The sequence below is a fragment of the Megalops cyprinoides genome, chromosome 4 (assembly GCF_013368585.1).
Source record: "Megalops cyprinoides isolate fMegCyp1 chromosome 4, fMegCyp1.pri, whole genome shotgun sequence".
Classification (NCBI taxonomy): domain Eukaryota; kingdom Metazoa; phylum Chordata; class Actinopteri; order Elopiformes; family Megalopidae; genus Megalops; species Megalops cyprinoides.
The window spans coordinates 44,127,046-44,271,224 of NC_050586.1; the positions used below are offsets into that span (position 1 = coordinate 44,127,046).

Genomic DNA, 144,179 nt, shown 5'->3' on the forward strand with positions numbered 1-144,179 from the left:
TTGCAATCATATTTTTATCTGCAAATTTAACTGTTTCCTAGGTGTCAGTCATTTACCTTTAAATACATCGCCATTTCTATTAATTGTACAGGAACTGAAACATTTTCTAGTGTGTATAGTTTGGTATTGTGCAGACATCATTTCTCAAGTTTTAGGTATATGAATCCCCCATCATCCAAAGCAAATATCTTTAAAACTCTTTGTTTGTTTGTTTGCTTTCTTTTCTATTTGGTCTGCCCAAATGTGTATTTGGTCTTTTGGTTGAATTTACCCCATAAACATTGAAATCAACTCTCCATCATTAGATGGCCTAACAAATACTCAGCTATCTAGATAGCTTGTTAGATAATTATTGATCTTAAAAGCCAAATACCCAAGTATTGTTTAATTTAACTGAAAACATGTAGAGTTATTTTCACAGCAGTGCATGAGTGTGGCAGCAGCACAACACTCTTGAAGATTCCCAAAACACTGAAAAACATTTACGTGACAGCTGCAAAGTAACTGAAAAGAAGGGATCAGATGAAAATGGTGGGCCAATTTGTTGTTACAGATAAAAGCAAGTTCTGCCATAAGAGAAAGGTATCTTCTTTGGAACAATTTTTATGTTACATAAAGAGTTGTTCTGAGAATTTTCATCTCACAGATTAAAGGGAATTTGTTATATGTACTGTACTGTACTGGATGTTCTCACTGAGAGCCCTGTAAAATGGAGAACAGCTGACCCATGTTGCATTCTGATGCAATGAACATAGACAGATTTTGAGCCCACTGTGCATCTGTACCACCAGAAATAGATTATCCAAAAAATCCCTCAAAAATGGGTCAGGCCACGGTAGTCACGTATATATAAAGTAATGTTATTGAATGGATGGAATTACAAGCAGAGAAAACAGCATTCAAGGGTGATTTTGGGAAGCTTGACAGGAGACTTCCAAAAACACTGATATGTGAAAGTGTTTCTAGAGAAAAGCACCTAGAAATTAATACCTTACATTGTTTTATCAGTTATATAAGGAGATCTTTGGGGTTTTACTTTATTTGAGGATGCCTTACTTATATTTTGAGGATGCCTGACGTGTTGCTGCATACTTACTGCTGTTATTTAATACTATTGCTACACTATGCAATTACTTACTATTACTATTGGGTTACTGCTGGCATAAACAATCTACCAAGATCACCCTGAATTAGCTAGCTACAGAGCTGGCTGGCTAACTTGTTAGCATTGATGGCCCAGTTAGATAATGATAAGCACCCAATCTTATTCATAATTTATACTGCCTGGTGAGCTAACTAGTCTGATAGTCTGAACCACAAATGGACAAGTTAATTAATATTGCTGTAATTATCTCAAATAGTAGCTAAATGGCTGGCTACCAACCTGCCCAGGGAAGCGAAACAGCAGACAGGAAGCCCTCAGGGCAGAATTGTTCCCAGTTTTCACATTAGAACACCTATATTAGCCAGTAACCACGCTAGCTACCTGCTATGCATAGCTACCTAATAAGGCTACATTGTAGCTGGCTAGCTACTATTGTCCACTACTGATTCTAGCTATATAGGTTTCTGTTGCTTTTAATACAAACTGGCACATCCGTAGAATTCTGTACAAATAATAATAACACTGTATTCAAGGTTGTTATATATCTTAGGTGATAAATTATTGTACTCCAACAATTATGAGGCTATTATTTCTTGTAAAGTAGCATAGCTGTCTAGCTAGACAGTAAACATCTGTCACTTCCGATAAAGTCGGAATAATAATTAAAAGTAATAATACTTTTAACATCAAAATTTGACATGGAATGAGCTAATTATGTGCACCTACTGGTGAGGTAAATGGCCCTTATTGATGTTTTGCTTGTGTGGACAAACATCAGAATCTCATTAGTTATCTTTTTACAAGCCCAAAGGCACCCTACAGCTTAGGTTCACTTATGCAGCAACTTACCATAAAACTCTACAGTCTTAATGAACTAAAATATAATAACTACAATAACTACAGCCCTTTTTTGAAAAGCAACTTTTTTTCAGACTAACATCATTTAATTGATCCTATCATCAACTATGAAGATGGATAGATGGCATTTTTTAATATCCAGAAAATATGTGGGTCATGAGAAATAATGTGAATGTTCACACCTGCAAAAACAATTCAATTAAATACTCTGGGATGCACATTGTACAGCTGGGATTAAATAAATTATGTGAGATTTACTGGACATCAGACCTGTTTCTGTGACAGTGTTATGCTTTGGTGATTCATATATTTTAAAACATTGATTTTAAAAGTATTTTCAGATAATTAGCTTTAAAGACTGAATGTTGTGCATTTGAATTGAACAAAAAGCTGCTGTAGTCAATATCACTAATCTCTGCTGTTTGAAATCCACAGTAATTCAGACAACTTCATAAATACTGTATATGACAACAAATTTAAATTTTTCATTTTACATGCAATTCTCAATGCACTTTCCCCCTCAATGCACTTGCATATAATTCAGAGAGTCATTTGTCGGAAGAAGTGAAGGGCACAAATAATGTAAAAGCATAATTTCCTTTATTCATATACAGTACAAGATTTGGTATCAGTTGTGTCATTGATTTTGTAGTTGTGAACTCTGAATAGTGATAACTTAAAAAAGATACACACAAAATGACAACATATCACAATACAGAAAAACTAACAGTAAGTAATAAATGTAAAAGTCACACCAAATTGCTTTCTACAGGACTAATGTATGTTATTTATAATACTTGCAGCACAAAGTCTGCCCTCAGGCTATGTATGTGAGAGCATGTGGAACATTTCCTTCTCCAAGTTACTTTGTTGTCAGCAACTTGTATTGTGCATTTATTAATACAAATGCATAATACAAAAATACAACTACTTGTGTTGTCAACAAAATTTTGAGTGGGAATCTCAAATCTTGAATTAAAAATAAATGGCATATACATTTATGCTGTGGAGGAAAGATTTGAGGAAAGATGTCACATTAATAGCTTACATTTTTTGAGATACGATCAATTTTCAGGTCAGGGTCTTTAATCTTGCTTTTTCTTTCATATTTGGCAGAAATGGATTAGTATTATTATATATTATATAATATTAAATAATATTCAAAAGTACAACAAGAAGTTTGTTGGGGAATGCAAAGAGCTTTAAAATAATACAAATACTGTGTCTGGATATATGAGGAAGTGCAATGTCTTTAAAGAATCTGGAGTAGATGATTGTTTTCAAATGACTGTTTTAAAACAGTGTTACTCAGCTCTGGTCCTGGTGACCTGTTGGATATGTCAGTTATGTTCCATCTGAGCTGTCTTAATTGGGTTTGACTGAGCGGTTAATCGACTGATGACATTGGACATCACAGCAATTAGCTGGTTACTGCACATATAGCATAATAAATCCAAAAAAGATCAGTATTCACTGAACAACTCAGTGAATCCCAATTAATTAAACTATTAACCAAAAATAAAACTAGTATACATGCATCCCCAGGACTAGGATGAGAAGCACTGCTTTAAATGATAATGTCCCACAAACTACTATAGATATTAATTTTGAATATTGTCTAACATCTCTCCTCTATACAAAATTTATGACAAAACCATTGATTTCTCACAGATTAGCCTTCTAGTAACTTGACAGGTCCTCTGCCCTATAGAAGTTCTTTATAACTGAAAAATGCAATTATTTTGCTGCTCAAATACCAGCTGTTATGTCAGGCTTCTTAAGGAACTAGAGTTTTACAACTAAAATTTTATCCCCTGGTTATGTACACAGAGGAAAATAAATTTCAACTAAACTTTAAGAACACTGTTTGGTCATTCAAAATGAATAATAACTGCCATATAATGGGCAGGTATTTGTATGTCTGTAAATCACTATTTAATGGATTAAAGTTCAAGTATGAACTAGCAAAGTGCATTTCCTGAAGAAAATGCAGAGTGTGATTGCAACCCGGCAGCGAAAACGTGGCAACGTATATGAGACGATCGCCAGAATGTGGCTAAGTGTTTGCTAGGCTGTTGCTAGGTGGTTGCTAGGATGTTGTTAAGCGGTTTCTAGGTTGTTGCTGGATGGTTGCTAGGCTGTTGCTAGGTGGTTACTAGGGCTTTGCTAGATGGTTACTAAGGTATATGATTTGGTTGCTAGGGCATTGTTGAGTGGTTGCTAGGGTGTTGCTAAGGGGTTGCTAGGGTAAACAATATGGTCCCAGGGGCATTGCTAGGGCGTTGCTGGGCGGTTGCTAGGGTGTTGCTAAGTGGTTGCTAGGGTAAACAATATGGTCACAGGGCATTGCTGGGTGGTTGCCAAAGTGTTGCTAAGTGGTTGCCAGGTGGTTGCTATGGTGTTACTAAGTGGTTGCTAGGCGGTTGCTAGGGTAAACAATATGGTTGCTAGGGACACACCCACCTTTGGTGAGTGTTGGGTCACATGACCCAAAGCACCAAATCAGGTCCCGTGACTATTGTCAAATGGTGACCAAGTGGTAAGACTTTGGGAATACACTGAAGTCAATGGGAGGATGGAGGGATGAGTGAATGACAAAAAGATGAGTGCGGGTCAGTATGGCTTTCAATGAGTGTTGGGTGCCATGACCTGAGCCAGCATATGAGGTACTGTGACCGTAGGCCAAAAGGTGACCAAGTGGTAAGACTTTGAAAAATGAATTGCTTCACAATGCAATCACACTAATAACATACTAAACACTGATTATGTATGCAATCTATGCAGCCTATACAGGTTTATCACATTGGACGACATACTGTATGTCATACTATTACAGTAAGGTACAAGCATTCAAGAATTTAGATGCATTGGAATAATCAAAATATTAAAATTTCATTAACATCCTTTCTGAGAAATATATTTTACCTACATTACCGTGTAAACGGTAAATATTTTTCATCAAAAACATGGTTTTTAGTAGAAAAATGCCTTTGTGTCCCTACTGATGGAGTGTCACTACATACAGTATGATCTCAAACAAAATGGTTTTGACCTTAATATAAAAACATTTTCCAGATTTTAAAACATCAGTGGGACATGTATGATCCACAGCCTCTGTCATGTACATCAGTTTTAGAGAGCAGTATACAGAAGTGATACTTACAATAGAGAGTAGCCAAGTCCTCAAGGACAATTACTGTAGTGACCTACATCTTTTTATTTCAGACTGAAAGACAGTGATGGCAAATTCATATATTTCCTAATCAACATTAACACAAAAGTCTTCAACCTCAAAGTCACAGAGGACACATTTGAGTAGACAGATTGACCATTTATGAGTAAGCATGGATTATTCAGTGGTTGAGAGGGATGGTATTTATAGTTTACAAGTCAGGGCAGCATAATCGATTTTATAGACACAGATATGTAGGCAGTGACAGGCCACAGTGCACCTCCATAGCAGACCACACCGAGGAGGCTGGATATGAGCCCCTGTTTTGCCAGCCAGGTCACAGATTTCTGTATGTGTGTGGTTTCTGTGTTTGTAGAGGCTGGATTGTGTTGCTCTACAGGTCCTTGGGAAACAATGGATGGTAGATTAGCAGGCACACTTTCTCTGAGTGGGAGCTGGCATCTCATGTTTGCTGGAGCTGCCCCCGTTGGCGGCCTCTGGTATTGGCCTGTCCACACATAGTTCCATACGCTTCATCACCAGGTCAAGGAGTGTCACCACAGCCTTCTCCACTTCTGAGCCTGTGGCAGCACTCGTTTCAAAGTAGGGGATCCTGCCGAGGAAACAGGAAAAGAAAACCAGTCAACGAGTATAAAAGGTCAATCCACTGACATATGTCATCTGTATTTTACCTTGATAACTGTATTCTGTTGGGATGTTATTATTACATTAGGTTACACAAGAATTTGAAATGCACCAATATTCGAATATGTAGATTTTATTGTATAGCTCTTTATTTTCAAGTTACTCAAGTAGAAGCTGGTGTTGTCTGTATTTAAATATTTCATTGCCATCAAAAATTACTCATAACTCAGGTTATCTATGTAATATTCATCACATGGGCTCACGCTTACCCATACTTTTCCGCTAATTCTTTCACTTGTCGCTCCTGCACTTCTCTCTGGTCAGCTAAGTCTGCCTTGTTACCAACTAATACTATGTCTGGGTTTTCACAATAAGCATTGGCCTGGAGCTGACCTAAAAAAAACACAAAAGAGAACCACTTTGAATCGCCTTCAATGATCAGCTGTTTTTCCCACTTATAATTTTATTTTCACTTACATTAAGCAGTCACATCCACTTTCACTGGATAGTGCTGCCATACATCAGTCATTACAAGCAGTTTGTTATTACACTGATCTCAGACAAAGATACTCAAGTGCTATAATTAATTCTTCCTAAACAAAAATGAATATATTATGTCTAGTTAAAGCCCTCATGATCTAAACCTGCCAAACAATCTCTTCATCTCTACGCCTAGGGAAAATACAAGGAGAAGAGATTATAAAATATTAAATGTGAAAGTTCAGAAATGTTTCCCATGTGCTTCAAAAGTTATGGTTTCAACAAAAAAAGTTTTTCTGTGGGACCAAAGTCACAACATTCTACACTCATGTCAGATTTTCTCTTGTTAAACACACCATAAAGTGTGAATCTATTCAATGGAACAACTCTCTTTAGTGACCACCTTATCATTGCCTTATGGCTGAAGATGTCATGAATCTGACTACCCTGAGCCTCTCATATACTCCACATACTCAACTACATACTCATCCAATTCCGGACGTTAAGGAAGCTCTGCTGACTGGTGAGATCAAACATTAGTAGGAAGCCCATGGCATCCCTGAAGAAGGCTGTTGTGAGACTCCTAAACCTGGAGAACAAAGTAATAAGTTCAATATGTGAAAGGTGCTAGTAAAACAGGTAGACTTTTAGGAAAAAAATAAAAAATCAATTAAAGGTTATGACACAATGTTTATAAATTATAATTACAGATTACAGATTGAACTATAAGATTGTAGAATTCCCAAGAAAAGAAATTCTTGGGATGTCAGGTATCCTATGTATCTTCCAATTTATAAGATGCTGGGTAGGGATGCACCGATTGTGAAATTCTGGGCCGATATGGATACCGATGTTTAAAATAACAATTTGGCCGACTGCCGATACCGATGTTTTTTTTTTTTTTGTTATTTATTCCTGCTTTTGTGCCAAGAAAACTAGCTAGTTAGCTAACTAACAATAAGTTGCTAGATAGCTAGCAAACGGTACTTAAGATCAGAAGTCAATACTTTGGCTTGCAGTACGAATGTTAAAATTAACTATTTGTTCATACAAGACATGATGAAGCTGTATTGGTTTGATAGCTAGCAAAGCGAGTGAAAGCCAAATTAGCTAGCTAGGTACTTCCACATTCATCTGAAAAGTACAAATACCACCTTACAAAGACAAATCTAGTTAGCAATCTACAATACAAGCAAAACAGTAAACATAACTAGCTAGTTACTATCACATTCTGCTGACAAATACAAATATCAGCTTGCAAACAAACACATAGCTAGCTAGCTACAATAAAAACAACACAGAAAGCTAGATAGCTTGCTAGCTAATTTGGCTTTCACACACTTTGCTCAGCTGTAATATTACTAAGAGCTAGCTAGCTATCAAACTAATAAAGCCTCATCACGTCTCTTCTGACCAAATAGTTAATTCTACCACAGACACTGCAAGCATCTGTTCTGAAAACTTTAGTACTGTTAGCTAGCTAGCTACCAAATTAACATTATAGTTAGCTAACTAGCTAGGTAGGTAGTCTGTAGTGAGTGTTTTAGCTAGCTAATTAGCTAAGTGCGCCAGGTCTTTCTTTAAACTTAGTGGATATAACCTTAAAACCTGCTACTGTTTCGTTGTATTTCTTCAAAAGGTAGATACAGACACACATCAAAGTGTTGGTACACTTTGTCATAGATGCTGACTGAAAAGTTACCCTGCTCCCACCCTGAGTGTGACGTAAGAGCAAAATGGCCGCCATGTGAATAAGGATAATTATAGTACCACCTATTGGATCTTCTCCGAATCTGCAGCTGGCTAGGCTACTGTTGTCCGAGTCAGACCACAAATAACCAACACAACATTTAGCCCGAGCAAAATTGATGTGACACAACAGATAAACATTGGCAACTGCCATCAGTGAATGTCATCTTATTTGCCGTTAGGCCGATGGCAGTCAACAAGGTGAATATATCGGTGCATCCCTAATGCTGGGGCATATTCAATGCCTATATAGTACCAAGATTTACGCCCTTGTTGGGGGCTTCCTACAAAATAAGAACAGTGGACCTGAGGTCTGACTCATAACTAGTGCTTGCTTACACCAAATAATTACTTCTGTACCATTTAACTTAATTTAATCATACCAAATTTGGATCCAATCTCATATTGCCAAACAAAAAGGCCCAAAATCTGATCCATTTACATTTTCTTCTCTTAGACTTTCAGTTGTCATTCCATCTATACTTTCTCTATACTTTCATCATTGCAACTGCTCCAGTGCCAAAATTTACACTTGTCACTACTGGTTTCTCTTTATATTCACCCAATAACCATATCTGTTAATTTCATATAAATCCTGCTCAAAGCATAACTCACTTTATGCCCCTAGTAGAAAATAAATGCCTCCATTCTTGGTTGTGCAGGAAACCTTAACTTACTCTGCTTATAACCAAAGAGTAATGATAATACTAACCAAGCTATATAAACTTAACCGACTTCAAAACATTTGTAAAATGGGGTTACCTATCACTGCATTTAGCAATAATTTAACAAGTATTGCCTTGTACATCAACTCACAACAGGAGCAAACAAACTGCCTCTCTGGGTGAATAGGCTTACAAGCTATTCAGTTTGCTGGGCAGCAATTTTATCAACCATTTTGATAATTAATCATAAAAGAGGGCATTAACTAACTACTAGGTAGCTAGATAAGTCTATATCCAACCATTTAGCCCTTGAAATAAGTCATTATCTCCTGAACTAATTTGCTTATTTGCTAGAATGCTAACAGTCAGGTTACTTAAGAAGTCGTTACTTATTTTTTTGCACACCCCCTTTTCCAGATTTTCCAGACTTTTATTTCTTACATTTTACATCTTTGCTAGTCATAAAATTTGATATTTAATGAAGTGATTCAGGTCAAGTATTATCAGTAGTACAAAGGGGGTACTCCACAATTGAACAATTGTATCCTGTGATATTCAAGTTACATTACCCTCTGTTAAAGCACTATAGCAACATTGCATCCTACATTACGTTGTGGTCTGTTGCAGAAATTTACCTCTCCTGTCCTGCTGTGTCCCAAAGTTGCAGGTGCACTTTGAACGTTTTTCCTGTGGTTCCACTGGGGCCTGATGATGTGTACATCTGAAATGGATCAATCACAGACAAACAAATCAGTAACTCTGCCACTACATTAGAGTGCTAGCCACTGCTATAATTTACAAAAACTTCAATGGGAAACTCCAGGGATATAATCAAGTGTCAAGTGATGCTAGCATGAAACTGAAACACAAAACACTGCTCTCTAAATTAGCTCCACAGGTAGCTAGTCAAATTTACACCAATTAGCCCCTTACAGAATGATACACAACAGCAAATTTTATAATCTTGGAGAGCTTGTCACATCAAAAATTTCAACATGTTTAGTGTCTTTCACAAACACCTCTATACACCTCTATAAACAATTATAGTAGAGGTCTAGATTATGGTAGAGGTTGGGAGTATGGTAGAGGTTTAATTATGGTAGAGGTTGGGACTATGGTAGAGGTATAGATAATGGTAGAGATTGGGAGTGTGGTAGAGGTTGGGACTATGAGGGATGTTGGGACTATGATAGAGGTTGGGACTATAATAGATCTTTAGATTATCGTAGAGGCTGGGAGTATGGTAGAGGTTGGGACTATGAGGGACGTTGGGACTATGATAGAGGTTTAGATCATGGTAGAAATTGGGACTATCTTGGAGGTTAGGACAATAGTAGATCTTTAGATTATCGTAGAGGTTGGGAGTATGGTAGAGGTTGGGACTATAAGGGACATTGGGACTATGATAGACATTGAGACTATAGTAAATCTTTAGATTATTGTAGAGGTTGGGAGTATGGTAGAGGTTGGGACTATGAGGGATGTTGGGAATATAGTAGAACTTTAGATTATCATAGAGGTTGGGAGTATGGTTGAGGTTGGGACTATGGTAGAGGTTTAGATCATGGTAGAGGTTGGGACTATAGTAGAGGTTCATATTATGGGAGAGGTTGGGACTATGGTAGAGGTTGTCACTATAGTAGAGGTTTAGATTATGGTAGAAGTTGGGAGTATGGTAGAGGTTGTCACTATGGTAGAGATTGGGAGTATGGTAGAGATAGGGACCACGGGACTATAGTAAAGGATTAGATTATGGTAGAGATTTATATTATGGTAGAGGTTGGTAATACGACAGATTGCCATGCTTCCAAGGTCTGTCAATTATACTATATCTCTATTGTATGCATATGCTTGCATGACAGCCCTCAAAGTTGAGCCATGACTCTATACACCAAATATGGGGGTCTATTACATCTTTTATCATTTTCTCAGGCTGAAGAAAATTTCATTCTCTCTGAATATGAGCACAACCCCTCTTCAACAAGAACCAACACAGGACACAGCTGACATACTGTAAATGTTCCATTAAATACAAGCAAATTTGACAGAACAAAACCTCTGCATTATATTTGCTTATCCAAAATAAATATGTTTTAATTTTGCATGTTATCCATTAGTACAGCAGGTCATTTTCTCAGGTAATTTGGGCCTACCTGGGAACTATGGCAGCATCAGATAGGTTGCATAAATTTGTGGTTGGTTAGATGGTAGTAACATTATCTAACAATAGACCCTGCATTGTTGTTGTGGGCTGACCAGTTAGATGGCCAGGTAGATTATTCTAGGCCAGTCATTCACTTGTTGGAAAAATCAACTCATCAGGATGGATAACACAGCAATGCTCTTGATGTATGAAAGATGTATAGATACATATTGGGAGCAACAAAGTCCTTAGCATTCTAAATTTAAAACCAAGTTCCCAAAGCTCTATCCATGGCTCTAAGTGACTATTTCCATTTATAATATTAGCTAACATTGGCTGACCAAAACACGTTATTGCCAAAAATAACTCACACAAATTTAGCCATGTGAGCAAATAAAGCTATTTATTCACCATATCTGCAATGGTATAATTCTGAGGTCATACATATTACTTTGCAATATATTGCATATAAATATTGCACATCAATCTAGGCACACATTTGTGTCCTCAGCACTGTTTGGCATGTGTGGCTAGTGGTGTCCTGTTTGTGCAACTTTTCATGCCACATGACTAGATACACAGTGTAAGTCACTGGTAAGAGGATCTGCTAAATGAGAATAATGTTATGCAATATAATGTAAAACTGAAAAGGCACATGTTTATTAAAGGAAAATATACAAAATATTCTTAGTAGCTAGATATCATGTTTGTTGTGGTGGTCCAGCTCTGCTAGACAAGAGAGCACTAGTTGTTATTATGGCAGAAATTGTTACAAGATTCACAGATTCTTGTTCATCTTATTCAGTTTGTTAGAATACCCAATACAATCAAATGGACATGTGCACTCCGTAAAATTTAATTTTACTAAAATTTATTCCATCTAAAAATGTGATTTAACCACCAGTAATTAAGTACCAACAATATGAGGAATTTTATCGGACAATATTCCACTGCATTGCAAAATTTGTATCTTCAAGGTATACAATCTTAATGTAAAGTATGGAATAATATAGATTTAATAATCCATATAATATGAAATTTTGTGGAAGTGACCATTTAAAATGATATACCAAATTGCATTAAATGTCTGTGTTTTTTGTGACTTCATTATGTGCCTTTCACTATTACTGAGTCATTGATGTAACAAATTGTTGACATGGTGCTGAAGGAATTTGTTTTGCATGTACGCTATAAGTTGTATGGTTGTCTTGAATGAGGAAAAAGGAAATTGTGATAATTTAAACAGTAACCTGCTGGTAGCTGACACCAGGCATTTTTAACATTACAAAATAAAGCAAATCCATACCTGCATTGGAATTACTAAAAAAAACTGCATTAAATTAAAAAGGAGCAGACAGTCTTTAGTTGAACTGCTGGGGATAATAATCAGTCATGCATCATGCTTTCTTTAGTAGTTATACAAAAGTACACAAAACACTCTTTGCCAAAGTTGGGAGAGTCTCTGAGCCCCGATTTTTGTGGTGTATGTAGAAGATATGGAAATTATTTCACCCTATGACCAATGGAGCTTTGTGTTTGAATTTGAATGTTACTCCAGCCTCAGTCTGCTTTGCCTGCATAGAACCTTGAAAGGAAAAAATACACTGTATAAGTTGGTGCGGTTTGTTCATCCAACACTTTGCACTGAATGAGACACTCTTCCGAGGGCTGACTGTCTCGAATTGTTGCATTACCAGAATTATGCACAGTATACTGACTGGTGGATAGGATGCTGAAGAAGATACAGATCCTGATGTGTCTTAACATTTACCTGTACAGTAAATTCCAACTGACTGAAAAAACATACAGAAGCATTTGTTTGGGCTAAGAAGACTTCATACTGTAACTGTCGGAAGGAAACTGCAAAGCCAAAGTGTACTTACCACTCGCTTTTCCCTGAAATCTATTCCCACTGTGGCAATGAACTTGGGGTTGAACTTGTTGTCAGTGTACCTGTACAGGAAAGTTGTTTTTCCCACTCCTGAGTCCCCCAGGGTTAGGAGCTTGATAAGATAATCATAGTCTCCATCAGTCATAGTGCTGATTGTCCTGAACCTGTCAACAAATATAAAGCATGGCTCAGATCCTTTGGTTCTGTTTGAATATCTGAGGGTATCGTGCTGCACAGATTCATCAATCATCATTATGGAATGTAGATAGGGTATGGAAGGCATGGTGAATCAAACCAGCCAATTAATCTGCTCTGAATTTAGCAGCAATAATAATAATAATAATAATAATAATAATAATAATAATAATACCATGTTGTGATTCATGACATGTGAACATTTATCACAAATCAAATACATTTCCTCATGGTTCTTACACAAGTGAAAATACTGAAATGCTTTGCTGTAACAACAAGCAGGGCAAATCCAAGTGTAGTGATGACTCAGGACACCAAAAGGGATAGTTCAAAGAAAAGGTTTTTTTTTAATGAAGACACAAGACAAAACAAACAGACTTGATACAAGAGTTGCCTTTTATATGACCTGCCTGATGGAAGACAAAAAATCTCAATGCTAAAACATATCACGACTAAGCATCAGGTTAAACTATTGTTTTAAAGACTTTCTCATCTCATTTCATAAATGTAAGTAGTAAGAGGGAAACAAAGAAAATGTCTAAAGCAGAACAGTGAAAAAAGAATAAAGGGAACAAATCCAGTTAGCATTATCTAGATTCTGATTTTTATTAGTCAACCAACTGCTACCTTAGCAACATTATATGGGAAGCTATCCATTAAGAATTTCCAGAAACCTGAATTTAAAAACAAATATTTCCTTTTCTTATCTTCCTTATTGCTCTCTTTCCATTATATTCAAACTACACTATATGGACAAAAGTATTTGGCCACACCTGTTTTTCAGGGTTTGGGCTAAGCCCCTTATCTCCAGTGAAGGGCAATCTTAATGCTTCAGCATACAAAGACATTTTGGACAATGCTATGCTTCCAACTTTGTGGCAACAGTTTGGGGAAGGCCCTTTTCTATTCCAACATGACTGTGCCCCAGTGCACAAAGCAAGGACTATGAAGACATGGTTTGATGAGTTTGGTGTGGAAGAACTTGACTGGCCCCATCGAGCACCTTTGGGATGAACTGGAATGGAGATTGCAAGCCAGGCCTTCTCATCCAACATCAGTGCCTAACCTCATAAATGCTCTACAGAATGAATGGGCACAAATTCCCACAGAAACACTCCAAAATCTTGTGGAAAGCCTTCCAAGAAGAATGGAAGCTGTTATAACTGCAAAAGGGGGACCAACTCCATATTAAAGTATATGTATTTGAATACAATGTCATTACAATGTAATGGTCAGGCGTCCGAATACTTTTGTCCATATAGTGCATGTTGCTTTTGATTTTTCCACATAGACCTGAAGCATTCTGCCCCAAAGTTTATCTCTCCTATCAGTTGATCCTTGTTGCAACCTGAGACAGGTGACATTAACATTATAATACTGGGTATGCTGGAATACACTGAAAAACTAGCTAATATTAATGACATAACTGACAAAAAGAAGTTAAGAACAAAAGTAACAACAGAATGATCATCTTTACTGGCTAGCTGTCAAGCTAAATGTAAGGCAAGCATATATTACTTGCTAAATTGTTAGCTAGCTAACTAAATTGTGATTGAATTTGAAACACCTTCGTAGTTATGGATGTAGCTTGAAACATGAAGGTTAAAAACATTCTCCTTGCAGAGACACTGGATGTTGATTGAACAATTTGATGTATGTTGTTCACCATTGCAGAAGGCAGATTTTCAGGGCATCTTGAAAAAAAAAGTCATGACAAGGAACACAGGAAGTTATGAAGCCATCTGGTGGTCATCTCGGGTATTCTTGAATGCCTGACACTTGCAAAAACAACAAATAGCTTTAATCATATTTAAATTGATGATACCTGAGACCTATCAATGCTGTTGTATTTTGAACATGAAGCTTGTGTACAAAGCACCCTATAAATATTTCACTCTATAGTTTAAAAAGGTATTTTCTCTAAAATGGCAATTCTTCCAACATGACAATGGTGAACACAAACTAAAACTGTGAACCATAAGTTGTAAAATAAAAAATATATATGCATGCACTCTGCAAATCTGTATATATGCACACACTCTGCAAATCTGTATAATCTTCTAAAACTGCATACCTCTCTGATTGATTCACAATCTGCTACAGGATTTAATTCACTTTGATCCATTCAGAGTGTTCAATCACTGGAACAGTCCCTGAATTCATTATGATCTACGTTTGTGCCATGGCTAAGTGAATAAGGTTCTTTGATAATTAAAAAGAACTGTTCAGTTGCTGGCTGTTGGAGTGCATCAAATCAAGTGGGAGCAGTAGTGTGAAAATAGCAAAAAGCGCAGTTGTTGTGGCTGGGTATCTAAGAGTAGTGCGCTTAAGGCCAGGTTCACACTACACGATTTTAGCCCTGATTTTACACTCGCCGACAGTTTTTGGAGATCGCCGACAAAAGCCCCAGATCAGAGGCAAATCAGCTCTCGATCGCTATGTGTGAGTTGTTCAAAGACGCCATCCGAGAGACTCGCCGATGTCTCGCATACGTCCGAAAAATATCTTCGTCCAGGTTCACACTATATGACTTTCAAAGTCGTCAGATCGCTGTATTGTTCACAATACACAACCTGCTGTCTTGTAATCTGGAATCTTAAAGTCGTTGTGGTTTGCACACTACATGACTGATCAGCGACAGCTGGGTCACACATTATAAGACTTTTCACCAGAAGGCATCTCCGACGAGTCTGTCTGGTCTCCAAACTACGTTTTGTCACGAAAACACACGCGAGAAGTGACACGGGGAATGAGACGATACCATGCGCGAGACAGTGATTTTAGTCTTCCAAAAATGGCTACTGTAGACAAAGATATTATGCTCTGTAAGAAATATGGCCAAAATCTCATCTCGCAATATTTGTGTTTTGACGGGGTGCTGCTATTATTGATATTGTTTATGTAATGAAATTGTAATGTAAGAGTCACAGTCATGAATTCATATTCACAGTACTGCAGGAATTTATTATTTTTTGGAAAAATCAAAAAGGCATTGGTGCTCCAGCCAAAGTTCAACCAAAACTTCCTCCATTTCTTGGATCCAAGCAGATCTCGGAACTTTTGTTGTAGCCATGCTTGTTGATGTTGTAAAACTCCTCCCCCGTGTATCCCCTCACCCCGTGTCTTGCACTCTCATTGGCTGTAGCCAGGGGCGGAGCCGATGGTTCATTGCAGAGGGGGCGAGGACCTGTAGTGGGCCCTTATACAGCCAATAAAGGTTATGCACGTGAGGTCACAGTGGGCGGAGTCACTGCGGGTTACACTGACTGAGTGGCAGCGTTAGCGTTCAGCTTGAATGCCGCGAAAACACAAAAAACATCTTAAATGGGAATGCGCTGTTGTGCGATTGACTGTAGGCTACAAATAGATTCAACAAGAAATCGGAGCTATCTTTTTACAGACTGCCGAAAGCTAAAGAAAAGAGAAGCAAATGGATCGCCGCAATTCGCAGAAACAACTGGAATCCAGGCACCGAAACGTGTAGCTTACAGCTTTCCAAATAGAAGTTGTAATAAAATAAAAATATTTGTACAAACCTGTCCACATACAACCAGAATATCCATTAGTGTCCTTGTCACTTTAATTTCGCCAACAAATCCCGCCTTGAAGTAGGCCTACGACCAAGCTTTTGCGGACATTCTAAATCTAAAACGCTTAACGTGAAACGGCTTAACGTGGCTTAATGTTCCAAAACAGCGATCAATGATCACCAGATTTCTCTCTGACATCTCTAGTCATAAACACTTTCACCTGTCAAAAAAACCAAACCCGTTTTTCCAAATAAAAGTTGTAATAAAATAAAAATATTTGCACAAACCTGTCCACATAGGCCTACAACCAGAATATCCATTGGTGTCCTCGTCACTTTCGCCAACAAATCTCGTCTTGAAGTACGACCTAGCATCAAGGCTTTTGCGGACAAAGTGCTTAACGTGAAATGGTTTAACGTGGCTTAATGTTCCAAAACAGCGATCAATGGTCACCAAATTTCTCTCGGACATCTCTTGTCAGAAACACTTCCACCTGTCAAAAAAGCAAAACCAAAATTCTATTAGTATGGACGTTCTTACATTAAGCACTTTCCTCTCCATTGACGCCCATTAGCCTATAGGCTAAGGAAAATGCTTGAGGTGGCGTAATGTTCCAAAATAGCGTCCAATAATCACTATGTCTTGATAGGAGATAGTGTTTATGACACGTGAGATGTCAGACATGTGAAATGTCAGACAAATTTGGTGATCATTGATCGCTGTTTTGGGACATTAGGCTAAGCCACGTTACGTTTTTTCCTTATAATGGGCGTCAATGGAGAGGAAAATGTAGTGAGATAACGACCATACTCCTAGGATTTCGGTTTTGATTTTTTTTTTTTTTTTTTGACAGGGGGAAGTGTTTCTGACAAGAGATGTCCGAGAGAAATTTGGTGATCATTGATCGCAGTCTTGGAACATTATGCCACGTTAGGCGTTTTAGAATGTCCAGGCTTTTGTATGCCTTCAGGCTTTGCTTTGTGTACCTATTTCCCCGGCGTCGAAATCAGGTACATATAAATGTCAGGAAACCCGTCATTGCATAACCTCTATTATAGACAGTATGGAGATACAAGACAGATCCAAGGGGAAACTTACGGAGACGGAAGGGCGGAACGGAGAGAAATGCGGATTAGAATGAGGTGTGCTATTTCTCGTGGACCATTTTTTAAAACCGCGGCTCCGTCAGTAGTGACGGCGATGGGAAATAGACAGCCGGCGATCGCCTTGTTCCTACTTTGGGACTCGAACAGAGGGCGCAATTTTTCTGTTTGTACACTTACACAAGGATACTGGACAGCGAATAAAGTTTTCTGTAACTTCATTGTGTCTCTGCTCATTCAAAATAAATATCGCGGCGAGAAACTTAGCTAGAGGTCGAAACCATTACGCCCTCAGTCTGACTTTTTATTTTTGCGGCAATCAAGACACACAAACAAACTTTATTCAAAATATTAAACCAAACAACAAAAATACATGTTCAGTCAGGCAGATTGGGCCCCTTTGCTACTGGGCAGAACCGTGGGGCCGGGAAATGGAGGAAGTTTTGGTTGAACTTTGACAGGAACACCAATGCCTTTTTGATGTTTCCCAAAAATAATAAATGTCTGCAGTGGGCCTACTGTGAATATGAATTCACGACTTAAGACTGTGACTCTTACATTACAATTTAATTACATAAACAACATCAATAATAGCAGTACCCCGTCAAAATACAAATATTGTGAGATGATATATTGGCCATATTTCTTACAGAGCATATTATCTTTGTCTACAGTAGCCATTTTTGGAAGAAAAAAATCTCTGTCTCGCGCATGGTGTCGTCTCATTCCCCGTGTCACTTCTCGCGTGTGTTTTCGTGATAAAACGTATTTTGGAGACCAGACAGACTCGTCGGAGATTCCTCCTGGTGAAAGATCTTGAAATGTGTGACCCCGCTGTCGCTGATCAGTCATGTAGTGTGCAAACCACAACGACTTCAAGATTCCTGATTACAAGACAGCAAGTTGTGTAGTGTGAACAGTACAGCGATCTGACGACTTGGAAAGTCATATAGTGTGAACCTGGTGTAAGTGTATTCAAAAATACAAGCTTAACTTTAATTCATATACCATGCAGATGAGTCTTCTGAAATATTTTAAAGATTCATTTACAGTACACAATGTCACATTGGACAATGTTGATTTTTCTGTTTTGTTCTTTCACTTCAGTTGTGTCTGTTCTCACCTTGACATAACACAATTTGACTGTTGTCAGCACAGCACCAACAGAGTAAAGAAAAAAATATTTAAGAGTGTGACTATACAAGCTGCTTTTAGTTCATGACTCTGATGATCATGAACTAAGCAATGTGGAAAGGAAGAGGATCACTAACATAGTAACATATGTTACTATACACTGGACTCAGCATATTAGGATGGGGTTCAGGCAGCAGTCCTTTAAGGAATAAGACTATGTGTGGAATCCCAAACCAGTCAGTGGGCTCATGGGAAGAGAGAAGAAAAGCTAAGCTTTGCCTCCTCATGTGTGGACTGGAGAGCTGCCCCCACATGATCCATCCAAGATTTCACATGGGCGGTCAGGAGACTTTTGCACTGGGGGTGAAAAACACTGCCTACACAGACTCAAGACAGCTTTAAGCTGACATAGGAACAGATAACTTTCAGACAGAGATCTTTCTTTCAGAGGGAAGTAATGCCTGAGATATTGCTTGGAAATACAGAACCGTTTCACACCATCTCACTGACAGCTGTTTATTATTTAAAAATATCAATAGGGGCTGACCTTACCCAGGTTAACTTATAATATATAATACTACGTATTTATACAGCTGCACATTTAATGAAGTAAATAAAAAACAGCAGGGATTCATCCAGGATTTCAACCCGTGACTGTTTTTTTACAAGCCCAGTTCCATTATTGCTTCATCACATTTCCACCTCATAGGTTCACAGTTGAAAGATGTTGAGAGATGAAAATGAATAAAACTACTCTCAGTCACATGCCATGAGGTGTTAAATTTATGTGTTGGAATCATAAAATAAAGCATGCAACAAAGTCTTAGCTTGACTGTGTCAAACTTGGAAAACAACATTTAAAAATCAAATATTTTATTTTAAACATCTTTTTATTTCCGTAGTTTTTTACATGTAATATTTATGTTTTAGAATGGAGCCAAGTACTTATGGGTTTCATTTGGCTCATCTAGATGGACTGTATTCTTTGCCTCTCTACTTGTGGCGATGTATTATATTTAGAAGAGGTCATGAGACTCAAATTATGTCAGCACAACCACTGAAAGACATGAGACACTTTTGTGTAGGGCTACTTCATTTCTGAAATTCCCAAGCAAAAAGTTTAATCTATCCAATGAACACAGTTTGAGGGCAGATACCCTATTGCCAGAGCTTGAATTGTAGCACACCACTTCATGTGTATAGTATAATGTGGATCATTCAGATAATCCACAAAGGACAGCTTTTGACCTCAACCCTTTTAGTTGAAATGAAAAAGTTCTGCAAAGATTTGGTTAAGAGAGAATGTCACGACTTTACGTGACTTAAGTTTTACAATATTTTAAGAGAGCATTGCCCATAATGTTGCTGTGAGAAAATTGGCATAAATTATTAAACATAACAGGTAAAAAATGATTTTCATAACTGCAGATTTTGAGATGTGCTGCAGATGCAACAAAAGAAATACCAGACATATTGTGATGTAATTACAAGCTCCAAAATTGGACTGGGAAACAGTTGAATATCAGTATCCATATAGGCCTCAGTCTTATATCAACAAATATATGTGTGTATTATATATGTAAATATTCCTTCTATATGATTTATTATATAGAACACAAATAATTAGTCCATTTCACCCCTGATATGCAAGCATTTATTTCTCTCAACACCACTGTTGAGGAAGCTGACTACAATTCATATATCATATAAAATCAAACCATAATTGGTGAGGGCTACGGTACACCAGTACACCGGTGAAAGATTCTGAAAGATTTGTGCTCAAACACATTCACTGACAAAAATAATGCAAACAAAAAGAAATAACATCTCAAGAAAATGATCATATTTAACTTACAAAAACCCTGAGTCACTCGCATGCATGTTATATTCTCTAAGGGTCAGCACATAAACATGTGCAAAGTAGATATTTTGATTTTAATTTCCATTTCAAATATTCATAAAGTTAAACCAAAGTTACATGAAACAACTTTGGGCACATTATCTCACACACAAAACAATCACTGTTCCAGTGCAATGCTGTCAAATGTTTCCTGTTATATTTAATGCAACTTGGTCCTGCTTTACTATCTGAAGGGAATGTGCATAATAATCACAAGAATATATTACTAATATACATTTACATTTACATTTTGTCACTTAGCAAGCAGTTTTATCAAGAGCAATGTATAAGATGTAAGTACATTTAATATTACATGAACATTTTTCAGAGCAGATGCTCTAATTAAGAGACTCCCAAAGTTCAGTAAAAGGTACATTCAACAAAATGACACTAAAATTACACACAAACATGGACACCTACACCCACATACAAACAAGCACCAATGCCAAACACAGGGCCAAGGACAAAAGAACAAACACTAGTCTCAGAGGACCCAATACACAAGTGCAACACAAAATACCTAACTGTGCTATTACAACAAAGCTTCCACATGTAATGGATGACACTAGATGCACAGAGTTAATTTACAATCACAATATGTGATAGTGATGTGACAGGGCCTCCCCCAGTGGCCTGCCTGGAAGGACTCAAATAGATAGACTCCCCTGTCTTTGCACAACAAGGCAAATTTGCTCATTACTCATTGCCTCTGCACAAATACCTCTGATCTATGAAACATATATTTATTGGTAGTTATTACAAAATTACTTTCATGATTCAGTGGAGGCAGACTGTGATGTAGAAAGCACCTACATTTTCTGGCATAGAAGTCTAAACAGATAAATACATCTGTACCAATCCATTTTTCTCAGTGAACCAGCTTGGGTTTAACAGTTAGGTTTCCCAATCATGATCTAATCTCTAATACATCAAGCTCTGAATTTGTGTAAGGCATGACCTTTACATGGTTATAGCAAACATTATCACAGTTATGTGGGCTTATTTGAATTGGATATGCTGGATATATGTGACTGACCTTGTATGCATTATACCAATATTTGGTATGACTGGAGTACTAAATGTATCTTTGATCATGCATGGCCTGCATCATATTTTCAGATTAGGGAAGGTCCTGTGCATAAGCTGTAATGCTGCTATTTTTCTTTAATGTTTTCCTGTCTGAGACACCCAGAGCAAGTCAACTTACAGCAGCAGTTCTCTCTTGCCTAGAGGTGCAGTGTATTGTGGGATAGACAGCATTACCACTGCAGACCACAGCATCAACTAACATGGAATGGTAGTTTGAGAAATACTCTGCTGACTTCTTGTAATACCTTACGATGTCTACTCTTAGCATAGTGATGCACATATTTGTAAGTTGCTCTGGGTAAAAGTGTCTGCTAAATGATGTAATGTGATGTATGTTTGTATGTCTTTCCATCATATCGATTACTATGTTTGTTATGTATTATTCTATTATGTTCAAAAAAAAAAAAAACTAGCTTAGCTAGCTTAGTTAGCTAGCTTAGCTAGCACTGGCTTAGCATTTTAACTTTGTATCTTACTGACCTCTTGTAATACCTTATGATGTCTACTCTTAGCATAGTGCTGCAGTTATTTGTAAGTCGCTCTGGTTAGGAGCATCTGCTAAATGATGTAATGTAATGTAATGTGAGTACTGAGTCTCAGAGAAAGGATTTGTCATATCAATGCAGTTACCACTGTATTTTCCTTTACCAACAAATAATTCTGGTATTTTCCATAAGGAAGTATACATTGGTGGTATAAAATATTCTCTCTACAAGATAGTATGAATCAGTGATTAGTGAAATGCTCTTCCAACCAGTGGACCGCAAGGTTATATCACAGGGGAGACACTGATCATTGAATAAGATACTTAAATGACTTCAGTATAGATCACTCTGTATAAACTGATGTTATATGAAAAAGCAAATAAGTCAACCAATGTACACATATTATATATACTATATATGCATATATACATATGTTCATATAACCTATATAACAACCCCTTTGTCTGAGTTCTTACCCCAGTCCCATTAAAAGCTGAATTCTAAATATTCTCCTTGCAGTCATCAAAATGTTTTTTTCTTTTTCTTTTCTTTTTTTTGTACAAAATAACTGACTTCACTGGTAAAACCAGCTTCAACACCAGGGTTACAATATCCCTATTGTTAGGTCATCAACTACCAATAGGGAAATGAGGCTACTGTAACTTTACTATGGATACATCTTCAAGGATTATATAGATTTCAGGGGTTTGGAGAAATCACATTAATTTTTGTGTGAAATAAGTGTGTAAAACATCAGCCACTAAATATGGGAATTTTTTGTATTGTTTAACAGCGAATAAGTGGGTCAAAAACACCAGTATTTTTTCTGTCTAGCACAAAGAACACATGCAGTCATTGCAATTTGTTGCAATGTCACATGCTTTTATCCGTTTAAAAAAAAGAGGGGGGTTGTTTTTCACTGGAGGTAAACGTCTTATTTGAAGGAATTTTGTTCACTCAAGTAGTTTCACATACACAGTGTCTATTGTAATAATATTGTGTAATGAAAAGTAGTACAGAACTTACATATTATACAATGTTCATGGTCTGGCTTTGCAATATAACATGAATTAACAAGTATTTAGACTACGGCAAATTGCACAGCTTGTTTTTCCATAGACCAAAGTTGTGATGAATTATGAACCAGTTTAAATTTGTATTGTAAATGTATGGAAGGAGGTTAGTTTCACAATGCATTTTTGACTAGCAAGTTTCAGCAGACAATAATACTAACAAAAACTTCAAAGCCAAATTAACTGAGAGATTGGCTTAATTTTAGAAAACCAGAATGAAACTGGGGATTCGCATCCATATTTATCACTGCAGTTGGTGTGGATAGCAAGGACTGTTAAAAATAATGTCTTAGTTTTGTCATTAAACCAGTTATAAAACACCTCAGGAAACATCCATATACACTATAAGAGCTTATTCAGCCATTGATTTACTGTAAAGCACTTTTCAGCCTTTAAGAACCACACTGCCCTCTCCGACACTGAATTCAGCAAAGCACAAAGTACACAGGAGAGAGTAAGGGTCTCACAAGAGATGCCCTGATTTTCTTTTTTTCTGGTGCTCACTTTCCCAAGTAACAGAGGGAAATAAAGAAAAATGTTTGCACTTACCCTTTCTCTGCTCTTCAGTAAAAAGTCCACCCACACAGCAGCTTGTTTGCAGACGGATTTCTAGACTAACTTCCAGCCAGTGCTGACCCCACCCCTGGCTGCAGATAAGCAGATCCAGGAAAGTCATGCTACTGCTTGAGGATTTTCCTTTTTTTGCATATAAGGGGGTGGGGCCTGCAGTGGGCAGAGTCAAACTACATAAATTCCACAGTTTACCTCACATATTGTGCCTTAGGGCATCTCAGTGAATATAGAGGCTATGCAGGTGGCATTATGTTCCTGCCTCTGAGCACTGGGTGTGTCTGTGCAGGATTTACATTGGGATGCAGCCAATGAGAGGCTGTTGCACTCTATCTGTTAGCCCTTAGCTATACTTTACCCCTTAACAGTCTTAATGTTTAGATGTAGATGCCTGTGGCCTTTTAAAAGACATTCAGATATATGACTGTCTGGGTTTGAATTACCTGCCATTCCTCAAACTCTTATCAAACAAGTAGGTCCGTAGAGTCACAAAAATGCCTCATATTTTAAATTTAAATTTGAATGTGAATAATGCTCTTGTGTAATTGCAGATGTTTTGTACAGTATGATACACAGACAAATCAATTAGCAAAATTAATTAGTTTCAAACTAACATTAGTACTGTTCTCTGTAGTAGTACTGGAACTCACTTCCCCTAGATGAGGACATCCAGTCTTCTTCAAACTTTTATTTTTGTCTTCTCCTGTTTTAATTTTCATCTGAAATGTATCTAAGGTCAATATTTACACACTATTTGTGTTTGCTTTGAAAGGAACTTTGATTGGGCTCTTGAGGTGGAACTCTGGCATATTTGATTAAGAACTGCTGTTTGCCTGAAAGAGGAAGGTTCAATGCAGAAGGTGGTTTATAGTTTGTAATTGCATTAAAATCCTCCCTGAATCTGAACAAAGCATTTAGGCCCCGTATTCTCATGATACATGGGGCAAGAATAATTTTGAAAATTAACTTCCACCTACATTGCATTATACAGGGTACCAGCAGGACACACTGTCGTGATCATTAAATGCTTATGTTTTATGCACACAAGTCATTTGCAGGTAAAAATCAACTTGGTGTCACCTCAAGTTCCAAAGGCTTCGGTCAAATTTTACTTCAAATTCAACTGTGAGACACCCTAAAAATATTCATCTTCTAGCTCTTCACTTAGCTGGGTGTTGATTAGCATTTGCATGAAAGCATTTGATTTAATCCACCTTATTTTTAGCAGTTGTTTATATCTATTAGTTTCTAGTTTGGGTGCACAATGTCATCCCAAACTGCTTTATAGGGGACTTGGCTCCTCCTTAACTAACCATGTTTTCAGTGCTACTGTAATGTATTTTTATGCATTTTTGGATTAAACCCAGGATTTGTCAACTGGAAATTCACCAAAACAAGACAAAAAAACAATCTTTGGAGTTATAGAACTACTAACTGCATCAGACAAATGTGTTTATGTGTCATGACCCTAACAAGAATGTATTATAGTACATGTGGTGCTTTGCCTTGGCAGGAACAATGTTTATATACCCCTACTGTTGCGTCCTAAACATATACAGAAAGGAACATGACAGGGATAGAGAGATTACATTTACCATTCACAGCAAACTAGACAGACAGACCTGGTTGAAGATAGTGTTGAATACTGTATAGCCTCAAGAAAACTGACATCCACTCATCGACTCAATGTAAGCCACAAGCCATTTTAGCTCAGCTGGTCTTTTAGCTTTTACTCATCCTTTGTTAATTTAGACATTTAGGTCAAATAATTGCCTTTGAAATGTATCAAGCAACAATTTGTTCATTTTGAACTGTCATACACTGGTTAATATCCAAAGCTTAGATGCCATTCGGTCTGAGAAGTAATGCAATAGAGGGACTCACCAGTAAATTCTATGTTTTATGAAAACTTTTGCAGTTTTGAATAGTTTTGAACAGTTGAATATGTGTAATGTACCACTAATGTTTAGTACATAAAACGATATTTGCATTGCTAGACAGTTAATAATTCCTGTAGCTATTGTACCTCCTCCTCATCCGCACATGACAACCAAAACTGAAAAGCTGCACTACATATTAATGGAATGACAACAGTTTACCAGGAATTTTCAGGCAGATCATTCATGATTGTTTGTAATGACTAAACACTGTCTAAAAACAAGACTGTTTTCTTGTTCACAGACCACAGACTGGGCCTGACTGCAGCAGAGTAATGTTTGCTGCCATTGGCTATACAAACATTTCCTAGGCCATCCCGCTGCTAGTCACCCAATCAATCTTTAACATCAGTGGTTCCCTGCCATGGACAACATTGCATTCCTTGCAATGATCCATCAAAATCCAGGAAGCCAATTAATAACTGGATCAAAGTGAATACTCCAGTTTCATGTATTAAGTGCATAAAATATGGATAGCAAAACAACAGCATGTTACAGTATAATAACTAAGTATACACTAAAGTGGTGTAGTATCTTTTTAAACTACCTTTAATTTATGTTACCAGGAAAACTGTGCATGCATAGGCAGAGTGTCTGATAAGTCAGTCAGGCATTTTGCTCTAATACAGTGTGTGTGTGTGTGTGTGAATATTAAATTATTTTATTGAAGTAAATGTTACAGTGGCAAACTATAACAATGCAGCAAAGCTAGTTGCCAACCAATAATGTTAGTTCATAGAACTGTGTTTTCATTGTGGTAAAGCTGTAATGTGATGACAATTTAACCCTGAAGGTGCCAGTGATTTGTCATAGCATTAATTTGCATAGCTTTTACACTTTCACATCAACTCATAATTGATACAGCCCTGCCACAACATAAAATTAATGTGATAATTAAAACACATTTAAATCATGTCATTTCAGGCTACAATCCACTTTACGGTGTATAAAATTAAATGTCTCCTTGACTAACATTCCTTTACTTTTGCTCCCATCTGCAAACTTTGTCAGTTATGCCATACAACCCCATCAACATCTGTATGTAATTTCCTGTAAACTCTATAAAACTTACAACAAGAAATAAAACATTGAGACACAGCACAACTATCATAATCATCAGCAAGTGCTATAATATCCCTAATTTTGTCTATCTTTACCTAATGGCTGAGTACCATCTAATTCATTCAATAGGCAAATAACATCCATTTGTTAGGCAAATACATTCGAGCACTGCTTCCTTTCAAAAGTAGGTGTGATAACACCCAATAAGGTTTCTTCCCTGATATGCAGGCCTGTTTTGGAATTGCCAGTTGTATTGTATATATTATGTCTGTCTCATTACTGGAACCTCTGTACTCATGCATGAGTGTTGGGGTGTAGTGAATGCAATCCTGCAATACACTGACACATCAGTCGTGACTATTTCTCACACTGCAAATTGACAAACACACTGCTGTTAGCTAAGTGCCAACTGGAGAATAGTTGGGGCTTCACTGACAAGTGGAGCCTGATGAAGACAAGCAACCCTTGTCAACATACCCACCCCTTTGTCCAGAGGAACGAGGACAATTTGTTCCGCTGCTGTGGGTTCTTATTAGTGTTGTTCGATGACATGGCTGTGGTCAATCCCAGGCTGTAGAGCTCAGTACGCGCTCAAAACAAATACCTTAACCACTGTGCTACTCGTTAGCACTAAGGTTTTGGTTGATAATGCTATTGAGTATGTTGGGATGGAAAACTGGCATAATAAGTGTGTAACTGTATAGATGCCTTTTTTACAGTACGAAGGTGTAGGAATCAGTGGAGACACAGGGATACAACACTGAGGTTCACTCTTGTTTCTCCTGTGTTGATTCATGTATACATTGTTCCTGTGTCATACTCACTTGTCACACGGTATGAGGAAAAATGTACAGTTTTGAAGCAAGTCAGTTAGGTTACCTTTTTAGTTCACATTACTCAACCATTTCACAAGATTCCATAGAAAATTACACTTCAAAATAAAGCAAAAGATCATAACAATTAGTATTATACTCATAAAAATACAGATTACATTGATATCCATGTTGCCTTCAAATGCTGAGGAAACAATAAAGTTTAGATTTTACCCTTGAATGATGTGTGTGCACAAAACAATTACACTTGCAATAAAAGGAAGGCACAACCCAATTCAAATCCCCATGACAGAAACTACTAAAGGGATGTAACCTACTTTCATTCAAAGACCTCATGTACAAGTAAGGAGTACTGTACTCAGTATCAACTATCCAGCCCCTGTATTCTATGGAAAAAGCCATCCAGCAGGTAGGAATCCTGCGGTGCTCCATCTTACTCTAGAAGCCTATCTAGGTGCTGACAGACTCATGTAACTAACACTTTCACAGCAGCTTGCTTGTACCCTGACCTTTAATAAAGTGGTGTAACACAGCAGGCCCACCATCACTAATTAGTGTCACAATGGTCAGAATGTGTTGAATTCCAGGGAACAAGAGCTAAATGCTAAAGCCTCTAGTTCCTCGTTCTTCCTCCACTTGGGAGCAAATTATGGCAGTTACTGCCCAATATCACAAATAGCCATTTCTGTTTTTGTGTGGGTGTCATTTAAAACACTGAAACTCAAAATGAATTATTTTAAGATGACACTGGATTTATTTTAGAAAATATTTTTAAGAAAAAATGAAAAACTGAAATATGCTGTTTGCATAGGTATTAACCCCCCACACATTGATATTTGGTAGAGTCACCTTTTGCATTATGTTCAGTACATTTATTTAATTCATTACATCTTTTGCTGAAATAATAGTTGAAACAATAACAGTAATTTTTTTTTTGGGGGGGGGGGGGGGCTGGATATTGTTGACTGGAGCACTTTTACTCCACTCTGTAGCTCCTTCAAAGTGATTGCTGGCCTCTCCATGCCTTCTATCACAAGTCTCCTTCTTGCTTGGATGCAATATATCTTCATTATATCTTCATTCATCTTCATAACCATCTTAATTTTGTTCCTTTTACAACTTACCGCTAAGATTGAAAACATTTCTCACTTATGAGGATATCTGCCTTTGTTCAAGTCCTATCTTGAAGGGAAAAAGCTAAAAACAACACTCATACAATTGCAGCAGTGCATCACTTTTGTAAGCAATTCAACAAAGTGTTCTGTAACAGGTCGTAACATGATGAATGCATTGATAACATTCTCTTGCTTTTTAAAGAAATCATTCATCCACATCCTAAACCTTTTACAAGTCCATTCCAAATCAATTAGCTGAGCCCAGAAGAGAGCACATGCTTAAATTCGCACATTCCAATTTCTACAGATACTCTGAATGGAGACATTTTAAACAGATGTACATCTTTTATGTAACTTTTAATTTTATTGACATCTAATATCTATACATTTCCTTTTGTGCTGTATAATGTGCAAAAAGCCAGGTCAATCATCAATTAGGGAAAAATACAGTAAGGGCATGCTGCTTACCATGCATTCCATTTGTCTTGATAAAGTAGATAGCTAGCTGCAGTACTGCAAAACAATAGCTGCAATACAATGTTTGGATCACCGTTAGAATGTTGAGATGCCACATTACTCCCTGGGGCCCATATAATGTGGAATCTCCACAGGATAAAACAATGGCAAAATATGACCTCGCTCTCAGCTGAGAACTGTCTCACTGTGGAACTGTACACATCCTGTCCCCGTACTGTCGCTATACTTGCTGTATGCACGTTTGTAAGTCACTTTGGATAAAAGCGTCTGCTAAATAAATAAATGTAAATGTAAATGTAAATATCAATTACCTGATGCAAGTGCTATAAAAAGGCATGCAAAGAGATCAATTAGAAAGATTTAATCACAATAATGAATTAGATTTAATGCAGATTTAAAAGAAATTCCCAAGTGGGTCATATGAAGGTCATACAAAGGAGCCACAGACTGCTTCAGTTTTGACCGGTGAGGTGCCTCTTACTTTTGAACATACTGAATTAAGAACTGATTAAGTACATTTTGGTTACAGCTGATTTCCTCCAACAATAACATGCTAGAGAATGTCTTATATTGGTCCTGCTACACCTTTGTTTATGAAGAGTGTCATAATGCACAACATTCATGCTGGCAATACTGAATTACGGCAAGTTGATGTCCTGGTCCTCCTTAAAGGATGGAATTTTGCGAAACTCCTCTTGTTTCTTCAAGAAGAGCTGTGCCAAAATGAAGTCTGCTGTGGACTTGAAATAGATGTTCATGTCCAGTGTTTGAAGCTGTAATGAGAGAATCAAGTAAACACTGTTACATACTGCATATCAATTCCTTTACACTAAATACAGTAACACATTCCAAAGGCATTAACTGATGCTTACCTCATCATTAGTGCTAAAAGCAATGACCATGAACAGGTCCTGCTTTCCCACATTCATAATGTAATGGTGGGTACCTCGGGGGAAGAAGAAAACATCGCCTTTCTTGATATGGAAGTTAACAGCTTTCTTCTCAATAACACCGACCTGCAATAGAGAGAGAACTGCTCTTCATCAATGTGTTCTATGTTCTCATTTTTTAAAATCCTGTGGTGCATTTTTTTTTGTACTCACACTGAAATTGACCTAGAAAAGGACCATAACAACCATCATCTATACTGAGCCCAGAAGTATGACCCACCTCCAACTCCAGTTATGGTACATAATGCTGTGATCAGGAAGATCCCGCTATGTTTTGAAAGACAGAATTATTATTTTATTGTAATATTATATTTATATATTCTTCCCTACCCTTCCACTGCCGCTGAGCACATATCCCATAGTGTGGGCATTGAAGTGATAGTGGGGTTGCCGCATGCCTCTTCTAAAGATTCTCATGGTGGCCATGGTAACTGTGTCCTTGTGCTGAGAGGGGAGAAAAGTGAATATTTCAATACAGGAGATGCAACTTGATTCATTTAAAGATCACAGCAGTATTCAAATCTGTACCAGTCTATTGGAAAGCTTTGTTTTTTTTTGAAGTGGTTAACCTCAAACTAGCAACACCTTTCAGCCACAATCCTTTCATGTGTAATCAATGATACAGTACCTCATTAAGGGATTTGGCAAAAATCTTCTCATTTCTTGACATCTTGGACTGGTCCTTGGTGTATCGAGCCCACTGTATTATCCCACCTGGGTATTTGTACTGCTTGGAAGCTGAGGGGAATGAATAAATATTCAATAGCAGATGGCATTTTACAGATCTCAGTTTACCATCATAGTGAAGTAAGGAAGGAAAATATGTTGATTCTCCTTCGTTTTAAATCTGTTGTGGCTATGCCACAGTTATAGATTTGTGACATGTGCACTTAGAATAATAGAGACCTATTATCTAGAGGAAATGTAAGAATATCTCAAGGGCCATACACTATCCATGTGAAGAGAAATGCCCTTAAATCACTGGCCCAAACTGATGTAATGACGCAAATAGGTGATGATGCAATCATAAACAGACAGAAGCTGCTGTACTGAGCAGCCATGTTATCACTGTAACTATAGAAGTCCTACAGTGCTGGCCAAAAGTATTGGCACCCCTGCAATTCTGTCAGATAATGCTCAATTTCTCCCAGAAAATGATTGCAATTACAAATGTTTTGGTAGTAATATCTTCATTTATTTTGCTTGCAATAAAAAAACACAAAAGAGAAAGAAAAAAAAGTCAAATCAAGTATCAATTTACACAAAACTCCAAAAATGGGCCGGACAAAAGTATTGGCACCCTTTGAAAAATCATGTGATGCTTCTCTAATTTGTGTAATTAACAGCACCTGTTACTTACCTGTGACACATAACAGGTGGTGGCAATCACTAAATCACACTTGCAGCCAGTTAAAATGGATTAAAGTTGACTCAACCTCTGTCCTGTGTCCTTGTGTGTACCACATTGAGTATGGAGAAAAGAAAGAAGACCAAAGAACTGTCTGAGGACTTGAGAAGCAAAATTGTGAGGAAGCATGGGCAATCTCAAGGCTACAAGTCCATCTCCAAAGACCTGAATGTTCCTGTGTCTACCGTGCGCAGTGTCATCAATAGGTTTAAAGCCCATGGCACTGTGGCTAACCTCCCTAGATGTGGACGGAAAAGAAAAATTGACGAGAGATTTCAACGAAAGATTGTGCGGATGGTGGATAAAGAACCTCGACTAACATCCAGACAAGTTCAAGCTGTCCTGCAGTCCGAGGGTACAACAGTGTCAACCCGTACTATCCGTCGGTGTCTGAATGAAAAGGGACTCTATGGTAGGATACCCAGGAAGACTCCACTTCTGACCCAGAGACATAAAAAAGCCAGGCTGGAGTTTGCTAAAACTTACCTGAGAAAGCCAAAAACATTTTGGAAGAATGTTCTCTGGTCAGATGAGACAAAAGTAGAGCTTTTTGGGAAAAGGCATCAACATAGAGTTTACAGGAAAAAAAACGAGGCCTTCAAAGAAAAGAACACGGTCCCCACAGTCAAACATGGCGGAGGTTCCCTGATGTTTTGGGGTTGCTTTGCTGCCTCTGGCACTGGACTGCTTGACCGTGTGCATGGCATTATGAAGTCTGAAGACTACCAACAAATTTTGCAGCGTAATGTAGGGCCCAGTGTGAGAAAGCTGGGTCTCCCTCAGAGGTCATGGGTCTTCCAGCAGGACAATGACCCAAAGCACACTTCAAAAAGCACTAGAAAATGGTTTGAGGGAAAGCACTGGAGACTTCTAAAGTGGCCAGCAATGAGTCCAGACCTGAATCCCATAGAACACTTGTGGAGAGATCTGAAAATGGCAGTTTGGAGAAGGCACCCTTCAAATCTCAGGGAGCTGGAGCAGTTTGCCAAAGAAGAATGGTCTAAAATTCCAGCAGAGCATTGTAAGAAACTCATTGATGGATACCGGAAGCGGTTGTTCGCAGTTATTTTGTCCAAAGGTTGTGCTACCAAGTATTAGGCTGAGGGTGCCAATACTTTTGTCCGGTCCATTTTTGGAGTTTTGTGTAAAATGATAATTGATTTAATTTTTTTTTCATTGTCTTTTGTGTTTTTTCATTGCAAGCAAAATAAATGAAGATATTACTACCAAAACATTTGTAATTGCAATCATTTTCTGGGAGAAATTGAGCATTATCTGACAGAATTGCAGGGGTGCCAATACTTTTGGCCAGCACTGTATATGACACCATGACACTGCCATGACACCATAAAATTGCTACCAAAAAATTGCTATGAATTTTTTTTTCAAATCCACATTCCTTTTCATTGATATGTACTGAGCAGCTTATAATAAATGTATTATTTGTTTAAATAACCAGTGTTCCTTCCTTTGATCATTCCTAAACTTGAAAAATATCAAATAAATTTAGCACCGTTCAATTTCAATTGCAATGGTCTATGCTCTATTTTGGATTATGTTTTGTTCATTTATCATGCAGATGGGATTAGCTCTACATTATTTAAGTGTTATTATGTTTTATTGAACACTGATGATCATTACTACCTTTTTTCATTACAACTGTATTTTTGCAAGCAACAGGGGATGGTTTAATTACCTCTCATATTATAAAGGTACCTGGACACCTTTAAAGCACAGGACTGGGTATAGCTGGCTTTGTGCACCAGCTGGTTTAGGTTTGGAGGGAGGTTGATAGCCTGGTTCTCTTTGGGCTGCTTGAATGAGTTGATAAATTTAATCCCTCCTTTGGGCTGGATTGACACAAGACAAAGCGTGATAACAGTGCTGTTAAGAATGCTGACTGACATCTGGCAGGGTTAAAGTTTTAATGTGTTAGAGCTGAACAACTATCTTTAGATCAATAAAATTAGCATACAGTAGAATCATTGAATGTTTTTAAATACCAACCCTGTGCTGGTGATATTGATATTTAAGGGCTGTTGAGTTTCTGAGTATTTACTGACCTCTTAGAGCTCTTAGAGTGAGTTTATCAGTGGGTCCTTGGGGAGGACTGACAGACATCTTTATGGGCATACAGTACCTTGAGGGATTGAGCAGCAATGTCCTTGGGTGTGGCATAAAAAACGTCATCTACGTCGAGAGTGACCAGCTCCTCACTGGTGGTGAAAAAGAGGATGAAGAGACAGTTCTCAGGCCCTACACACTTCATCCAGTGCAGAGTGGCCCTTGGCAGGAAGATGACCTGTCCTGCCGTCACATTGTAGGAGGTCACTGAGAACGGAGATGCATCCAAGATCCCAATCCATGCTGTTCCCTGTGGAGCCACCCATGACATTAAAGAGGCCTGCAAGGCTCCGGGAATATAGTGACCTTTCAGAATGGTACTAATAATAAGCATCAAAGTTAATACCTGTGCTGTCATACACATATAAGCTTCCACCAGATTTACTAAATGTTACCTTGCTATTGTCATAATTACTGGTGCATAATGCATTATAACTAGTGACATACTTCTGACATACTAGTGCCCTGGTGTTTTTCACTGGTATTACCATGGCCAGGTAGCCATGCTCATTGGCATTGAAGTGCCAGTGGGGGACTCTGCAGCCATTAGGTTTGATCAGCAATGTGGAAGCAGTCATGTGTCCACCATTTGAGTGGATACTTTCACCAAATGCCCTCTCCTCTTTGGACCCATAATCCTTTGGGTCTGCCCGGTATCTGGCCCACTGAACCACTCCTCCCTGCAGAACAAAATTCTAAAGGAGAAATGGAAGAGACTTGTGAGTGAACAGCTACTAGGAAGTGTACTGAAGGTGCATGAAATGTCATTGTTTATTATTTATTAATTGACAGGTTCCCTTCTGCTAGGGAATTTAGGGAGCATTACCAAGTATAAGTGCAAGAGATTTATTACAAAGCACACATGCATAACTGTGTAACTTGCATCATGAAGGATACACGTGTGCACCCTAGATTCTCCATTTTGTTTTCTTTTTTTTAAGCAATTGCAAATGTACGGAGCCCCAGAAGGGACATGCAGGGGAAAAAAAATGATTGAAAAAAAAAGGTGTAGATGTAGATGTTGCAAAAGTTATGCGAGATCTCGCAAAGTTTTTCATTTAGGTCAATGTACTTTCAGATCAGTTCGGCAAGACGGCAACATGGAAATCACAACAATGGAGTGCACACACCCGTGGGAGCGGTTCATAGAATTTTGAGACTGGCCTCAAATATAATGACATTAAATCAGTGCTTGGCAGTAGGCACAGTTTTCACATAAGTGAGACACATCTGAAGAGAATTATGAGGGGCCGTTTAGGAAATATTTCAGACTTTTGTTACACAAACACATATGAAACACGTATGCATTCACATGTGAAACGTTCACACACGCATCCATACTGCTGAAAACTCACAGACATATACTGTATGTGAAACATTCTGTCAGGGCTCAGGCAGGGACTCAGGCGCAGACAGACAGGGTGCACAAAGCGTGTTGTTTATTAAGCCAAAACGGGAATCCAAAAAAACGTGGTCAAAACAGGCAATGTCAGAAAACCAGAAAAGCACAGCAATCAATACCAAAAAATCAGATCCAAAAACGTGGTCAAGAAAACAGGCAAAAGATCAGCAGAACAGGCAGAACGGCTTGTAGCAACACAGACAAACTAGGGATGAGCCATGAAACAAACGGGGAATATATAGGGCAAGGCAGATGACAAGATGGGGTTCAGGTGTGCAGGTAGGCGGGTGGAGCCAGTCAGGTGACCAGGTGGGCGGAGACAGGGCGGAGAGTAGGACAGGGATGGAGCACAGGGAAAAAAAGCACATGGACAGGGAAAACAAAAACAAAAACAAACCTGGCTAAGGAGCCGCAGTCCTGACACATTCATACAGGCAACATGTGAAGTGCATTCACACACATACTTATGAAATGTTCGTACAGATACACATGAAAGGGCACATTCATACATATGTAATGTGCATATAGACTTGTATGAAACACATTCACACACACATACATATGAAATGCTTATACAAACCCCTTCCTCTGTACAAATGCCATACCTTTGATTTCTGCATGTTGTTCAGGTACTTGTACTTAGCCTGGATGTCATTGCTAACATTCTGCCTAATTTCAATGAGCCTCTCCACACTTCCTTCTTCTTTTAAAGCTCTGATTTTTGGGGTGAGGATCACCGCAGCTACCCCCAGAGAGAGCGTAAGAACGACCATGAGCAGACACGCACACATGGTCTTCATTAAGTAAGCACACTCTGCAAAGTTCTGCATGAAAACATGGATCAGATATAGGAAACAAGGATGAGTCTGTTGCCCAATATTGTGAATAAAGATAATACTGCTGCTAGTTATAAAATAATGTACTGTACTACTACTATATTATTCTGCTGTTTAATTAGACAATACAGGTATTATATTTTTAATGGTACATTATTAGAAGTAGCAATAGTAGTAACAAAGTTATATCAGCTCATGCTGCTAGTGAATACAGGTTTAATTTACACAGCCTCTACAATTTAATATTCAACAGGTTTCCAGGGTACATACTTGCATCCTTCCCGCTTGGTCTCCTCGCTGGTTCTTGCTGTGAAGCTTAAACTTGTCACCGGTGGTTTCATAGCTGCTGAACTTCATTTCTGAAGAAATGAAATAAAGAACACTGCAGTTTTTTTTATAAACTTAACAGGAAAATTCCAAGGTGGTGACAATTAGTCTTGTTTGTTATAGCAGTTCTGCTATTTTTCAGTTCTTATAGGTGCAGCAAGAGGATGTCATCAGCATGGTCCTTCTGCAATGTTTACAGCATGTTGACCAACTTCCCCATTGACTGAATGAGAGACCATCTTCTCCTTTTTGTGTATAACACAAAACATTTATCTGTTCATTCAATATTATTAAGTCCATTTGTTTTTGAAACCAAAATGGCACAGTCATCTTTTAAGCTGTACAGTAAAAATGTAAAATCTGTATTAACTTTACACTGAAATGTGGCTGAAATGTGCAACAGCAGTCACACATGCAACTGCATTTGGTATACTATCATTTCCACCATCATGACAGTCCTAAACCCCAGCAATAAATGAGTAACAGTCCTTTAGACTTTGAGAGGAAAAATGCACCTGCAGGCATCAAGATCCCTTGCAATGCCACAGCTGTGGCATTAAAAAATGAACATTAATCTTTATGAGGCTTAATATAAATACATTCCATGGAATATTGTATATTGTGTAGGTGTCTAGATGTTTAGAGAAGGGATATTACATGGTTCCTGTGAGATTTCTCATTGTTTTTGTGAAAATACTACATAGAAAATATAATATATAGTATAAATATTAAAAATATGGAAAAGCCTATCAAACTATTATTAAGACAAGTGCATGCACCCCTTGCATAAGCAAAATATAGTGAAATCTGATGACTTTCAAGTGCGTGCTGGTGAGGGTATCAATAGATGGTAAATATAAATTATAAGCACACGTTTTAAATTACTATGTATACAGAGTTATAAATATATCTAAATGTTTATCTAAACAAGAGTGGTTGCTAAATGCCAGTAATGTTTAATTCCTACACTGCAAATAACAAGGGCAAAACTGTTCTGTTTTGGGGATCTATTCATTTCTGATAATATTTTGTAGAGAAAGACCGTAAGTAGTTTCGTAATCAGAACAGAACAGACAGATTTCACCCATTCTGCTTTCACAACTTCTAACTGATGGGGTGATTGCATTACCAATGCCTACCACAGAGGAAATGCTTCAAGCTGAAACATGTACTCAATTTTTCTTTGCAGTATACACTTATGGCTGAAAATCATCCTGAAATTGCCTTGAAAACTGAGCACTGCCTCTATTCGAGTCCAAAGTATTATAGTATGAGACTGACTACATACCACTGTATTTTAAATAGTGAATACTGTTTAACCTATTTGTTCTAACTCATATTTGTATTGATGTCAGCATCCAAAAACTGTGTCTGTATTGTGTTCATTGTGTAGAATAAAACCATCATAAGAACAAAAATATTTGGGCCATATACAATTTAATCTGGGAAGAGCCTTGATATCAGACCACTGATTGACATGGCTGTCAATTAAACTCTACCACAGTTCCAGACTCAAATCAGCACAGCTCAGAAATGTTTTGCAATATATCACTGTTCCTTCTCTAACTTCCTCGGCATTCAGGAAAAAGGTCCAATGTAATCCACTCAGATCAACAGCCCGTCCAGCACAAATCAAACACAACAGAATAAAATAAAAAACAATAGAAAGGTTACATCTGTCAGTCAAACACAACAATATAATAAAATAAAATAAATAGAAAGGTTACATCTGTCACAAAAAGTTATTGTCCATTGTGCAATGAATATATACATAGTACATAATGACATATGACCCAAATATATACAAGATAGAAATTATTGCAATTTACAATGTGCGCAATAGAAAAACACTGCTATTATTATACTTGTGCATAGCAATAATAATAACTGTATAGTGCAATTCTTAAACCAGTTATCTGTGAGAGAGAGTGAGATAGGTAGAAATAGTTGTGTTAATTGTGCAATGAATATGTGTACAGGGGAACAGCACAGGGCATCAAGCGTCAGTCTGATCCATGTTGCGGCAGAGAGGGGAGGAGTTGTAAAGTTTGATGGCTGCTGGCAGAAACGACCTTCTGTGTCTCTCAGTGGAACATTTGGGGGAGATCAGCCTGCCACTGAAGGTGCTCTTCAGCTTAACAAGCCCGTCATGGAGGGGATGGGAGGTGTTGTTTAAGATGCTCACCAGCTTGTTAAGCATCGTCCTCTCTGCCATCGCCCCTCGTAAGTCCAGCTCAGTTCCACCTCCTATGACAGAGCTGGCTTTCCTAACAAACTTATTCAGTCTGTTGGCATCCCCAGCTTTCAGACCACACTCCGAGGACACCACCACGTAGAAAATGGCACTGGATATCACAGACTGATAGAACATCTGCAGCATCTTGTTGCAGACGTTGAATGATCGGAGTTTCCGCAGGAAGTAGAGCGAACTCTGGCCCTTCTTGTAGAGGGCCTGTGTGTTCTCGGTCCACTCCAGCCTGTCGTCTAGGTGCACTCCAAGGTATTTGTAGGAGTGGACTACCTCACCATCTTCTCCATGGATGGAGACAGGGGTCAGAGTAGGCTTGTACCTGCGGAAGTCCACGACTAGCTCCTTCGTCTTGCTGACATTTAGCTGCAGATGGTTCAGGCTGCACCACTCCACGAAGCGGTCTACCAGTCCCCTGTATTCTGCCTCCTGTTGCCCGTTGATACACCCCACGATGGTAGAGTCATCAGCGAACTTCTGAAGGTGGCATGACTCTCTGTTGTACCTGAAGTCGGGGGTGTACAGCTTGAACAGGAAGGGGGAGAGGATGGTCCCCTGTGCTGCTCAACACTGCTCCCTAGTTTCACATACTGTGGTCTGTTGGTCAGGTTGTCTGTTATCCAGGTCACCAGAGGAGCATCCAACTGCATGCACCTGAGCATGTCTCCCAGCAATAAAGGCTGTATGGTGTTGAAGGAAAGTTGTCGAAAGTCAAAGAACATGACTCTCACAGTGGCCCTGGCCTCGTCAAGATGGCAGTAGGCTCGGTGTAGCAGGTATATGATGGCATCCTCCACTCCGATGCGTTCCTGGTAAGCTAACTGCAGGGGATCCAATGCTGGTCTGACCAGGGGTCTAAGTTGGGAGAGGACCAGCCTCTCCAGGGTCTTCATCACATGTGATGTTAACGCCACTGGCCTGTAGTCATTTAAGACCTTACCAAAACAGTTATATGTCAGCTTTAAAAACAAGTACTCTACTATAGTTCAAAGCAAAATGTGCAATTATCAGTTTCATCAGTCATTCATATATTTGCATTTGGAACAACGAATGCAGTTAAAATAACAAATACTGTCATTTTCATTCAGCTTTGTCTAACATGGTGTCAACATCCTCAAATATACAGTACGCTAGAAATTATTTTATTCTATCAATAAGCAGAGACACAGCTACAGAATGAAATAATCATTCCTGCAATCACGATTGTTTGTCACAGCCATTTTCGGCAGGTAATCACAGTAGAGTGATGACTCCCACATGCTACAATAAAAAACAGTGAATGGATCATGCATGTCAATATAGAAGACGTTAAATGCAATCAACCTCACTTAACAGTGCTATCTATGAAAGTAAATACTAGTATCAGAGGTAGCTTTATCCAAACAATTATGTGTGACACTGCAACTGGGATACAAGATGCGATTTATGCCGGCCACAGAGACCTGTTCCGAGGCAGGGGTATGGCAACCAGGGAGAAGTCCCACAACGAAAATACAATAACAGCAATAAGAAAACATGCCAATCTCTGAAACATATTCCACATTTTATTATTTCTATCTGACATTATAACTCCAACAGTAACACTGAGCATTTAACAAGTCCGGTTGTAGGGTGAGCTCTGTCATATAACCAAAGAATTTTAAGTTGAAAGTGGCCATCTGAATTAACAGTAAGCAGGGGAGCATTATCCCTTCAACTAAAGACCACTTATAGCATATGAAGTATATGAAATGTGAACTGCACTTGCCCATAGAGATTCAGATCTTATAGGGGGTACATTGACAGACTCATGAAGTACCATAGATTTCTTTTGTATTTTCAAGTGAAAGTAATGAAATGTTTCACCAGGATAGAAAACAGAAAAGTATGTGTTGATCCAAACAATAGGCTACGGTACTGCAGATTTAACTACAATGTTTTGAGTACCATCAATGCTTGTTGCATAAATAACTTTGTAATTCGCACAGATCCTTCGTCCCCTAAATGAGTCTTTGCCAGCATGCAAGCATGCTAAGGATATGTACATACAGAGAAGCCTTGCGATATGAGAGAACAGCCTCTGAACATTACTAGAGATACAGCATAGTATAAGCTATTTGTATTAACGGCAGCCACAGGAGGTTTGCTCTAGTTAGATACCAACATTCACACAGACAAACATTTGAATGATTATACATAGCATATAATGCATTTCCCACACAAACCAGTGGTTATTTGTCAGAGTAATCATTTGAATACAGACTGATCTTTGATTTCACATGCAGGCCAAAAAGGAAAAAAAAAAAAAGAAACTACAACTGCATACTGTGGATTGGAAGGGTACATTATTACAAAGGCCTTCCTCATCCCAGCAACTTCCTGTTCAATCTCTTCCCATCTGGCAGGAGATTCAGAAATATTTCAGCTCTCTCAACCAGACTGAAGGACAGCTTTTTCCCCAAAAGCTGTAATGGTTCATCTGTTGAAATTGATAGTTTTAGATTTCTTGGCATACACATCTCAGACACCCACACATGCTCTCTTAACACCAATTGCATCCTCAAGAAAGCACAGCAGAGACTGCACTTTCTGAGGCGTCTCAAGAGTTTTGGCATAAGTACCAAAGCTCTTGTGAACTTTTATCGCTGTACCACAGAGAGTGTACTAGAAGGCTGTATCACAGTGTGGTTTGGCAACCTGACTGCTCAGAACTGCAGACTGCTACAAAGGACTATGAAGACAGCAGCAAAAATCATTAGCACAGAACTACCACAACTTCATAACATCTACACCACTCGATGCAAAAGGAAAGTCCAAAACATCAATAAGGACACCAGCCACCCCGCTCATGTTCTGTTCTCGCTCCTTCCACCTAAAAAACATTACTGGAACATCAAATCACACACCACCCATCTCAGTAAGTTTCTTCCCCCAGACAGTCAGGTTGCTGAACAGCTGACACAACCATATGCAGTGCATATGTGTTGTATAAAATGTTATGTTATTGTGTACTGTATTCTGTCTATATAATATATACTGTATTCTGTGTATATAATGTAATGTTATTGTGTACTGTATGTTGTATATAATGTATACATACGTGTGCACGGTGTACATAGTCTATGTAGGTCTGTAGTGTCCTTCTTTGTTGGTTTTGTGATAGTGTGCCCTTTATGTTAAGGCAGAGAGAGTCAGAGCACACATATTTCATTGTATTTTTAATACACATGACAGTAAAGTCGAACTTGAATTTGCAGCTGAACACATCTCCCCCACTCCATCTCACATAGAAGGCGACAATGAAACATGGACATGTGCAATAATAACATTATTATGTGCAATGCAATGAAAACCACCTTTTGTGCAATAATATGGACACCACGTGCACTGCACTTTACTACAATACAGTGTAATGCAACAATACGGGCATGTGCAATAATCAGATATGTGTGAAACAGAGATTTTTTCGATAACAGCTATGGAGAACATTCCTACCATACCTGAACATCAGGTGTGTAGACACTTTGCTGACTGCTCCTGCCAATAAACAGACACTTTATTATTATTTATTTATGTCCCATTCACTCCTCATATTTTATATATTCACACATTTTGTACATGTTCTTGTTGTTTTTAAAATAGTTATATGTTGTCATAGCACTGACATGGGGTAGCAACTGTAATTTCGTTGTCTCTAAAAATGACAATAAAGCTCTCTCTTATCTTCAAAACAAGATCCAACCTGATGTTGCATACAAAAATCAAAGGTGCAATACATTTACATTTATATTTACATTTATTTATTTAGCAAACGCTTTTATCCAAAGCGACGTACAAAAGTGCATACAGTAAGTATAGCGACAGTACGGGGACAGGATGTGTACAGTTCCACAATGAGACAGTTCTCAGCTGAGAGAGGTCTGTTTGAGGACACAGTACTATCAGATTTGTACAACTACAGCGTATAGGGCAACTAATACGATATACTTTCAAAGCAGCAAACTTCAACAACTTTAAACAGCGCAATGAGTGTCAGGGTAAAGGCGGCAACAAGAAACAATTTAAAAAGCACAGCAATTTACAACAGCACTGATTGGGGGGGGGGGGGGGGGGGGGGCGGCAATTTTGTGCTGGGTCAGTCCAGGTAGAGTCTGAAGAGGTGTGTCTTCAGGCCCTGTCTTCAGGCCCCGTGAAGGAGCTGTCCGTAGCGGGACAGGGAGTTCGTTCCACCACTGGGGAGTGATGTAGGTGAAATGCTGATGTCTGGCAGAACGAGCACCTCCTGCCTTGACCATGCAGGGAGCGAGGCATCCAGTTGCTGCTGGGCGCAGGGGTCAGGCTGGTATGTAGGGCTGGATGAGTTCTTGGAGGTAGGCAGGGGCTGTCCTGTTGATTGCAGAGAAGGCGAGGGTCAGGGTCTTGAATCTGATCCTGGCAGCGACAGGAAGCCAGTGGAGGGATTTCAGCAGGGGAGTAACATGGGAGAATTTGGGGAGGTTGAAGATTAGTCGGGCAGCTGCATTCTGGATGTGCTGGAGAGGCTGGGTGGTACAGGCTGGGAGGCCTGCGAGGAGAGTGTTGCAGTAGTCCAGGCGAGGGAGAACTGTGGCCTGGATAAGGAGCTGCGTCGTGTATGTTGTCAGGAACGGACGAATCCTCCTGATGTTGTGGAGGAGGAATCGGCAGGCCCGTGACGTGCGAGCAATGTGCTCCTTGAAGTCCAGGTTGCTGTTGAGGATGATGCCCAAGCTCTTTGCTGACTGAGAGGATGGTATTGTGGTGCCATCAACGGTGATGGAGAGGTCATGCAGGGGTGAAGGGCTGGCTGGGATGAAGAGCAGTTCTGTTTTTCTGAGGTTCAGCTTCAGATGGTGGGATGACATCCATTTGGAGATGTCAGCCAGGCATGCAGAGGCATGCAATACAACATATAACATTACTGTGTCCTGCAGCCAGAGGTGGAAAACCCCGGCTTCAGAGAGTAAAAGTCCTACCATGTATTTGTTCTAGCCATTCACTAAACAAGGTGATTTCACTAATTAGCTCCTCTACCTGGCCGAAGAGTTGTGCTAATTAAATTCAGGTGGTGTAGTGCATGGGTGGAACAAATACGTGGCAGGACTTTTACTTTCTGAAGGCGGAGTTTTCCACCTCTGCCTGCAGCCAAACATTTAACATAACTTAATATGATTATCATCATGGAATATTGTTAACTAACAGCTAACATTCCCTCCTTTGTGAGGGAGAAAAATAATCACTCTGTAGTAAACTTTAAAACCTGTTAAAAGTGTTTTACATCTCCAAAATAAACACGTCACAGTATTGTCAGATGTTTAAGACTTTGCAAATAAAATTAATTAGTAATACATTTTTACATGGTCCAACTACAACAAGCTAAGCACACGCCGCTGAACAGAGAAACTGAGACAAATTAATACATTTTAATATTAGCAGGTTCGCTACCTAGCGATTCTAACTGTAATTCATCACGACACACAATGTCGGCTAGCTCGAACCAGACTATTTTGACTTTTACGTGTGGAAGCACTACTTGGCTCTGGCTAGGAAAGCAGGTGTGCCTTGTCCTCAAAGGTATGGGTTGGCTGGGCACAGCACACATCAATGCAGAACCGAAAATTAGGCCATTTTGGCATTTATGCTCGTGGAAGGGCTGTGGGAACCATGCACGGAAACGTTTAGCGAACACTTCCCCACGTATGGAGGCACTTTCTTACCACTGCTAACCTATTTCTTCACCGGAGAGGTAACTCTGGCCAGGAATGTAGGCCGAGTAATATAGGTCCAAGAGTTTTTAAACAAACAGTGAAATGTTTACATCTGTCCTCACCGCAGGCAATGTTCATGTTAGCTGATAGGCAACCATCTAAATAAATGTTACTTTTATAGTATGGAAATGGTAGCTGTCTATCTGGTACATTTAGGTCTGCTTCTAACTTAGTTGCTAGCTGCTAGCTAAAATTGCTACGTGAACAGCTAGCTGACTTGCGCAGTAACGCTGTGTGTTTTTGGTTGGCCACCTTGCTGGATTTCCCTGGCTGATTACGTAATTCATTCAGTGGCAGGAATTGTCGCTATTTAGCCAGGTGAATGATGGCATAGAGTTGTGCTGTCGGGTTTATCGTCGCTTTAACCACATTATTTTCATGTTGGCTATTTTCGTTAAGGAAACTGTTAATGATACCTAACTATAACTAACAAGTGATATGATTTTTAAATTAATCTTTTAAAGAATTTTGATTCTTGTCAGTCTAAAGCAAACTTTAGAAAGCAGCAGAAAACTTGGGTTATGTTGTAATAGAGAAATCTGACAAGTGTAGTTCGTCGTTTTACATACAGCTTTTGCTAGTATACCTGTTTATTAAGGATGGACTTAATAGCAGAGAATGTTGCCCGTAAAGTGTGGTCATATAATGAAGACGTTTCGGGATGGACTTTGGCAAAGAACTCTGTAAGGACCGTTGAACAGTAGCAAGTGCCTTTACAGGACAGTGTTCTGAATTCGCTTTTTAGTTATTTTAGAATAGAGTGTTTAGCACAGTAATGGCTATTGTTTTGTGAAAATTCTATTCCATATATTTGCAGTACATTGCCTTTTGTCCAGGTTTTAATTTGTCAGTGAGTCATGAGTTGAAAAGTCCATTTTTACGTACAATGTCTGTTTTGACATAATATGTTGGAACGTAAGATATATAAATAGACTGCTTTGTATTTAACTAGCTGTGTGAAAGATGAAGAAAGCATACTGGTGTACACATATTAATATGAATGTGCCTATGATGGGGATGACTGACTTCTTATTTTGCTACAGAATGGTATCACGGTGTCATGGAAACCATCCGGAGAATACGGAGGAAATTTGTAAGTAATCAGTCTATATTGTGAAGCAGCACCATTATTTCTCTTATAACAAACATGCTACAAATGACCTAATTTCAGCATGTTTCGTATGTTTTGCAACAATGGGGTGCATAAAAACAAATTCAATGGAGTGTAATGTGCTGTAAAATACACATCATCACATAATTTCAGGGCCAACCAGTAAGAGTTTCTTGCATGTTAATTTATGGGTGTGCAAATCTTGTGGAGGGGATAAGCGTTTCAGTTTTTGGTCCACCTATGCATGTCATTTTACCTTACCTATGGTTGTTGTTACTTATATATTCATGATGCTTGAGCATCATGGCACTGGTTTCTGGTCCTTGAAGAACATCAGTGACAACCAAATCTAACCAAGGACTATTGTCTCACAGTAGTTTAATTTACAATTATAATTTAACGTATAATTATAGTTTACAAATATCATATGTGTGATACATGTAGGCTGTAATTATAGGATAGTTGATACTTTCATTCAGAAAAATTCAAAAAGAATGTGAAAATAAACTCAGTAAAGGGTTCTGTTGCTTGTACCAAACCAAACCAGCATTCCGTATTAGGATGTTATATAAGAGTTTCTCATGACTGAGTGAATGTCTCACAACTGACTGATTTTTTTTTTCTCAGTAGAACTACAATAGCTGTCTTTGTAAATTGTGATAAAATGTGACAAAAATCTCTGGGACATGTTTTTTTCCTGCTTTGGAGTGCATTCTGGGGAAGATACTGTATACTGTGTGCTGTCTTTCTTTTTGAAGATACCGTGGTGAGGGAATTATTGAAGATACTCCTGAAAACGTCATTCCTTTTATGTATCTACCGGAAAACAGACTGAAATGGGACAAAGCCCTGAAGTCTTACTCAATTTTGGAGTGGATTGATGAGGTAATGATTCATGGCCTTGAAGCTTGATGATTAACTACACAGTGGATATGACTGAAGACAACTCTTTCACATGCCAGGCAATCAGGGTGAATGATCTTTCCTTTGTTCCTTCTGCTGCTCAGGAATGACAAGATAATCACCCAAACAAAACTATATTGAACAAAAATATTTATGACTTTGAAACAATGAAAATTCATGCACTATATTACTAATGATGATAATGATGATAAGAATAATGGTGGTGGTTAAGATGTGATTTTCCACTGCACATGTTAACATGCTTTGCAACCTTTACAGGACACTGCAATTTGCCATACAATCACCCACAGTTATGGCATGGGATTGATTTCTTCCAGAGACTTTGTTGACATTGTAAGGATCAAAAGATATGATGGAGGAATCGTAACTACAAACTGTGAGTATTGTAGAGGAATCTATATTGCTGTTCCCATCTCTTGTTCTATAATGTTAATAGGGCAGTTGTAATTAACATGAATCAATTTGTCAATTGTTTTTTATTTGCTCAATTTGGATAAGCTCAGAAAAGTTACATGGGGCACCTAAGCTAATACGAATTGACCGAACAACAACAAAAAACATGCCCTGTAGACCCTCCCAAAACCCAAAACAAAAATAGATTTGTGACTAAAAAACTACATCCACATTTGGTAATCGGCAGGTTAGGTTTACAACTGCAGCTGAAATGTGGTTATTGTTGATTTTGTTAGTTAAGTTAAAAGCAAACAACTCTAACACATGATAAAATGATAAGACTAGTGTTATAGCTTGATTTATAGGAGCCTATTATATTAGTCTGTTTGACTAATCTACATAGTCTACATTTAATGACTTCACCATTAAGTATGACTATTTACTAATGAATTTCCAAATGTTATTGTGCATAAAGTTCTGTATTAATGATTACGTGTGGCTTATTATTAATCTGCAGATAACTGATCAAATTCAAGGGGAACAACTATTTTTAAACTACTGACAACCCTAATGTTTTTTACACCATGTTTGAAGAATGTTGCTTACATGTTAATTTGACATAGAGCAACATCATTGGAGCTCAATTTGTGGATGGATTTATTCCCTAGCATGTGCTTTAGCTATTACTCGTAATACTCTGCAACAAACAAGTGTTCCTTACCTTTGTTTTGCAGCGATCAGTGTTGACTACCCACAATGCCCTCCATCTTCAGCTCATGTCAGAGGATGCAATAATCCCTGTGGATACGTGTGCTCTCCGCTGACAGAGTAAATTTATCACTGTGTCTGCATTCATAACATGAATGGTTGTTTTGTACAGAGAGTAGCATGGTAAAACAAGACTACACATAAAGACACAAAATATAGTCAACGTTGTTCCAAAGAGACCGTTATGCATATATAACATGAGAACAGTTTAAAGCCACATACACATAAGCATTTCACTGTTAGCAGTCGGAAATGTCACTCAGTGACTTACGTCATCAGATGGTATAATCATGGCAGTTTTCAAATAATTCAGTTTGGTTACCCTCCTCTATTTTTGTAATCTAACCCAGGGTCCCTGAGGCCTGGTGGTAAATCCTGCAAGTTTTATTTAAATTATTAACCAATTTACACCTAGTTCACCATGTGAATGATGTCCTATTTATATTAATGATGTTGTTGCAACCCCCCCCCCCCACACACACACACACACACACACTCACACACTCAAAATCTTCATTTGGCAGCTTGTTGGTGTGCATATTCTTATGGACTCCTGTGCTCATATTCCTAGGAATCCAGACCATTCCAAGCTGGTGGTGTTCATCCAGCCGGACCTGGGAGGAATGCTGCCCCGCTCTGTGGTAGAGTCAGCGCTGCCCAATAATGTCATCAACCTGATCAGCGATGCCAGAGCTGGAATAAAGGCACGGGGATAAAAAATGTGCTGGACATTTCAACAAACGAGAAAGGGAACAAACACCTTGGTGTATTCACCATAGGTTTAGGAAGATACCTATCCCACTGTCTGTACTGTAATTTATCACATCTGAAAATATATAGTATAATGAAATACTTTGGCTTACTTTTCTCTGTTCAGCGGCGATTTCCAGCATTTAAGCATGAGTCTTTAGATCAAAAAGTCTTTGAAGGTGTGTTAATCAGGTGTGTCCAAACTTTTGACTTGTACTGCATACAGTATATTTGCATGCTGACACAATCGGACCTCTTTGTATAATTCTTGGTTGATCATGCCGTGGTAAATGTGTGTGTAAGTTTTCCTGAACAGAACATGCCATGATTAAGGTGAAACAATCATAGGGTGTTCAGATTAATTCCTTTATCTAATTCTTATTATCTTTATCTTTTTGTCTGTTTACAAAAGAATGGACCTTTAGACCACCTAAATGATTTTAGTTAATTATATGTAGGTCTGTGTTTTCAAAGTGATCTGTTTGAAACTTTTTTGGAACTTTTTAGTGTGGCCTTGTGCAATAAATACTTACTATTGCATATGTGTGCCACTGCATTGTGTATATACTGTCTAATTCTACAAATCTACAAATCCAAACAAAACAAAAGCATACAGTATAACTGATTCTGGATTATCAGTCAATCAGATCATGCACTGTAAGTGAACACTGGTTATAAAAGTTTATGTTTTGTACAGGCACATTTTTGTGTGTCTCCACCCCTCCCTTTAACACCAAAACAGTAAAGAGGAAGGTGGACAGCTGAGAAAAATGAATAAACAAGCATAGGAAAAATATTTACTTTAATCACTGAATACAAAATAAGACTCATAACAAATTACTTGTGGTTTTTCAGTTTGTTTACAAAAGGGGATGGTGTTAATACTCACTGTAAAGGTCCAAATGATTGACAGGTCATTTAGAACATTTGGACAACATTTTAATTACTTTATTCAATTAGATTTATTTAATGAGCCTTTTGAACTGAATGAAGCCTTTGATTATCAAAGTCTGCTATGTTGTTTTGTGATTAAAATGTGGATAACCACTTCTACATAAGGGATTAAGAGATTTTTACTGAATGACATACCGATCAAACAACATTTCTCTCTACTTTTGAAATACCCTCAGCAATAAGCACTACAATGTATGCTTATGTCAGCTTAAGAAATTTCAAAATACTCTCTCTGTTTTAGTTTTAGTGACATATTTGACTAGCCACTGATATAACAGGTTTTAAGCATCCAAAACAGCTTTAGGTCTACAAATTCCAGCACTTTATGTGTGCTGTTCACGTTCTAAAAAAACAAAGGAAATTGCAGGCCTTTAAGAGAGTTGATTCAATGTGCTCCAAGCTATTCAGTTGAATTTATTTCACATCAGGTCAAGAAAGCATTTAAACCGAAATATGCATATACACATCACTAAGGCAGAGTGAGGACCACACCTGTAGGCTCAACAGGGCTTGAAGTATTTCAGCAAGTTATTGGATTGAGGGCTTTTGGCTGTAGTGGACTTTGTCTCTTTGGCTGGTCGTCTTCTCAGCATTTTTGTGGTGGGAATTTTTGAGACTGGTTTCTGCTGCCTCCACTCAGACAGTAACTCCCTTTGCAACTTTGCCGGCAGTTCTGAGAACACTATGGGGTCTATGTTAGGGGGGAAAACAGATTCAGAGGGTGGAATTTGTGATGTACTGTCTGTGTGGTTTTTCCCCTCAGCTCTTTCTTGGAATGAACAATGTGGATAACAGGGATCCCATTCGTCATCAGCTGAGCTTGGCTGAGTGTGCCTGCTGCCACTTTGTCCGATATACCAATGTGGAGCAGTGGGAGGGTCTTCCAATGTACACTCAAGGGTTTTCTCTGTGGTTGGGTGTTTCAGGGATGACCTTGCCTGATCTGCTTGGCCCAGTGCTGTGAATGAATGCACGTTTTTCCCAGTGGGACTGGGAGAAGATGATGAAGGTGTACTTGATTTCAGTTCCCTCTGTATGTAGCGCGGGAGCTGTTGGAAAACACTGGGATCAACCCCTGGGGGAGGTGAGGGAGGGCTTTCTGGTCCAAGAGTACAAGTCACTGAGGGCACCCTTTGTGATTTATCCTTTGCCATGGCAGCCTCTATGCCACGTACAAGTTCTGCCCCTCTGAGGCTTGTGTCACTGAAGCTAGTGTCAATTGTGTCTTCCAGGCAAGACTTCTCCTAAAGGTCCAGTATTCAAAAAACAGAGTTACTGCAGGATCACAGAAGGATACATCATGACATTTTATTACCTATCATCTGGTTTAATGATCTCACAAAGCCAGATAAATACCAATTTAATGCAACATTCTTCCTGGCTACAATTATTAGTGCTCCCTTGAAGGCACATTTTGTGTGGAAATACAAAATGGCCTTTTAAAAATCTTTAAATATAAAACTAGTCAATTCATTCATGAGGGCTGATGCCATCTTTCCATACTCCAAACAGTCATATTGAACATTAATATTAAATGAAAACCATATGAATTACTGAAGCTGCCATCTGATCAGCCTCACCTGATCTGCAGGTTTCCTGGGTGACCTTGGTGCGAAAAAGAAGCTGATTGAGCCCTTTCCATCAGCACCTCTGGCCTGCAGATTGCTGAAGCAGATGTTTATCAGGGTGAGGTGAAAGGGTTTTGTCCTGTCAATCATTTTGTGGAACAGCTTCATGGTGATGTTGACTAGAGGTGCTTTTGCGTCCTGGCCTCCTGTGTTCAGTGGAAAGGGAGGATTCACTGAACACACCATCAGCTTAAACCATGTGTTTAAATATTAACCCTAAAATCTTTTGGCAAAAAAATGAGCATGATCAGCCAGAGGCTGGAGATTTGAATCCTGAAATGAGCACTGCTGTTGCATAAAATATTTACTGGAACGATGCCACTACAGTCCAGCTAACTAATGGTCAGGAGCTATTCTATGAGAATAACAACACTCATGCTGTGTTTGGTCATGCATACTAAACGTACAAATTTACATTGCCTTTCAAATTGGTGTTTGTGTGGTGCATTGAAATAAGCTCTTCCGCAATGGTTCATTTTCAGGTTATTGAATTGAGTTATTGAAATAATTCTGAACAAAACTTTAAATTTTTTTCAACCTCCAATTGCCGATGCAGGTTTTGATTGTTTTGAGTATTTTAACTGCATTTATTTCAAAGAAATGATCCTAGGGGCCCTTAAAAAGTGTTACTTCCAAATTGTAATGCTTACAATTTCTCCTTGGTGAAGACATCTGTGAAGCCAGTAAACAACAGTAACTACAGAGCTAAGCAGCACTTGTTCAATTGTTTTTTTTATGCATTTTAACAACATTTATGGATGAGTCCAGCAGTCTAATTTATTTTAGCTAGGGCTGTTACTGTCATTAAATTTTGGTTGACAGTAACTGTTACCACCATGGTTTATGTTGGGCCCACAGGTGAAAATGTTTATTTTTTGGTCTTAAAACAATATTGTTACAATGGTTATTTGATTTTGGCCATGGTCAATGTCCATGACCACTGGTTAGATGGTCATATGGTTACCATGCCAGTCTTATGTGAAGTTATGGAGTGAGAGGCATCTGGCGGGAACCTGAAATGATCTTCTTTCCGATATTGCTGGGGATGGGACACTGTCTGCTCTCCCTACTGTACCACTTGTTGGTCGCTGAAAATCGTCGGATGGTCAGACGGATGGTCCCAGGCTGCCGCCCGTCTTTGTGCATCCTGAGGTCAAATGGGGATGAGGGAGACTTCAGCAAAGGCACGATAAAAAGTGACACCATTATGCAATAACTATGCGAGTAAAACATGCAAGATTTCACCAAGAGCATAATTTAGCTGTCAGTGTAACAGCATGGGGTGTTTCAAAGAATCAGGCAAAGTTGATTTATTTTACAACAGGATGTGGAGTGAAATAGGTGTAATAGATGGGCAGTTTTACTACACAACCTCACTGACCCTACTCTTCCGGACAACACTAATAAATAATAAAAATGTTAATGTGAGATGAGGGTTAGAGAGATCAGAGATCACAGCCTCCAAGCACCATGTGTTGGTGTTGATGTCAATGTTAACATGCACACTTGAAATATTCAGCTAATTAAATGCTTGGATCCATAAACAGATTTATTGAAAGTTTATGGGGAAATTGTTTTGAGCCAAAGCAACTCTCTAAAAAGAATATCACACACATCTATCTGAGGCCAAAATGGCAACATATACACTATATGGACAAAAGTATTTGGCCACACCCGTTTTCCAGGGTTTGGGCTAGGCCCCTTATCTCCAGTGAAGGGCAATCTTAATGCTTCAGCATAGGCCTTCTCGTCCAACATCAGTGCCTGACCTCATAAATGCTCAACAGAATGAATGGGCACAAATTCCCACAGAAACACTCCAAAATCTTGTGGAAAGCCTTCCAAGAAGAGTGGAAGCTGTTATAGCTGCAAAAGGGGAACCAACTCCATATTAAAGTATATGTATTTGAATACAATGTCATTACAATGTAATGGTTGGGCGTCCGAATACTTTTGTCCATATAGTGTATCTATCAAATACACCTTTGAGAATTTGACAGCAACACTATAGACCAGAAAGGTGTTTATTTATTTTCATTTAAAAGTGCTATTTAAGCGTAAGTCTGCCTGTCCATCACTGACATACATACATCCAGAAGACACATGGGGTAGGGTAATCAATGGTTAGCACAAGCTCTGTGGCAAAGACAGGAGCTGACATAAGGAGTATCAGCAAATCAAGGATGAAGGAACTTGGTGTATAAAACAAAAGACAATGAATGAATGTTTTTGAAAATCTTTGGAAAAACTAGATTTTGGTAATGAATTGACAATTAAAACTACAGTGCATGGTTGCATACTTGCTCATCTGATTTTAATTCCATTATTCCAAAATAATGGAAGACTGGCACAAAACAAATCAAGGGTGAAATTACCTATCCAGAAGGCTGGTCAAAAGTTCCTCTACCTTTTCCAAAACTTCTGTTTCTGTGGATATTTTCTTGAAGGAATCTTCATCACTAAGAGACTAAGCATAAAATAAACAAAGAAATAAATAACGTAATAAACCTGGATGTTGAAAACAAACATACAATCAATATATTTAGGGCTGTGCGATATGACGATACATATTGTGTGACAATTGAAAAACGTCTATCATTTCATATCATGCTCTATTTCGTTGTGTCGCAAAGTGTCGCACGCTTTACGGCAATTTTTTCGCCATTTGGATGACGCTTTGCATTCTTCCACACGGCACGGATGCAGGCAGGTAATTTGCATGAAGGTAACACAAACAAACATGGAGGAGAGTGAACGTGACAGAACTATAGCTGAAAAGTGTTTTCTATTTACCTTTTTATATTTTATACATTAATGTTTTATATTTTGTTACATGCTTAACCCTTTCGCACGTAACATTTTAATGCTGTGTGTTACGTTACATGGTTCGTTATGTTTTCATTAGCGTTATTAAGCTTCTCATAGTTTTCAGTTAGTATCTGCTATTTTTTTACGTTAAATCGCTGTTTCCCCAAAGCTAAAATTAGCTAGAATTTTTCCAATCTAGTGTTTTAATCGCACCAGGGTTAGCATAAGCGCTAAATGGCTAATCACACTGGTGTGACCGTACGCGCAAAAGGGTTAATTGAAAATTTGCACAAAGGTTCTAAATAAAAGGAGAAAAATAATCAAATATGAGTAAGTTCCTTTTATTTGTCGAGTATATAATTCAAAATGTAATAAGAAATAGGCCTTTCCATGTGGTCATTTTATATAAACTATTTATTCATTGAATTTACAGAAAATGTGCTGTATCGTGATATGTATTGTTATCGGGATATGAAATGACCTATATCAGGATATGAGATATTGGTCATATCGCACAGCCCTAAATACATTCGGCGTATTCCATCCAACACTGGAGAACTTGTCAGTCATATTTGATTTAACTCCTGTGGATCACAAGGAAACTTTTCAGTGTGTTTTTTTGATAGATGTTATGAAACACGTATTAATATTATATTACTTGATTGTCATATAGCAGATGCTCTTATCCAGAGAAACTTTCATAGGTTACAATCTTTATATATCATCCACTTATACAACGCATAATTTACTAAGGTGATTTTGGGTTAAGTACCCAGCAGCAGTGCCCCAGCAGTGAACTGAACCAGCAACCTTTCAGTTAAATGCCCTGCTCTTTGCATTATGCAACAGTGCCTCCATATTAATGATAATATTCGTCTCCCTCGTGTACCTGCGGTGGGCCAGTGGGAGTGACAGGGGTGTCGTCGATCCCCAAGCTGAGGTTGTGAAGGTGATGTGCGGCTGACACTCCAAATTCCTTTCCCAGCTGTGTTAGGGGGAAACACTGCAAGTCCCTCACACTGCTCAACCCCAGGGTCTGCAACCTCTGCGCCGTTCTGTGTCCCACTCCTAGAAAAAGGGCACTGCTGGCCAACAACAGCGACAGGCTACACCTTGCATGAGTCCTCCCAGGTCAGATACCTCATAGTTCCCAGGAGACAGCTTCAGGATTTTTCGCAAAAAATTGTCACCATTTCATCACACTGTTGTGACACTTAGTCACTTAGCAAGCACTCCAGTTACAATATTCCATGATACACTTCTGTGAAAACTTCATATTACTCTCATAATATCCCCTGCAAGTCTTGTAAGGTGGATGCATCATGCATGCACTCAGCTGATAAATGTTTGGTACGTCCAACTTAACATGCTAAACACTTAGAAGAAACTTAGATGCCATTTAATTTTAACTCAGTCCATTTAATCCAAAATTAGACAGAGAACATGACCCAGGAGATGGACTAAACAGAGCACCTCACCTGGCACTTTCCGCAAGCCATCTTGGCTTCTCATTAGGTCTGCTGTGCTCTCTGGCAGCACAGTGGTTTGTTGATTCGGCTTGAAGGTGCCCGACACCAGTTTGGCCAAGAGCTTGTTGGTCGCAACTCCTGCACAGCCTGTGAGGCCCAGTTTTGTGTGAAGGGCTGCCCGCACCTTGGCTGCTATATGGGAGCCAACAGCCAGTCTCATATGGGTCTCTGCTCTAGTATCAAGGGCTGGGTATGCAACAAAAGAACCAAGCATCACTATGAAGGTGTCCCTGTACAGTACCTATACCCTTCTCTTAGCTCCTGCCTCACAGACATATTCTAGGATATCCCAAAAGTTAGGCGAGAAATGCAGCAAGTGTTTAGGGGATCATTAACCTAATGAATATCCCTCTTTTGTTGTTGTTGAACATCTTTACTGGCTATGAAGCAAGGGGCATCCTACAATCGCTTATGTGATGTTCACCCACTGATTTCATGCAGGTGAAGGAGCACTTCCCAAAAAAAGCATTTTTCTGCGCTGTCTTCATCCAAATTAAACTGGTCAAAATACTAGCAAAAATGTAATATATGTAATAAAACATACATTATAAGTAATATAAACATAACATGGTAATACAAACAAAAAGATTATTGTAAAACATTAATAATAATCACAAATACAATTCAGATTAATGTATATACACATATACATTATCATGTTTTCATGGTGAAAGAAAAACCTTGTTTTGCCATTTGAAGTTCGCACCTGGTCTTACTGAGCATTTGGCAGTTGTCAGTAAGGCCGTTTATTGATCAGAACCACATCAGTTAGTAGTCTGTCGAAGAATTCCTCCAATCAAACGTCTTTAGCATATTAAGATCACTGGTGAACTGTAGTAGTGACTCCTATCTAAATTACACTCACAGTAGTCGCTTTTCACATCACCTCCTGTTGACCTGAAATGTTGACTGCTGTTTGTAAGTGGTCAACATACAATGTTAACATTGTGAACTTGCTTATTCTCCAATAACAAAAGGATTTTGATGCTACAACTTTTAATATGCTTATATTAAATAAGGAGCTTGCTTATATTTAATAAGGAGTGACAACCGGGCTGTTTTTAATGCATAGATCACAAAATACTTGCATTGCTGGTTGTATATGTGACCGTTGACAGTAAAATCATAAGGTACTGGCTCCTGTCTCAGCTTGGCCTCCACCATATCTGTGACGTCCATGAAATTCTCGTCAAAGCCCAGTCTCTCCACAAGTGGAGAATACCCCTCTAGCAGTTCTACACAGAGAGAAGACAGAAATGTACAGTGCATTCATAAAGTATTCAGACCCCTTCACTTTTGACACATTTTGTTATGTTGCAGCCTTTTGCTAAAATCATTTAAATTCATTTTTTCCCTCATCAATCTACACTCAATACTCCATAATGACAAAGCGAAAACAGGATTTTAGAATTTTTTGCAAATTTATTAAAAATAAACTGAAATATCACTTAGCTGTGCGCTTAGGGTCATTGCCCTGTTGGAAGGTCTACCTTCAGCCCAGTCTGAGGTCCTGAGCACTCTGGAGCAGGATATTAATAAGGATATAAGGATATCTCTGTACTTTGCTCCGTTCAGCTTTCCTTCAACCCTGACCAGTTTCCCAGTCCCTGCTGCTGAAAAACACCCACATAACAAGATGCTGCCACCACCATGCTTCACCCTTGAGATGGTATTGCACTGGGGATGAGCGGTGCCTGGTTTCCTCCAGACATGACATTTAGAATTGAGGCCAAGAGACCGGAGAATCTTGTTTCGCACAGTCTGAGAGTCCTTTAGGTGCTTTTTTGCAAACTCCAAATCATTCATGTGCCTTTATTGAGGAGAGGCTTCCGTCTGGCTACTCTGCCATAAGACCCAGAACAGTGGAGTGTTGCATTCATGGTTGTCCTTCTGGAAGTTTATCCCATCTCCACACAGCCAGAGTGACCATCGGGTTCTTGGTCACCTCTCTTACCAATGCCCTTCTCACCCGATCGCTCACTTTGGCCGGGTGGCCAGCTATAGGAAGAGTCCTACTTGTTCCAAACTTCTTCCATTTAAGAATTATGGAGGCCACTGGGCTCTTGGGAACCGTCAATGCAGCAGAATTTGTAGCCTTCCCCAGATCTGTGCCTCGACACAATCCTGTCTCTGAGCTCTGCCAGCAGTTCCTTCGACTTCATGGCTTGGTTTTTTCTCTGATATGCATTGTCAGCTGAGAGACCTTATATAGACAGGTGTGTGCCTTTCCAAATCATGTCCAATGAATGGAATTTGTCACAGGTAAACTCCAATCAAGGTATCATCTCAAAGATGATCAAGAAATGGGATGCACCAGAGCTAAATTTCAAGTGTCATAGCAAAGGGTCTGAATACTTAAGTCAATGTGATATTTCAGTTTTTATTTTTAATAAATTTGCAAAAATTTCTAAAATTCTGTTCTCACTTGTCATTATGGGGTATTGAGTGTAGATTGCTGAGGGAAAAAATGAATTTAAACATTTTTTGCATATTTAGCTGCAAAATAACAAAATGTAAAAAAAGTGAAGGGGTCTGAACACTTTCTGAATGCACTGCATGTGTGAATATTATTCAAACATGTATGAGTTACAGTGAACTGCAATTCTACTGTAAATGTCAGTGATTGAAACAACTACCTTTGATGTACTGAATAACAAAACAGTCACAGCAATCTAAGCGGACTAACCTTTCATGAGCCATATGGTAATGTGGCATGAATTGACTTTATTAAGAATTCAACAAAATATCATTATTATAAATCCACATAATCTTCATTACAATCTTCAAGCTCATTGATGAGTTAAGCGAAGTCACAATTCACAATGTGTGAAACTGCATCTTTATACTCAGACCAATCATACATATTGGATGTAAGCAAATGGTAGAAATTTGGGATCTGGGATCTCAGCTCTCTAGAGGTTAATTCAAGCCACAAAAATATTATTTACTCAGTAGTAATAAAAGTATGAGTTCATTAAGTATGTAATACATAATCAATACCTACTACACATACAGATATATACAGCACATTCTCTCATAGAATATGTGCATCTTGTTTAAAAAAAAAAAAAACGTGATTTCACTGGGATGCTCTGTGTCTCTTTTAAATGAGCGAAAAGGTGGATTACCTGTGACTTTGTAGGAAATCTCCCTGTAGTGAGTGAGATCCTCTCCACTGACCAGCACCAACTGTGGACACCTCTCCTTGGCGGTCGTCACAAACATAAGCTTGGTCACGCCACACTCCCTGGCCACGTAGTTACAGGTCACAATGATATTCTTCTGTTGAATACCTACACACAAAATTAATGTGATGAATAAGGCTGGTACCTTTCATGTTCTGTCATTTAGATTTTAGTTACCAAGATAAAAAAATGAAAACATCATCTATGACACAAAGAATACATGTTTGTCAGAATAAAAATACATTTCCCTCAGTAATAGAAACTGCATGTTAAATCAAGCAGATCACATTGCTGGTATGTATTAATGTTAGACATCTGATGAAAATTTGCACAAGACTGCTTCAGTAAATCACCTAAAGGCATGTTCCGTAACTCTGGGTTCCGGATCATTTCCACCTGGGCATAGAAACAGTCCAGGTCAAAGTGCAAGATTACCCTCTGGGAGGGAGCTTTCATGGGGGCTGTGCCAAGGGTCTCTAAAACAAAGCAAGATATCCACTGTTATCAGGAACAATTGTGTAAATTAACTGTGATTCTAAACAGACATCCCACAAAGTTCTGTATGTGCTGCAATACTTGTTGCTGTCAGGTTCATTGACAGTAGCAAGCAAACCCCTGCCACTTCATTGACGTGGATTTATTTAAGCATTACTAAAACACTGTAACCTAAAAGGAATGTGACATTAAGTGTAGTCAATCTGAATGATCTGACCTATGCTTTGTGTCACACTTTAAACACAATGACAGTCGTAAAGGAAACGGTCAGACGAAACTGGAAACCGGACTCTAAGAATGTATTGATGCATTAGGGGCATCCTGGAAAAATTGCATATAGCACTGTGCAGATTCGGCAGCGATCTTCCCTATGCATTCAGCCAGTCTTTTGCACAAGAGGTTATGGCTACCAACATGACCAGCACTGTGGTCAACGTGTTCGCAAAGCATCTGAGACCTTTTATCCAAACACATATGCCGAAAGCATAGCACTGCACAGAGAGGCAAGTTACGGTATTCCTTAAATGCATAAAATGCGTATAATGACTGTATACATGTGCTTACTTCTACATTTACTAAGAGAAGAAGTGGCCGTAATGGGATGAATTCCTTCCTGTACCCTAACGTTATCCGAGAAATTGCGTGTCCAGTCAATGTCATCATCACTGTCCACCGACATCTCTGCATCACGTTCATAGCATATATCCATGCTCCACTCCAAAAGTACGTCTCCCGTACTTTTTACTTTCTAGGTAGTCACTGTAACGTTACTTCTACAGCATGCGTCAGTGGAGATCTTTCGTAGCTGCTGGAGACGGCTGTGAACATGGACGGTTGTGAACTTTTCCTTGGTTTTACTCATTTTTCATAGAGAATGTGAAGATACGTCACGCCGTGTTGCATGTTGGGACGGGGGCGCAGTCTGTCTGTTTACTCTGCCTGCTACGGTGATTACCTGCATACAGTATCCAGTGTTTCCCCACACATAGACTTTACTTGGGCGGGCCGCCCATGTATATTAACGGCCGCCAAAGTATATTTGGCGACCCATTTTAGTATTTTTTATTTTTATTTTTTATCCGTCCGATAGAACGACGCCATCCGCGATCGATTATTTTCTACCGCTCTGCGCTGACCTTTCCGAGTGTAACCAATGATTTTACAGTGTGACGTACTGGAACATGGGCGGTGCGACACCGGCGTGAAATATAAACATTGAATTTAAAGATCCAATCAAGTCAAGCAAGTCAAAATGGAGGACAAACTAGAGAAGCATATACAGTGTGTGCCAAGCTTTTCAGAGTTTTACGACACCACTTCGAAGTGGTACCACGACCTCGCTAAAAAAAAAACGATGCATGGCGCAAAGTTAGCATCGAGATGGGGCTATAGGTTTCTAGATTCGGCTGTAATAATTTATAGTTATTAGCTACATACCCGGCATACTTAGAAGCTTTCTGCGTCCCTGGTTATTAGCTAGCTAGCTAAGTTGTTCTGTCAAAGTGCCAAATCCAAACGTAAGTTTATAGTATTAACGTTACAGAGCTACAAAAAACTCGATAGCTAGCTAGTGTATTACTATCCCTGTAAGCACACATACATTTCCGAGACGTCTATGCGATGTATACCGCTAGATCTGGAAGAGGTATTTAAAAGAGCGTTTGCTCATCTGGAAGACGTCTCTGAGTCATCAGATGTGAATGTCTACGGTTTAACAACAAATCCCAAAAACATCCCAAAAGTTTTAAACATTAAAGATCCCGAGACAGCAACCTTTGTGAACCCACATTCTACGGGCTCTTTTCCTCCGTTGGCGAACTATCAGAGCAATTGCCAGGGCTTTTTTCTGTTGTTTGCCGAAATACATGTTCAGCGGAGTTGTTGAGATAGTAAGTACTTGAGGTTCTGTCTTTGCCTTATTTCTCCCGCTCTCTACTTTTTCAAAATAGCGCTTCCATGATTACATATTACATACAATTTAAAAAGTGTAATTTGTTTACATATATATTTGCACTCCTCTGCCTGCCACTTTACAATCTGATGTCGTGTTACTTTGTCTATTTTATTGTCTTGTTATTGTCTTGTGTATTTATTCAGTTGTATTGAATGTAGCACCGTTTCAACGTTATTTCAACCCTACTGTATGCTGAAGATGGATGGACTGACAATAAAATCTCTTTGACTCTGACTCTGACTTACGTATCTAGGACGCTTGTCATGTGGAGGACTGAGAGGCACGTCAAGCCTATACTGAGCGTTGCGTTCACGCCCCAATGCTAGCCAGCAGCTTAATTGTAGTCTGACTCTGGTAGTAGCTTCGAATTCAATGAAAGAAAGCGGCAACGATGCGTTGGTAGCTAAAAGACTCGGGTGTATTCAGCACATGTAATGTGACCTTTGCGCAGCAGGTTCTCCTGGCTAAATATAAAAAAAGATTAAGATTAATTGCTCTGACAAACAGTCATCTTTGTACACACTAAAGAGTTCTATTCTTATTTTTTTTTTTACGTTGTCTTACTCTTCCCATGTGGGTAGGTGGAAGAGACGGTTGGATCTGTGAAATATCTTATGTGAAATTAAAAGAAATATTATATAAATCAAAATATTGTGTTAAAGGTCACACATATTTGCTGTTTGTCACATGTAGTAGACCATTTTTTGCCGGCAGGTAATGCCAGCCACCACCACAAGTGTATTTCAGACCTGTGGGAAACACGGAGTACCTTTTGGTTTGTTTGACTAAAAAGTTGTTTAAATCGTTCAATTCTGATGGAGAAGGGGAAAGAAAGAAAAGGTACCCTACCAGGAGAAATTAAATCGCAATGCCAAGCAACGGTATTTGGACAAACTAATAACGATAAATAGCATAGATCCATACGACTTGGCAGCTAAGACTGGATCACAGACCCCGATGCACTACCTCCACTCACATACCCAGACATTGTATTATCTCGTTTTTGGACTGAGTGCGTACGCTTTGCGTGAGTTTAAAAGTTATAAATCCCTAGGAGCTCGTGAACAGTTTTGCAGTGGCTGGGTGCCAGATCTGCTCATTCACAAGCCGGCAAACTGCGGAGCACAAAAAGAGCACAGTCATACTCGCAAAGGTAAGGTGACACTCCTCTTTTTGGCCCATTTATTAAACCAAACAAAATACAAAACTTTAAAAAACCTGCAGCAATGTGATTGTTTTATTGAATCATAGGCAGTGGGTTTGATCAGTCGCATTATTAATAAAAAAGATTTGCTATAATCTTGGACCTCCTTCTTACTGCAGCTACCACCTGCTTCCATTCGTGTTTTTTCGACGCAGGAAAGGCGAAAAAAAAAAACGTATTCCATTGTCCAGTTTTCTCCCTGAACGATGGTGTGGCCTACTATGGCAGTTCTTGATGCAGCAGCACTGACCTACCATGGCGACGTTTTTCAGAATCGCGACAGAAAATCAAAACACAGACTCCAACTCAAGAACAGAAAGGCAGTCGAATCCGTGGATCTTCTGGCCAATCGATTTCCGTTTCAAAAACGAGAATTGATAAACAAAAATTAAAGATTACTCGATTTTCATTTTAAACATACAAAATTGGAAAACGAAAATCAAGTCGTTTTCTGTTTTCCTCACCAGTTTCATGTCTGAAATTACAAACAACGAAATCACTCTCGTCTTTTTAAGATTCATGAGCCTAAATTCAATATTCATTCGCTCTTCAGTAGTCTACACTAGGCTACATGTTGGCTTTTCAGCAAGCATGGCGGCCTTAGAAACTTTTGCTCGTGAGATAGAAGAGATGGTTAAACGCAGAATGTCCTACGCGGAGATTGCATCGGCGCTTAATGTTAATTATGACATCCACAGAGGATGTTCTGAGCGAAGTATCCGGCAATTTTGCACAGAGCATGGTTTAATTAAGAGGCCATTGACCAACGACCAACTGGAAATTGAGGTGGCTAAGGCTGTTAATGAGGTAGGCTACATTAGTAAGCGATAGAGTAAGTTTCACGCACGGTCAGTTTGACAGCCTACGTCTCCAGACTCGACAGATGTCACAGCCTACGTCTTATCTGTCTCTTCACTTAGGGTTGAGCTGACGATCCATATTTTACGTAGTTGCACACACTTGTGCAGCCTACCATACGCATAACGTTGCAGAATAAGCTATGCATTGCACCACACAATTATGCCAGATAGAAGGTCCTAATAAATGCTCTGTAGTTGACCCTACAGATGCATTCATATGTTATTCTAGTCTACTCTTCTCTCTCCTCTCTCTCAGACACACACACACACACCATTATCCTGTTTAAATGGCTTGACCTAGGCCTACATACCATGCATATTAGTACATGGCATGTAATAAGCAATTAGGCCTAATACCAAATGTCATTTAGCATATTAGTAGGCCTATCAGTAATTCACCCCCTCCTCATACCCCATATAAGACATATTTCCTGTGTTACTGCATTCTTATGCCTACAGGTTGGCTCATCATATGGCCGGAAACTGCTTACAGGCTATCTATCTGACAAAGGAATAAAGGTCGGACAGAAACGGGTTGGAAGTATTCTGAGGGAAATCAATCGACCCTATCATCAGGCACAATGCAATGTAAGCATTTGATATTCTAATTACAACATGTCATCTTCCGGCTCTGTAAGCCTAGGCTGACATAGGCCTATGCTGTGCTACGTCATTTGGGGGCCAATTGGAATGTTTGCAACATGCATTTTCATGTTTTCAAATGCATGTTAGCTAATGCATGTTTCTTTAGGGTGCAAGAAACCTGAACCCTACTCTGTACACTGCACAATACATGGGACACGATCCATATTGATCAAAATGAGAAGCTTGCTATGTTTGGGGCTACTCATGTACTGGCAATGATTCAGCTGCAAGATTGATACAGATCACCTGTAATTGCAATTGGTGCTGTCCAGGTCTAATGGGAGGGATGCAATTACAGGGATTTTTCACTGTAAGGCCAGCATCACATAAGCCAGGCAAACACTGAAACCTCCAATGTCACTGTAATATACTGTAGTTACTACCATAAAACATAGAATAGTGGCATGGCTTAAGAATGAACTCTGAGCTTTGTTCTATACTGAGAAGGCCTGGTCCTCAACCACTAGAGGTGCAGTCTTGTTGAGCATGTAGATGGCCAGTCACCACAAAAGCCTATAAACCTACAGTACAACAATGATACATTAGCATTGTGATATTAAATTACTTTTATATCCCATTTTTAGAACCACAAAATTGAGAGAATATGGCCCAAGATAAATGAAAGGGTGAACTGCCCATTAAAGGCAGCCATGGTGCAGTTGGTGGACCAGGATGTACTTAATATGGAGGATAACATTGTGAAATACTGTACATCTCAGCTTCTTTGTCAAGTGAGCCACATTGGTGTTACTCGTGCAGTGAAGGCATGGAATGCTCATTCAATACCAGGTTGCCAAATGCATTGATTTATAACATTTAAAATGTATTCCTGGCACTTTTACTGAAATTTCAAGCAGTATCTTAAATTTTGACCCAGTGTCATTATTCTTATATTGTTTGTTTTAGGTAAGGGGATACCAAATGTCCTTGCTGGTGATGGCTGCAAGACTTTGCTTTGAAGAAGACCCCTACCCCACAGAAGAAGCAAAGTTAGGGGCAGAAAGGGAGTTTTGTACTCTTTTTCCTAACATAACACCATTGTTTGAAACATCACAATTATCAGCCCTACCAAGAAGCACTGATGTACCTCATTGATATCACACATAGATATGTTTAGTTTGAGCACAACAAGGCTAAAATACAACTGCAGCCTACAAAGATACCTTCTCACCCCTCTCACACAATATTAAACAGGCACTATAAAACAAAATGAAAGCAAAAATTCAAGAATCTTCTTCTTTGGATCTAGATGATCAGGTAGGATAACCAAGATATGGTGAGGCCTCTGCCTTGTATAAAAATTTAAACTGCATCACACCAATAGTTGTGTGAGGAGAAACATACCCTTCTTTTCCCCTACCACTGGGCAAAGGTAAGAATACATTAATGAACATATGATTACATTAATGAACATATGATTAAAAATAGTGATAGCATTTAGGCTTGCTCCAGAAAAATGCAGAGTCAGTCCTGGCAAAAAAGGTGTTCAATCAGGATACATGTCTATTTATACGGCTGTGCCCAGCCGGAGAGAGGCAAGCACAGTGTGGTCCTGCGTCTCTGCATCTCTAACTAGACAGAGGATCAACCTGACTTACAAACGACTACATGGCTAAACCGTTATCCTGGAGTTTACCACATAGGTCTGATGACAGAGGGGAAAATGACAAGAGTACAATGACATCCTAACAAGCTGTTCAAAGATTCAAGATTCAGCGTAGCTTTATTGTCTGTCTTGTGACCATAGCAGAAACCAGAGATTGTTGGTGTCATTCCCAGATTGCAGAGCTGGTCACTTGCATCCTTTAGCTGATCCAAGAAATAGCATGTGGGGTGTGTCAGCCTTTTCAGTTGAACCACATGTTTATGTTTGTGTTCATTAGTCAGCCTGTGTAGTTGTGGCCCTGCTGTATCTATGTGTGATGTCATGTCATGTCATGTCATGTCTTTGTCTGGTGCATAATGTAAGCTTGTTATCTTATCTCTCAAGACATAGTAACACATAGATAAGACTACTCAGGAATAATACAGGAACACAGCGGCATGTAAAAGATGACTATAGAAATTGTGGGAGAATACATAACAGAAGTAGTTCTTCTACAATTGTTACTGTAACCATGAAGACATGAAGGAAATATTCTGATTCACAATTCCTTCAATAAACACAAGCCCAGCAAATGACAATGTTTCAGCATACAACAAACTTACCTTTGCAGATCAAGCAACAGAAGATGGCTTTAATTTCTTCTGCTTGTTGAGGTGCAATTGTCAAAAATACTACAGCATTGCTGAGTTCAGAAAGGTTCCTCAGTGAGACAGCAACTCCTCTAAGGCCTTGTGCTGATGACACCACTTCATCAATCCTTTCAGAAATCTCTTGCAGGCACGTTTGGAGATCATCTCTCTGGCTAAAACAACAAAAGGTACAACCAATGTCACTGATTACTCTAAGGGCACATCACAAAGTCAAAACACACAAGACTCCTGTTAGATAAAAGGTACCTTAGTCAACAGTGTAGTACCTTGTAGGATATCTAAACAGAAAATTCATTATCTGGGATACCAAAAAAGTAATCAATGTAAAGAGGTGGATGTCTAAACATGATACTGTATATTACTCGCAATTAGAGTTATTATTGTTTTGCAGACCTTTTGTAAATAAAGCTTTGCCATGGGTATAAAGCATTAGCTAACATGTATCATCAACAGGCAGGGAAAGATGTTAGAATTATATGGTAAAAACGTTTTTAAATGTGTTTCAGGATTAATGTAGTTTTTATTTTGTGAATAATGTAATTTGAAATTGCAAAAATGCACTTCTGTATTTGTAAGTTGTCTATTTGTATTTGGGTGTATTTGTACACTCTGCACACAATCAAAACAAACAAAGATCAGGGCCCAAAATTGCAAATTGTTTTGTAATGTATCTAATGTGGAAAGACCCCATAAGATGGTAAAAATGGCCTCTTTTGTATGTTCTGGTCTGCAAAAACAGACATCTTCGTAATCTTCATCTTCATCCAGTTACAGTTACTGTTACATTTTGGTTTCAGCAAACCATTGATACAGCTTGACCTGTACTGTAGCAAAACTATAAAGGACTGTGGTTTAAATGGGGTTTGAATACATGACCCTCAAACGTAAAGTACAGTACCCTAACCACTACAACGTGGTGTGCCATTCAGTCTCACACGTGAGCTGGATTACTCTGCTCTTGTACTGAACGTGGATGTTGTTGGTGTTCTTCAGTGCTCCGGACATAGAAAAGAGCAGTCGGGGAGTATTATTTATATACCATATTGGGCCAAATATAAGGCAGTCCTTATCTTTTTAAAGAGCAAAATTTGAAAACTTTTGACCTAATAGCTAATAGCACTTTATTGAAAAAAAGCAATGAATAGTGACAAAAAATCCCCCCCCTCACATAAGCAGCAGGAGTGTGCAATCCTCTTCCTGTACTCAACCAACAAACATTTATAAACTACTAAAGTCCCACAGTGCACTACAGGAAACCCAATGCAAAGAGGAGGATTTAACATTTTGGCAGAAGTGTATTAGTTCCTCTTCTGCTCTGCTAAACCTTTAAGTAGCTGAACCATTTTTGTAAGCTGATGCACAAAATTTAAAAAAAAAACCAAACAGAAAGTCCTCGCATATACATGTCTTCTTTGACCCTCGTTTTGGGCAAGCCCCTGATGAAAAGGCCCTTTCATGCAGCCTGTGTGTGCTCTTTCTTTGACTCATGGCAGTTGATTTCCGGGACATATCACTTGCCTGCGTCATGTGGTTCCCACCAACAGCAGCCCTCTGCACCCAGTAAGACTGACCACATGTGGGTTCAACTAGATGAAGGCTGTGCTGCTCAGATATGCATCTCAGAGTGTTACGCTGTAATGAGTTCATTTGAATGAATACTGTGACAAATCAACAAAATGACTGGGTAAGAGAGGGCTGAAGTGCTGTAGTCAAGAGAACTAAATTTGTTACCAGAAGGTTAAATCCTGGGTTCAGCTTGAACAAGGCACATAAGCGGAATAGTTTTGTTTAATACCAAGAGTCAAGAGAGATTTAATTGTCAGCCCATCCATAAACAAGTATACAGTACGGCTGAAATAACGTTTCCCTGGGACCCATGGTGCTACATTCAGACAGTGAGGGACAAAAACAACGTAAGGTGCACAGCGTAAAATCAATAAATAACAAGACAGTGGATACAATAAATACTAGAAGACAATAAATAGACAACATAACAAGACAAACAGAATTACTCATTCCGTAAAGTGGCTGTGTGCATTTAAGTTTTTGGGGTGTTCAGTCCAGTCCAGGGGAGTGGATGGAGGCATGCTGTGCCCCGAGGGTGTGGGTCAGTTCTTGTTTAGGAGCAGCGGGGATTGAGGAGCCTGACTGCCTGAGGGGAAAAAAAAAACTGTTGCAGTGCCTGGCAGTGGTGATACGGATGCTCCAGTACCTTCTGCCAGACGGCAGGGGGGTGAACAGTCTGTTGGAGGGGTGGGAGGGGTCTGTGGCAATGCTAGTTGCACAAAAGTTTTTAAAAATTATATCTGAGGATTGTCAGTTGTAGCTTATTGGTTGTACTCCATTTGCTCATATTATCTGGTTGCTCTGAGTGACTGAATGCAATTTACAGCAGTATGTCAGTGTAACTTTGTGTTGAGATACTCATATCCCAGGTAACATCAGCAGATGGGAATGGTCCTCTGACTCTTGCCATTGTGAAACTATGTGAAACTGCCAGTCTTTCCAGCTGCTCTCAGTGCTTGCTAATGCCATTCTGTTGTTTGGAATGTTTGACTATAGATTCTCTCATAGCTATAGTGCTCCTCTTGCTGTTCCACTTCTGTGTTTGTGCTTGGGTTACTGCTTTAGCTGTAGCATTTTAATTTTGCACCCACATGGTTGACTTGTTGTTTTACCATTTGTCTTACTGTTGCACCCCTGTGGCTATCACTGCTTTAGCTGTTGCACCTCTCTAACCATTGCCCCCCTGTTACTTGTGCAACAGCCTCCCCCAATCCATGTACCATTGATGATGCTCATTTTAGTCTCATAGTCCCACAGACAAGAAGTTCAGGAGCAAGTGACAGCTGTCCCGTTATCTGGGAACAAGGTTGACTTGGGTTGCACTGACTTCCGCACGGGCAAGATAATGCCCAGCAAGCTGCAGAATAGCAAGCAGAGGCTTCGCAGTGAGGTGCTTTATCTGTCCTAAGTACTGAAGAGTGTCACAGGGGAGGACAGGGGTCTGGCGACCTGGTCTGTGCCTCTGCTGTCAGAATGACAGCAGGTAACTGGCTTATGTACATTCACTCCATCATGCAGTGAGCTACTGTTTATATTGAAAATAGTTCACTGTAAAATGCATGGCTAAATATGGAGCTGCAAAGATTATTCTGAATGTTATAGAATATATCCTATTATCATTACTGATATTACAGATACCCCTTTCCAGGGCTCCCTACACAGCACTGGAAGATAGAAGGTTCAGTATATAGATGCCAAATAAACTTATGCAGTGCAACCAATAGCAACAATATGCAACTTCAGGTACCAAGTTCGTTATTCCAAGTTCTACCAATGCTATCAGTATGTTACAGAATTTTGGAAAATTATAGCAATTATTGCTTTCATATGTGCAGGTTTATGCATGTATTGTAGAATATATTGTGTGGTACAAGTATAATCTACAATACATCCATACAGTTACATATGTGAGTAGTCTCAATGATAGTTTGAGTAATGATTAACCCAGTTTAATGATAGGGCTTTCAGGTCTGTAGTCAGTATGCAGTAAGTCGCTGGAAGAAAATTTGCATGGAAACTGAAATTATGCCATGTTGCGGCAAGTCACTCTAATTCAGCATGATAAACTTTGAGTCAAATGCCATACCTTCTTTAGGTCAAAAATACTTTTTCTTGTATTGAGAGCAATGATACAAACCACAGGTTTGTATATTTGTCTTGGGCATCATCCTCGACAGTAACCTGGACTTCAAGGAGTACATTGCTCGCACGTCACGGGCCTGCCGATTCCTGCTCCACAACATCAGGAGGATTCGTCCGTTCCTGACAACATACGCGACGCAGCTCCTTATCCAGGCCACAGTTCTCCCTCGACTGGACTACTGTAACGCTCTCCTCGCTGGCCTCCCAGCATGCACCACCCAGCCTCTCCTGCTCATCCAGAATGGAGCTGCCCGACTGATCTTCAACCTCCCCAAATTCTCCCATGTTACTCCCCTGCTGAAATCCCTCCACTGGCTTCCTGTCGCTGCCAGGATCAGATTCAAGACCCTGACCCTCGCCTTCTCTGCAATCAACAGGACAGCCCCTGCCTACCTCCAAGAACTCATCCAGCCCTACACACCAGCCCGGCCCCTGCGCTCAGCAGCAACTGGACGCCTTGCTCCTTGCATGGTCAAGGCAGGAGGTGCTCGTTCTGCCAGACATCGGCGTTTCACCTACATCGCTCCCCAGTGGTTGACGAACTCCTGGTCTCGCTACGGACAGCTTCTTCACCCCAGTCCTTCAGACGGGGCCTGAAGATGCACCTCTTCAGACTCTACAAGTGACCCAGCACACAATTGCTGCCCCCCCGCCCATCAGTGCTGTCGTAAATTGCTGTGCTTTTTAAATTGTGCTTTTAAATTGTCTCTTGTTGCCGCCTTTACCCTGACGCTCATTGCGCCGTTTGAAGTTGTTGAAGTCCGCCGTTTGAAAGTGTATCGTATTAGTTGCCCTATAGGCTGTAATTGTACAAATCTAATAGTACTGTGTCCTCAAACAGACGCTGCTCTCAGCTGAGAACTGTCTCATTGTGGAACTGTACACATCCTGTCCCCGTACTGTCGCTATACTTGCTGTATGCACTTTTGTAAGTCGCTTTGGATAAAAGCGTCTGCTAAATAAATAAATGTAAATGTAAATGTATATTGAAGATGATATCTGCCACATCACCAGTTTTCATTAGCGTTTTCTTGCTGTAAAAAATCTTATGTTTGCATTTATTTTCCCCTCAAACACAAGATGTTTTCCACATGAGGATATGTCATCCTTATCTGGAAAAATGTAGAACAATTTTGTGAAATACTCTAAGAACATTAAATTGCTCTTGTGTATTCTTTTGTAAAGACAGTCTTAGAATTAGAAAATAAGAAAACACTTTTCTATGTCATTGATTGAGGCCACAATACTTTGCTATGGCTGTTGCATCTTGCTGAAAGCTCCACTGGAGAACACCCTTAAGCTGAATATCCTGATGGAGCAAAGTTCACTCCCTCTGCTTTTGTTTCCAGAAACAAGGCTCAACTGTCCTTATGATGCAATGATTTGAAGACCTGTGCATGCTTCTGTCAGGAGTATTGTAAAACATGACCCTTGGTTGGTTTTCTGAGAGGATATGTGTTATTCAAATATAAAATGACATGGCAGACTTGCCTATTACGTGCCTGGTGTTTTTCTCCAGCTGAACTTTTGTAGTAGGACACAGGAATATAAATACATGTTGTGGAATTGACTCTTTCTTGCATCATCTGACCATCTTGTTTGCCTGTCTTGGAATCAGAGCTTGTTCTCTTCTGAAGAGACTTACAAACAGAACTGCTTATATTTCTGCCTCATGTGAAACTGTCCTCTCCAGCCTGGCTAATTGAGATATTTTTTAATACTTATATCAAATAATTAAAATTGGATAGAAATTATTTTCGTGTGTTCTTTACTTTTATCTTACACAAAAAGAGTTCTATGGACAAGAGCTGGAAACTAGCTACTCTTTTTTGTGCCACTCCACATGATTTCTTCTCTGTCTCTACATGTTGGCAAGTGAACCTTGCAAATATAAGGCAACAGCTATAAAGTGCTGCATGGTGGCATGATGATTTCAACTAAAAGGGTCTATTGGGAGAATTGGGGGTTGTTTCCTAGCTAGGTAACTCTGTAGGTTTATTCAGAACTTAAATTGCTAGCTAGATGGGACTGGGATGACTCAAGGAGTCATGAGCTCAGGGATCACTCTCCATTCTTCTTTTTTATGTGCATTTTGTGGCTTGTCGATGTTTGCAGTTACATGGCTCATATAGTTATCATTTTTTGATTACATACCCCATTCCACTTGTGTATTCAGAGATGAAGGGAAATGTGATTTTCATGATTTCTATTTGAACATTATGTATGTTTTCTCAACTGATTTACAACTGATGTAATCTGAAAAGTATTTTATGGAAGTATTTTATGAAAGCAGCGCTGAATCTGCATTCTTTTTACATGTGTATAGACAATACAAGATGGTTACTTTTTTAAAGTACTCTGAAGATGGGATGCCATTGCAAGTATTTCATTACTCCCTTGCCCAGTTTCTTATTTCTCTAGTTACACTAGTATGCATTTACAGAAAATGTATAGTCAAAGCTGCTAATAATACACAGTAGCACAAAAAACTCCCCTTAACTGAGGGAAGGTTTTGCACAACTCAACTGTCAGTATACCTGAAGTAACATGTGCTGCTACATGTTGTAACTTAGGTGGAGGCCCCAATTATTTCACTGTGCCTTCCTCTGCCCATATGTCATTACAAGGAAGGAGACTATCAACCAGGCCCTGAAATGGACTTAACCCTTTACCTGCTGCAGTGGTGTATGTGCTGCTGGCAGGGGCCTGTGAGTTATTCAAAAGTGGACTTTTTAATGCTTGACATCGGTTTTGTAAGTCACCTAAAATGTGGACAGTATCTGGCTTTTCCTTGGCTATACCCCCCTAAGTCTCTTAAAGGCGTGCCAGCTTTGGTAAGGGTGTAGCAATCCTGCTTCACTCTAACAACTAGAGAACATAAATATCTGCCAAGAAGTTGAACAAAAATCTGGTACCCTTACTGCTGCAGTTTTGCAGTGTAATAATCAGCTTTGCACTTCAGCCATTGGTGTTCACTGTTTGCACTACTGGGTTGTGTTATAACAAACCAGCATGGAAATGTATTTTTAAAACATTTACTGCACCACTGTTATGAGCAGAAACAACAGTGAGCTGTAATGTTATACATCTTGCTAGGTATTATGATCAAGGTAGAACTCCTCATGCACATATGGTGCATGGGATCATGATTTATGAGGCTTGCATTCATTCCTCTATAGGCATAAAAACGTTCCAGAAAACAAGGATATCCAGCAATTTAGGGGACCTCATGGCTAGTGTCTATTGAAAGTTGGTTTGACACCTTTACAGTTTTTCACCTTTAAACCTGTATGGCTGAACAGAGTGGCATCTCAGAAGTGCAGTTAGATAGAGACTGCACAGGAACATGATGTAATTTCCTTTAAATCAAAATCTTTCTGCTATGTTTCTGCCTTGTTCTTTGACCCAACAGTTTTTGTATGCCTCATTTGATTCTGCCACTGTGGGCTGTGTACTCTCTCTGTGCATACATTGAGCAAACTAGCAAGTACTGCATCTATCTTTGTATTAACAACTTATTCTGGATGATAATGGGATGCTTGACAGCTTTGCACCCTTCTGACAGTTGTCATCACATATATTAGGTGCATTAACCACTTCATTTCAGGATGGCTAAGGTCTCACAGCTAATACTCTGAGTAGGTGATTTAACAGGGAACAAGAGTGAAAACAAACAGTTAAGATCATCAGCATGCAAGTGTGTACAAACCATTATAAATATATAAAGGTAAATTATAATGTAAGCATGGAGGCAGTTATTCCTAAATCCTTCATTTCTGTCTGGTCTTGTTTCTAGGTGACCCATATATCTGGCTTGTGCTTCATAAAGGTCTTTGCCCTTGTGGTTTAGTTCTTTGACTGATATTGCCATGTTAAACATCTTTAAATATAAGATACTGATACCTTTACTTTTACATAGTTTTTGTGGATTTTTTTCCATTATAACAAAATCTTAATAGGTCCAAAATAACTATTTTCTAATATATATATATATATAGGAAAAGCTTGACGTGAACACTGCCCTGTCTATTAAACAAATTGCCTCCACTCCAAATTGCTCATCTGCAACAGGATGAAGAAGAAAGGCTGAGCTATTTTAACATTGCATTGGGGTACCATTATTTTTTCCCTTATTATCTGTCTAGAATTGAATATTGAATATTGAATATTTCACCACATTGGTTTTCCACTTCAGTTTCAGAATGCGTTGGCAGAATTCTTCCTGTAGAGGTTGCTAGATATAGTCCCCTGCGTTTTGAGTTGTATAGAGACCTGTGCTAGAATAATGCAAAGCAGTACTAATAACTCTCTTCTATACCTGGATGGAATAGAATAGTGAGGATTAACCCAGACCCACATGAATACAGCCCTGAGAGAAGCCTTTGAGTGTTGGAAGAAATAACCACACCCTCTACAGCCATTTATTTCTGTACCATAAAACCCACTTAAGCAGATGGAATTTGGATACAGTTTCCAAAGGACACACAATAACTGGGCAAACCTGGACCATTTTTGCACAACTTCTGTTTCTTCTTTTCCTTTCTCTCCATCTTCTCTCTCCTACCTCTTCCTCTAATTTCCTGGTGATTACACTATCAAAAATCCTCCATTACCCCTAACAACACTTCTTACCTTTTGGCTGTCCTGACTGGATTCACTTAATGTCACCATAACAAGCCAATAGCAACATCTGTTCATTAAATTCAATTTTAAGCTAGTTGCCTACACACAAAGAATTGTGGGTAATATAACAGACACTGCTGCTATGGATGTGCTGCTTGCTTTTTGAGAGCTTGGCTTCATTGGTATGACTATGGTACTGGCATTGTTCAAAGTAACTTGACTAATATACAGATTGAACTGTAAAACACAGTTGAACCAAATGTACACAGAAATACACATACACATACACACCCAGATTGTGAAATGAATGATGAAAAAATGTGTTGAATGGGAGATTAGACCACTGTCACAGCAAGATAAAATGTAAATGTTATGTATGTAATGTAGTATTAATGTAAATAAACAGGCAAGTGGCAGTTTATAGACAACGGTTATTGTGGTTTGCCCAAAGTTTAACCTACAGCATGGAATAAGATAAAGTTTTGACTTGTTAATTTTGTTATTCATACCTAACATCTCTGCATCCTGCTGGCCTCACAGAACCCAGCCTCACTGCAAAATCAGCTCTTAATAGCTGCTGGCAATATTTAAATTGGTATCTTGAGGGTGTCTTCATTTACATCATTATTTTTAAGAATACTCTACTAAACCAAGAAATGAGCACATGGGAAATTTTAACATAACACACAATTGTCTCTAACGTCTTTGTAAATTTCTCACCGAAAAGGGCCATCTGGGTAAAGTAGCATTGTCCCACGAAGAGACCAAATCCACCATTGTATAAATATTGCTGTGTATATGAAAGTAATTACTCTGGAATTACAGCTTTTTTGAGACTGTGTGTGAATTACAAGTGCTAAAAATTAATTCTGAAGACTAATATGTATTGTCAAAAAATGATCAAACTGCATCACACCCTCTCCAGGGAATTTTGATTTTGGAAATATTTTCTAATTTCCAGAAATGGTATTATTTTCTCAGCAGGCAACCTTAAGAAATTGACACAGCTTCTAATTGTACATATTACACATTACTTGTATGTAGCGGGCCATTCAAAACCATAACCCTCAGGTCCAGAATCCAGTGTTCAAACCATATCTGCTTGACCTCACCTGATCATCCAATGGATGACCAGGTGGTACTCAACTGCCTGCATGGCACTAGGGTTTTTTTTACCTGGCTAACAGATTGAGGCGCTTATCCTCAATCCTCAAGATGTACACTTCCATGGCTATCAAACAAATGACATTCTGCTGCTGCTGTCAGGGCATTGCATACCTTCCAATGCTCAGTCCACCAGCATCCATCATTCCAGTGACAACTGATCACTGTGCCTTAACAGAGGCAGTGTCTGCAGTACTATCTGGAGTCATCATTGTTTGGGGGCCGCTCACCGTTCAGTAGCACTTCAGGGCATTGCCTTTTTTTCAGCTGGAGCTACACTAAAGCAGTGTGTCTCAATCCTACTCCTGGAGGCCCACTATCCTGCATATCTTCTATCTATCCTTGCTCTACCTACCTGACTGAACTCATCATGGCACTTTTGATTAGCTGAACACACCTGATTTAATCAAGCAGCAAGGATAGATAGAAGATATGCAGGACAGTGGGCTTCCAGGAATAGGATTGAGAAACACCGCACTAAAGAGAACACAGGACTGACAGACAGCAGGACAAGTGTCTGTGATCAGGGAAGAGAGGAGATTTTGTCACTGTGTCAGAATGTCTGACAGTCACACCAATCAGTTTTATTATCATAGTTATTTGGAGATCAAGTATCAGAGATGCTTGCAGTCCAGTGTATTTGTTTTATTATAAAAAAACATTTAATATAATAATGTATTTATATGTAAACGAAACAATGCCCAAAAAAGGTGCGAAAAGTGCTCAAAAGCTGATGAAATTGAGTTGCCTGTAGTGCAGACAAAAGAACATAAGAACATATTATGACGAGAACAGGCCATTCAGCCCAGCTAAGCTCGCCATTACAATTAAAGAGAATTCAAAACTGCAACACAGCAAGGGTCTCTGCGTCAACTACATGACCTGGCAACCTATTCCATGTATTGATAACTCTTTGTGTAAAATAATACTTCCTCATATCAGTGCGGAACTTACTCTTAACTAGGTTCCATTTGTGTCCCCTTGTTCTACAGACTGAACTCACCCTAAAAAATGTATTGTAGTTAACTTTATTGAGTCCTTTTATAAATTTAAGAACCTCTATTAGATCACCCCTAAGTCTCCTCTCGCTTAGTCTAAATAGGTTAAGTGACTTGAGTCTTTCCTAGTAGCTTTTATATTTCATGCCAGGAACTAATTTAGTTGCCCTTCTTGAACTTTTTCAAGAGCCTCAATATCTTTCTTATAGTGCGGTGCCCAGAACTGTACATAATACTCCAAGTGAAGTCTGACTAAAGCATTGTATAATTTCAATATAACCTCCTTAGATTTATATTCAATACTTTTGGCTATATATCCCAGCATCCTGGTGGCCTTTTTTACTGCTACTGCACACTGCCTAGATCCTGTTAAGCTTGGGTCAACTATTACTCCCAGGTCTTTTTCAAATTGGGCACATTGTAGTTTTTTTCTTGTCTAAAGTTCTTATTTCCCACATGCAAGACTTTACATTTAGCTAAATTGAATGTCATCTGCTAGGTATCTTCCCACTTTTGGATGCTGTTTAGGTCTTTCTGTATTACCTTAGTTGATTCTATACTGTTACCTAGACCCCCTAGTTTTGTATCATCTGCAAATTTTACTATTTTACTACTAACCTCTGCATCAAGATCATTTATGTATATAAGGTATAGCAAAGGCCCAAACACCGATCCTCGAGGGACTCCACTGTGTACAGGACCCTTCTCTGATACAGTTCCTCCCACAGTTACAGTCTGCTTTCTATTAGACAACCAATTTCGAACCCACTCAGTGATAGCGCCTGGAATTCCTGCAGATTTCATTTTCACTATGTGTCTCTCATGCGGTACTTTGTCAAATGCCTTTTGAAAGTCCAAATAGATAATATCAAAAGCTTGGTTTGAGTCTAAACAAACTGTAGCTTCCTCAAAAAAGTCCAGGAGGTTTGTTACGCATGACCTCCCCCTGCGAAAACCATGCTGGCTATCATTTAAGATACCATTTTGTTCAAGGAATAATTCCAAATTGTCCCTAATGATGGATTCCAGTAATTTACATGTGATGCAAGTTAAGATGAAAGGCCTATAATTTCCTGAATCAGAACTACACTGCCATGTTTCCAGTCATATGGTATTTCTCCAGTTTTAAAAGATTACTTAAAATGGTGGGTGGGGGGGTACCTTTGTTCTAATAGCACCACTAAGTTTAATGACTCAAGAGAACATCTGAGTTCATCATTGTTCTAATGGCAAAGCACTTCTCCCTCTATTGACATCAAGCCAAAGATAGTCATTACTGTTAGCAAAGCTGTCATCTAGTAAGTTAATAAAAAATGCCATTAATGCAGCTCATTGGTGTTGGAATACCCTTTCTCTGAATTCTTTTTGCCTGCTTGTTCCTACATTCTTTGTCGGACAGCTGCTTGGGCTCTCTGTTGCATCAGTAAATTCATTAATCTGTGTGGAGCATCAGACTTCAGACTGTAGCAGAATACTATTTGGGCCTCTGAAATATATGAAAAAATTTTAGAAAATGAACAGCTGTGAAACAAGTCAGTATTGCGTTTTCTGATGTTACTCTATTTTTTATTAATAATTATTTTTTTATCATAGTCACAGGCTAGGTAATATGTTTTTGAGATAAAGTGTCAGTGCTCTGCCTCCCTAGCTGTGGTGTTTCTGTTTTTTTTTTCCCCTGTCCATGTGCTTTTGTTTGTTTCTCCTTGTGTTCCAGCCCTGCCCCGCTCTCCGCCCTGTCTCCTGTCCCCGCTCTCCTGATCAGTTGCACCTGCCTGCCCGCACACCTGTTTCCAGTTCCCTCATCAGCCCAGCCCTGTTCCTGTCTTGTTTGCCAGTTCGTCTCAGTGTATTTTTGCCTGTTTCGTCCCCGCCATTTTCTCTATCTGTATATTACCGTTTTCGACTCTGCTTGCACATCGACTTCGTTTCTGCCTGCCGCCTTGTCCTGTTGCCTGATCGCCTGCCTACCTGGTTCCTGACCCTGCCTGTTCCTGTTCTCTGCCCCTGATTCTGCCCTCGGACTGCTTTCCTGGTATCGACCCTGCCCGTTTTTGATTTTGCTTGTGTTTTTGCGTTTTTCAATAAACCCACCTGGAACCTGAAGCTCCCATGGTCTGCGACTGAGTCCTTACCTGAGTCGTTACATAAAGTGAATGAAATTGATATTACAAGTCAAACACACATACTACTATCAAAAGAATGCACCTCCCACATGTATCTCTCAAAGTATGTCTAAATGTGAAGTGTTAATCAGTCATTGTGTTCAAATTTTGTTTTTCATTTGTTAGAATAGGGAAGCACAGGTCTATGAGAGGCCTCATGAGAGATAATTCATACTTGGTCTCAAGCAAGCAAGTAGCTTTCGCAATAGCACACACATTTCAGACAATCTGCGGTGTTTCACGAGCATAATCATTTATTCTAATTACCCGATTGGTGTGGATTATTCTGTGAATTATTTGTTTTATTGTTAATCAAGGAGGATAAAGGGGAACAGATTCAAAGTAATGATAGATTTAAAGGCAGTGTTCGGGCTTCGCCTGTTTCCAGCTCACTGTGAAATCTCACTTCTTCTATCTTCATCAAAGATAACTAGTCAGGAACTGAGAATTTAGTACTATTTAGTACTGGTCTGCTGTAGAGAGCTCAAAGTGTTACTGACCTTTGACCAAATCTAATTGGCAACGTTGTTCATTCACAAAATGAAAAGAAACAAGAATAAGTATCAAATGGTTCAGATACATGCATAGCAGTGAATGCTGCTAACATTGGCCTGCTTTTGCTATTCTGAGAAAGCACTTCACTGTATATAGAATACAAATGAAAATGCCACATTACTATTGAAGGACAATTTACAGGACCACATCTCTTGCAAAACCCCCCAAAGGAATGCAAGTGTTTTCCTCTGGGCTTGCAGGAGGTCAGGAGGGTGCAATAGTTATCTGGATACCTAAGTTACCATGCAACACCCACCAAACATGACTATTAAGCAACTCAACCGGGGTGTAGCGGCAGTCCAACTCTTGCCGCTCATCTCTGGTCAGCAGGTCACGCTAAGGGCAGCTGCATCCTGGACTCTGGACTCTCTGTCTGTTGCCAGGCAACCTAAAGCACGGCCACACTCAGGACTCTGTTCATCTCTTGTCAAAAGTAGTGAATGTGGTCATTCTCATGTGCAACATAATCATATTTGGCTTCATTTGAAAACTAATTTCACCTGCATGTCAATGATATATGTAGCAAGAAGGTACGATGGGTTCATAATAAAGATTGTAACATGTGGCACAAAAGTGGACAGTGAGGAATGCAGTTATCTTTGCATTCCTCACTCGCTAACACCCCTTCGTACCCCCCTGGTTACTGCAAGATTTGCAGTATTTATAATTGCTGAATCGTGACTACACTGTTGTTTCAGAGCTTATCATGTTTGGTCACGGCACCAAAGTCCAGATACCACATCTGATGTTCAGGTATACTCGTTAACACGACCTCCTGCGCACTTTTGCATATAGTCCATCCATTATTCTTTGCCCCTTCGTTGTACTTGTTTTTTCCATCACATTGCCTACTGTTCATTATTTCGGATGATCATACATTGTAACAAATAAATTCATTTATTGTAACTCGATTCTCATCGTCCGTCTTACTCGCTGCAGCTGATCGCTGTTCGGTAAGATAACTGCTGAGGGGGCTGCATAAGGGGGCGTCGCCCCACTGTTGCCAATTTAGCGACTTTTCAGACCCCTTTAGGGACTTTTTTTAAAGCACCTAACGGCAAATCTAGCAACTTTTTGGACAAACCATAGCTACTTTCCATAGAAGATAGTCGCCAGCACTGCCCCGCGATCGAGAGAGACACCTCTCTCTGCGTCTACTCTGCTCAGCGAGCAGCACACTCAGCAGGGCAGCTGACAAAGACATGAATGAGCTGCGCATGTGCAAACAGTGTTGCCAAGGACCTATCACTAATCGTGTATTGTTTGCTCCTCCTTTGTTTTAATTTAAACAATTTAACTTGATCGTTTTGACCGTTATCACTGTCTTATCACTCACTATCACACGGAGGTCGTGCGCTGTGTGAGGGAAAAAATAAGATACTCTGTCGCTTCTAACCTTCTCTCTGAGTGATCATTTTACATGTAAATATAGACGAAACCACAGCTCAGACGTTGTCTTTAAATTACGTGTATGGTGATTTTCACAGACAACGTTGCGGTTATAAAATCAGAATTTTACCAGCGCAGATAAGCAGCTTGGAAATGGCTTGGAAGTGACTACTGGTTAACATGTAGTCTTAATGGGCCGCGTTTCAGTCACTAGTTCATACTCGTCCCGTTGTCTGACAACAGAAACAGAAAATTATGTAAATGAGAACAGCTTTATTGAGAATTCGGCTGTATTAAAAAAAAAAAAAAATCGGCTCTGATGGATCATTACATGCATGGATTAGTGACTGGCCTTCAGAAATTATTCAAGTTTAGTTCCCTGGTATACAAACTGTACTAACTGTTGTATTCAAAATAGGAAAACTGTTCAGATCTGTAAGACTATGAAGAGTCTATCTTACCTACTAATGTAACTAGTGGTCATTATGATATGTACATACAATAATTACTGTGCTGTTGAGAATTTCAGAATGTTCTGCTGTTTTCATGAAGACTTGGTGTTATCCTTTTCAAGGACTCTTGATGTGTTGGAAAAAATACAATTGGAAACTTGGAAAAAATCAAAGTATGACATTACGTGCAGATTAATATTTTGCTCCATGGCTAGGAAGTTGAGTCTAAGATTGCTGTGACATATCAAGAAAAATGAGACAGTTAACAGTGACATCACTGGCATTAGGAATAAAGAATGGGTGAAATTCGGCATTGTGAATCTTGCAAGATACCCCAAGGAGGGCAATTTAGTGTGTGACAGAGGCATTTTTTTGTCTACAAATAAAAAATAGTTTTTGTTCAGCTAAAGATTTATTTATTTATGCACTGTGGGATTTATAGCTGATTGATTTAATTATACAGTCCTGAAAATTCTGTACTAAGTCATTTTTAAAAGAGGTCCTGGCAGGGATTTTGGGGTGCTCCAGAATCAAATTACAATCTTTTAGGTTCTCATCTCTTTCCTGGAAAAAGAGCTGAGACCAATGTTTTTAGATTGTGATAGTGCAGAATTAAGGTATTTTCTATGGGAAGAGTTAAAATGTACTTGGCATTACCTTGGATTTGCTCCTTTTCAATGTGCAGTAAGGAAAAAAAGTCCAAGTTCATATGTAGGTCTTTGGATGTACATCATTGGCATTTCCTCCATTATTAGGATATTCCATGAAGAAACATTTGTGTGAACATGTGTAAGCATTTCCTCTGTCATGTTTAAATTGATGTATATGTATCAGCAATACACTGAAGTGGTGAAATATTGCAGTGCTCTTGAATCCTCAGTTATTGCTTTTGCTTTTCTTTGATTACCTTGTCTGAAAAGTTTGGAATATTTCACTGCATTAATGCATCAATCATTTTATTTATTTTGGATTATTTTCTGGGAGAGGCGATTGACAGATTTGAGATTATTTGATGTAATTGAACAGGCCCTCAGAACTATGGAGCTGTCCAAAGGTTTACAAGGTGAGAGCACCATTCTTTACTCTGATATACATTACATTACATTACGATACATTTAGGTCATTTGGCAGACGCTTTTATCCAAAGCGACTTACAAGTGAGGAACAGCAAGCAAGCTATGGTAGTGTAGGAGACCTTGGAGTAAGCTTTAAGTGCAACCTAAACAACTAAACCCAGCTAAATAAGTCAAGGAAAGTAGAAAACAGGTAAACGAAGTGAAAACACAAGGATAGACAGGCAGAGGAGACAAACAAGTAGTGACAGGAGAAAGAAGTGTGAGGCAGAAGGTGCGCGGAGATGGAATTGTGTTAGAGTTGTTAGAAGTTGTTAGGAGAGGAATATAGGTATATATAGGGTATAGGGTACATAGGGTATAGGGTCTGAGCTTCATCCTTCTCAACCATCCAAGTCAGTTTTTACTTTTAATGCAGGAAAAAGGCAGTCTTACTCTGAAATGAGAAAGTGATATGCATTTGTACCTTTAAAGACTGGTAAGTGGCTTCAGACAAGGGTGTTGGCTCATCATGCAAGCCGTCAAATAACCGTGCTTAAACGACTGCCGATCTCTTTCTGACCGCCCCGTACCTTTTTTCTCGGGTGTGGGTCTGGGTACAACAAATGACACCTTGCTGTCAATGGTCGCGAGTGCACTTCACCTGAGCTCTGGCCCCATCATGGGCTAATGTACATTGTTAAAGGTAGTTTGGGGTCAACCCTAAAATTTTTACATGTGGTAGAAGGGTACAGAATGTTGTTTAAGTACAGAAAACGCAAAGGTGAGGAGCGCAAGTCTTTTTGTGGAGGGGGCATTTATAATAGAATATCCAAAAATTAGCTGAACATGGATGAAAGCAGCTACTTCAGGCTATTTTATGTAGTACAGATGACACATTTCTGAGTCTGAACATACCAGAACATACCATAACTTACCAGACCTTATAAAATTTTTTGAAGATCTAGCAGAGGCAAAAGTCTCCATTTTTAGGTGTGCCCCCTTTTTCTGAAGAGCCTGGGAGACCAAGGTTGTATTAACACTGAACTGTGTGTCAGGGGAGGACAATATGCCCAGCCCCGCCCCAACTGGTTCGTTTCCTCCTGGGGATCCGCCCACCACAAGGACACCAGGACACCAGGACAAGGTGAGTAGGAATAACACGTTTTATTTTACTAATAAAGAAAAAAAATATATAATTACACACAAAATTCATAAAACACAGAGATGATACTACGTTTTCTACCCGCAGCTGTTCTCCTTCCCCCCACCCTGCTATCCTCTCCTGTCCTCCCCTTCCTGGACCCAGATAGCGGGGTTTTTTTTTTTTTTCCATTTTAAAGCAACTTTATTTATAATACATAGAACATAAGTACAGTGACAAACTCAATGCTGTACGAATCAAATAAGATTTCCTGTCCAAAACAGAAACACACCTCCTATCAACGGATGTTTTCAATTTATACATGACACCTTTAACCATCAATTACTTAAGATTTAAGAGTTAAGATTATTCTTAACTGGATAGTTTGGAAAGAGAAGAAATCTATATTTATGGATTTGGAGCTCAGTCTTTCATGCAAGGATTTACATAAGTTTTGGATAGTGTCACAAGCATAAAACAGGTGCTCTGTTGTTTCTACATTTGTGTTGCATAGGTGACAATTATCTACATCAAATTTAAATCTTGTTCTGATGAATTCATTTGAAGGATAAATTTCATTTACAGTTTTAAAATGTATTTCTTTGTGTTTAGGAGAAATTGGAAATCTTAGGAATATATAATTTTTGAGATTAAGTATCCTCCTTTTTGATCCAGGGTACACTGTATTTACCAAATATTGCTTCAGAAATTTATTATTGCACCTTTTGTGTAAAAAATCCACATCCATATTTATATTTTGTAATTTAAGTATTGGAATGTTATCTAGATTGTTTTTAATTAACTGAATAAGTAACGCTGGAATGTGTTGTGCCACCTTGATATAGTTTTTAATAGAGCAATCCAAGTTATATTTATTATTAAACTCATCCAATTTAAGTATATTACCATTTCCATCTATCAGATGCACAATTGACCATATTTGTTTCTTCATCCAATCTTCCATAAACATAGATTTTCTTTTACTTAATATGACTATTATTCCACAGTGGGACATTGTGAGGTCTGAAATTATGTTTATAAATCATTTTCCAGTACGACAAGACTTGTTGGTGGAAGGCAGAGAGTTTGACAGGCAATTTAGATATTTCAAAATCACATTTTAACAAAAACTCTATACCTCCCAATTTACTGAACACAAGTGAAGGTAATGAGAACCACACCTCTTTATCATTCCTTAGAAAAGATTGAAGCCATTAAATTTTTCATACTCCATTCATGACTTCAAAATCTACTGCTTTTATCCCACCTTCTTCATAATTTTTGAGCAAATCTCCTTTTTTGATGTAATGATGCTTATTTTTCCAAATGAAATTAAAAATTAGTTTGTTAATTTCTTTGTTAATCGTTGGAGATATAGCTAAGGAGTATGCAGGGTAGATCAGCCTAGATATAGTGTCTATTTTTGTTGGCAGCGTTCTTCCAAACAGAGTCATATGTTTAATATTTTCTTACATTTATCAACAGTATATTGAATATTATTCTTCTCACTAGTGTCTGAACATTTGGTTATCCAAATTCCTGGGTATCGAGTATCTTTTTTGACAGGTATATTATGTAATGAAGAGTAGGAACAGTTGTGAATGCCCATAAGTTCATATTTGTCAAGGTTCAAACGCAGACCAGAAGCTCTATTGTTTGTAAGGCTAAAGGGATTTGTTCTTTGTTCTTCAGAAAAAGCGTTGTGTCATCAGCTAACTGACTTATGATTTTTTTTCCATTTATGTTTAATCCCTCAATGTTGGAATTTATGAGAACAGCCAGTAATTCAGTAACAGCAATAAATAATAGAGGTGAAGTACTACATCCCTGTCTTTTGCCTCTTCTTACGTTGAATCTGGGGCATGTGCCTTGTGGGAGGGAAACACAGCTGTTAATGTCTGTATGTAACATAATAATCATGTCTAAAAACCTGTTGCCAAATCCAAAGTGTTTAAGTGTGTCAAAAATAAATGCATGTTCAGCTGAGTCAAATGCTTTATGAAAATCCAAGAATAGCATAAAACCATTATTGTTGATTAAATGTCCATAATCAATAAGGTCCAGAACCAAGCAGACATTATGGATAGATCTTCCCTTGAGAAATCCTGATTGAGTTGTACTAATGATTTTTGATATTCATTCTTTTAATCTTGCTGCCAAGACTGTCGTGAAAATATTATAATCCGTGTTTAGAAGCATAATAGGTCTTAAGATTGCTTAAAAATCGTATCTTTTCTGGGCTTAGGTATTAATTTAATTAATTCCTTTTTGATAATGCATTCATTTGTCGCCTGGAATAGTAATATTTAGATTTCTTCCAAAAAATGTTTGTAAAGGTTAGCCGTTATTCCATCTGGACCCGGTGAGCGGTCGGATGCTATCTTTTTAATAGCGCAATCAAATTCAATTCTCAAATCTCTTTGTCCTCTGCACTCCAGTTTAACTTACTATAACATGAGAGTAATTCTTTAACCAACTTTGTTTCATCTGCTTTCCTTTCCTCATTCATTTTTTTTTTTTTTTTGCTAAAGGTTATAGAATGTTTTCTGATAGTGAATTTTAAGTATTCCCATTTCTGGATCGAAGTAACTAATTTATTGTCATTTTTAATATCCAAAAGTATTTTTTATATTATTACAATATTCCTCATTTGTTAGTAAGTTTGCATTAAGTTTCCAATAACCTTTATTTGTTTTATTTTTTTTTTGTTAGTTTAAAATTTATTAAACAGTGATCACCTATTTGAAATATTGGTTTCTGTGACATGCTTTAAGATTGAGTTTGATGCTAGCCAGTAATCAATCCTCAATTTGACTTTCCCATTAGGCTTAAACCAAGTAAACTGCCTCTTATCCCTGTTTTAAGATCTCCATCTGTCAATTTATTATTATTGATAAAATCCCCAATAGTTTGATTATGTTCTTGTGAGAGTCTATATGGCCATCTATCCATCCACTCATCAGGAGTCAAATTGAAATCATCTCCAACCAGTATACAATCAGTAGGAAAGTTTGCGTTTAGTTCCTTAATAACTGTTGTCACTTGATGCAATGAATGTTTTTATGATCATCATTATGTCCATAAACATTAACCAAAATAATAAGAACGCTATCAATCTCAAGAACACATGCTACCCAATGTCCGCCATTGTCTGCCTTATCCATTATGATTTTACCCGGACATCTGTTGAAACATATGGCTACTCCTGCCGAGCGATTTGTACCATGACTAAAAAGGATTTTGTCACCCCATTGTGGAGTCCAAAACTTAACATCTGATATATCAGAGTGTGTTTCTTGAAGAAATATAGTTAGCCTTTTGCCCTTTACAAAATAGGAAAAGAGCTTTGTGTTTAATAGTCTGACTCCCCTTGTTTTAAAAGAAGAGAGAGAGAGATATCGGTTTTTTTCAGCTGGAACATTGAACACATAAAGAACACTGAAAACTGAAAAAAAAAGCCCTGAAACGTTAGGAAAGGTTTTAAGGAGGTGGAGTAGAAAACCGTGAGGTATGAGTCCCATAATCAGAATGTTTCCACTGTGTGTGTTCAGTTCAAATTTAATGTTTAGCCCAAACCTGCAGACACTTCCCTCATGCGCTTGCCGTCGATGAAGCCGTATGGTCCCCTAAAGCCCGCTGCCTTGCCTTCTTTCCTTACCTGCTCGATTCTTGGCCACAGCGCCTGTCTGGACAGCCAGTCCTCTCGCGTCAGGTCTTCTGCGAAGCGAATTCCTTCTTCTTTGCAGACTGGCGACGTTTTGGTTCACTTCTAGATGTCATCCCTTATCCCTCGTTAAGCAAAGAGAAGTATGATTTGCGGTCGTCAACACGTTTTCCCAGTGAGTCGACAGCTTTCAGTATAGTTTCCATTGATGTGTTTGTAGCTTCTTCTGTAACGTACCTTTTGCTTTCTTCTCCATGTGGATTTTTCTGGAGTGATTGTTGGCGTCGCGTTACCTCTATTCCGTATGTTGGCGCTAGAAATCTCCATGGGTGTGATTTTTTTTTATACTCTTCAATGTCTTCAGTATGTTTGAACGGGAGGGCTTTACATGCTGAAGATGCCCCCCACACCCCACACCCAACACCCACACTTTGGCTGTATTCGAAACCGCCTACTGCATACTACTTACTGCGTACTACACAAGCATATACTGTATACTGCATGCTATTATACAGTGTAGTACCCAGTATGGGACCATTAATGATTACATTTGTAGTATGTTACATTGTCGCGTGAAATCATTGCAAGTTTAGAAACGTCCAGATTTCCTCGTGGTATTTTCCAATTAGACGCCACTAGCATTCTCACTAGTGAAAAGTACTGGCGAGTTCACGAAAAGTATTCGCGAGGTCGGTGGTACGGGCACATAATGTGGCACGGAGAAGAGCTGCTACAAAAAAAAAAAAAAAAAAAAAAAAAAAATTTGGCTGTGATATTTGAATATGAATATAATGTAAGTAGCCTACGCTGCTAGCTTGCAAGCTTAACTTTTTATGGTGTTACACCCGTTAGGCTGTATGTCGTCAGATAATTAATAAGGGAAAAATGTAAATAATTTTTTATTAATAAGATTTTCTGTGAGAAACAATTGATAGTTTAATTACAGATGTCATACAGTTTTAGATTTCAGTCATTTTCATATAATGGAATTACAAAGGATGATAATCAAGTCAATCAATTATAAGTGAATACATAATATATATATTAATACCCAGTGCGGTCCTCCAACGTTACAACCGTCTCGTTGTCCGCGATGTTTTTCAGCTTTTTACCCTCAGAATTACCTGTGACGTCTACAGCCGCACTTCCTTATGGGATATAGTAGGCGAGGTAGACTGGTCTGATGCATACTGGCGATATTTTTCCAAATTAGTACGTCATCTTTGGCGTACTAGAAATTTCATTTCGTTCGCATACTGTAGGCTATACTACATACATTTGGTCGAAATCAGTATGCACACTGATAGTATAGTATGCGGTTTCGAATACAGCATCTTTTTTCCTTCCACACAGGTGCCCACTGCAATACACTCCGTGATCTGGCGCTCCCCGCCACGGGGAAAGAGAGAACCACTCTTGTCCACTCTGGGGGGGTGGGGGTGAAGTCCCGCACCACTGTGAGGGGCCTCGCCTACGTCCCAAAATAAAATAAGGAAACGCAAAAAGACAAAGCCCTCCGCGTCGCTCCTGTGAACGGGCTGGCGGCTCCGGCGGCGACCCTCGTCTTCTCGGTAGCCGCTTGTGCCGGCTCCGCGGGGTCTCGCTGAGGGAAACACTTCTGCAGCCGGTCCACCCTCTTCCACCTTGTGCCGGGGACTCATGCACACAGTCGCCGATTCGCGGTGTCGCTTCCCTCTCAACCAGGGATCCACCTCCCGGGCACGCACTTTCGCGGGGTTGGGGCTCTCCTCGGTCCCGGCTGCGTCCTGAAACTGTAGTTGTTTCCCTTCTCCTTTAGGGATTCGCCGCGGTACTCTCCCGGTCGCCGCTTCTTCCTGGAGCCGCCTAAAAACACACACCACAAGAAAAAGGCCAAAAAAAAAAAAACAAAAAACAAACTGAAAATAAGTAACGTAAATGCAGCCGTGCCGGCACGTGCAACGAAAAATAATCCAACGAAAAATCCCCCACAGTAGAACCCCGTACACTCGGCCTCCCAGTGTCTCTCATGCTGCTCCCACTCACCTGCCTATGTAGTCCTGGCGTCCCCTTAACCAGATAGGCAGCAGGTGCGGAGCCATGTTCATCAGCAGACGCCTTTCCCACGTCTCTCTTGGATTGTGCTCCAGGCAAATGCTCCCATCATTTTGTCGGATGTAGGCACTGCACCGGGCTTTCTCAGATGGTGGAATTCCAAAAGCAACCTGTCCACACATTTTATGAGAACTGACCATCACCTTCCTACGCAGGGCAAAGCAGTAACACAGTGAGGATAAAAATGACCACCCTGCTGCAGATAGCATATTTGCAGAATGCACTTACATGTAATTACAAAGAACTTTTGCATGTTTTTGCCTTCTGCTTTTCGCTTGTGCACCATTAAAATTGGCCCTTATAGGTATTATGTCTACCTTCATAACTTGTATGTTTGACACCAGAAAATAGTCTTGTTTTTTTGTGTCCGTGTTCACTGGTTCTGGGCACCAAACAGTAAGTAAGATGGCTTGGGGCTGTACATGAGAAAAAAAAATGGAAACATGGAAATGAGATAATGTTTGTGAGAAATCATGAAAGCCCCTTGGATGTCAGTAACCATGCAGAAGACTTGCATTATAATTACTCTGTTCTAATACAGCTGGGGAGAAGTTGATCACGCTTGCTTTTTTAAGGACTATTTCTAATTCAGTGGAGAGTTATTTTTCAGAAAAAGGGCAATTTCAGTGCATTATGCAGTACACTGATCATTTAGAAACATTAGTAGATGGCAAAACTATGGTAAGCATAAAGCTGATGTGATTTACACTATGGTGGAGCTTTACTTCAGTTATATCTGTGGATCCTTTGGCTGCTGGTAAATAAATTAAAAAAGACCCTAATCACAACAGCACAAATGGAACATTCCGTACTCAACAGAGAGACTATAGACAAGGTCTATAGACCTGGAAGAAAAAACACCTTGAGAGTAAAAAGTACTGAGTGAGCAAATGATCTACGCCATGCCCTAATGGTAATGGTGTCAGGGCTCCGCCCCCTTAGCCGCGGTGTTCTCGTTTGTTTCCCCTGTGTTTTAGCCCCGCCCCGCTGCCTGTCTGCTCACCTGTGTTCCATCACCTCGTCATCCCTGCCCTATATCTCCTCTGCGTGTCCCTGTCTGTTTGCTTGTTCGTTGCAGTGAGTTTTTCCTGTCTCGTCCCCGCTCTAGCTTACCTGACGTTTTTCATCACTATTCTCGGATTCCTGCCTGATTCTCGACTTCGCCCTTCGCCTGCCGTTTTGGTTCCGTCTGCCTGATTCTTGACCACCTGGTTACCGACTCTTCCTGCCCCGACTCCTGATCCTGGATCTGCCCCCGGACTGCCTTCCCGTGTCTCTGAACCCTGCCTGCCCCTGGACTACGAACTGCCTGACGATTTCCAATAAACGCTTGATTTCGCTTACCCGGTGGTCCGCGCTTGTGTCCCGATCCCCGTTCCTGACAGAACGAACAAGCCAGTATGGACCCAGCGGACCTACCGCAGCTGAGGACGGCCCTGGAGCTCCAGGGAGCGCTGCTGGGGGGACACCAGAACCAGCTGGATTCCATCAGCCGGTCCCTGGAGGGTTTCGCTACCAGCCTCGCCGAGGTCTCGGCGCGGCTGCAACAATTGCAGCTCAACCAAGAAAGCCAACCCTTTCAGCCAGCAGCTGCCTACCCACCGGCTCCGCCGGCGGCTGCCTACCCACCGGCTCCGCCAGCCCCTCCCGGCCGGGAGCCTCGGCTGCCGCCCCCCGAGTCATACGCGGGGGATCCAGGAACCTGCCGCTCGTTCCTTTCCCAGTGTTCCCTGGTATTCGAGCTGCAACCCTCCACGTTCCCCACAGACCGGGCAAGGATCGCCTACGTCATCACCTTGCTGACAGGCCGCGCGAGGGAGTGGGGTACCGCGGTCTGGGACGCCGGCGCTCCCTTCTGCCACTCGTATGCCGGATTCGCCGACGAGATGAGAAGGGTGTTTGACCATTCCAGGCAGGGCCGCGAGGCAGCGAGAGAGATGCTGCAGGCTCGCCAGGGGCGTCGGTCGGTGTCAGATTTCGCGATCGACTTCCGCACCCTGGCCGCCACCAGCGGATGGAACGCGGAGGCCCAGTTCGACGCCTTCCTCCACGGTCTCGCGGAGCCCATTAAGGACGAGCTGGCCACTCGAGAGCTGCCTGCCAGCTTCGAGGCCCTGGTGGACCTGGCTATCCGTGTGGACCAGCGCCTCTCGCAAAGACGCAGGGAGAGAGCATCCAGCAGCCTGCCCGGTCTCGTCCGTGAGCAACCCCTCCCGATGGCGGCCAGGGGTCCTGCACCACCATCCCCGGGAGCCACCGAGCCCATGCAGGTCGACCGCACCCGCCTGTCTCCCGCGGAGCGCCAACGGAGGCTCAGCACCCAGTCCTGCCTATACTGCGGGCAGTCCGGCCACTTTGTGGCGAACTGCCCGGCCAAGGGCCAGCGGTCACCCGCAGCAGGGGGATTACAGGTGAGTGTAACCCCGCTGCGTCACTTCCCTCAGACCCGTCCCCTGTTCTCTGCCACCCTGCTCGTCGAAGGTCAGAGCCACGCCGTGTCCGTCCTGATTGACTCCGGGGCAGATGGCAGCTTTATCGACGCCGACTTGGCAGCCCGTCTGCGCCTGCCCCGCGTCCCCCTGCGCTCGCCGTTGGAGGCCCACGCGATCACCGGGGCCCCCCTGGTTCGCGTGACCCACGCCACTCCCCCGGTGAACTTCCTCGTTTCGGGCAACCACCGCGAGGAGATCGTCCTCAACGTTATCCGTTCCCCGCAGGCCGCCGTGGTCTTGGGCCACCCCTGGTTAGCTCGCCACAACCCCCACATCGACTGGGAGGGCAACCGGATCCTGGGCTGGAGCCCCTTTTGCCACTCCCACTGCCTTCGGGCAGCCGTCACCCCTGGATCGCCGATCGCTGCCACCACCGAGGACTTCCCGGACCTGTCGGCACTGCCGCCCGAGTACATGGACCTGAAACCGGTGTTTAGCAAGTCCCGCGCAACATCGTTGCCTCCTCACCGCCCGTATGATTGCGCCATCGACCTGCTGCCCGGCTCGTCCCCCCCTCGGGGGCGACTGTTTTCTTTGTCGCCACCAGAGACCGAGTCCATGAACAAATACATCCGGGAGTCTCTCGCGGCCGGTCTCATTCGCCCCTCCTCCTCTCCTGCGGGAGCCGGATTCTTCTTCGTAGGGAAGAAGGACGGCTCCCTCCGTCCCTGCATTGATTACCGGGGTCTCAACGCCATTACCATCAAGAACCGCTACCCCCTGCCTCTTCTGTCGTCCGCCTTCGAGTCGCTACAGGGCGCTACCGTCTTCACGCGACTCGATCTCCGTAATGCCTACCACCTGGTCAGGATCCGCGAGGGGGACGAGTGGAAGACGGCGTTCAACACCCCCTCGGGGCACTATGAATATCTGGTCATGCCGTTCGGTCTGACGAATTCCCCGGCCGTGTTCCAGTCTCTGGTGAACGACGTCCTCCGAGACATGCTCAACCAGTTCGTGTTCGTGTACCTCGACGACATCCTGATCTTCTCTCGCTCCCTGCCCGAGCATGTACAGCACGTCCGCCGCGTCCTGCAGCGCCTGCTCGAAAACCACCTGTACGTGAAAGCGGAGAAGTGTGCCTTCCATCAGCACACTACTTCCTTCCTGGGCTTCGTGATCACGGCAGGTAGCATCCGTATGGACCGGCAGAAGGTCCGCGCAGTGGAGGAGTGGCCGCGCCCCACCTCCCGCAGGGAGCTGCAGCGATTCCTAGGGTTCGCGAATTTCTACCGTCGCTTTATACGCAACTACGGCACGGTAGCGGCTCCCCTCACCGCCCTGACGTCGGTCAACAAGGCGTTCACCTGGGCTTCGGCTGCCGAGGAGGCTTTCCGCAACCTGAAGGCTCGGTTCACCTCGGCGCCCGTCCTTACCCAGCCCGATCCCGCTCGTCAGTACGTGGTGGAGGTGGATGCTTCGGATGTGGGAGTGGGGGCGGTCCTGTCTCAGCGCTCGTCCGCCGACAACAAGCTCCACCCCTGCGCCTACTTCTCTCACCGCCTTACGCCCACCGAGCGTAACTATGACATCGGCGACTGGGAACTGCTAGCCATCAAGCTGGCGCTCGAGGAGTGGAGGCACTGGCTGGAGGGGGCGAGTACTCCGTTTTTGGTTTGGACTGATCACAAGAATCTCGAGTACGTCCGATCAGCTAAACGCCTCAACCCCCGACAAGCCCGCTGGTCCCTTTTTTTCTCCCGTTTTGATTTCACCCTGTCCTATCGACCCGGCTCTAAGAACGGTAAACCTGACGCCCTCTCGCGCCAGCACGCCCCTGCCGGGGACTCCCAGGAACCCAGCACAATCCTGCCAGCCCGATGCGTTGTCGCAGCGGCGCTGTGGGACGTCGAAGCCGCCGTCCGCACCGCCCTCCAGAACGAACCGGGTCCCAGCTCCTGTCCCCCTAACCGCCTCTTTGTTCCCCAGCCTGTCCGTTCTCAGGTCCTGCAGTGGGGGCATTCATCCAGGCTCGCTGGCCACCCTGGAGCCCGGCGCACAGCGGCGTTCATTAGCCAGCGGTTTTGGTGGCCCACTTTGGCGGAGGATATCCGGAGCTTCACCGCCGCCTGCTCCGTCTGCGCCCAGAGCAAGACCTCCACCCGACCCCCTGCCGGTCTGCTACAACCCCTGTCTGTCCCCAGACGACCCTGGTCCCATATCGCCCTGGACTTCGTTACTGGCCTGCCACCATCTGACGGTAACACCGCCATCCTCACCGTCGTAGATCGGTTCTCTAAAGCCGTGCACTTCGTCCCCTTACCCAAACTGCCGTCCGCCAGGGAGACCGCTCGGCTGCTCATTAGCCATGTATTCCGACTGCACGGGCTGCCCTCCGATGTGGTGTCCGACCGAGGGCCCCAGTTTACGTCGAACTTTTGGAGGGCATTTTGCAAATTACTGGGGGCCACCGTCAGTCTGTCCTCTGGTTTTCACCCCCAATCCAACGGCCAGACCGAGCGGGCCAATCAGCAGCTAGAGACGGTGCTACGGTGCCTGACATCTCGGGAGCCGTCTGCGTGGAGCCAGCACCTCCCCTGGGTCGAGTACGCCGTCAACTCCCTTCCCTCTGCTTCCACGGGGCTGTCGCCCTTCCAGTGCTGTGTAGGCTATCAACCTCCCCTATTCCCGGCCCAGGAGGAGGAGGTGGGGGTCCCCTCGGCAACGGCGTTTGTGCAGCGCTGCCATCGCACCTGGAGACGCGCGCGCACCACCCTGCTCCGCTCCTCGGCTCGGGCTAAGCGGTTTGCTGACCGCCACCGCTCCAAGGCACCCCGTTATCGCCAGGGCCAGCGGGTGTGGCTCTCCACCCGGGACCTTCCCCTCAAGGTGGACTCCCGCAAGCTGGCTCCCCGCTTCATCGGCCCCTTTCCCATCGCCAGAGTGATCAGCCCCACGGCTGTCCGGCTGAAGCTCCCGCTCTCCCTTCGCCGTGTGCACCCCACCTTCCACGTCTCTAAGATTAAGCCCGTTGTCCGCAGTCCTCTCTGCCCTGCCCCCCGGGCTCCTCCGCCGCCCCGCCTGATCGACGGTGCGGTGGCTCACACCGTGCGCCGCCTGCTTAGGGTTCGGCGTCGGGGGCGCGGTCTGCAATACCTGGTGGACTGGGAGGGGTATGGTCCCGAGGAGAGGAGCTGGGTGCCTGCAAGGGACATCCTGGACCCGGCCCTGATCCGGGATTTCCACCGCCGACACCCTGGCGAACCCGCTGTGACGCCCGGTGGCGTCCGTAGGGGGGGGGGTACTGTCAGGGCTCCGCCCCGTTAGCCGCGGTGTTCTCGTTTGTTTCCCCTGTGTTTTAGCCCCGCCCCGCTGCCTGTCTGCTCACCTGTGTTCCATCACCTCGTCATCCCTGCCCTATATCTCCTCTGCGTGTCCCTGTCTGTTTGCTTGTTCGTTGCAGTGAGTTTTTCCTGTCTCGTCCCCGCTCTAGCTTACCTGACGTTTTTCATCACTATTCTCGGATTCCTGCCTGATTCTCGACTTCGCCCTTCGCCTGCCGTTTTGGTTCCGTCTGCCTGATTCTTGACCACCTGGTTACCGACTCTGCCTGCCCCGACTCCTGATCCTGGATCTGCCCCCGGACTGCCTTCCCGTGTCTCTGAACCCTGCCTGCCCCTGGACTACGAACTGCCTGACGATTTCCAATAAACGCTTGATTTCGCTTACCCGGTGGTCCGCGCTTGTGTCCCGATCCCCGTTCCTGACAAATGGAGTAATGGTGCAAAGGAGGAGGGAATGGGGGCCAGAAAGATTTGTGTGTTTCAGAGTTTGATGTTATACACACACACACACACACACACACTCACAAACACATATATATATGTAACACCTCATCAAGCACTACAGTAAGCCTGTATATAATGCTGTATCCTCAAGGTAACAAATATTTAATTGCTTCATGCAATAATATTTGAGTCACAGTTTTTTTCCTGAGTCTCTCAGGAACATCATATCAGTGCAAAATTACTCCCTTTTTATTGTCACATGTTGACAGGAGGTAGAATATGTAAAGCAGTTTATGCTTGTTTTTTGTCTCACCAGTTGAACTGCTGAGTTTACATATTTTTCTCCACCACTTGAGGGCGCTGACATTCCATATTTTATGATGATGAGTGCAATATGCTTTTTGTGAAGTGTAGTCTTTTTTTCAGCCTGCCCCTATGCATCAACACTTGTTAAGATAAAATTCCCTGCCCTGTGTGGCCTTTTAAAGCATATAAACAAAAATCACATTATTTTTTCTTCTCTTTCTGATTAATCAGTTTTTTTCAAGTTTTAAATTAATAATCACATGTGAACTTACAAGCATGTAAGATAAATGCCAGGATGTGAAAAATAAATACAACAGAATAAGAAAAGAAAAGAAAAATAACAGTAACAATATGCCCAGCAAGACTATCAATTCTGTTCCCATAAGAAAAAGTCATGAAATAAAGTCATTGTTCTTATTGTAACTTAAAGATATTGTGTCCATGTAATGTACCAAGTCCTTCATACATACAGTAAACAGGAGTCCTTTTAGAAAACTTGCACTGATGAATGTGAAAATTTCCAGAAAGAGAATGAGGTTAATCACAAAAGCATTTTTCCGGATTCTTATCCTGAGTATGAAAACCAAACAAAATATATTTATGAAATAACTCAAAGATGTCCAATAGCTTCTCTCTAATGAACATTGATATGTCTTGCCACAGTTTTTTGTATACTGGCACTACCAAAAGATATGTGACATTGTTTCTGGATGGAGTGAGCAAAACGAGCCTAATGTATTTATATCTTTCACATATCTAGAAAGAAATTGTTTAACTGGATAACACCTGTGAATCATTTTAAAGGAAACCTCCTTTACTTTGTTTGTGAGAAAATATCTACGAGATAATGTCCAACTTTTTTCCCATGGAATATTCTGGTCAACCTGGGACCAGTAAGCTACCATATATGGAGAAGTGACAAACTCCCTATGAAATAGAGTACAGACAGCCTTGCTGTTTTTTATGGCTTCAGTAAAGCAAACCCTTCCACATGGATGTATTAAAGGAATAGCGGAAGCACATTGAGTACCTAGGGAATAAGGGAATTGGACCACTGGGGATAGCTGCCATAACTATAGCAAATTCTTTGGGTGTTAAAGGAAAATTAAAATGTACAAGAAACTCATCATATGTCATGAGATAACCTTGAGAATTCAGCAGCTGTCCAACCAATAAAATATTTTTTTTTTTATCAAACCAGTTACTAAAGAAAATACTCTTATGCTTGTATAAAATATTGCAGTTATTCCATATATAGTAATGGTGTGGAGAAAAGTTGTGCTTGTAAATCTACTTCCATGCCAGTAAGGCTAGCTTATGATAGGCTGAAAGTTTAAGAGGGAGTTTGTCTATTTGATAATTACATATTTACAAGAAGGGGAGACCCCCAACCTTATTGAAGACAGTTCTAGAGATGATGTTCCACATGGATGAACTGTTAGACAAGAAGTACTTTAACCAGTTTATCTTTAGGGTATAAGTCATAGAAGAAAAATCCAGAAAATCTAAACAGCCATTCTTACAGTTTTTTTCAATTGCTTAAGCACAATTTTGAAAACAGGGCCCGGTTTTTCAAAACACTTCACACAATTAGCACAACACTACACCCAAGTAGCACAACACCTCAGATCATTTGCAAAATGGAACACTTAAGTCAAAAATATACAATTTCTTATAAAAACCCTATTTTCTTGTCATAACATCCATCATATGGTCTGATTCTGTTTGAATCAGTTAAACACTCCTGTTCTCAACCTAAAACACTTTTAGCATTTACACAGAGAAAGTGTAAAAATAAATTCAACACTACATGACACCAATTGTGCAGACCAATGAAAATATTTATTTCTTTTTATATACTCAAGTCAGTCAATACTGAACATTTCTACAAAACATTCATAACAAAACATTTTCCTGTATTACTGAACATACCATTGCACTGTAAGCTTACAGTAGTACTATAACATAAACTACGTATCCAGTTTAGTACTGAAAAAAAAAAGAAAACTAAACATCTCTCTGCCTAGCTGGATCTGGCCACAGGGCCTCGTCAACATCACAGGCTATATTTTCATTTGCAAGGCAACGTGGGAAGAATCTTCTGGAGTGACGAATCCACCCTTATATTGATGCTGCATCAATTTGATCACATGCTTCCTCCATAGCTTGAATGAGGGGCGTCTGGACATAGGGCCAGAGATCATAAACCTTACACCGCCATGCTGAGAAGAACTCCTCGATGGGGTTTAGGAAGGGGCAGTATGGTGGAAGGTATTGAACTGTAAATTGTGGGTGTTGATGAAACCAGTTTTGGACCAGAGCAAAACGATGGAAAGATACATTGTCCCAGACGACAATGTATTGCATCTGGTCCCTTTGGTTTGCTGCTGTGATAATATTGTGTAATCTGTCTAAAAATGTAAGAATGAGGTCAGTGTTGTAAGGACCCAATTTGGCATGGCGGTGGAGGACCCCATTCTGTGTAATGGCAGCACAAAGGGTAATGTTACTCCCACATTGCCCTGGTACATTGACAATAGCCCTGTGGCCAATGATGTTTCTTCCCCTTCTTCTCACTGTTGTCAGGTTAAATCCAGCCTCATCAATGTATATAAACTCATGCGGGACTTCCTCCGCATCCATTTGCAAAACTCTCTGAAACACAGCAAAAGATCACATTGTGTAGATCAATATACTGTAGGTCTGCTATACAGTAAAATTACATGTACAGTAAAAAGGTTATGTGTGCAGTACACAATACTACAGTCAGTGAACAAAACTTACCTTCACATATTCATGCCGCAGGACTTTCACCCTGTCTGAATTTCTTTCAAATGGCTCTATACAGTTGTTTCATCAGAACTTGATGTTTTTTAAGGATACGGGCTATTGTTGACAGAGAGACCTGTTGGACATTATTGAAAATTGTGTGATCATTGACAATATGGGTTTGAATTTCTCTACGTCTGATTGCATTATTGGCCAAAACGAGGTTTATGATCTCTCTCTCTTGCTCCTATGAGAATATGGGGCCCCTCCCTCCTTGGTGTTCTCGATGTTCAATCCTATGTAGGCCAAACAAAATACATGTAGCTTACTGTAAAATGATACAGGAATAGATACCAAAACTGTTGATATAGCACATGCAGTAAGCTATGGATTTTCTGTTGACAGAAGATAGGTTTCTCACCTGTGCTCTTGATGAAATCCGAACTGTTGATGTCACTGTATACCTGCTTAGGTTAGGCTGTACTCTCAGTCCAGCCTCCCTCAGTGTTAGTCCGTGGTTTATTACACGGTCCACAAGTGTAGCATGAATTTCATTAGACAGATTTAGTTGTCTTCTTCTTTGTGCACGTCCTACCCCTCCTCCAGGTCTTCCTCTCCCTCTACCTCTTCCTCTTCCTCTACCTTGGCCTCTATCTCGGCCTCTTCCTCCACCTTGTTCTCTCCAGATTCCCAACTCATCCGCACTGTCCCTCTTCCTCTGACACTGCCCATTTTTCTTGAAGACAGGTGAACTTACCTGTTGCCTTTTTATAGTGCTTAAACCTGATTGGTGTGCCTACAATTAAGCACCTGTGTGTGCACACCTGGTGGCTGAGTTTAACCAGTTGGTTCATGGGTATGTTCATTTGAAAGCCTTTGCTTTAAAATTGCAAGGAAATGACATCATGATAAATTTCTGTGTCAAATGTATACAAGTGTGTTTAGTGTTTTGCAAATCACTGTGTGTAGTGTTTTGCAAAAAGTGTGAAGCTGACAATGTGCTTACAGTTGTGCAAATCTGGGCCGGTGTTTTGCTCCTTGAGTGTAAGGTTTTGCTAATTGTGGGAAAGTTTTAATTTTAGTGTGTAAGCAATCGTAAAAAACTGTAATACAGCCTTCTATGGACACATCCCCACAGGCCTCCTCCATGGAAATCAAGAGGTTTCTCTTGTTTAGGGGTTACTGTCATAAACCTTCCACCGCCATGCTGACAAAAATTCCTCTATTGCATTGAGGAACGGGGAATATGCAGGTAAAAAAGATTTGTGAATGTGGAGTGGTCATTAAACTAGGCGCAAATCAGAGCAGCCTGATGGAAACTAACATTATCCCAGATGATAACATACTGGGACTGCTTTGGTTGCCCTGGTTCCCCTTCCTGTTGAAGTTGCTGGTAAAGTTGACCTAAGAATTCCTCACTTATAGGATCACGTTCATCAAGATGTTGACAAAAAGAAGTAAAGTTACTTTCATCAAACTTTGATCTGTATAAATAAGAATAGTAATTATAACAAAATTTAGATATAATATCTGCATTATCAGTAAAAGACCCATTAATATTCAGCTGTGACAAAAAATTATATTTACCTCTTTGCTTTTCTAATTTAAAAAATAAGTTAACATTTGCTCTCCATGTTCCAGCCATTTCAACCTAGAATCTTTCAAAGGCCCCCTCTGCCCTCTCTTTATACAGGTCATCCAATTTGTTCTGCAACTCTGCAAGCTTAACAATGTGCTCATCATTCACTTCCTCTGGTGGCAAATTAGTGAGGGAAGTAATTTCAGAAACCACCTTCTCCTCCATGGTGTGTCGGCCTTTGGCATCACTTCCATACTGCCTTAAATATTTGCCAATTTCATATTTTAGGAGCTCGAGCTCCCAATTACAAACAAACAACCCCTCAGCTTGTGCTTCATTCCAGTAAAAGGTAATAAGCCATTCCAATTCCATTTTAACAATAGCATGTTTTAATAAAGACTTATTAATTTTCCAAAAAGAGCAACCTCTGTTACTACCATAATCAGAGAGAAGCCTGACATTAATGTAGATAGCTTTGTGATCTGTAAGTGGAGTAGCCATAACCTTGACTGTACATGAATCTTTAGGCTAATTTATAGAAACAAGCCAGTAATCTAAGCATGATAGTCTAGAGCCATCCTTGTTGATCCAAGTATAAACTCTGTCAGTTTTAAATTCCTCTCTCTATATATCTACAATATCAAATCTATCCATGAACAGCTTTAAAGAGGAATTTTGTTTAGACCATTGACCCAGGGGCCACCTGTCAACAGCTTCGTCTAAAACAACATCTTGGTCCTAATCCTCCTCGACCTCTCCACTGCATTTGATACAGTCAACCACCAGCTGCTCATCAGAATCAGAATCAGAATCAGAATAGACTTTATTGTCATTGCACGGTGGGGGTACAATGAAATTGTGGGTGGTCTGCAACAACAGCGCACTGTGGAACATTTAACACATTTAGCATTATAACACAATACAAATAAGGCACACGGCATTGGGTATAGAAAACTAATATACAATAAAATACAAAAAATACAATAAAATACAAATTTAAAAAGAAGACACATTGTAAATATAAAGAAATAAAGCCTTCCTGTCCTCAGCTGTGGAGCCTGCGTACCACACCCCCAGAGAGTATGTTAATATGCTCCCCACAGAGGAGTGATAGAAGGCCAGCAGCAGCTTCTTGTCCAGGTTGTTCTTCCTGAGGACACGCAGGAAGTGCAGCTGCTGCTGAGCCTTCTTCACTAAGGCCTTGGTGTTGGATGTCCAGGACAGATCTGCAGAGATGTGGGTGCTCAGAAACCTGAAGGTGGTGACAGTTTCCACACGTTCTCTGTTGATGAGGAGAGGGGCGTGGACTTGTCTGTGTTTCCTGAAGTCCATGATAAGTTCTTTTGTTTTAAGGACGTTCACTGACAGGTTATTTTCTGAGCACCACACAGACAGCTTCTCTATCTCAGCCCTGTATGCCATCTCATCCCCATCGGAGATGAGCCCAACCACGGTGGTGTCGTCCGCAAACTTAATGATGGCGTTGGTTGGGTGGGACGGAATGCAGTCATAAGTGTACAGGGCGTACAGTAGGGGGCTCAGCACGCAGCCCTGAGGAGAACCAGTGCTGAGTGTGAGCGTGGAGGAGAGGTGGGGGCCAAGTCTGACAGATTGTGGGCGGTTTGTGAGAAAATGTTTGATCCAGGTGCAGGTGGGGAGGGGCATCTGTAGTTTGAACAGTTTGGTAACTAATATGTCCGGGAAGATTGTGTTAAACGCTGAGCTGTAATCCACGAAGAGAATCCTCACATAGCTCTTCCGGTTCTCTAGATGACTCAGCGCTCTGTGAAGTGTTATGCCGATGACGTCCTCCATAGATCGGTTCGCTCTATAAGCGAACTGGTGGGGGTTCACCAAGCTTTCAGAGATTGGCATCTCTGGGATCGCCCTTTCTTAGTTCAGGTCCTACCTGACCGGTAGATCTTCCCGGGTCTACTGGAAAGGCTCCAGCCCTCCACACCCACTCCCCTCACTACAGGTGTCCCCCAGGGCTCTGTATTGGAACCCCTCCTCTTCTCCATCTACACCAACTCACTTGGTTCAGTCATTAACTCACATGGTTTCTCCTATCACTGCTATGCTGATGATACTCAACTAATCTTCTCTTTTCCTCCCTCCACCCCCCAGGTCAACGAAAAGATCTCTGCCTGCCTGGCCGACATCTCCAGATAGGTGGCCTCCAACCACCTCAAGCTTAACCTGGACAAGACTGATCTGCTGTTCATCCTGGCCAGGACCTCTCCTCTCCAAGAACTCTCAATTACTGTCGACGGCAGTAACTTCCTCCACTTCTGTGAGGAGTCTGGGTGTCACCCTCGACAACAGTCTGGACATCACTGACTACATCTCACAGACAACACGCTCCTGTCAATTCCTCCTCTTCAACATCAGGAGGATTCGCCCTTTTTTGACCACCTACTCCACCCAGCTGCTTGTCCAGGCCACCGTGCTCTCCCGCTTGGACTACTGCAACGCCCTCCTCGCAGGCCACCCAGCCTGCACCATTCATCCGCTGCAGCTCATCCAAAATGCAGCTGCTAGGCTGATCTACAACCTCCCAAAGTTCTCCCGCGTCACCGCCTTGCTGAGATCGCTCCACTGCCCCCCGATTGCAGCCAGGATCCACTTTAAAACCTTGCCTCTCACCTTTTCTGCAGCAAAAAAGACTGCCCCGACCTACCTTCAGGACCTCATCCAAACTTACGCACTCACTCGACAACTTCGCTCTGCTACATCCAGACGCCTCGCTCCTCCCACCATCAGAACAAAAGGCCCACACTCCTCACAACGTCGTTTTTCCGTCGTCGTCCCATAATGGTAGAATGAACTCCCCACCCCCCTGAGAACAACCCCTTCAATCCAACCCTTCAGACGTGGTCTGAAGATACACCTCTTCAGACTCTACCTGGACTGACACCCTTGCCATTTTGACCTTGTAAATCTAAGATTCTTGGCATGTACTTGTAGCTTTCTTACCTTGTATTCGTAGCATGTTTTTGCCTAGGTAGCATAGCAGTACTTTATTGTTCCAATGATTGTATTTGATATATGTACCCCTAGATCAGATTAGCTCTGTCTTGCTACACTGACCTTGTGCTCAGCCTCAGCACTATCTGCTTTGTACGACATGTACACATCTTGCCCTTGTGCCTGTGCCTGTTTGCCCACTATATGCACTTTTGTACGTCGCTTTGGATAAAAGCGTCTGCTAAATGAATAAATGTAACTGTAAATGTAAACATTAAAGTCTCCTCCTATTAATAAGTAAGCACCTGGCTATTTTGATAGCCACTGTATAAGCTTGCTTTCTAGGTCCACTAGTAGGACATCATTTCTAGATTTTAAATTGTACCCATAGATATTTGTTATGATCAGGATAGCATTGAAACAGTTTAGGACTTGGCAGATGAAATGACCCTCTGGTTCACAGTCTGTGAGGGTAGTGTGTTGAGCGGCAGAGGTAGTCACCACGACGAGATGTTCCCAGTGCAAAAATAGTTATTTATTTTAAGCTGCCGGCAGGTGGACAGACAAGACAAAACAAAACAGACTACAAACAGACTGGCTATAGCTACATGGCACAGGTAACCTCTCACCTCAGAGGCCCAGCGAAGACTGAATCACCATTACCTGGATGCAGGTAATAACACTGGTAACCACTCCCCCCAGGAGTCAACCAACATACATACTGTAAGTCAATTAATACACCAAATATACATTTTCACCTCAAAAATATATATAATGCATGCAGTCTTAATTGTTTACATATCCATGTACCCAAATTGAACATAGACACTTAATACAACCAGAACAATAGTCAATAGACATTACAAGAGAAAAACACCCCTCTCTCAGTTAGAACCGTCCATTGTTTGGCGCTCCTGCGCAAATAAGGAAGTGTCGGTAGATGCGCTCCGCTTTGGCAGGCGTCAGCAACACTGCAGGTAAGCTCCGTGATTTAATTCATTATTAGAGTAAGTGTAGGAACCGTCCTCATTGTGTGTGAAGACCTGGGCTGATGGCACGACGCGCATCATGCCATTACACCCATGATCTCTTCCACTCAACTCGTAATGTCCATTAAAAGATTTATCTCAATCTCTCTCCAGTTGTTTCCACGTTATTGTAAACAGTCCATCCCGCGGCACATTTACAAACAACCCAGACAATATTTTTGCCACATTCCCGACACCAAACATTCATTAGAAAGTGAAAGTAAAAAGTAAACAGTCCATTATTTTAAAGTAGCGCTCGCATTAATGTCCATCGCACACATGAGCGCTATTTTTAGTGACCGTAAGAATGTCGCTCTGTCACACACTCACAGTGCAAAATAACACCATCATAATTATTTTTCAAAGATGAGACCCCTGCAGATCTTTGTGTTCCATGAGATAACCATATATCATTGCCTAACTGTGATCTCCAAAAAGTGGTATCACTAGGAATAGAATGGGACTCTTGAAAAAACTTTTTGTAACAAAAATAAGGCCTTACGTTTAACATTATCTCTTAATTATTTCTGCCTTTGACTGTTCTGAGCCACCTCGGTGCTTTTAGCACTTTTTTAGCTGGTAATTCTGTCTCGGCAGTAAATCTTTATTTAGGGAAAGCATTTCAGTTAGGAGAAAAAATGTGGCCAAAACTGTGCGAGAGTTGCCGGATGATCGGATTTCTGGAGGGAGACCTCCAGGATGAGTTCATCTGCGACTGTTGCCGACTTGTTGAGCACTTGGAGAACACGATTCTTGATCTCGAGGCCCAACTAGCTGGACTCCACAGTAATCCTGAATTGTTAGAGTTCCAGGAACTGATTAGTACGCCCTTTACAGAGATAGTGTGCTCACCCAAGCCGGGTAGGGGGGAAGATACAGACCAGATAGGGCGAGAGAGCTGGGTTATAGTAGAGTGTAGGCGTAGAAAGGGGCACAAAATTCCAAGAGGGGCGGCATCTCAAGAGATCACGGTGACCAACCGTTTCATGCCACTGCAGGACGAGTTGGCCCACGATCCTGAGAGTGGGAGGACTGGAGAGCCCCAGGGCACCCAGGCGGCCTCATCCTCCAAGAAAAGGGAGTTGGTGATAGTGGGGGACTCAGTCATTAGAGGGGTAGATAGCATAGTGTGTTCGCGTGACAAGGAGTCTCGCATGGTCTGTTGCCTGCCTGGTGCCCAGGTTGGAGACCTCCTAGAGCGTGTGGACAAGCTCCTGGCCAGAGCAGGGGAGGATCCAGTGGTCATGGTCCATGTTGGAGCCAATGACATAGGAAGGGGTAGGTTCAGGGTTCTGCAAGAAAAATTTATTGAGCTAGCGGGGAAGATTAGGAGCAGAACCTCCACGGTAGTCTTCTCTGGAATTCTACCAGTACCTCGTGCAAGCAAAGGGAAGCAAGCCTTTATATGGAGGTTTAACACATGGCTACAAACCTGGTGTAGGAAAGAGGGGTACAGGTTTATGGGGCACTGGGACTCCTTTTGGAACAGGGGTGACCTGTACAAGTGGGACGGGTTGCACCTGAACCGGAGGGGTAGAGCTGCACTGGGCCAGCGTATGCTTAGGGTAGCAGAGGATTATTTAAACTAGGGTCTGGGGGGGCAGGGAGTTTATACAGTCAGATGGGTAGGGATAGACAGACTGCCGGAATAGAACACACCATGGCTAAATATTTTATTAGTAGTGAGGAAACGATGCTTGTAAATCAGTCAGAGCAGCACTGTAATAGAGGTGGTTCTAAGCAGTTGGGGGTGGGGTGAAGGGCAAGAGAGGCACACGTGGTACCCTTATATTCCTCTGTTTAAATGCTAGAAGCATAAAAAATTAAATTCTCGATCTGGAAACTGTTATGAGTAATAGCAACTATGATGTTGGGATTAGAGAGACGTGGCTTGGTGCAGGGGATGGGGATGAGTACAACGTAGAGGGATACAAGCTGTTAAGAAAAGATAGAATCAATAGAAGAGGAGGAGGTGTAGCTCTCTATGTAAAGGATAATCTTAATATTCAGGAAATACCAGGAATGGAGCTCCTTGGTGTTAGTGAAGACATATGGATTAAGATATTGTGGGAAAATGAGATTAAGATAAGATAAGATAAGATTGAATACACTAATATGCAAACTCAAGTTAAGAAAAAAATAAGGGAAGCTAAAAGGTGTTTTGAAAGACAGATTGCACTAGATGCAAAGAGTAACTCTAAACGTTTTTTTTCAATATTACGGTCAAAAAAGGATAGTTAAGGATGAAATAAGAGGTATAAAAAATAAGGATGGGGTTATGGCTTACGATAACAAAGCTATTGCTGATACACTACACAGTTACTTTGTGGAGAGTTTCACTAGTGAAGTGTTTTCGCATATGCCTTCAAGTGCAGTCAGTTCTCAGAGGAAATTGATTTAAATGATGCAGAAGTACTAGATAAACTTCAAAAACTTAAAACAAATAAGACAGCAGGCCCTGATGGAATATATCCAAGAGTTCTCAGAGAACTAGCAGAGGTGGTTTACAAGCCTCTGGCAGTTAATTTAAGCAATCCCTTAAAACTGGAGAAATGCCAGATGACTGGAAACATGGCAGTGTAGTACCTATCTACAAGAAAGGAGACCAGACTGAACCAGGAAATTATAGGCCTTTCATCTTAACTTGTATCGCATGCAAAATACTGGAATCCATCATTAGGGATAATTTGAAATTATTCCTGGAACGAAATGGTGTTTTAAATGATAGCCAACACGGTTTTTGCAGAGGGAGGTCATGCTTAACAAACCTCCTGGACTTCTTTGAGGAAGCTACAGCATGTCTGGACTCAAACCAAGCTTATAATATTATCTATTTGGACTTTCAAAAGGCATTTGACAAAGTTCCGCACGAGAGGCTCATATTGAAAATGAAATCTGCAGGAATTACAGGAGCTATCACTCAGTGGGTTCAAAATTGGTTGTCTAATAGAAAGCAGACTGTAACTGTAGGAGGAATTATATCAGAGCAGGGTGCTGTACGAAGTGGATTCCCTCAAGGATCGGTGTTGGGGCCTTTGCTATTTCTTATATACATAAATGATCTTGATGCAGAGGTTAGTAGTAAAATAGTAAAATTTGCAGATGACACAAAACTAGGGGGTCTAGCCAACAGTATAGAATCAACCAAGGTAATACAGGAAGACCTAAACAGCATCCAAAAGTGGGAAGATACCTGGCAGATGACATTCAATTTAGATAAATGTTAAGTCTTGCATGTGGGAAATAAGAACCTTAGACAAGACCATCTTCATGGGTGGAAAAAAACTAGAATGTGCTCAATTTGAAAAAGACTTGGAAATAATAGTTGACCCAAGCTTAACAGGATCTAGGCAGTGTGCTGTAGCAGTAAAAAAAGGCCAACAGGATGCTGGGACATATAGCCAAAAGTATTGAATATAAATCTAAAGAGGTTATATTGAAAGTATACAATGCCTTAGTCAGACTTCACTTGGAATACTGTGTGCAGTTCTGGGCACCGCACTATAAAAAAGATATTGAAGTTCTTGAAAAGGTTCAAAGAAGGGCAACTAAATTAGTTCCTGGCATGAAATATAAAAGCTGTGAGGAAAGACTCTAGTTACTTAACCTATTACATTAAAAACATTATTTTACACATAGTTATCAATACATGGAATAGGTTGCCAGGTCATGTAGTTGAGGCAGAGACCCTAGCTGTGTTCAAGTCTAGACTTGATGCAGTTTTGGATACTCTTTAACTAAGAAATGGTGAGCTTAGTTGGGCCGAATGGCCTGTTCTCGTCATTATATGTTCTTATGTTGTTAACCCCCTGGCATTCAAATGTAACCCACATAAGGCGTAATTGCCACCAACAGTTAAAACTAGCCTACGCCACTCCCAGTTATACGGGTGGGAGACCCTCTAACAATAATGACCAGATTCCCTGACCACAGGGTGTTCCGTTGAAAGAACTAATAGAGGTTTAGGTATCAAAAGGTATTTTTTATTATACAAAAAATCACTAAAACAGACTTTACAACAGGACACAGTAGTAGTCGATAGTTCAAATGAAGCGTGATGCCATAGGTTTACACGTAATTGTTATCCCGTCAGTCGAAAAACAGCATCCTAACCAACAATAGGCTACACTGCATAAAAATTTACAAAATTATATTTGTGGGAAAAACAGCGGCCAGACGCCCCAGCTTTATTGCACTTGCCCTATGGAAAACGTAATGTTAGCCAACAAAGCCCATATTTCAATGTTGCCCATGCATGTAGTATCAGTTGGTACCAACCACGGAGGACCTGCCGCATGGAATATAACAATGCTGGGACTGTGGTAAATAAAACATCGATATAATCATTTTAATAAACACTTCAATAAGAATACTAAAGCCCTCACCTACACCCTGGTAAAACCATTTACTTATTAAGGCTGATAAAAGTCCAAACGCGTATGCATTGCACCAAACAAAGTGGCTGCTTCGGGTGTATTCACTTCAACCACACAATAAGTATTTATCTCACCATCAATTGGTGAGCAGAGCTTACACATTAGGCTTTTAAAGCTGCGAAGAGTTATTTTAAGTTGTAAAACCTTAGGGATGGGACGCTCGATACTGACGTTTTGACACTGTGTCGAGCTCCCGAAGCACAGACGTTTCGAAACACTGCTCCGAGATATGGTTCAAAATGCTCATGTCACGTGACTATGGCTAAGTGACGCTTCGGTTCGTTTCACCCGTTTTGACAGGTTGCATACTCGCCGCTCCTACGTTTGATTGTCATTGACAGTGTCTGAAACAAACCTGATCACACATCTGTCTCAACCGCAAACTCTCAGAATGCTTAAAAGTCACATCCCAACTTCGAGGGTTTTGTGAAAGGAGAGAAATTTTAATAGATAGCAACACATAGCGATTGACAGTAGCCTACGATTTAGTGAGTGACAGTTAGGCTAGATATAAGGTTAGTGATACATATTGATTGATAGGCCAATCCACGTAAGAGATCCCGATCTCTGATGTAGGATCATTTCCACTTGGAAACCCCAAATAAAGTGAGGTGTATGATTTCCTCAATTCTTAAATGTCATGTCTTACACATGAAACTGAAATACCAAGCAATTGAAATAGCCTCACAGATGTTAATAAACACAACACAACAGAGAAAAAATAAATGTTTACTGAAACACACTGTTCATTACAGTCCCAATTTGCTGTCTCTGACAATATGAAAGCTTTTGTTCTTTGTTTGTTGTATGGTGATTTCTCCGAAATATGTATTGATCATATGTATTGATAGCCTGGCATAACCCACCAGAATAGTAGGCCTACGTAGTTTAGAATTTGTCAATGCTTGTCTGAGTCGTTGTTTCACAGAATGATAAATAAGCTACCTTTCCCTCTGCACGTGCTTTCTGCACCTCAGGCCACAACTTCTGTCTCCGGTCACCCTTCGAGAGACATTCACTAAACTTTAGCCCTTTAGCCTTTAAAGAGGGTGAATTCCTAGCAGCTCTCCATATAATGTTTCGGTAGAAGCGTGAAGTAAACTGAATCATGATCACTCTGGTTTAACATTATTCTTGCTGCTCGAAGCTTTACCTAGGCGATGCACAAATTCTATGGCAGCAGGGACCTCATCTTTCTCATCTGGAAGGACATGCTGGCAAATCTTTATAACCTCAAGCCGAATGCTCTCCTGGGCAGATTCCTAAACACCTTGTAGCTTTAAGCTGCGTCGTCTCTGTGTGCTTTGCCACAATCCGTAGATAAGTAGCTGTGTGAAGCACTCCGTGGTATACACTGATAAGCTCCGCTATTGCTATCCTGTCTTCCTCTGGTGAACCTTTTTTTGTCATAAAAGTTAAAATGAATAGATTTTTTTGCGTTCGCTTAATACAAAACTCTGGTGCTTCTTTGTTATTGCATGATTTCCAGCGCTGTTTTCCCTTCATATTTAACTGAAATTTTGGCTGGACACAAAACGCAGGTGGCGAAGAACGGGTCTCCATGGGTGGGCCTTACCCATTCAGAAAAGGTTTCTCTTTTCGACCAGTCTGAGTTGTAGCCTACGTTGTAAATCGTTTTTTCTTTGACGCTGGTGGCTCGTCCGATATTGTTTTGCCGTCCTCCTCGTCCGTCTCCACCCCCCCCCCCCCCCCCCACCAATTTTCACAAAACCGAAAAAATAAATAGAAAGTTAAAATAATAATAATAATAATAATAACATTACCTCTAGCTAGAAACTGAACTCACGATGGGTCGTGGATGTGGATGCCCGGGCAGTTGCTATGCAATAAGGTAAGCGTTCGTATTTACGCTACCAATCAAATACAAGTTGACATGGCCAATCGTCGCTGTGTTTTACCCGTTTTTACCCGTTTATTGGCACAGGATTGGATGTATAAACATAACCAGGAGGATAACAGAATAGCAGTAGAAGGAAACCAATTGAGGTTTTATCTGAAACTATGAAATTCTAAATTAGAAGTACATTTCCGCAAAAAACCGGGACAAGAAAGATTATTAATTTTCCAGGACAGTCGCTCAAAAAAGGAGAATCCCGGCAAAACCGGGACAGGTATTGTCAACAATTGATTCAATTCTCCCGTTGTTGACAAGGATTTTTCCCTCAATCATGTCAGCACGTGTATTGATCAACTGCGTTAAGCCGGCTACTTGTGCTGCGGTATTAACTTGGGTACGCTCGGGAGCAAGATGGTTAAAATTATCCTCCTTTTTCTTGGGAGCTGGTGATTTACTCGAAGTAGCAGGCAATCGTGGAAACTCCTCGGCTATGCAGAAGTTATCATCAACCCCCATATCACTCATACAGTCGTGCCCACCGCTGGCTAATGGGAGATTGGTATTAGCTCCTGATTCAGCGTCAGAAGGACTTGAGTTTGAAGAAAGTCCACGCTTCCGCCCCATTTCAACAAAAACGACTTTTCTAATGTCTAGATAGTTATAGGGAGACAGGTATTTATCATTAAATGTAACCTTATCTTGGTGTTTTGCTAAATTTGATCCAGGCTGTACATAGTATGTCTACTCGGTGGCCGTCTTGGAACCATCCCCTTTGATTAATCAGGTGGTTAAAGAAAGGGAAAGATTCATATTGCATCAGGTTAACCTTGAAGGCAAATCATTCCTCTAATCCTCCTTTTTTTTCTATTTTGACCTGTAGTTACATGTTGTGCTCCAGGGACTTCATCTGTAAATTCAAGACTCTATTCCCCAGTCTCTAAAAGTTAAATTATTACTAGAGACTGGAGGAACAATTCATAGAAGAACAGGGCCAGTTTCTCTGCTCAGTTGTCCATACAAAATGTAACAGAATAGTTTGACGCTCTTGCATTAATAAGGAACATAGAGAATAAGCCATGCATATGACATCATCATGGCCTGGTTTTTTTGTTTAGATTTGTTCGATTTATGTTGTTTTTTTATGTGTATTGTAACATTTAATCACAATATGTTATTAGTACTACTAATTTCATTTTGTGTTTGGATTCTGGTGTCATCTGCAGTACAGACATACAAATGTTTTTTCTGCAGATATATTCACAAAACAGTAAATATATTTCTCTTATTCAGTCTTTCTGTTCCACTTGTATGATGGGACATACTCCTAACAATTTCATGTATAGACTACTGTATATGCATCTTAATATTTGTCAGTTGAATATACACCGGTAGTCACTGGTTCAGATTGAGAGCTACTGTAATGTATTCCATTTTTATTCTTATTTTCACAATGTATATTGGCCATCTCCTGATCTTCACCATCTGTTTTGGGATTAGAGTCTCCTTAAAGCAGACCTGTATGTGTGTATCTCCATGTACTGTGAAAGAAAGAAATCATTTTAATAAAGGCAATCTCACAGAGGTATATTTGTAACCTTCTTTTCACTTACATGTAATACTTGGTTGACTTTGCATAAATGCAGAATTACAAAATAGCAATGTAAAGAATGTCATTTTCACTGTGAAGTCCATAAGAATAATTATTTTTGGCCCAGCATTACTCTTTGCTTTGCAAGGGAGCCTGAGAATTAAAATGTTTCATGTAAATTGGCAGAAATAGATTAATTGGATATGGAGGGAATGGCTGGCGATCAATTCATACAATAGAATATTTTTATGTAGATGTCCCTGCCTTATTCCAATTGCCATAGTGAGGGACACACATTAACAACTAAACTTTTATCTAGGACTAAAAGTGTCAAGAGCAAAGTTTTGATTGGCTTAGCAGGGATGTATGTATCAAACATTAAGATTAACACCTCAAAACATAGTAGTCTAAAAACTGATAACTGGTGGGTCTACTGGTGGAACTGTAAAGGTTGGATCAGAGAGCCATGTCTGCTAAATGACATTAATGTAAAGGCAGAAAATCCACCGGCTATATTATCACACTATTGCTTCTCTTATTATTGGACTGTCAGAAGGGGCTGGACCTATTGTATATCCTGGCACTTGCATGAACAGGACAGGAGGGTCCATCTTGCCAGGAAGGCACTGCAGGAGGCACTGATGGCAGATGATTTGGTGCGAGCTGCCGAGTTTATGGAGGACACCAACTCAGAGAGTAAAGACAATGTGTAGGAGCTGGATGAGGTGAGCAAGAAGTGCTCTGCAGGGTCTTTGCTACACTGGTTTCAGAGGAAAGTTCAGCTGAAACATAGTAAACCTCTGCATGAGGTGGAATTCAGCGCATGCTAACCATGTTCTTCAAATAAAACTTTCTGTCTGCCTTAAGTGTGGAGCAGGAAATGTGAGCATGTGTTGGGCTTTACTTGAAGTGAAAGGCAATAAGTGGCTCACTTCTTAATCCAAAACTAAAGTGACATGTAGCAGAGTCCAGCATTAAAGAGCATCTCTCAACAGACATAGGTCAGCAGACTCTTCTGGCTGGGTCTACTCTCCTATTCAAATCAGTCCTGTTTCCGAGAAAATGATTTGCACTCAAGCAATGGCTGCATTAACAACATTGAACATGAAATTTTCAAGTGTTCATATTTCAGCAGCTTTTCAGCATGTCCAGTAAAGATGGGGTCAGAATGTGGCCCAGTGGAGCTGATCATTTATGGATTTCCCGATTTTTTTATTAATGTTAAAAAGGAAATTAATAGTTTATAAAGGCCACACTATGCTCATTTTATGAACCAGCAGTCAGAAGAGACAGTTTACTGTAGCACAACGCACATGGACGAATACGCTTTCAATTTGAAACCAAACTGGGGTAATATATTAGTGGTGATGTGCTTTTTTGTCTCCCTGATTGAAAACCAGTGATGCACACTTAAGTCCATTGACTGAAACATCATTTTAACTAAACAACATTTCAAACTAAGCTAAAAGGTGTTCCTGATAGCCTTTTTGTTGTCTTATTTATTTTAAATTTTAAATTTAATCCAACTTCCTTTTAAATAACTTAGATGGAATAAGCTTTACTTTAACATGATTCTTGTCAGTTTACTGTGGCAAATGCTGATGCTTGTCACTCAGGGAAACCGTACAGGTAAAAATGTGTGGTAGTAGTTTAGCAACTGCATTTAACAATCCATCAAAAAATAAAATCTGTGGAATTCTCCTGGATTTATAGATGCTGGCCAAATATGTTTCTACAGACTGCTATTAAGGAGAGCTTTTTAAGAAGTAAACTGCTCTGAAGTACTTCTCTCACAGACAGCCCAATGTTTTTTCCAAGAGCATGACAAATGCCCCTGCACCACAATCCTTCAGGAACAAAAGCAGCTGGCCAGGAAATGACTTGGGGTGGCTACTCTGATGAATAGCAATTTAAAGAACATAAATCCATCATTCAGCTCTGGGCATTGTAATCTCCCACCAGTGTCAAAATAACCAAGATGGCTGTAGGACAGGTCTGCTGTCAGGGTGGAGGATTTTCTATTAGGTTGCACATAGGACCAGCCGTGTAGCTGAACCCAGAGATGACAGATGAGCATGGCTTAGGCCTTCCCAGACCACATTTCAGTGTTGTCTTCACCACCTGAAATTCTATAAAGCCACACATCTCAGACATGTGTGTATATTTGCGTGATCTTTTGCAGTCTACAATGACAAAGCCAAACACTTACTTTAAATGAAGGCTTTGTTTTTAATTTGCCCTCCTCCAGAATAAATGAGTACCCTTTTTCTTTATAGGTGGTTTACAAATGGGAAGTGAAAAAAGGATACTTTTCTTGTAGAACTAATGTCTATTAATTTTTCAGCACTTAACACTAGAAGATGTTTATATGGGCAAAATTAGATGTTTCAGAATAATTGTAAAGCATGATAATGTCTGATGCATGAAATTAAAAACACATGCTCAAAATGTTTCTTTCTATCTGGGGAGTTTTGGAAAGGAGTATGTAATTGATTATTGTAATATTAATTCTAAAGCCTTGCTAATAATTTCAGTTAAGCAAATATGAACACTACTTGAATATAGAGAGTGGGTGAAAATGTCTGCAATTTTTTTTGTGTATGTTCTGTCTGGTGACTGTAGTTTTTCTGTCAGGCAGCACCACCATTAGCAATCACATTAATTACACACAGTATCTTTCAAAACTGTAACATGCCACACTATTAGCATTCCAACATTACCATGTGTGTGCCTCTCTACATATTTGGATTTGGCTAGCTCTTTCAGTCCCCAAATTTTGAAAAGACACACCCAATTATTTTGAAAACACAAAAGATGAAGGTGCTATCATTTCAAGCCATTTTGGATATGAAATTTAATCATGGCTTAGTTTAATACACTCACAGAGACTGGTCAAGGGCTTGTTTCAATTGCAAAGCTAAAACAGACACTGATCATTGCTTTAAGTCAGGGACCATCAGACTGATTCAGCGCTAAGCCCCCTCTTTGAGTATACCCCTAAAGCAAAAATAATAATAATAATAATAATAAAATCACTCCACCATTACTCAATTTGTCAGTTTCTTTCTTTTCACAAACCACACAGTGCCGTATTGTTGTACTGTTATTAGGGTGAACAGTAAAATGAGGGTAAGGAGAATGTTGAAGTGTCAGAACATCAACTTCAAGCAAAACCAATCAACTGCCAGGATAGGCATAGTTCTTACTTATATCTAAAGTGGAGGGAGACACATATCCTGTAGCATTCTTGCAGAGTTACCACAAATGGCAGATAAAATGAGTTATTTCATTAAATGAAACTCATTTAGCTGTCTTGAAAAGATAAAGACTGGGCATTTTCCTTACTGCCCTTGGCATCTGTTCTTGCTCTAATGTTTTATTCTTTAACATCAAGGGGTTCTTCCTCCTATTAAACTCATCAGTCAACAGCTAGATCTTCACAGCAAAGAAAGCCTCCATTGAAGGCTAAATCTTCCAGTGTCACATTTATATATTTTGCAATTTCAGCTGATTACAAAGCCACAAGAATTAAAACATAAGAGCTTAATGAGTTGAGTATGTGTTATTTGATGTTATCTGTGCTGACACTTCAGATATAGATTTACAGTCAATCACCAACATCTGTAGGGTTCTCAACTGATGGTGTTCTTACCAGATGCAAGTATGACAATTAAGGCTATTTGTCACATCACTTACTGCAAGTAACCTGTTAAATCATTGCAGCCTTAAAAGTGGCAAATTTGACATTAGGTATTTCATTGACCATCAGATCAAAGTCTGTTCCCTGTACAAAGTGAAAGTGCCTTTAGCTAAATTTCATAATGCTTTTCTTTTGTTAGCTAGTTATCTAACCAGGTTTGCTAGCAAGATACTACTTGTACGACACTGACTGCATCGTTCACTGCTTGACTCTAAGTTGGACACAATAGTCTTTTGCTACCTGGCTGATGTGCCTAATAAGTATTTCAATAGGGCTAGCCTTTCACCTAGCTTAATGAGAGAGTTATATACAGTATGTAAAGGTGTACCTATGGAGTTCCTAATGCAGAGCTATTTTGAAATGATATTCCCTCAAGGAATAATGCTGATAAGAAAACAAAAATGTAACACGATTTAACAAGTTTTATTTTCATTTGCTTTCCTTTCTTTAGATATTTAACCCCTATCCATGCAAATATTCATGGTATTTCATGGATTTGAATGCTATATTTCTTTTATAAAATGCATCCATAATTGCCAGAACACTATTTAGCTAGATTCCACATGAAGTAAGAAGGAAGAAGAGTGTATTTCATCAGTTGTGGAATAAGCGTCCGATGTTGTCCTAGGTCAGGTTAGTTTCACTCTAGATAACCAATTAGTGAAAACTACATTATTTTACGCTAATACTCACATTTTCTTGTGCTTCAAAACTATAGTTTGTAGCTCTTTACATTGTTTTCTAAGCTGTGTTAGTTTGTTCGTTGCGTGTTTTTTCTTTGCTGCTGAAGTAGAGGATTATTGAGCAGCTCATTAGACCAGTGTCTCCACAACTGCATTACTAATTAGCAGGTTCATTTAAGTAGCAGAGTAACGCTATAGCGGCAGCCTCAGTCAGATGAAGACTCAGACTGTCAGTGCTCCCGCCTCCTAGCCCTGTGCTTTTGTTTTTTTTGGTTTTTTTTTTCCCTTGTGTTTCTGCCCTGCCCTTCTCTCCTCCCTGTCTCCGCCTGATTACCTGCGTACCTGCATCTCATCCCCTCATCGGTCTGTCCCTTTATATGCCCTGCTTGCTGTGCAGTCTTTGCTAGTTCGTAGCAGTAGTTTCTACCTGTTTCATCCTCGCCATTATCATTGTTCGCTGTTTTTCCGAGATTCGACCTGCCTGTTTTTGACTCGTTTTTTGCCTGCCACTTTGCTTAGTTCGCCCGATCGTGCCCTCCCGTTTTCCGACCCTGCCCGTTCTGACTTTCCCGTTTCTGGATTATCCCTTGGACTGTCTCTCTGGTTTTGACCCTGCCTGTGAACTGGTTTTTCGATCCTGCCGTGTGTTTTCACTATTCTGCCCGGAAACCCTCGCGCTTTTGGGTCTGCGACTGTGTCCTAGCCTGTGCTGCCTGACACAGTCGGACAAAGACGAGGGAGTCTACCTGCAGGAGTCCATCAAGGGAGAAAATCAGGGTGAACAGCAATGTGCCATGCATCATCTGATCACTGTCATCATCTCCTGCAGAAGATGCACCCTCATCACTCTTGAAATGTCTCCAACCTCATCTGCCTGTTGTTGACCTCTGTTGACAACCTGCCTATTGCTGGAGGCTTGTGGAACTGTCAGTCTGCAACCAGAAAGGCTGACTTCCTCATAGCATATGCCTCCCTCCTCTCTCTACAGTTCCTTGCCATCATGGAGACATGGATCACCCCGAACAACACTGCAACCCTGGCAGCCCTCTCCACTGTATACTCATTCTCTCACACTGGCTGGGGTGGTGGGACTGGGCTCCTCATATTCCAAGCCTGGAAATTCTCGGTTCTTCCTCCCTCTCATCTCACAGTCTCCTCTTTTTTACGCTGTTACCATTACTAACCCCTCTAGAATGTGCATTGTTGTTGTTTACAGACCACCTGGCACCCTAGGAGAGTTACTTGAAGAGCTGGATATTCTCTGCATCTCCTTCCCAGAGGATGGTACCCCGCTGATCCTACTGGGGGACTTCAACATTCACCTACAGACCCCTCTCAAGCTTATAGATTCCTCCCACTGCTTCACTCCTTTGACTTCACACTTAATACAGTCACATCCAATACACAAGGCAGGCAAACAGCTGAATCTGGTCTTCCTCAGGGACTGCTCCACCTCTGATCTAAAAGCTACCCCTTCCAGGTCTCTGACCACTATTTTGTCTCCTTTTATCTACCTCCTTGTTCGCAGCCCACCCTGGTGCCTCTCTCTGTTGCCTCTCGTCGTAATATTCGCACCCTTTCACCTTCAGCCTTCTTGTCCATAGTTCTTGCTTCTCTCCTGCTTTTTGATACTTTCTCCAAACTGTCAACCGATTCTGCTGCATCCACCCTTTTCTTTTCTCTATCCTCTGTCCTCTTACTTCCGGGTCTGTGCAACCCACTCTGCTGTGTCCTTGGCTAATGGATTCACTTCATGAGAACAGAGCCAATTCATGCTGCAGAACGGAAGTGGATAAAATCCAGCTTCTCTGTTGATCTACTGAACTATCAAGCACTCCTCTCTGCCTTTGTAGTGTGGCAAAGGTGAAGTGAGTAGCTCATGTGTCAGGCAGCACAGGTTAGGACACAGTCGCAGACCCAAAAAACGCGAGGGCAGAGAAACGCACGGCAGAATCAAAAACGAGTATACAGGCAGGGTCAAAACCAGAGAGGCAGTCCGAGGGCAAATCCAAAACGGGAAAGTCAGAACAGGCAGGGTCGGAAAACGGAAGGCACGATCAGGCAAACAAAGCAAAGCGGCAGGCAAAAACGGAGTCGGAAACAGGCAGGTCGAAAATCACAAAAAGCAAGCAAAGAAAACGCGGGGACGAAACAGGCAAAAAAACACTGAGACGAACTAGCAATGACTGAACAGCGAGCAGGGCATATAAAGGGACAGACCGACGAGGGGATGAGATGCAGGTGCGCAGGTAATCAGGCGGAGACGGGGCGGAGAGAAGGGCCGGGCAGAAACAAGGGAAAAAGGAAAAAAAACCCAAAAGCGCAGGGCTAGGAGGCGGGAGTACTGACAGTACCCCCCCCCCTACGAACGCCACCAGGTGTAACAGCGGGTGCACCAGGGTGTCGGCGGTGGAAGTCCCGGATGAGGGCAGGGTCCAGGATGTCTCTGGCGGGGACCCAACATCTCTCTTCGGGGCCGTAGCCCTCCCAGTCCACCAGGTATTGGAATCCACGTCCCCGGCGCCGAACCTTAAGCAGACGGCGCACAGTGTACGCCTCCGCTCCGTCGATCAGGCGAGGTGGCGGCGGAGCCCGGGGAGCAGGGCAGAGAGGATTGCGGACGACGGGCTTGATCTTGGAGACGTGGAACGTGGGATGGATGCGACGGAGCGAGAGCGGGAGCCTGAGCCGGACCGCTGCAGGACCAATAACCTTGGCGATAGGGAAGGGGCCGATAAAACGAGGAGCCAGCTTTCGGGAGTCCACCTTCAAGGGAAGGTCCCGTGTGGAGAGCCACACTCGTTGGCCCTGGCGATAGCGAGGGGCTTTGGAGCGGTGACGATCAGCAAACCGCTTAATCCGGGCTGTGGAACGGAGCAGCGCGAGCCGAGCGCGTCTCCAGGTACGGCGGCAGCGTCGTATCAGCGCCGCCGCCGAGGGTACGCCGACCTCCTCCTCCTGGGCCGGAAACAGGGGCGGCTGGTAGCCAACACAGCACTGAAAGGGGGACAGACTCGTGGATGCAGAGGGTAGGGAGTTTATGGCGTATTCCACCCAAGAAAGGTGTTGGCTCCACGTCGTGGGCTCCTGGGATGTCAGACATCGCAGCACCGTCTCCATTTGTTGATTTGCCCGCTCGGTCTGGCCGTTAGACTGGGGGTGGAAGCCGGACGACAGGCTGACAGTGGCGCCCAGTAGCCTGCAAAACGCCCTCCAGAAATGAGAAGTAAACTGGGGACCCCGGTCAGACACGACGTCGGTGGGCAGACCGTGTAAACGGAATACATGGTTCACCATTAGCTGGGCCGTCTCCTTGGCGGAGGGTAGTTTGGGCAGCGGAATAAGGTGAACAGCCTTGGAAAAACGGTCGACGACTGTGAGGATGGTGGTATTACCGTCAGACAGGGGCAAACCGGTAACGAAGTCGAGGGCGATGTGAGACCAGGGTCGTCTGGGTACAGGCAGGGGTTGCAGCAGGCCGGCGGGTGGTCGGGTGGTAGTCTTATTCCGGGCACAGACCGAGCAGGCGGCTACGAAGTCCCGGATGTCTTTAGCCATGGTGGGCCACCAGAATCGTTGACTGATGAATGCCGCGGTGCGACGAGCACCGGGATGGCAGGCGAGTCTCGAGGAGTGCCCCCACTGCAGGACCTGAGAACGAACTGGCTGGGGAACAAAAAGACAGTTAGGGGGACAGGAGCTGGGGCCCGGTTCGGTCTGGAGAGCGGTGCGCACGGTGGTCTCTATGTCCCAATGCGCCGCCCCGACGATACATCGGGCGGGCAGGATGGTGCCGGGCTCCTGGGTCTCATCTGCAGGGGTGAAATGACGGGAAAGAGCGTCTGGCTTACGGTTCTTGGCTCCCGGGCGGTAAGACAGGGTGAAGTGGAATCGGGAGAAAAACAGTGACCAGCGGGCTTGTCGAGGGTTAAGGCGCTTAGCCGTCCTGATGTACTCTAGGTTTTTGTGATCTGTCCACACCAGGAACGGCAGACTCGCCCCCTCTAGCCAGTGCCTCCACTCCTCCAGCGCCAGCTTGATAGCCAACAACTCCCGGTCGCCGATGTCGTAATTACGCTTCGTGGGCGAAAGGCGGTGGGAGAAGTAGGCGCAGGGGTGGAGCTTGTTGTCAGCCGATGAGCGTTGCGACAAGACTGCTCCCACACCCACATCCGAAGCGTCCACCTCCACCAAAAACTGCCGGGCAGGGTCAGGCTGAGTCAGGATGGGCGCCGAGGTAAAACGGGTCTTTAGATTACGAAACGCCCTTTCAGCTTCCGGGGACCAGGCGAACGCTCTGTTAACCGATGTTAGAGCCGTGAGGGGAGCTGCCACCGTGCTGTAGTCGCGAATAAAGCGTCGATAAAAGTTCGCGAATCCCAGAAAGCGTTGCAGCTCCCGACGGGAGGCGGGGCGAGGCCACTCCTCCACAGCCTGGACCTTCTGCCGGTCCATCTGCATGCTCCCTGCCGTGACGATGAAACCCAGGAAGGAGATAGTGCTACGGGTGAATTCGCACTTCTCCGCTTTGACGTACAGGTGGTTCTCCAGCAGGTGCTGGAGAACACGACGGACATGCTGGACATGTTCTGACAGGGAACGGGAAAAAACGAGGATGTCGTCCAGGTAAACGAACACGAACCTGTTGAGCATGTCGCGAAGGACGTCGTTCACCAGGGACTGGAACACGGCAGGGGCATTAGTTAAACCGAATGGCATAACGAGATATTCATAGTGCCCGGATGGAGTGTTGAAGGCCGTTTTCCACTCATCCCCCTCTCGGATCCTAACCAGATGGTTAGGCGCTGCGTAGATCCAGCTTCGTAAAAACGGTAGCCCCCTGCAACGATTCGAATGCGGAAGTCAGAAGCGGCAGGGGATAGCGGTTCCTCTCCGTAATGGCGTTGAGGCCCCGATAATCAATGCAGGGACGGAGGGAGCCGTCTTTCTTGCCCACAAAGAAAAACCCGGCCCCGGCGGGTGAGGAGGACGGACGAATAATGCCGGCGGCGAGGGATTCCCGGATGTATTTATTCATTGCCTCGGTTTCCGGTGCAGACAGGGAATACAGGCGGCCCCTAGGAGGTGACGAACCGGGCAGGAGGTTAATGGCGCAGTCGTAAGGGCAATGCGGGGGCAGCGAGGTAGCGCGGGACTTGCTGAAGACCGGTTTGAGATCCATGTATTCCGGCGGCACAGCCGACAGGTCCGGGAACTCCTCAGGGGCTGGGGCAACCGGCGATACAGGGACCAGAGCGTCGCGAAGGCAGTTGGAGTGGCAGAATTGACTCCAGCCCAGGATCTTGTTTCCCTCCCAGTCGATGTGGGGGTTGTGCTGGGCCAGCCATGGGTAACCCAGAACCACGGGAGCTTGAGGGGAGTCAATGATGTGCAGCACGATCGCCTCGTGGTGGTTGCCAGAAATGAGGAAATTCACCGGGGGAGTGGCATGGGTGATGCGAATCAGCAGGGCTCCGGTGATGGCGTGGGCCTCCAGAGGTGAATGCAGCGGGATGCGGGAGAGACGCAGGCGGGCCGCCAGGTCGGCATCAATGAAGCTCCCGTCGGCCCCTGAATCGATCAAAACAGAGACCGCATGAGGCTGATCCCCGACGAGCAGGGAGGCAGAGAACAGGGGGCGGATTTCAGGGGACTGGCAGATAGGGGTAACGCTCACCTGTAATCCCCTCGCTACGGGTGAGCGCCGGCTTTTACCGGACAGGTCGCCACAAAGTGACCAGCCTGCCCGCAGTACAGACACGACCTGGTGCTGAGCCTCCTCTGACGTTCGGCTGGGGACAGACGAGTGCGGTCGACCTGCATCGGCTCCGGGGAGGCAGGAAGTGGAGGCGTGGGGCTCGGTGCTGCGAGCGCTAACGGAAGGGCTCGAGAGGGACCAGGCAGTCCACCGACAGCTCTCTCCTTTCGTCGCTGCGTCAGGCGCTGGTCCACACGAACGGCCAGTTCCACCAAAGCGTCGAAGCTGGGGGGTAGCTCCCGGGTGGCCAGCTCATCCTTGATGGTCTCAGCAAGACCGTGGAGGAAGGCGTCGTACTGAGCCTCGGTGTTCCAACCGCTGGTGGCAGCCAGGGTGCGGAAATCGATGGCGTAGTCCGACACCGACCGGCGCCCCTGGCGGATCAGCAGCATCTCCCTGGCGGCCTCGCGCCCGTGCCTGGAGCGGTCGAACACCTTCTTCATCTCCTCGGCGAAGGCGGTGTAGACGTGGCAGAAGGGGGCATCGGCGTCCCAGACCGCAGTGCCCCACTCCCTGGCTCGGCCCGTCAACAAGGTGATGACGTACGCGATCCTCGCTCGGTCTGTAGGGAACGTGGAGGGCTGGAGCTCGAAGACCAAGGAGCACTGAGACAGAAACGATCGACAGGTTCCCGGATCGCCTGCGTACGACTCCGGAGGTGGCAATCGGGGCTCCCGGCTCGGAGGCGCGGGCAGGACAGGCGGGGTGGCTGCTGCGGACGGAGGGGAAGAGGAGCGGCTACCCAGGTTGAGCTGCAGCTGCTGCAGCTGTGCAGTGACACCAGCTAGGTTGGTCGCGAAGCTTTCCAGGGATCGACCGATGGCGTCCAACTGGTTCTGATGCCCCCCCAACAACGCACCTTGCAGCTCCAGTGCAGCCTTCAGGTGAGGTAGGTCTGCTGGGTCCATGCTGGCTAGTTCGTACTGTCAGGCAGCACAGGTTAGGACACAGTCGCAGACCCAAAAAACGCGAGGGCAGAGAAACGCACGGCAGAATCAAAAACGAGTATACAGGCAGGGTCAAAACCAGAGAGGCAGTCCGAGGGCAAATCCAAAACGGGAAAGTCAGAACAGGCAGGGTCGGAAAACGGAAGGCACGATCAGGCAAACAAAGCAAAGCGGCAGGCAAAAACGGAGTCGGAAACAGGCAGGTCGAAAATCACAAAAAGCAAGCAAAGAAAACGCGGGGACGAAACAGGCAAAAAAACACTGAGACGAACTAGCAATGACTGAACAGCGAGCAGGGCATATAAAGGGACAGACCGACGAGGGGATGAGATGCAGGTGCGCAGGTAATCAGGCGGAGACGGGGCGGAGAGAAGGGCCGGGCAGAAACAAGGGAAAAAGGGAAAAAAAACCCAAAAGCGCAGGGCTAGGAGGCGGGAGTACTGACATCATGTGAGCCCTGCGTAAAGCCTGTGGGGTAGTGGGTAGCAGGTAGCTGAGCAGTTACAGCGGTTATGTCACTCCCTAAGACTTGGTTAGCTAGCATTGTTGCCAATAGGCTAGGGGAAAATTGCCTTTAGCTCAACCGGTAATGACGCTGGCCGTGAGGGTTTAGCAGTGAGCAGTGAGAACCCCGGTTCAAACCTTGCTCCCTCACTGACCCACATAACATAAATGCAATCTACACCTGCTACATCTGCAAGTGTGACGTCAGCTTCCTTTTACGAATCAAAAATTCTAAGCTCATTTTCTAATCCACGCAGACTATTTTCTACTTTCTCTTCTCTCCTCAATCCTATGTCTCCCCCACCCTCTCTGATCTCTGTGCGAATGACCTTGCAGATCATTTCAGTCCCCACAGCCCTCATCTCTTCCTCTTTTTCCTCCCTCCCATTCGCCACCCCTCCTCTCTCTAAATTCTCCCCTCTTTCAGCTACTGATGTTGCTCATCTCCTTACATCACATTGACCTACTACCTGTGCCCTGGATCCCATTCCTTCGCCTCTCCTGCAGACCATTGCTCCCAGTCTACTTCCATTCATCAATCGTCTGATGAATCTGTCACTCTCCACAGGCAGTGTGCCAGCAGCCTTCAAGGCTGATGAAGAAAAGAACTCTGGACCCATCTGATGTCCAGAACTATCAACCAGTCTCTCTCCTTCCCTTTCTGTCCAAAACATTTGAATGAGCTGTGGCTAACTAGCTATTCTACTTTTTCTTCCAGAAGAACCTTCTTGACCCTTTTCAGTATGCCTTCAGGGCTGGTTATTCCACAGAGACTGCCCTATTCTCCATTACTGAGGTTCTTCAATCAGCCAGAGCTTCCTCTCACTTCTCAGTCATGATTATTCTAGATTCTGCTACCTCTCTGCAGCCTTTGACACAGTGGACCACCCTGTACTTATTTCTCCCCTGGCTGTGCTGGGGATCGCTGACACTGCTCTCCTTTGGGTCTAGATCCCATAGCCTACCTATGAGTGTCCCTCAAGGATCTGCACTTTGCCCCCTCCTGTTCTCTCTGTACATGCAATCTCTTGGCTGTCATCTCCTCCCACAGTTTTTTGTATCATTTCTGTGCTGACAACACACAGCCCTTCCACTATCCACTTCCACAGGTTTCTACATACAGGTCTTCCACTGTCCACTTCCACAGGTTACATGTATCTCAGCTGGTCTGAAGGATATTTCACAGTGTATAGTGGACCACTGCCTAAAGCTGAACCTGGCTAAAACTGACATGCTTTTCTTCCCATCCAAGTCCTCCCCATTTCAAGAGTTCTCCCTCAGCCTAGACTCTACAAGCCTTACCACCAATAGCACTGTCAACAGCCTTGGTGAAGAAGAATCTGAATGACTGACTGACCGCTGCCAACATTCCTTCTCCTCTCACGTGGCAGTGGTAAGTTGGTCGTGCAGATTCTTCCTGTACAACATCCAAAGGATCTGCCCCTATCTCATTACATATTCAGCACAGCTCATACTTCAGGCCCTGGTCCTTTCATGCCTAGAGCACTGTAGCTCCCTCCTCGCTTGCCTTCCTGTCTGTGTAATCAAGCCTCTACAACTAATCCAGAATGCAGGTGCATGACTTGTCTACAATCTCTCTAAATGTAGTCAACTTACTCCCCGCCTCACCTCACATTCACTGGTTTCCTGTTATTGCTTGCATCAAGTTCAAAACCTTGGTGCTAGCATACAGGATAGTGAATGGGAAAACCCCTCATACCTATGACTGCTCTTAAAACCCTGTGTTCCCTCAAGATTGCTGCATTCCGCATCAAAGGGCAACTGACTGTCCCGACCCGACGGGGCCGCTCGTTTCAGACACAATCCCTGTGTGTACTGGTCCCTCAGTGGTGGAATGAATTCTCCATTTCCTGATGCAGACTGAAGACCCACCTATTCAGACTGCATCTCAGTCCCACTTTAATCCCCGCCCCCTAACACCTGCTACCTCTCATATTTAGCCTACAATGGCCTACAAATAGGATACAAAGGATACAAATATCCTGCTGACTATGCCACTAATTGTGGCCTTGGGCTCCAAGTAGATAGTTACATATGAAAACTTAGACTGTTAGTAATTGCCAGACTATGCCACCTAAGGACTTGCACCTTAGGAATCTGATACCACCAAACCAATAACAGGCTTAAAGAGGCTCCCCAGTACACGGGTTTGTAAGTTTGTAATAAATGACAGAGATGTGTATTCATGTTGGATGGGCAATTTTATTGATAAATATTGAAGTAAAGGCCTAAAAGAAGGTGGACGCAGCATTAAAAACAATCATTTTATTTAAACAAACAACCATTAAATGCTCCAATAAAAAACAGGGATAAAACAAGCAGAATAGGATAAGATAGGCTACTGGCTGTCAACAAAGGGATAAAAGACTACAAATAGAGTGTTCCAATTTGTCAGGGCTCAGGCAGGGACTCAAGCGCAGACAGCGGAATGGGGTGCACAAAGCGATGTTTAATAAAGCCAAGACGGGGAATCCAGAAAACGTAGTCAAAAACAGGCGAAGTCAGAAAACCAGAGAAACACGGCTAACAATACCAAAAATCGGATCCAAAAACGTAGTCAAGAAAACGGGCAAGGGTTCAGATAAACAGCAAGCAGGCAGGCAGGCAGAACAGGAACAAACGGCTTGTAGCGACACAGACGAACTGAGACGAACTCGCGATGAGACAAGAAACAAACAAGGAATATATAGGGCAAGGCAGATGACAAGATGGGGTTCAGGTGTGCAGGTAGGCGGGTGGAGCCAGTCAGATGACCAGGTGGGCGGAGACAGGGCGGAGAGCAGGGCAGGGCTGGAACACAGGGAAAAACAAAAGCACATGGACAGGGAAAACAACAAAAACCAAAACAAACCCGGCTAGGGAGCCGCAGTCCTGACAGTACCCCCCCCCTACGGACGCCACCAGGCGTCCCAGCAGGCAGTCCAGGATGACGCCGACGGAAGTCCACGATGAGGGAAGGGTCGAGGATGTCACGGGCCGGGACCCAGCACCGTTCCTCTGGGCCGTAACCCTCCCAGTCCACCAGGTATTGCAGTCCGCGGCCCCGACGCCGAACTCCCAGCAGGCGACGTACCGTGTACGCCTCGGATCCATCGATCAGGCGGGGAGGCGGAGGAGCCCGCGGAGCCGGGCAAAGAGGGCTGCGGACAACAGGCTTGACCCTGGAGACGTGGAAGGTTGGGTGGATGCGGCGGAGAGAGAGCGGCAGTTTGAGCCGGACTGCGGCGGGGCTGATGATCTTGGCGATGGGGAAGGGACCGATAAAACGCGGAGCCAGCTTGCGAGACTCCACTCGGAGAGGAAGGTCTCGTGTGGAAAGCCACACCCGCTGCCCCTGGACGTAGCGGGGAGCCTTGGACCGATGCCGATCAGCTGCCCGCTTGATTCGGGCAGTGGCACGCAGAAGCGCGGTCCGGGCGCGCTTCCAGGTCCGCCGACATCGGCTAACGAATGCCTCCGCTGAAGGCACGCCAACCTCTTCCTCCTGAGCCGGGAACAGGGGGGGCTGATAGCCAAGGCAGCACTGGAAAGGGGACATGCCGGTGGAAGAAGACGGCAGGGAGTTGATGGAGTATTCCACCCAGGACAGCAGCCGACTCCAGGAGCTGGGGTCTTGCGAGGCCAGGCAACGCAACACCGTCTCCAATTGCTGGTTAGCCCGCTCGGTCTGGCCGTTGGTCTGTGGGTGGAAGCCTGAGGACAGACTCACAGATGCCCCTAACAGTTTACAGAACGCCCTCCAAAAGTGCGAAGTGAACTGGGACCCCCGGTCTGACACCACATCACTTGGCAGCCCGTGCAGCCTGAACACATGGGTGATCATGAGCTCGGCAGTCTCTTTGGCTGTGGGCAGCTTCGGCAATGCTACGAAGTGCACGGACTTAGAGAATCGATCAACAACCGTGAGTATGACGGTGTTACCGTCTGATGGGGGCAGACCAGTGACGAAGTCCAAGGCGATGTGGGACCAGGGTCTCTTGGGCACCGGCAGCGGACGCAGCAATCCTGCAGGAGGGTGATTGGAGGGCTTGTTCTGGGCACAGACCGAGCAGGCGGAGACAAAGCTGCGTACATCCTCCTCCATAGTCGGCCACCAGAAGCGTTGCTCGATAAGGGCAGCGGTGCGTCTGACCCCTGGGTGACATGCCAGCCTGGAGGAGTGTCCCCACTGCAGAACCTGCGAACGAACAGACTCGGGAACAAACAGGCGGTTATCAGGACATGCACTGGGACCGGCCTCACCCCGCTGGGCTGAGCGCACCAGGGACTCGATTTCCCATGTTGCCGCGGCTAGCAAGCAACGAGCAGGCAATATGGTGCTGGGTTCAGGTGGCTCCTCAGGTGAAGAGGACTGGCGAGAGAGAGCATCAGGCTTGCCGTTCTTAGAATCTGGGCGGTAGGAAAGGACGAAGTCAAACCTGGCGAAGAACAAAGACCAGCGAGCCTGACGGGGGTTAAGACGCTTAGCAGTACGGAGATACTCCAGGTTCTTATGATCCGTCCACACCAGAAACGGGGTACTAGCGCCCTCCAGCCAGTGCCTCCACTCCTCCAACGCCAGCTTGACCGCCAGCAGCTCTCGATCGCCGATGTCATAGTTGCGCTCGGACGCGGAGAGCCGACAGGAAAAGAAGGCGCAGGGATGAAGCTTGTCATCCTGCGCCGACACCTGAGAGAGTACAGCCCCCACTCCCAACTCAGAGGCGTCCACCTCCACCACGAATTGTCGGGCAGGATCAGGCTGGATGAGCACAGGCGCAGTGGTGAAACGCTTCTTGAGCTCCTGGAATGCTTCAGCAACATCCGGAGTCCAGGAGAAGCGTCTGGCGGGTGAAGTCAGGGAGGTGAGAGGAGCGGCGACGGAGCTGTAATTGCGAATGAACCGCCGATAAAAATTTGCAAACCCCAGGAACTTCTGGAGCTCACGACGGGAGGTCGGCGGTGGCCACTCCTCAACTGCCTGAACCTTGCGACGGTCCATCAGGACCCCCTCCTCAGAGACGACACACCCCAAGAAAGAAACGGAGTTCCGGTGAAACTCACACTTCTCGGCCTTAACGAACAGGTGGTTCTCCAATAGTCTCTGCAGGACTTGGCGGACATGGCGTGAGTGTTCGGCAGGTGACCGGGAGAAGATTAGAATGTCGTCCAAGTAGACAAACACGAACCGCCCAAGCATGTCCCGAAGAACATCGTTAACCAGGGTCTGAAAGACAGATGGGGCATTAGTTAGACCGAAGGGCATGACCAGATATTCATAGTGCCCCGTCGGAGTGTTGAATGCGGTCTTCCATTCATCCCCCTCTCTGATGCGGACCAGGTGGTAGGCGTTGCGGAGGTCGAGCTTCGTGAAAATCCTCGCTCCCTGCAGGGAATCGAATGCAACGGACATCAGAGGAAGGGGGTAACGGTTCTTCACCGTGATGCTGTTTAGCCCTCGGTAGTCAATGCAGGGGCGGAGCGAGCCGTCCTTCTTTCCCACGAAGAAGAAACCCGCTCCCGCTGGAGAAGACGAAGGGCGAATAATGCCGGCAGCCAGGGACTCCCGGATATACTTATTCATGGCCTCCGTCTCCGGCAGCGACAGGGAATACAGGCGGCCCCGGGGTGGAGTGGTGCTGGGCAAGAGATCGATGGTGCAGTCATAGGGTCTGTGAGGAGGCAAGGAGGTGGCGCGGGATTTGCTAAACACCCCCTTCAGATCCAGGTACTCGGGGGGCACCCCAGACAGGTCGGGGAACTCCTCTGCAGTGAAGGGAACAGAAGAAACAGGAACCGGGGCATCTTTGAGGCAGTGAGATGCGCAGAAGGAGCTCCACTCCAGCACCTTATTCTCAACCCAGTTTATCCAGGGGTTGTGCTTGCAGAGCCAGGGGTGTCCCAGTACCAGCGGTGCTTGCGGCGTATCAATGATATGAAGTACGATGTCCTCACGGTGGTTGCCGGACAGCAGTAGACTCAGCGGGGAAGTGATGTGGGTGATCCTGCCAAGGGGCCTCCCGGTGATGGCAACGGCTTCAAGGGGAGTCTGGAGCGGGACCTGAGGCAACCCGAGCTGCTGCACAAGGTCAGCATCAATGAAGTTGCCGTCTGCTCCGGAGTCGATAAGAACTGCTACCACCTGAGGTTGACCGTTCACAAGGAGAGAGGCAGACAACAGTGGGTGAGTAACCGGGGAGTCAGACAGAGGGGTTACGCTCACTTGTATCTCCCCGACTGCGGGTGAGCGCTGGCTCTTAATCAGGCAGTTGGCGACGAAGTGCCCGGGGTTGCCACAGTACAGGCAGGATCGGGTCCGGATCCGTCTCTGGCGCTCAGCTGGAGACAGGTGCGTGCGGTCGATCGAAATCGGTTCTGTTGACAGACCTTGGGCAGCAGGGACTGAGGGCACAGGGGTTCTCCAGAACTCCTCCGCTGATCTCCGGGACTCTGCTCGCTCCCTTCGACGTGCGGACAGGCGGTGGTCTACACGGATGGCGAGGTCAACTAAGGCATCGAAATCAGCAGGCAGCTCCCGGGTGACCAGCTCGTCTTTGATCTCCTCAGACAATCCATGGAGGAACGTGTCGTACAGAGCTTCCTGATTCCAGCTACAGGTCGCAGCTAGGGTCCGAAAGTCTATGCCGTAATCGGAGACCGAGTCCCCTCTCTGACGGCTCTGTAACATCTCCCGAGCAGCCTCACGACCGTGTTTGGAACGGTCGAACACCCGCCTCATCTCCTCACAGAAGGTGGCGTAGGAGGAACACACAGGTGAGCGGGCATCCCAAATTGCCGTTCCCCACTCCCTGGCACGTCCGGTCAACAGGGTGATAATGTAGGCGATCCTTGCCCGATCAGTGGGGAAGGTCGACGGCTGGAGCTCGAACACCAACGAACACTGGGACAAAAAGGAGCGGCAGGTTCCAGGCTCACCGGCATACGGCTCTGGAGGCGGCAGACGGGGCTCCCGTCCAGGCAGGAGGGCAAGAGGCTGTGGAGGAGGTGCAGGGGAATCTGCTGGGGCGTCTTGTGCGAGCTGGAGCTGCTGCAGTTGAGCGGAGAGGTTGTGCAGGCTAACCGCAAAGCTCTCCAGGGTCTTGCCAACCGACTCGAGCTGGTTCTGATGTCGGCCGAGGAGAGCTCCCTGTCGTTCCAGCACCGATCGCAGCTGGTCACTGTCCGCTGAGTCCATACTGGCGAGTTCGTACTGTCAGGGCTCAGGCAGGGACTCAAGCGCAGACAGCGGAATGGGGTGCACAAAGCGATGTTTAATAAAGCCAATACGGGGAATCCAGAAAACGTAGTCAAAAACAGGCGAAATCAGAAAACCAGAGAAACACGGCTAACAATACCAAAAATCGGATCCAAAAACGTAGTCAAGAAAACGGGCAAGGGTTCAGATAAACAGCAAGCAGGCAGGCAGGCAGGCAGGCAGGCAGAACAGGAACAAACGGCTTGTAGCGACACAGACGAACTGAGACGAACTCGCGATGAGACAAGAAACAAACAAGGAATATATAGGGCAAGGCAGATGACAAGATGGGGTTCAGGTGTGCAGGTAGGCGGGTGGAGCCAGTCAGATGACCAGGTGGGCGGAGACAGGGCGGAGAGCAGGGCAGGGCTGGAACACAGGGAAAAACAAAAGCACATGGACAGGGAAAACAACAAAAACCAAAACAAACCCGGCTAGGGAGCCGCAGTCCTGACACAATTATATGGATTGTTTTGCTGGACTGGGGGGAGGAAGGGTTGACTCACCTAGTTTATGTGTGTCTGTGTTCCCAGTGCCTAGAGTCACACACAACCCCACACACACACCAAGCAAACAGTGATAAAGGTGAAAGTGCATGTTATAACTATTACATGTGAATCCACCTCATGCAGTATAAGGAAGGGGAGCCACCATCCAGTAACCAGCCACAGGTGTGGGTTGACTCTGTGTTCTCGGGACTGTTGCATGGTAGCATACTTGGCTTTTGTCAGATTGAAAAAGTTAACCTGTGGTGGTTTGAATAGTGTTATACTCACACTCACTGGTTTGGGAGTGTTGTTAGCCTGGTCTGAAATTGTTGCTCATTGACTTGAACGGATATACTTATATTCTATTGTGCTGGAAGTCACTCTGGGTAAGAGCGTCTGCTAAATGAATGCAATGTAATGTAAGGAAATTAACATTGTACAATTATATTGATTACATGAAGCCACCCATGAAAGTAATACAGTACTTAGCTTGCTACAATACTTATAATAACTTTCCCAACATTATCTAAATTGTGTTGTAGGATCCACTAGCTAGCTAGTGTGCAAGCTAGTCAACAAGCTTTTCAGACATCTGTCTTTATTTGATAGATAGATAATTAGAAATTATTTTAGTAATGTTACAGTTAAGATTAGTTGCTATTTACTACATGAGATACTTACCTGTACTTCTTGAAAGAGCTGTGTAAATGTTCCCATCTTTGGTAATTTAACTTAGTTCTAAGTGATACAGAATGGATCGGTTTCAGTATTTATGCTTATCAATACGCAATGATGTTAAAACAATGTATGAAAATTCAATTTGCCCATGGCATATCGGTATTATCGGTAATATTATCACAACTGGAGCACAGTCTGACCAATGGGAACGATGGATTGGAAGTAATTGTTTTTTTCTCACAGTACCAAAGCCTAATTGACAAAACAAATAAAGCAAACAATATTTTTGGGAAAAAGGTAAATGACATTCTAGCCAGTTTTAATCTGAATTACATAGTAATTTTATTTAGAGTTATGTTCTCAAGGCCACAAAATATTTCTTCATTTCTGATGAAATTTACAATAGTTTGTCTCATGCCTAACATACGCATAATTTCTCACTACTATATCCTTGCCCAGTGGAAAAATTGTACAAAAGTTTTTTCACTTAACTGGCCTGTTCTCATCATTATACTTCTTATGGTTGTATATTTTTAACATATAACACAGGAGTAAGATCAGATTTGAATCACCATTAAAATGGCATTAAAATGTTAAAAGCCAACACATTTATTAGTTTGTTTTGGGTATATCTGGGAATTTCTGCCCTGTAAAACAGAAGAACAGTGACAGAAGGTGTGGCCTTTGTATGTTTTAATGTAGAATGGTTCAATGTTTGATGCTGCCTTAATTTACAAGGAAGCAAAATATATTTTGAATACAGTTGCTACTATACATACAATGGATTTTTATACAAATTGTAAAATGTGATTTTTTTAACATAAAGGTTGCACATACAGAGATGCCTCAGGTTAAACTAAATGGATACATAAAGTACATAAAGTCTTTTTTTTTGACATTTTCACCTCTGTCCATTGTCTGTGGCCTTCATGTAACTGCCCTAATTACTCAGCCGTCCCTTTTCCTTCCCGTTTTATTGCCTATTCCCATCTCTCACCTGAGCCTTGAATATGAAGTTCCATCAGTGTGCCCAGGAAAGAAAAATTAAATTGTGTTTAAAGAAACTTTAGGCTAAATTTACAGCTGTGTGCAAACCTCCTAGAATCAAAAGAGTAATAGCTTCAGATTGGAATGTTTAAACATGACTTCATTTCAATTAAATTGGTTCCAGTGGATTCAAGATTTCCAAAAAAGCCATCCTTTGTCACATTACATCAGTTCTTCATAATTCATAATTAACAAGCAGACAGCATCAAGCAAATTACTTTGCTAAACAAAACAAATATTGCATAACAAACAAAACAAAAGGATACACATAATCACACAGGGTCAAGTTCAGAAGTCAAAAACAAACAAACAATACTTGAGCAAGCACTGGTGTTAATAAGACATGTTAATCTACTACAACAGAAGCATGTTATGTCTTCAGGTGGGGAACTTCAGAAATTAACCTGTTAATGTAATACTATAGTTGAAAATTAATATGACACATAAGGATATGCTTTGCCAGGATTCTCTGTGTGGGAAAGTGAGCACTTGTTGGGTATCTGGAGTCAGCTGGAGATGCCAAGGATAGGTGGGCTACCAGTGGCATATATTAGGATACCATTACAACATCTGTGGCAAATGAACAGAAGCACCATAGTGCTGTAGTTAAGCATTTCCTGCGCACATGGTTTGGATTTGATGGTTTTTTGGTAAAATTTATTTTGAGAATGGAAAACTGTAAATGTAAGAGGCAAAATGGCACCTCTATGTCATAAGGAGTATGGGGTGCCTGTGAGACCATTGTGTTATGGTATAATGGTTTTTATTTCATGAATAATAAAACAAATAGTGCATATATGGTAGAATGTGTGTAGTTCGTATGTGTTCATGCTTACATGTTAGTTCACTGTTGCTTATATACTAGTTTCATTTATTCATTTAATCTTTCTTATGTCTATTATTTACCTACAGAGTTCCAAATCACAGATGCTAACTTGGAGATACCATCATCAGTTCACCTCAGAAGCTTTGTTGTACATATCTCTGCCCCATGATGCCACCATTTTAAATGAAATATTATTTTATAAAGGACAAATATTGCACAAAATTAAATGAACTTTTAAAAATATTTTATTTCAGATTAAAATCTGCTGGATTTATATTGGTCACTTTATGTTTATATTTTTTAAGTTTACTGTAACTGATGTGTCATTTTCAAGGTTTTTGGCAAAGATAATAAATGCAAGTATGAACATAAATTGAAGCTGTTGTTTTGAAAATGTCTGCATATTCTTTAAAGTAAATTAATGAATCTATTCATTTGTATTCTTGTTATTATTTAAACTATTACACATTGTATTTTTTATATACTGTGTGTTTTTTTTTGTATTTTTTTAACCAATGAAAGCTGTTCCATATCATTCTGCCAAGTGAGAAACTGTCCCTCTGTGCCATTAATTACCATTTATTTATGGTTTTTCATGTGCTTTAGACACCTATTGTATAATCATATTCTGATTGCATGTAAACAATGTAGGATAATTTGTATAATTTGTACACATCTAAAGCTCTTCTTTACTCTACCTGCACTCACCATGTTTTTGTGTTTCAGTTTTTAATATTAAAATGTTTGCCCTTTTTTTTTCTTGAACAAGAGCATGCAGATGGCATGTTACAGCTCTAATATAATGCAAAAGAAATTTTCCATTTAAGTAGAACAGTGGTGTAGAGTAGTGACTAAGTAAGTGTTTTTACTGACTGAAGTTCTGTATTCTGGTTGGTGCAGTGTAGTATTCTGAACGGTACACTGCAGTCATACCCTTGAGCAATGTACATACAGTAACTTTAGTAAATATCCGGTTCAGTAAATTTGCATGTGAAATATTGGGTTTGTAAATTGTTTGTGTACATAAGGCTGTCTGCTAAGAAAATGATTTCATTAATGTGAAATCATCTGTGAAATCATGATCTGGCGCCCAGCTGCCTGGGCACAGGGGGAGAGAGACCCGCTCTTTTCTACACCAGGGGAAGTCCTACCCCCGTGGGGGAGGCTCCACACACGCACACCACACAAGACGCACATGGAACAAAATGGAAATACAAGGGGCGGATGTAGCTCAACCCGTGCCACCGTGCCGGGTCTCGCCTATGACCCAAAATAAAAAAATAAAGTAACTCAAACGACAAAGCCCTCTGCGTCGTTCCTGTGGACGAGCTGGTGGCTCCGGCGGCCGACCCACGTCTTCTCCTCACTAGCAGCTTGTGCTGGCTCCGCGGGATCACCCTGAGGAGAACACAGTTCGGCAGGCTGTCCGCCCTCTTTCCTCTCCACCTCGTGCCAGGGACTCACGCACAGAGTTGCCGGTTCACGGTGTCACCTCCCTCACAACCAGGGGATCCACCTCCCTGGCACGCACTTTCATCGGGTGGCGGAACTGGTAGTTGATTCCCTCCTCCCTCAGGGACTCGTGTGAGCTCTTCTGATCACCACTCTTCCTGGAGCTGCCTAAAATACACACACACAGACATCTCACACACACCAAAACAAAAAAGGAAGAGGAAATTAACTAAATGAAACAAACTCCACCACTCACCCCGGGTTGCGACTCCCTGAGCTAAATCCAAAAACAAAAAAACAAACCAAACCGAAAAATAACTAACTCAAATCCCGCCGTGCCGGCACATTTAATGAAAAATAAACCAAATAATAATTCCCACTCTAAAACCCTGTGTACTCGGCCTCCATCAGCATCGCAGCCGTGCTGCTCCCACTCACCTGCCTAAATAGCCCTGGCTTCCCCTTAATCAGATGGGCAACAGGTGCGGAGCACGCACCAGGCAGCAAACCTCGTCAAAAAGCCAATAATTCAATAATTGAGTCAGCCCTGCCACATGCCCGAGCCCCCTCGCTCTCCCAGGGAGTAGGCCTACAGCGCAACCAATTACCGCTGTCAGGAGAAACTCCTGACATCAACTTATGAAGGAAATGGTTATCTTCATTTAGTGCATGGCATACTACTTTGAAGACTAGCTAGTAGCAAGATGGGCCAAATAGCGTTTGATTACTCTAATTTGCGAAGCTACCAGATTAGCTAAATCGAATTCATTGTCTTTTCAGTTTATGTCTGTACCTATTGCAAGGAGTACCTATTAGTATAAGTTACTGTATGAAGCTGGAAGCAAGCTACATAGAATGCAAACCTCATCCTTTTCTCACAGTTTAGGCTACTGTGTTGTGCTTTTTATTTTTGTGCCAAAAAATGATAAGAACCCAAGAAGCAAAAAATACACGGGCCAAATGCGGCTCGATCACGGCCACCCGACTCGGCCTAACTCTGGCTTTGAATTTAGGTCTAGGTCCAGCCCAAACACTCGGCTTGAATGTGGCCTGAGTGTGGTATACCGCATACTTACGAATCGGCCTGCTTCCGGCGCAGACAATAAAATATCCTTTCCCACATACTCAGCCTGATACCAGAACCCCGAGTGAGCAGGTGCTGCTTCAGTTTGGTCCATAAACTTGCCACTGCCTATAACTTTAATATAGGCTTACTGCTTATTTGAGTTATTTCAATTTTGACAAAATAAACTCCTTAATACTTGAGTTGCTACTACAGGCAGTACTGTGCTTTTTAAAAATTATTATTGATAAGGTAAACTCAATAATAATGCCTACTAACGATTAGACAATAATCCCAATAAAAATGGGGCGAGCTGGGCTTCTTCTGGAATGATGATGGTGCTAATGCGCTTTTGGCAATAAGCGGTAGGAAGGATGTACATCATTGATGAAGACAGTTATATTCACGGTGGGCTATGCAACAGTTCATCATCCAAAAGCATGCTGGAAGCTCCGCACACTTACCCTCAATACGCTACAATAATTAGATAATGCTACCAAATAATTCTAAATGTAAATTCCAACAATTGAAACAAACGCTATAGGTCTAACATTGGGCTACATACCTAGCAAGTATTCATTATTCTTTCAACATAAATGTAAGTTTGCTAGCCATTTAACCCAAGAGCCCGCCAAATGGTTAGCAGGTTAGCTAGCCAACATTCGAACCTATCTGGTCAAATGGCTGCTAATATTAGCTAGCTCAGTACGATCCTTTGCCAGAGGAGTTTCATAAATTTGTTCAACTAGATAACCTTATTGTCATCGCATGACAAAGAATTTTCTACGTCAATCACTTGACCAAACTGCTTGGTCAGCTCAAAGCTCTTGGAACTTCATGTTAGCTAGCTAGTAGAAAAGGTTGCTAGCTAAAGTTTGGCATGTGGAAATAATGTCAACAAGTTTTAACTGTTCGCTGCTGCTCAACACATATTTAGCCAGCAACATAGTTTGGAGTATGTAAGAGGTAATAAGAGGTAATATTTAAAATTTGCGAATTTATATGCTAAAATATTTTCCAAATATTTTCTAAAATGTTGATTTTGGTCAGCTAATAAGAGCTAATTTGGCGAATATTCCTTATTCCAATGTCACAGTGAAGTACAAACAAAAGAAATCACAAGTAGCCTAGGAATTTGTTTTACCAAAGGTAGTTTATTCAGGTTATGGCTGTGGTGATCAGTTATCCTTCGCAGTAAACACAACCAAATAGTTGCTTACAGTAAAGTTTATAGTCTAGTACAGTTTGAAACAAATAATAAAAAGAAGCTGGCCTTTCCTGTTTCTGCCATATATCACTGTAAATTAAATGTGTGTGTAATTATGAGGTTCCAGGTAATTGTTTTTTTTTTTTTTTTCAGGTGAAATCAGCCAAATCACAACTTCAAGGTATACGGGAATGACATGATTTGTCTTTCTCCAGTCCTTTTCATTTTGAGGACCATATGTATGGAGATTTGATCAGTTCATTATGATGGATACATGTATGGAGATGCCAGAGTATAACTGGGGAGCTCAATTTGCATTCACTAATGGCCTGAGAGTGCCAAGTTGTTACCAGTTCATTAGAAATTAACAATTTTTCCCGTTGGCAGATGCTTGCATGCAAAATGTCCAATGAATTCCATTTGCATGTTGCAATGGTCAAGTTTTACATACATTGTTGGACCTGAGCTGGGAAGATGTTTTTTTCATGTTACAAATGAAGTCTTGAAAATGTCAGATGAGCTTCCCAGTAAGCACAGGCATATAATTTCAAATGTTATGCTTTAACACATTGTGTCATCTTTTTTAAACCAGCTGAAATTACTGTCCTAAAGTGTTAAATCAGTCAAATGATAAATACAGAAATTGCATATTTTCCTGTATACATTTTTATAACAAGACAGCTTTTGTTTTCAAAGCATGCCATTCAGAATCATGATACCTTTTAAAATTGATTTCAGGTTATGCTAAATTCTCATTATTAATGTTTTTTTTTTTTACCACAACTTATTGATTTTTCTGAAGTCTCAGTCAATGATTGTGCATACCAGACACATTCGATTACGTTACTTCATTTAGCAGGTGCTCTATGCTAAAAGAGTTATCGCAAAGTATTAAAGGAGGTCAGTAAGATACAAAGTTAAGTGCTAAGCTACTGTAGAGTGCCTTTTTATGAAAATAGCAATCAATAGTATGGATGGACACAGATAAGGAGGAAAGTGGGCTAGAGATACAGCTTGAAAGGATGTTCCTCAAACTTTTCTTACAGGTGCATACATAAAAAGAAAGAAAAAAATGCTCCATTTTATATCCATAAACTCCATCTATGTTAAACTGCCTATGCTCCAAATTGGCTTGTGACTACATAGCACATAAAATCCTCCATCAATGAATCATCTGCCGCTAATGACATTCCTCCTCATGATTTCATTTTAACACTCTGACAAATGACACGCCATCCACTTAAGTGTTGACATCACGCCATGAATACATTTTCTCTCAGTGTTTTAGCACTGATGTAGAAAAAACTTGCATCTGCAATATGCTGTCTGTTCTGTCAAAATGTAACAAGACAGGAAATGCATCTGTTTTTAGATGAGAAGCTGCCTAACACCTGTGATTTAAACGGCTGTCTTTCAGCAGGTGGACCTGTGTGATGTCATTGTGTTGGTTACTGAGCATATGCACATTTTATATCTCATTGATCCAAGGCCTTTTCCTGACAAGAACTGGATTTCAAAACATTAATCAGCTCCATATGCCATCGCTGCTTGAAACTGAATTCTAGTAATGGCTGCAGCCAGAGATGGGCAAAGATACACCAAAATATACACTATATGGACAAAAAATATTCGGATGCCTGACCATTACATTGTAATGACATTGTATTCAAATACATATACTTTAATATGGAGTTGGTCCCCCTTTTGCAACTATAACCGCTTCCACTCTTCTTGGAAGGCTTTCCACAAGATTTTGGAGTGTTTCTGTGGGAATTTGTGCCCATTCATTCTGAGGGGCGTTTATGAGGTCAGGCACTGATGTTGGACGACAAGGCCTGGCTCGCAATCTCCGTTCCAGGTCTTCCCACAGGTGCTCGATGGGGTTGTGGTCAGGGCTCTGTGCGGGCCAGTCAAGTTCCACAACGAACTCATCAAACCATGTCTTTATAGTCCTTGCTTTGTGCACTGGGGCACAGTCGTGTTGGAATAGAAAAGGGCCTTCCCCAAACTGTTGCCACAAAGTTGGAAGCATAGCATTGTCCAAAATGTCTTGGTATGCTGAAGCATTAAGATTGTCCTTCACTGGAGATAAGGGGCCTAGCCCAAACCCTGAAAAACAGTTGTGCCCAAATACTTTTGTCCTATATAATGTATCTTGCTACAAAATATAAAGTACCCCTCAAATAAATGTATCAAAATAAAATACAAAATACTGGTGCCAGAAAATCATCAAGATAAAATACATGTATTTTGTAATTTCAAAATACAGGATATTTGTAACATTGGGCAGTCTGAATTTGTACAAAATGGCAGAACATTCAGATTCTTAAAAAGGCTTCACAGAAAATGAACTTGATTACAGAAATACTGTGAGTAGTGTGGGCTTACAAAACACTGTGTGTGAGTGTATTGTTCTTCATTTTAAGATGTATTTACATGAATTTTTTATGTTTTATGAATCATGGAGAAAGTATGTTGAGTATTTTGAAAATACAAAATTACTCCACTCTAAAGTATCTTGTTACAAATTACATTTGAATTTTTCCATTAAAAACTACTGAAAAGTAATTGAAATATGTATTTCAAATACAAGTAACAGAAATGCTGCCCATCTCTGGCCTGTAGCTGACCTTTGTCTGAGATTTAACTTGGCTTTAGTAAATTAAGTCACTAGTCTCTTTTTGGTTGACTTGCAATCAGCTTGATACCTTGATCCTGTCTGTAGGTAACAAACCACTGTGTCCACAATTTTTCTTGTGCTCATTTTTTTCCTGTGAGAGAAAATCTGAACTGGAAGAATGCAATTTTGTTAGAATATCTAGAATAACATAAAAAGACAGACAACATTTAATTTTCTAGATTTCAACTGAGTCCTTTTTTCCCTTATCTTTTGTGGCTATTTCTTAAGAAATTCTAAAGTGGCTCTCCAGCTTTGACAGCATTAAAGGTGGGAAAGGTCATGTTTATAACATGCTTTCATTCTAATTGCCCTAAACAACAAACTTTGAGTCATTGTTTACCACAGAGGGAATGCTACTGATTTTCCTGCAAGCTTACAGCAATTATGTATAGATCTGCAGTTATATTGGTTTGCTAAATGGCCTTGGCTATATTAATGAAGGATATAAGGACATTCAGAGAAGATCTGGAAAGGAGTAGTGGAGTGGAAAGGCCAAGACTTTCTAAGGACGCAGAGCTATATGTCAGTAGAAATTCTGAACTTCAACAACATGAAAGATTCACCTTCATAAATCCATGATCCTCAACCAGAAAACCTGTTGTCAGGTGGCTTAACTGATTTCTGTTAACTACCTTAACTGTAACACAAAAATGGCATATGTAGCTTTAACACTGTAGGACTTCATGCAGGAAGTAAGCCAGACCAAGAAATTTTAAAAAATTCGTACACATAAAATAGTCCTGCATATATAATATATGACTATATGACCAGTGTAGTTGCCTCATAACTGAAGCCATCATGAATATATTTGAGTTGTAAAATGTCTCAAAGAATGTGCATACTGACTTGGAAGCCTCTGCATGTGCCTCATTCAAGGTTTTATATCCTCTCTCAAAAGCTGCCTTTACACCTCTGTTGCTTTTTCAGATTTATCTTCAACTTAAGACACATTTTCCAAACTCTGGATAATTTGAGAAAACATGCAATATGCAAGTATAACCATATCATTTGTCATTTTTGAAATAATGTTTTTTCACACAGAGAATTGTTCCATGAAAACAGCATAAAAGATAATATTCATTATTATTTAAACCCGTGGGCAGTTGAGGTACTTTGGAAACACATAAAGGGAAAGTGTTTCATAAATGTCTTGTCAGCTGATTCCCTGTAATATTATGGGGGTGGGAACACTGAAGAGGTGGACAGGAAGTGGGAAGTTGTGTTAATATGGGTAATACTACAGTTCAAAGTGAAAAAAAAAAGATTTATATTGCAATCTCACTGAAGGAAACTGTCAGCAGTCTTGTTAGCAGCAACCTATATGCACTGGTAGAATGGTATAATTACTGAACCCACTGTGACAAGTAATAATGAGGGTTTGTGGCATTTTCTTCATGTAAGAAACTGTTTCATGTTGAAAAGATTCCCAGTAAGAGAGTGGCAATGTTCTGACAAGATTCTTGCAGAATTTAATGAGGAAGGGATTTCACAAGACAGTGACGGTTCACTGCTCTGTCTTGGAATACCAGAGATTTAATTTTCATCTTTACGTTGGCATTTTGAGGAGCCATTCTCTTGTGGAAATAGTACCCCTAACTGTGATCCAAGGAGGGCCCAAAAAGTGTCTGTAACTACTGCAGTTATGAATAAAATTATATAAAAAATAACATTGATGGTGATGATAGTGTAAGGTCTGCATGGTCTTGTGTTAATTCTCTGTACAGGATATTTTATGCATTTAACAGTCTGACAAGAACTTTTTCCATTTGACAGCACTGATTTACAAAGCCCATTACAGCTGCTACACATTTAGAACTGAGAATAGCCATTGTATCATCAGTAATTCATGCTCTGAGCAGAAAATGTGATCATCATTTTGACAGTGATGTTTCATTTATTAGTAGAAACTGGTATTGCAGAAAAGAAGAGCAATGCAGATAGTCTGTCCAATTTTACACAAAACACCACCTCCAAATGATTCAACAGTAGCTAATTACCTGTTGGTTTATCTGAAACTAATATATCAACATGCAGCTATTTAAGGACAATCAGGATCAACTTAGTTGGCAAATCTTGGGTATTGTCATAATGGTACCTGGCAGCATAAGTGCTGACTGAGCCTAGTATCTAGTAGGGATAGGCATTTCAAGCAAAAATACTATTCGATATTCACTGGGAACTATTGAGAGAGAGAGAGAGAGACCCATTCACGCTTTTCACAACTCTGTCTTTGTAAGATTTGATAAAATGTTAGTGATGCAATGCTTGTCTGAATGAGCTAGAATACACAACAGAATCTAATTAACCTTTTCACACATAACTTAGTTTTATACTATGTAGTGCGCGTGTTAGGTTACATGATTCGTTATGTTTTCATTAGGCTTCTCATGTGCTATATTTTTAATGTTAAATCGCTGTTTCCTCAAAGCTAAAATTAGGTAGAATTTCTCCAATCTAGTGTTCTAATCGTACCGGTTTTAGCATACGCCCTAAACGGCAATTCACACCAGTGTGACTGGGTATAATGAACTGCGCCTGGTAGTAATGCGTTCTTCTTCTTATTTTGTTGTTTAATGTCGGTTGACAAACAGCTTTTAGGTGCATTACTGTCACCTTCTGGCAGTAGTAATGCGGTACTTACTACCAGGGCCCGGTAAAAACAAGGAAAAATATATTTTTTAAGACAAGACGATAGTCGCATAAACTATTTGAGTTTTTATAATTTAATGACTATTCGAAAATTTGAAAATCATGACCCATCCCTAGTGTCTACCCAGATAACTGTATTTTAAGTGAGATGACAACAGCATTGACTTTGTGAAATTTGCTCAATGAATAACAATGTGATGACTGTATGGGCTGTGTTGTGTTTCAGTTTTGTTTTGTTTTATGATAACTTACATTGTGCTTGTGATATTAGGTATTGGGATTTTCAAAAAGTGTTTCAGTACCACAGAGGCAGCTCATTATCAAACTCAAACCAGCAGAAATCCCTTTGAGTCATCTCAAAGTGTATTAAAATTGGCCTTTCTATAAGGATCCAAAGGGTAGTGATAAAAGGGATCACAAGGAATTCTGGGAGGCTTAGTCCATCAATGTGTGACCCCATTGCTTGTTTGTTCACCAAACGTGAAAAAAAAAATCATGATAATAATAATAGCACATTTATTTGCCACCTCCAGCTGACACTAAACTGTGTCTCAAGGGAACAACTAAACCTACAGAAATGGAATTATATCTAAATACTAAATATCTAATATAACTATAATAACTACAAAACATGGTAACTAAATATCTTGAGAGAATGACAATATCTCTATAGGATGACTTATATTGAGGCAGCAATTTTATAACTTGAGAGAATCAGATCCTTATATTCAGTTGGTTCCCTATAGATCTCCTTCCCTTACAATGTTAAGTCATTGTATCAGCATATTAAATTATTCCATTTCCCCCCTTCTTTTGCATTTTTGGTTTACATGTCACCTTAGAGGTGCCATACATTCCTAGAAGCTGCAGCATGCTGATTCCATAATCAATTAATCAATACTTGCATTCATTGTATGCAAAGAACTGTATGAATGCAATTAAATTCATAATGACTTGGCACTGAATAAATAAGTCTAATGATTGTACACGTGTCCAAATAATTTTTGTTCACTGCAATACTCTTTCACTAACACACAAACTCTTGCTTTCAGCATGGTCAGAAAACAGAAAAAGAAATAATTAAAATATCACTGGAGAACTTAAGCAGCTTGTTGAACAATGAGCCAGTGAGCCTAAAGTTATCCTTATTCTGACAGCAAGTAGTAATTACAGCCATGACTTCAAGCTCTTGTTTTTGGTAGCACACTTGCCAGTAGCCTGGCATCCATGGCTCCAATCCAATTAAAAAGTGAGTGCCTGGGGAAAACAGTGGACTGTTTGTGTTGTCTCTGTGCTAGGGACAAAGGATTAACAGGGCCTCTTCTGACCTTGAGAAATCTGCTCAGTAATTATTAAGGTGTCTATTCAGAAATGGAGAGAGTGAGGGCATCCAATACCCTGTATACTGGAGGCTCCCTAGATGAAGTTGTGTGAGAATGAGCATGTGTGACCGTCTAATGTTTTTCTTTCTGGCTGCCAAAGTCATCTGGAATTAATGTGATACAGACCTCTTCGCCATGCCCTACTCCCCCAGCTGCGAATTGAGTTAGAGATGAGAGGCAAAAATATCCAGGGGGGATCTGAAATTACTCCTGCCACAGCAGACCTAAAAATACTTATCTTTGAACGTGCAGAAGACTATTTTTCAGTGTGACAGACCCTCTCCTAAGACTTCATAAAAGACACTTTTTACTCAACCTCAGGCCTGTGCATGAGAGTGCTTCCACATTTAACTCTTCTAAGAAAAGGTA

General features: G+C 41.7%; 4 protein-coding genes and 1 long non-coding RNA gene across 5 annotated transcripts; 2 read left to right on the forward strand and 3 right to left on the reverse strand.

Annotated features, from left to right (window-relative positions):
• Positions 1 to 5,329: 5,329 nt before the first annotated feature.
• LOC118777012 (ras-related protein Rab-27B-like) lies at positions 5,330 to 23,812 on the reverse strand. Its single transcript, XM_036527700.1, has 6 exons — positions 23,767 to 23,812; positions 12,701 to 12,872; positions 9,310 to 9,395; positions 6,746 to 6,849; positions 6,050 to 6,173; positions 5,330 to 5,748 (listed from the first exon to the last, which is right to left on the reverse strand). Exons 2-6 carry the CDS (start codon positions 12,851 to 12,853, stop codon positions 5,562 to 5,564), a joined length of 654 nt encoding a protein of 217 aa, XP_036383593.1. The 5' UTR covers positions 12,854 to 12,872; positions 23,767 to 23,812; the 3' UTR covers positions 5,330 to 5,561.
• A 5,818-nt stretch (positions 23,813 to 29,630) lies between these two features.
• LOC118777279 (nectarin-1-like) lies at positions 29,631 to 33,295 on the reverse strand. The gene is made up of 5 exons (XM_036528090.1): positions 33,266 to 33,295; positions 30,790 to 30,899; positions 30,492 to 30,605; positions 30,084 to 30,227; positions 29,631 to 29,984 (listed from the first exon to the last, which is right to left on the reverse strand). Exons 1-5 carry the CDS (start codon positions 33,270 to 33,272, stop codon positions 29,850 to 29,852), a joined length of 510 nt encoding a protein of 169 aa, XP_036383983.1. The 5' UTR covers positions 33,273 to 33,295; the 3' UTR covers positions 29,631 to 29,849.
• An 11,299-nt stretch (positions 33,296 to 44,594) lies between these two features.
• Positions 44,595 to 49,390, forward strand: LOC118777024 (stAR-related lipid transfer protein 6-like). The gene is made up of 6 exons (XM_036527722.1): positions 44,595 to 44,954; positions 45,315 to 45,364; positions 46,141 to 46,267; positions 46,565 to 46,682; positions 47,434 to 47,527; positions 48,039 to 49,390. Exons 1-6 carry the CDS (start codon positions 44,871 to 44,873, stop codon positions 48,181 to 48,183), a joined length of 618 nt encoding a protein of 205 aa, XP_036383615.1. The 5' UTR covers positions 44,595 to 44,870; the 3' UTR covers positions 48,184 to 49,390.
• A 117-nt stretch (positions 49,391 to 49,507) lies between these two features.
• On the reverse strand, positions 49,508 to 59,637 carry poli (polymerase (DNA directed) iota). The gene is made up of 10 exons (XM_036528067.1): positions 59,381 to 59,637; positions 58,675 to 58,797; positions 58,265 to 58,429; positions 56,225 to 56,371; positions 55,086 to 55,322; positions 54,497 to 54,675; positions 53,175 to 53,266; positions 51,813 to 51,946; positions 50,752 to 50,945; positions 49,508 to 50,415 (listed from the first exon to the last, which is right to left on the reverse strand). Exons 1-10 carry the CDS (start codon positions 59,523 to 59,525, stop codon positions 49,672 to 49,674), a joined length of 2,160 nt encoding a protein of 719 aa, XP_036383960.1. The 5' UTR covers positions 59,526 to 59,637; the 3' UTR covers positions 49,508 to 49,671.
• A 2,137-nt stretch (positions 59,638 to 61,774) lies between these two features.
• Positions 61,775 to 65,292, forward strand: LOC118777017. Its single transcript, XR_005004931.1, has 3 exons — positions 61,775 to 61,923; positions 63,294 to 63,422; positions 64,386 to 65,292. It is a non-coding gene; the product is annotated as an uncharacterized LOC118777017 (long non-coding RNA).
• The last annotated feature ends 78,887 nt before the right edge of the window (positions 65,293 to 144,179 follow it).

Coding starts and splice junctions, on each gene's coding strand:
- LOC118777012 (XM_036527700.1), bottom strand. CDS start 12,853: ATGACTGATGGAGACTATGATTATCTTATCAAGCTCCTAACCCTGGGG. Junction 9,396..12,700: donor ATTTCAGGGAAAAGCGAGTG/GTAAGTACACTT, acceptor GATCCATTTCAG/ATGTACACATCATCAGGCCC. Junction 5,749..6,049: donor GAATTAGCGGAAAAGTATGG/GTAAGCGTGAGC, acceptor TTTCCTCGGCAG/GATCCCCTACTTTGAAACGA.
- LOC118777279 (XM_036528090.1), bottom strand. Junction 30,228..30,491: donor TGCTCAGCGGCAGTGGAAGG/GTAGGGAAGAAT, acceptor TCTCTATTGCAG/GTCGGTGTTATTGAGAAGAA. Junction 29,985..30,083: donor CTTTTAGCACTAATGATGAG/GTAAGCATCAGT, acceptor CTCTCATTACAG/CTTCAAACACTGGACATGAA.
- LOC118777024 (XM_036527722.1), top strand. CDS start 44,871: ATGGACTTAATAGCAGAGAATGTTGCCCGTAAAGTGTGGTCATATAAT. Junction 46,268..46,564: donor TTTTGGAGTGGATTGATGAG/GTAATGATTCAT, acceptor CAACCTTTACAG/GACACTGCAATTTGCCATAC. Junction 47,528..48,038: donor GTGTGCTCTCCGCTGACAGA/GTAAATTTATCA, acceptor TCATATTCCTAG/GAATCCAGACCATTCCAAGC.
- poli (XM_036528067.1), bottom strand. CDS start 59,525: ATGGATATATGCTATGAACGTGATGCAGAGATGTCGGTGGACAGTGAT. Junction 55,323..56,224: donor TCACATATACAACCAGCAAT/GCAAGTATTTTG, acceptor TTGCATACCCAG/CCCTTGATACTAGAGCAGAG. Junction 53,267..54,496: donor CTCCCACTGGCCCACCGCAG/GTACACGAGGGA, acceptor TTTTATGCTTAG/TCTCTTAGTGATGAAGATTC.